Source organism: Sciurus vulgaris, assembly GCF_902686455.1.
Source record: "Sciurus vulgaris genome assembly, chromosome: 13".
In the NCBI taxonomy this organism is placed as follows: Eukaryota; Metazoa; Chordata; class Mammalia; order Rodentia; family Sciuridae; genus Sciurus; species Sciurus vulgaris.
In genome coordinates, this window is record NC_136474.1 from 35,344,448 (window position 1) to 35,488,626 (window position 144,179).

A 144,179-nucleotide genomic window follows, 5' to 3' on the forward strand; every position below is an offset into this window, starting at 1 on the left:
GGAGAAGGAGGAGGAACGGGGAGGGTCACTTCAACTCGGAGTGATTGATTGCCCCGGGCTATGGGTGGTTGGTGGGAGGAGGAGGCACGAAGTGAGTTTCTTGGACTCCTAGTGACCGCACGGGAATACTGGGCGGCTGTCTGGAGGAAGAGGCCTGTGGCGGGTCTCTGGGACTCAGAGCAATTTTTCGGGGCCACAGGTGGCTGCTCAGAGGAGGGGCCACACAGCCGGACGATTAGGTGCAGAGCAGGGTCCCAGGATCTAGGAGGCTTCTGGGTGGAAGAGGCACACAGAGACAGGCTTAGGGCGGAGCGAAGGTTCCAGGCCTGGGGGCAAATTCTCTAAGGAGGGGCAGTGCGGGGGCGCCTAGCACATAAAACTCATGCCAGGGAAGTGTGCCTGGCGCATAAAGACCCATGCCAGAGGTTGGTAATCTTCCTCTGGAGGATGATAGCAAGGACTCGTCATAAGTTGGGTGCTGCCAAGGCCTTCCCTGGAAGACGATAGCAAGGACTCGTCATAAGTTGAGTAAAGCTGGAGCCCCTTCCTCAGAGTGTTAATCTCTCTTCCTTTTTTGTTTTTCACCAGAACTCACAATATTACGCGGATTAATCATGTTTAATAAAGTTCTTCGGTTGAAGGATGATGGGAACACAAACAGTTCATATGAGTTAACTCAATTCCAGTAAAATAAAGTTCATTTGTTTACACAAAGCACTAATATTCCTATAGGGAATGGTGGACATTCTGAAGCAATATGTCTTGTGATGCTTTTGTTAACTTTTACAAGATTCCCAGACATCTAGTTGCATATAAGTGATTCTCTTAGCTTCAGTGATCAACATATTTATTACATCTGGTTTCTTCTGCAAAGTAATGAGCCTCCCACAGAAATACATTATATTTAGTTCAAAAGAAAAGTTTTAGTTCTTTTAGATGAAGATTTTTTACTCTGAAGATAATAACTTGGTTCTTAATAGTATAATATGATTTAACATAGCATAGACATGTAATTATAGTCATGAAAAATTAATAACAAATTACTAGAAGTTATAATTAATCTTAGCAGTAAGAAATCAAATAGAAGTTAAACTTCAAGGAAAAACAAGTGGTATACATCAACTTGCTTTTGTAAGTTTCGAGTCAAGGATACTTCATTGTGAAAAAATGTCAAGTAAGATAAGATATTACCAGATGGCGCCTGTTGGCTAAATGCCCAAATCCTTCTTCTGTTATCTATGCCCTTGAAACTCCCTCCTTTATTCTTAGTAAGTTTGTAAAGGGTATAAAAACTGCTGGTGTATTCAATAAACTTGTCAGCAACCTAACACTGACCTGAGTCTGTGTGGTTGCTGTCCATCGCCGACGCTGCGCCGCCTAATCACTCGGGGCTTTTACATTTCAGGCCATCAAGGACCCCTGGACTCTGCTGCTTGGGCTGGTCCCCGGCAGGGCAGCCTAAGGAGATTCATCTGCGAAGGGTGAGGCTCCCAGGCCCAGGAGGTAGGGCCGGGCCCCTGGAAACTTTGCAGAGGAAGGCAGCCCAGCCCAGGCAGTAGCTGTAAATTGAGGGGAACCTCTAGGAGGAAACTGACCAGCGAGACCTCCCCACTGGGTGAGTCTTCCCTGCCTGGTGAGGTTTCCCCACAAGGACGGTAAAACCAGAGACTCAGGCCCAAACAGGCCTTGCCTCAGCCCACAGCCTAGTTGCCTTTGGATGACCATTGGTCAACAAGTGGAGGCACCTCTGCCCACTAGCAGGGATTATACCCCACCTGAAGGCCACCACTCCTAGAGAGGCAGATTCCTTGTGGAGCACCGCATTATCAACTTCCTCCAAGACTTCAGCCTACTGAAGGCTAAGGGGGGATATATATAGAAATCCTCAGGGATATTGTAAGTCAATAGAGGAAATCTGCAATATCTCAGCGGTCCACTGATACCTGACAATATGAGAAAACAAAGAAAGAAAATGCTGCAAACAAATCTAGATGTTACATCAATAAAACCCAATGACAGCATGGCAGAAGAAATGACAGAAAAGGAGTTCAGAATGTACATAATTAAAATGATCAGAGAAGCAAACGATGAGATGAAAGAGCAAATGCACACACTTAATGATGAGATGAAAGAGCAAATGCAAGCATTGAATGATCACACCAATGGACAGTTAAAAGAGCAAATACAGGAAGCAAAAGTTCATTTCAACAAGGAGTAAGAGATATTGAAAAAAAAAAACCAAACAGAAATCCTTGACATGAAGGAAACAATAAACCAAATTAAGAACTCCATAGAAAGCATATCCAATAGGATAGAACACCTGGAAGACAGAACCTCAGACATTGAAGACAAAATATTTAACCTTGAAAACAAAGTTGAACAAACAGAGAAGATGGTAAGAAATCATGAACAGAATCTACAAGAACTATGGGATATCATGAAAAGGCCAAATTTAAGAATTATTGGGATTGAGGAAGGTCTAGAGAAACAAGCCAAAGGAATGAACAACCTATTCAATGAAATAATATCAGAAAATTTCCCAGATCTGAAGAATGAAATGGAAAATCAAGTTCAAGAGGCTTATAGGACTCCACATACACAAAATTACAACAGACCCACACCAAGGCACATTATAATGAAAATACCTAACATACAAAATAAAGACAGAATTTTAAAGGCTGTGAGAGAAAAGAACCAAATTACATTCAGGGGGAAACCAATACGCATATCAGCAGATTTTTCAATCCAGACCCTAAAAGCTAGAAGGGCCTGGAACAACATTTTTCAAGCCCTGAAAGAAAATGGATGCCAACCAAGAATCTTATACCCAGCAAAACTTACCTTCAAATTTGACGATGAAATAAAATCCTTCCATGATAAACAAAAGCTAAAAGAATTTACAAAAAGAAAGCCAGCATTACAGAACATTCTCAACAAAATATTCCATGAGGAAGAGATGAAAAACAAAGAAGCAAATCAGCAAAGGGAGGAATTATCCTAAAGGAATTGTCAAATAAAGGAGGAAACAAGTTGTGTCAAACAAATAAATAAACAAAATTTTAAAAATGAACCAAATGACCGGGAAACCAAATCATTTCTCTATAATAACCCTGAATGTTAATGGCCTGAATTAATCAATCAAAAGACATAGACTGGCAGACTGGATTAAAAAGAAAGATCCAACAATATGTTGCCTACAAGAGACTCACCTTATAGAAAAAGATACACATAGACTAAAGGTGAAAGGATGGGGAAAAACATACAATGCATATGTACTCAGCAAAAAAGCTGGAGTATCCATCCTCATTCCCGATAATGTGGACTTCAAGCCAAAGTTAGTCAGAAGGGATAAAGAAGGTCATTTCATACTGCTTAAGGGAAGCATAAATCAGCAAGATATAACAATCATAAACATCTATGCCCCAAACAGTGGCTCATCTATGTATGTCAAACAAATCCTTCGCAATTTCAGAAACCAAATAGACCACAACACAATAATACTAGGTGATTTTTACACGCCGCTCTCACCACTGGACAGATCTTCCAGACAAAAATTGAACAAAGAAACCATAGATCTCAATAACACAATCAATAATTTAGACTTAACGGACATTTATAGAATATACCATCCAACCAAGAGTGAATACACTTTCTTCTCAGCAGCACATGGATCCTTCTCTAAAATAGCCCATATATTATGCCACAAAGCTAATGTTAGCAAATACAAGAAGATAGAGACACTACCATGTATTCTATCAGATCATAATGGATTGAAGTTAGAAATAAATGAAAGAGTAAAATACAGAAACTATTCCAACATCTGGAGATTAAACAATATGCTATTATATGATGAATGGATAACAGAAGATATTAGGAAGGAAATTAAAAAATTCTTAGAGGTAAATGAGAACAAAGAAGCATCATATCAAAATCTCTGGGACACTATGAAAGCAGTACTTAGAGGGAAATTTATTTCATGGAGTGCATTTAATAAAAGAAGTAAAACTCAACAAATAAACAACCTAACTCTACAGCTCAAAGCCCTAGAAAAAGAAGAACAGAACAGCACCAAAAGTAGTAGAAGACAGGAAATAGTTAAACTCAGAGCTGAAATCAATGAAATTGAAACAAAAGAAACAATACAAAAAATTGACAAAATAAATAGTTGGTTCTTCGAAAAAATACACAAAATTGATAAACCTTTAGCCACACTAAGAGAAGACGAGAGAAAACCCAAATCACTAAAATTCGGAATGAACAAGGAAATATCACAATAGACAGGATTGAAATACAAAACATAATTAGAAGCTATTTTGAAAATCTATACTCCAACAAAATAGAAAATTTCGAAGACATCAACAGGTTTCTAGAGACATATGAATTGCCTAAAATGAACGAGGAGGACATAGACAATTTAAATAGACCAATTTCCAGTACTGAAATAGAAGAAGTCATCAAAAGCCTACCAACAAAGAAAAGTCCGGGACCAGATGGGTTCTCAGCCGAGTTCTACAAAACCTTTAAAGAAGAGCTCATTCCAATACTTCTCAAAGTATTCCATAAAATAGAAGAGGAGGGAACCCTCCCAAACTCATTCTATGAAGCCAATATCACACTGATACCTAAACCAGACAGAGACTCATCAAGGAAAGAAAATTTCAGACCAATATCCTTAATGAACATCGACGCAAAAATTCTCAACAAAATTTTAGCAAATCGCATACAAAAACATATTAAAAAGATAGTGCACCATGATCAAGTGGGTTTCATCCCAGGGATGCAAGGTTGGTTCAACATCAGGAAATAAATAAATGTAATTCACCATATTAATAGACTTAAAGTCAAGAATCACATGATTATTTCAATAGATGCAGAGAAAGCATTTGATAAAATACAGCACCCCTTCATGCTCAAAACACTAGAAAAAATAGGGACAGTAGGAACATTCCTCAACATTGTAAAGGCTGTCTATACTAAGCCCATGGCTAATATCATTCTAAATGATGAAAAACTGAAAGCATTCCCCCTAAAAACTGGAACAAGGCAGGGATGCCCTCCTTCACCACTTCTATTCAACATTGTTCTTGAGACTCTGGCCAGAGCAATTAGACAAACCAAAGAAATTAAAGGGATACGAATTGGAAAAGAAGAACTCAAACTATCCCTGTTCCCTGATGACATGATTATATATTTAGAGGAAGCTGGAAATTCCAGGCACCTTCCTTAGTATCCAGATGTGGAAGCACTCTCCTGCTTCCTCATATGAGTGCTCTCCCCAGGGTCCCTGAAATCCTCCTAGAGCTCTGACATGAGGAAAAGCGTGGGATGGAAAAAGGAGACTGGAATGTAGGGAAACTGGAAGGAAGGTCCTGAGATTCGGAGGACAAATTCAGAGATCTATATTCCCAGAAATATTTATCTCACACCAGGAAAAGAAATGTGCCTTAACTCAGTTGCCCATCACAACCCCATTAGTATAGGCAATCTGTTTCCAATGATCATCACCACCACATGGAGGACTCAAGGTCAGAGCAGGTGTGTGAGATAATGTAAGCCAGGATTTGGAGCTGGCTGTCTGACTCCATATGATGGTCCTTCCCCCAGTCATTCCAGCATCAACCGGATTGTTCTTGGCACAGAAGACATCATAATCAGAAGTAAGTTTAGAGATGCTGGCCCCAAGTCAAAACTCTACAGATACCCCCACACATTGTCCTGAACTCATGATCATGACCCTGTGGTTATGGGGCACTCGCGGGGAAGTTCACTGTCCTTGGACACTGGATGGGTATGTTCATCTTTGCCCAACTCTGTATTCATGCTCCCAGGCCATTGTGCATACCACCTCAGTTAACTTGGGCTGCCATACCAGATGCTATAGACTCAGTGGCTGAAACCCCAGACATTCATTTCTCACCTTTCTGGAGTCAGGAGTCCCAGAAAAAGGATGCCTGACCCAAAGTCCCATGAGGGCTCCCTCTCTTTCTTGAGAATATGCCTGGCTGCCTGTGTTCTCACATGACCAACATCCCTTCAGTGTCTCCTCCTTCTCCTACCAAAACCACTAATTCCCTCAAGAAGCCTCACCCTCAGGATCTCATGTAACCTTCCTAAATAATAAAACCAATCTCTAAATACCATCACATTGGGGGTTAGAACTTAAACAGTGAATATTGGTGGATAAAGTCATTCACCACATAATACCCCACACCATTGAGGAATTCAAGTAAAATCATCCAGTCTAATGCAGCTCTTAATGTTAATTTTGGTATAAGGTACATTGTCTCAGTGCGCTAGTGCCAGTAATTTTGACTTGAACATGATGGGGCAGATGCAACAAAGTAGGAGAGTGTATTGGTCCAGGTATGTTGAGAACAGAGGGTGACCTTGTGGTCCCTGACTACTCCTAATGAATTCCAGTACATTGGTTTGGTGCCAGTCCCAACTAGAGCCAACCATATCCTGGAGGATGTGGGAAGCCATCCTTACTTAGCAGAATCAGACTAAGTTGAGTCATAGGATGCAGAGGCCTGTCTTCCAGGAACTAAGAGCCACAGAAACCTGTCCCAGATTGCCAGGAAGCATGTGATACTGTGTGAGAGTGTTTCCCTGTCTCCTTCTGAAATATTCCCCCTAAGAAAATGGCTCCCCTAATTCCACCCTGTCCTGTCCATAACAGAAGAATCTCCTCCTGGTCTTTACCCCTTTACCTGTGTATCTATAAATAAAAGTTAGTTGAACTACTCCAAGTTGTTGTTGTTCTTAGTGGCCAGAGCTGGCGTGGCCAGACCTGTCATGCCCACTCTCATTTAAAAATAGAATTGGCTCTTGTGTGTTTATTGAGTAGATACATTTGGGGGTAATTGAGTGATATGCAGCCAATGTCCTCCTCCATCAGTTAACCCTTTTCTCATCCATGTGGGACATGTCTGAGAGAACCCCCACAGAGGAGGGCCTTTGAAAGAGTTTCCAGGAATGGCAGCACAGAAGCATCTTTGATCATCAATGAAACCCCAGAAATGTGAGTCAGGTTTCAGGGCCCAGATCCAAGTGGTGCAGGATTATGGATTGCACAGCAGGGTCTGGTAGATTTTGTCAACCATCTGTGTGTTGATTCTGAGGCATCTAGCTCTCCAAATTGCAGTCCCCTCTAGCTAGAGGTCTAGGCAATCTCTCTGAAACTGTACTAGAAATTCCAACCTCAATGTTCCTGATTACAACTCTGCTTTGAGGATCAGGTTCAGTTTGGGTAGGAACCAGTCCAGCCACAAGTTCTCCTTCTGTTTGTGGGCTCTGCAGAGGCCACTAGCCTCACACCTGCCTGGAAACTGACACTTCTTTAGAGTGGGAAATGTCAGAGGTCATTAAAGTGGTCATACTTCAATCTGATATTTCAGAAGAGGATGGCAGTTGGGTGTGCATGGAGGGGTTCAGCACCACATCTCCGGTCTATATCAGCATGGCTCTAAAGTAATCCCTGCCATTCTAATTCTAACAAGTGAAAAGAAGTAAAATAAACAGCCCTCATTGGAAGCAACCCAATGTTCTCAAGTAAGCTTCCACTTTCACATGACCTCTCCTATGCCCCTGTCTCCCAGGTGATTCTTCCAGGGCTCATGATCCCAGCATCAATATACCTGAATTTGTCATGGTGTTCCCTGATATAAATCAAATCCCTGACCAGCTTCTGGCAGTTCCCTGATCTGTGTAGTTCCTGGCAAGAACAGGAGAGACATGGAACAAGAGTCACTTAGGGATTCTGCCTGGTGACTCAGATCTGATTCTCTTCAGGTGCTACTTAATATAGTGTTTCCCCAGAACTATGGTTCTTCCTTTGTAGCAGTCCCCTTCTTGGACTGACACAGTCCACTGCAGAATACAACTCCACATCCCTTCCACCAGCTCCTGCTTGGAATTGAGCTAGCACCTGCCTGGTATGCCTAACTTGATTCTCAACTCAGCCTTTACCTCCCTTACCCAAACCGCACCAAGATTTGTGGAACTTGAGACTTGACACCAAAGGGTGCCAAGGGCCAAGGGAGGTTGCTGTCCAAAATAAGAACTTTTCTTTCAGTATGGGGAATTTAATCTTTCACGCAGAAGAGCCTCTTAGCGCCTAAGGTCCCTCCTAAACTTTTTTTTTTTTTAACTGTGTAGTGATGAGGCCAAGTATGTGGCTCCTTTCTCTCCTTACCTGTCCAAAGAACCAATACACCATCTTTGCAGGACTTGGGTCCTGGGTGGGGATAGTGCATGGACTGTCAGTGGCTCCAAATGTCCTCCCACATGACTGTACTAGATGTTCCACCTCATGCACTGTCACCTGTCTTGGGTCCTCAAGTCATGTTGTCATGTAGTAGGGCAGACCAGGCTAGGTCCCTGAACCTTGCCTTCTACCACTTGTTTGAAATGAAGTTGGATCCCCCATTCATGCACTGCTCTGGTCTTCTCTGTCCTGGTGTGCACCTCCAGAAAGACAATGCCTAAGGTATGACATGCCTGATTTTTAGCAGCCAAACCTAAGGTGCCAGAGATCAAGGCACCCAAGACCTAGGCACCCAATGAGATCACACCTGAAGCCATCCATATGTGCAGCTGGGGGGTCCACAAACTTTGCCACATGGAAGCCCTCCCACTTGTCCACTGGACAGTCTTCTGCAAACTTGGAAGAGGAAGGACTGGAGCCATAGCCAAGAAAGGATGATTTATACCCAGATCCGTCTCCTGAGCTGCATTAATGAGGACTTTGTCAACAAGGTGGGCTGGGTCTACAATCTTTGTGTATCTTCATAGTTTAGATTCTCAGCATTCTGTGTGTGTGTATGTGTGTTTGTGTGTGTGCATACACAAGTACATACATTTGTAAACATTTGTGAAGCTGGTGGTTGGGATTTAACAACTCCATGTTGTAGACCAGGATGGGATCATCACCACTTCCTGTTTGTCCTAGAAGTCTTCCAGACTTGGAGTCATTTCCTCTTAAGGTCACTCACACTCTCTTTCTTCTCTTCACAGGTGTAGACTATGATTCACCTCTGCTTCCTGGAAAATTCTTCTTTTCTCTGAACCATATATAAATATCTTGGCCTTAACAAAAGAGCAGGAGCAGGAGGAAGGACTCACCCCTAACCAGATGTAAAGGGGAAGGGGGGTCTCCCAGTAGATCAGGGGCTGGTGATACACTGGCTATACAACAGAAGAAAGAACATCCAACAAACAAGTGCAGGGAAACCAGGAACACAAGGGGTTGATGAGAAACAAAAGGTAGACCAGGAGAAAGGAGCACCAGGTAGAACTACAGAGTTAAAGACACAAGGTTTACTCGGGCTTGGGGACAGACACCAAGTGAAAAAGTCAGAGAGAGATACCTGGTAGACTAGAAGAATAAAGGACACAAATAGGTAAGAAAGGGAGTTGCCACCAGTGGACAGGGGAGCAAGAGATAGAAGGTAGATGAGGCATATACAGGACCCTGTTCACACGGCACACAGGATTTCTTCTATCCCCACCTTGCTTGTCATACATGACTCCTTGATTGTGACTGCTCCAGAACAGAGGATGTAGGTCAGGATAAGACATTCAAACTCATTTTATGCATTCAACTTCTTAAAAAAATAAATTTTAATGCAAAATTTAAGAAAGGCACAGTCTTAGAACTGAGGACAGAACTTTCAATCAGACACATTTTACTTAAGACAAACCTGTCATATCATTCTTGCTGCTCTCAGAAAGGTGTGTTCCATGGCTCAAATAAGTATGGCTGTGTGCATTATTACAATATTGAAATACTTCCATACTGAATACTGCGGAGTCCTGAGTAGCCTCCTGCTGTCATCCTGTCCCTTCTTCTCCTCTCGCACTTGGGCTGTCATGACAAAGCACCCTGACAGATTTGCTTGAACAACAGAATTTTATTGTTTCACAGTTCTGAGTATTTTAAGGCTGACAATTCAGACGTCATTAGGAAGTGTTCATCTGAGAGTTCATTCCCTGGATTGTGTATACTGTCTTCTCCTATGTCCTCACATGGTTCTCCTGTTGTGTACCTTTTTCCCTAATCCTTTTTCATGTGCATATATATAAAGAAAGAGTGAATATATATATATATATAGTCACTTATTAGTTGTATAAATTAATGGGTTTGATTGTGTCTAGTCCATATGTGCATGTGTCATGCATGTGTTTTTTTTTTTTTGTGCCAAGGATTGAACTGAGTGACAATGGACCACAGAATCCCACCCCCACCCCTATTCTGTACTTTTCTGAGAAGGGTCTCACAGAGAAGCTTAGGACCTCGCTTTTCCTGAGGCTGGCTTTGAACATGTGATCTTTCAGTTTCATCCTCCTGAGTCACTGGTGTTATAGGCATGCACCACGGTGTCCAGATTAAAATTTAAAAGAAATGGAACAACATACCAGAAAGGGGAAAGCAATAAGGAAAGCAAGTTTTTAACAATAAATGCCTAAACAAAAAGAATTCAAATCAACAATATTATGATTCATCATAATGTTTTGGAAAACAAAGAAAAAACCATATCCAAAATTTTGGAAGGAAAGAAATAGTAAAATTCATAGAAAAAATAAATAAATTAGAGAAAAAAAGAATAATATAGCCCTGATACCAAAACCAGACATAGACACATCAAGGAAAGAAAATGTCAGACCAATAGCCTTAATCAACATACATGCAACCTTTCTTAGCAATTTTATCAAATTGCATACAAAAACATATTTAAAAGATAGTGCACCACGATCAAGTGGGTTTCATCCCAGGGATGCAAGGTTGGTTCAACATCCAGAAATCAATAAATGTAATTCACCATATCAACAGACTTAAAGTCAAGAATTACATGATTATTTTGATAGATGCAGAAAAAGCATTTGATAAAACACAGCATCCCTTCATGCTCAAAACACTAGAAAAAATAGGGACAGTAGGAACATTCCTCAACATTGTAAAGGCTATCTATACTAAGCTCATGGCCAAAAACATTCTCCATGGAGAAAAACTGAAAACATTACCCCTAAAAATTGGTACAAGGCAAGGAAGCCCTCTTTCACCACTTCTATTCATCATTGTCCTCGAAACTCTACCCACAGCAATTAGACAGACCAAAGAATTTAAAGGGATACAAAGAGGAAAAGAAGAACTCAAACTGTACCTATTTGCTGATGACATGATTATATATTTAGAGGAGCTTAAAAATTCCACCAGAAAACTTCAAGAACTCAAAATGAATTCAGTAAAGTAGTAGGTTACAAGATCAATGCCCATAAATCCAACGCATTTTTATACATAAGTGATGAATCTTCAGAAAGAGAAATTAGGAAAACTACCCCATTCACAATAGCCTCGAAAAAAATAAAATACTTGGGAATCAATCTCACAAAAGAGGTGAAAGACCTCTACAATGAGAACTATACAACACTAAAGAAAGAAATTAAAGAACACCTTAGAAGATGGAAAGATCTTCCATGTTCTTGGATAGGAAGAATTAATATTGTCAAAATGGCCCTACTACCTAAAGTGCTATACAAATTCAATGCAATTCCAATTAAAATCCCAATGATGTACCTCATAGAAATAGAGTAAGCAATCATGAAATTCATTTGGAAGAATAAGAGACCCGGAATACCTAAAGAAATCCTTAGGAAGAAGAGTGAAGCAGGGGCTATCACAATACCAGACCTTCAATGATTCTACAGAGCAATAGAAAATAAAAACAGCATGGTACTGGCACCAAAATAGACAGGTCAATCAGTGGTACAGAAGACAGGACACAGGCACAAACCCAAATAAATACAATTTTCTCATACTATGCAAAGGTGCCAAAAACATACAATGGAGAAAAGATAGCCTGTTAAACTAATGGTACTGGGAAAATTGGAAATCCATATGCAGCGAAATGAAAATAAACTCTGATCTCTCACCCTGCACAAAACTCAACTCGAAAAGAATCAAGGACCTTGGATTCAGACCAGAGATTCTGCAATTTATAGAAGAAAAAGTAGGACCAAATCTGCATCATGTTGTCTTAGGACCAGACTTCTTTCAAATGACTCCCAAAGCATAAGAAATGAAAGCAGGAATCAATAATTGGGATAGATTCACCCTAAAAAGTCTTCTCAGGAAAGGCAACTATCAACAATGTGAGGAGAGAGCCTCCAGAGTGGGAGAAAATCTTTGCCACACATACTTCAGAAAGAGCACTAATCTTTAGAATCTATAAAGAACACAAAACTTTACACCAGGAATAGAAAAAAAAAATCAATAAATGGGTGAAGGAAATGAGCAGACACTTCACAGATCTATAAGAAATCAACAGTTATATGAAAGAATGTTCAACATCTCTAGTAATAAGAGAAATGCAAATTAAAACTACTATAAGTTTCCATTTCACGCAAATTAGAATGGTGATTATCAAGATTACAAGCATCAATAGGTGTTGCTTTTATGTCTTTTGCTATGGGAGTCCTGTTAAGGAAGTCTGATGCTATGTCGACATGTTGAAGAGTTGGACCTACCTTTTCTTCTATAAGATGAAGTGTCTCTGGTCTGATTCCAAGGTCCTTGATCCATTTTGAATTGAGTTTTTTACAGGGTGAGAGATAGGGGTTTAGTTTCGTTCTGCTGCATATGGATTTCCAGTTTTCACAGCACCATTTGTTGAAGAGGCTTTATTTTCTCCATTGCATATTTTGGTACCTTTGTCTAGTATGAGAAAATTGTATTTATTTGGGTTTGTGTTCATGTCCTCTATTCTGTACCATTGATCTACCTATTTTGGTACCAATACCATGCTGCTTTTGTTACTATTGCTTTGTAGTATAGTTGCAGTACTGGTATTGCAGTACCTCCTGCTTCACTCTGCATGCTAAGGATTGCTTCAGCAATTCTGGGTTTATTAGTCTTCCAAATGAATTTCACGATTGCTTGCTCTATTTCTGTAAGGTACATCATTGGAATTTATTTGGAATTGCATTGTATCTGTATAGCAGTTTTGGTAGTATGACCATTTTGAGAATATCAATTTTGCCTACCAAAGAACATGGGAGATCTTTCCATCTTCTAAGATTTTCTTTAATTTCTTTCTTTAGTGTTCTGTAGTTCTCTTTGTAGAGTTCTTTCACCTCTTTTGTTAGATTGATTCCCAAGTGTTTTATTTTTTTGAGGTTATTGTGAATGGGGTAGTTTTCCTAACTTCTATTTCTGAAGTTTCATTACTCATGTCTTAAAATGCATTCGCTTTATGAGTATCGATCTTATAACCTGCTACTTTGCTGAATTCATTCATGAGTTCTAAAAGCTTTCTGGTGGAATTTCCCAGTTCCTCTAAATATACAATCATGTCTTCAGCAAATTGGGATAGTTTGAGTTATTCTTTTCCTATTCATGTCTTTTTAATTCCCTTGGTCCATCTAATTGCTCTGGCTAGAGTTTTGAGAACAATGTTGAATAGAAGTGGTGAAAGTGGGCATCCTTGCCTTGTTCCAGATTTTAGGGGGAATGCTCTCAGTTTTTCACCTTTTAGAATGATATTGGCCATGGGCTTAGCGTAGATGGCCTTTACAATGTCAAGAAATGTTCCCACTATCCCTATTTTTTCTAGTGTTTTGAGCATGAAGGGATGCTGTATTTTATCAAATGCTTTTTCTGCATCTATCGAAATAATCATGTAATTCTTGACTTTAAGTCTGTTGATATGGTGAATTACATTTATTGATTTCTGGATGTTGAACCAACCTAGCATCCCTGGGATAAAACCCACTTGATTGTTGTGCACTATCTGTTTAATATATTTTTGTATGCGACTTGCTAAGATTTTGTTGAGAGTTTTTGCATCAATGTTCATTAAGGATGTTGGTCTAAAATTTTCTTTCCTCGATGTGTCTCTGTCTGGTTTAGGTATCAGGAGGATATTGGCTTCATAGAATGAGTTTGGGAGGGATCCCTCCTCTTCTATTTCATGGAATAATTTGAGGAGTATTGGGATGAGCTCTTCTTTAAAATTTTGTAGATCTTGGCTGAGATCCCATCTGGTCCCAGACTTTTCTTTGTTGGTAGGCTTTTGATGTCTTCTTTTTCACTACTTGAAATTGATCTATTTAAATTGTGTATGTCGTCCTGGTTCAGTTTAGGTATTTCATATACCTCTGGAAAGCTGTTGATGTCTTTGAGATTTTCTGTTTTGTTGAGGTATAGATTTTCAAAATAGCTTCTAATATGTTTTCTATTTCACTCATGTCTGTTGTGATACTTCCTTCTTCATTTCGAATTTTAGTAATTTGGGTTTTCTCTCTCATTCTCTTTGTTAGTGTGGCTAAGGGTTTATCAATTTATTTATTTTTTTAAAGAACCAACTATTTATTTTGTCAATTTCTTCTATTGTTTCTTTTTTCTTCAATTTCTTTGATTTCAGCTCTGATTTTAACTATTTCTTGTCTTTTACTACTTTTGGTGTTGTTCTGTTCTGTTTCTAGGTCTTTGAGCTACAGTGTTCAGTTGTTTATTTCTTGATTTTTTCATCTTTTAATGAATGTGCTCCATGAAATAAATCTTCCTCTAAGTACTGCTTTCATAGTGTCCCAGAGATTTTGATATGATGTGTCTTTGTTCTTCTTTACTTCTCAGAATATTCTTATTTCCCTCCTGATGTCTTCCATTATTCATTCATCACACAATAGTGTATTATTTAATCTCCATGTGTTGGAGTAGTTTCTGTGTTTCATTCTGTCATTTATTTCTAATTTCAATCCATTATGATCTGATAGAATACAAGGTAGTATCTCCATCTTCTTGTGTTTGCTAACATTAGCTTTATGGCATAAAATATGGTCTATTTTAGAGAAGGATCCATGTGCTGCTGATAAAAATATCTATCCACTGTTTGTTGGATGGTATATTCTATATATGTCTGTTAAGTCTAAATTATTGATTGTATTATTGAGACCTATGGTTTCTTTGTTAAGTTTTTGTTTGAAAGATCTATCCAGTGGTGAAAGAGGTGTGTTAAAATTGCCTAGTATTATTGTGTTGTGGTCTATTTGGTTTTTGGAATTAAGAAAGGTTTGTTTGACATATATGGATGAGCCAATGTTTTGGCATAGATATTTATGATTTTTCTGTCTTGCTGATTTATGCTTCCCTTAAGCAGTATGAAATGTCCTTCTTTATCCCTTCTAACTTTGACTTGAAGTCCACATTATCTGATCTGAGGATGGATAGTCTGGCTTTTTTGCTGAGTCCATGTGCATGGTATGTTACTCCCCATCTTTTGACCTTTAGTCTGTGGGTATCTCTTTCCATGACATGAGTCTCTTGAAGGAAGCATATTTTGGATCTTTCTTTTTAATCCCATCTGCCAGTCTATGTCTTTTGATTGATGAATTCAGGCCATTAACTTTCAGGGTTATTATTGAGATATGATTTGTATTCCTGGTCATTTGGCTTCTTTTTGTTTTTTGACAAGACTTGGTTTCTCCTTTATTTGGCTATTCCTTTAGGTTAGCTCCTCCCTTTGATGATTTTTCATCATTGTTTCTCATCTCTTCCTCATGGAATATTTTGCTGACAATGTTGTGTAATGCCAGCTTTCTTTTACTAAATCCTTTTACCTTTTGTGTATAATGGAAGGATTTTATTTCATTGTCAAATCTGAAGGTACATTTTGCTGGGTATAAGATTCTTGGTTCTCATCCGTTTTCTTTCAGGGCTTGAAAACTGTTGGTCTTGGCCCTTCTAGCTTTTAGGGTCTGGATTGAAAAATCTACTGATATCCGTATTATTTCCTCCCTGAATGTAATTTGATTCTTTTCTCTCACAGCTTTTAAAATTCTGTCTTTATTTTGTATGTTAGGTATTTTCATAAAAATATGCCTTGGTGTAGGTCTGTTTTAATTTTGTATATTTGGAGACCTATAAGCCTGTTGTACTTGATTTTCCATTTCATTCTTCAGATTTGGGAAGTTTCTGATATGTTTTATTTGAATAGATTGTTCATTCCTTTGGTTTGTTTCTCTAAGCCTTCCTCTACCCCAATAATTCTTAAATTTGGCCTTTTCATGATATCCTATAATTCTTGTAGATTCTGTTCATGATTTCTTACCATCTTCTATGTTTGGTCAACTTCGTTTTCAAGATTAAATATTTTGCGTTCAATGTCTTAGGTTCTGTCTTCCATGTGTTCTACCCTATTGGTTAATCTTTCTATTGAGTTTTTAATTTGGTTTATTGTTTCCTTCAAGGATTTCTGTTTGGTAATTTTTTGGTATCTCTAACTCTTTATTTAAATGATCTTTTGCTTCCGTGTTTGTTCTTTTAAGTATCAATTGGTGTGATAATTCAATGCCTGCATTTGCTCTTTCATTTCTTCATTCTATGCCTGCATTTACTCTTTCATCTCCTCATTTGCTTCCCTGATCATTTTAATTTTGTACATTCTGAACTCCCTTTCTGACATTCTACTGCCATGCTGTCATTGGGTTTTATTGATACAGCATCTAGGTTTGCTTGGGACATTTTCTTCCCTTGTTTTCTCATATTGGTCAGGTACAGTGGAACTCTGAGATATTGCAGGTTTCCTCTATTGACTAATATTATCCCTGTAGATTTCCAGCATATCACCTCCTAGCCTTCAGTAGCCTGCAGTCTTGTAAGAACTTGAAAATGCAGTGCTCCACAATTACACTGCCCCTCTAGGGGTGGTGTGCTTCAGGTCAGGTATATGTCCTGCTAGCAGACACAGGCACCTCCACTTGTTGACCTGTGATCTGCCAAAGGGGAACTAGACTGCCAGCTGGGAAATGGCTGGTCTAGGCCTATGTCTGGCCTTCGCCAAGGCCAGGAGAGCCTATTTGTGTGTGGAAGCCTCTCACTGGGTGGTCATTCTCTGAGAAGCTGCCTGCAGTCCGGGCCTGCTTCTGGGTATGGGGGTGGGTGCTGGCTGTCTGCAAAAGCCCAAGCCTCTCACTGGGCAGTCCTACTCCAAGAAGCTGCCTGTGGACCGGACCAGAAACCAGAGGGAGCCTGACTGTGCACGGAAGGGGAAGACTGGCTATTTACAGAAGCCTCTCACTACCCAGCCCTGCTCTGAGAAGCTGCCTGCAGTCTGGGCCGAACCTCTCCCACTGGGAGAGACTCACCCAGTGGCTCCGAGTTGGTCCCGAGTCTCTCCATACCTCCTCTTCATGAATCCTGAGTTCTGGAGCAACATGAGTTACAGTCACTTTCTAGTCCACCATCTTGGTATCTCCAAGAGTTGGATTTTTGAAACAATAGTAATGACAAATCTGTAGCTAAGCTAGAAAAAAGAAAAAAAGAGAAGGCCCAATTAAACAAAATTACACTTAAAAAATAAGTTTAAAGCCAGAAACAATGAAATTCAAAGGATCATTAGGGAAAATTTTGAAACACCCTATGCCAAAAAAAATTAGAAAATCTAGAAGAAATGGAAAAGTTTCTGAATACATATGACTTACCAAAACTGAAGGAAGAGGATACAAAATACCTTAATAGATCACAGAGAAGTACTGAGGTTGAAGCAGAAACATAAACTCTTCTGATTAAAAAAAAAAAAAGAAGAAGAAGAAGAAGAAGCATGATCCTAGGACCACATGAAATCATTGCTGAATTTTACCAAATTTTTAAAGGACTAATGCTGTTCAAACTAATTCATAAAACAGGGAAAGCAAGACTTCAAACTCATACTGTGAAAATGGTATTACCTTGCTAACAAAACCTGTAAGGGCACAACAGAAAAAGACCTATATATCAATATCTCTAATAAACCTATGTATAAAAATCTTTGATTAAATGCTTTCAGATGAAATTTAAGAGCACATTAAAAGAATGATATGCAATGACCAAGTTTGTTGCCTTCCAAGCATGCAAGAATGGTTCAACAAATACAAATGAATAAATGTAACAAGCATATAAATAAAATCAAAGATCCCATGATTATCACAATAGATGCAAAAACTCCTTTCATAAAAATCAGCATTCAGCCAGGCATGGTGGTGCACAACTATAATCCCAGCATCTTCGGAGGCTGAGGCAGGAGGATGCAAAGTTCAAACCAGCTTCAGCAAAAGTAAGGTGCTAAGCAACTCAGTGAAGCTCTGTCTCAAATAAAATACAAAATAGGCCTGTGGCTCAGTGGTTGAGTGCCCCTGAGTTCAATCCCCAGTATGATCCTGCCCCCCCATACAAATCAGCATCTCTTTATGATGAAAAGTCTGAATAAATTACATATAATAGAATCATGTCTCAACACGAAGGCTATACATCATACTAAACTGAGAAAATCTGAAAGCAATTCCTACAACATCAGGAACAAGACAAAGATCCCCACTCTCACCACACTTATCAACATAGTACCAGACATTTTAGCAAATTATGCAAGAAAAAATGAATAAGAAAAAGGACCCAGAATAGCTAAAAAAAAAGAACAATGCTAGGAGCACCACAATACCTGATTTCAAATTATACCTGAGAGCCACAGTTATAAAAATGGTATAATATTGTCATAAAGAGAGGCAGGTAGACTAATAGAACAAAACAGAGAACCCAAAATAAATACACACTGAAATTTACTATCAACAAAGTTGCCAAAGTATTGGAAAAAGAACAGCCATATTCAATAAACGGTGCTGGAAATACAGGATTTTCCAATAGAGAACATTGAAACTAAATCCCTATCTCTCACTGTAGAAAAATCAACTCAAGATTAAAGAGACCTTAATGTAAGACAGGACCCTTTAGAACTCCTAGAGAGAACACAGGGAAACACTTCAAGATCATGGTGAAAGCAATGATTTCCAAGTTAGTACTCCAACAGCTCAGGAAATCAAAACAAGAATGAACAAGCAGGATTGCATCAAATTAAAAACCTTCTGCACATGTAAGAATACAATCAGATGAATAAATAGAAAAGAAAGAAAAGTGGCGACAATTGTTGCCAGCTATTCATCTGACAGAGTATGCATATCAAGAATATAGGAAAAACTTTACAAAAAGAAAGAAGCAATATAATAAAAATTGGATAAATGACCTGAACAGATATTTCTCAAAAAAAAAAAATGCAAAATGCTAGTAAATATAAATGCCAGTAAATATATGTGAAAATGCTCAACAGCTTTAGCTATCACAGAAATTCAAATCAAATCTACACTGAGATTACACCTTACCCACTTGGGTAAAATGATTAGTCCAGTTGGAATGGTTATTATAAAATCAGAATGTAACCAATAAACAAACACTAACACGGATGTGGAGTAAACAGAATCACATGCAATTTTGGTAAGAAGGTATAATAGTACAAAATATATAGAAAACAGTAAGAATGTTCATCCAAAAATTAAAATAGCACTAGCGTATGACCCAGGTATACCACAACTGGGTATTTATTCAAATGAAATGAAATCACCAAAAAAATAAAGACACTTGAATTAGCATGTTTTTTATAACACTATTCAAAATAGGTAAGATATGAACTCAGTTGCGGGGCCAGCTAACAGATGCATGAATAAGGCAAATATAGTATGTGTACATGATGGGATAATGTTCAGGAAAGGAAAAGTGAAATCCTGTCATTTGCAGGAAAATGAATAGAACTGGATTGTGTAAAATTAAATAATTCAGAAACAGTAAGGCAAGTATTGCATGTTTTCTCTCTTATGTGGAAAATAAAAACCAAAAAAGAAATCCAGAAAGAAGGACCACTAGGGACAAGAAAGCAGGTAGTGGGTGAGGGGAGGGTAACCAAGGGTAGAAAGGAAAGGAAGGACAATGCATGATACAAGCATGTATGGCATAGACACGAGAAACTCATTAATTTATACAACTAATATCTGACTAAATATATACTCACTCTCTATATATATGCACATGGAAAAAAGGAGATTAGGAAAAAGGTACACAAGAAGAATAACCAAGTGAGGACATAGGAGAAGACAGCACACAAAATCCAGGGAGAGAACTCTCAGAAGAACACTTCCTAATGACATCTGAATTGTCAGCCTTAAAATCCACAGAACTGTGAAACAATAAATTCTGTTGTTCAAGCAAATCTGTCAGGGCATTTGTTATGACAGCACAAGTGTGAGAGGAGAAGCAGGGACAGGATGACAGCAGGAGGCTACTCAGAACTCCTCAGTATTCAGTATGGAAGTATTTCAATATTCTAATAATCCACACAGCCACACCGATTTAAGCCATGGAGCAAACCTTTATGTAGAGAAGAAGAGAAAGTAGACTCTGCCATCCCTCATGGCAACCTTGGTCCTTTCCCTGGAAGGCAGGGCCCTCATGTAAGTCTGTCACACTATCCAGCAGCACGTGATACCATTTTCATTATTTTAATGTTTGATGAAAAAACAGCCTTAACAGTTTGAAAGCTGAATGCCAGAATGGGTACAGAAGGGACAGTTCCACATTAAAGAAAATGAAGATTGGATGAAAACTTAAGGGATGCCAAAAAATAGTAATCAAGATAATGAATGTACAACTGTCCAAAATCCAAATTAACAAGAAAACTCTATGATGAACTCCAAAATGTCAAAACCTTAAATAAGAGCAGGATCCATTAGATGATATTAAAAACTGTAAACACCAGAAGAGCACAGACTGCAGCCAATAACAATGGATCCTCTGTTCATGGAACTGGAGTTGACCAAAAAGGCTTCAACTGCTAGGAGAACAGGGAGGTGTAGATAGTGTCAGAGGAGAAGCAGGAACAGGCAGGTAGCAAGGGGATTCTTGGGACTTCTCACCAACAAGTATGGAAGTACTTCAATTCTGTAATAAGCCACAAAGCCACACTGGTTTGAGCCATGGAACCCAGCCCATGACTACAGGAGGAATAAGTCACTCCAGAGCACTCTGATAGAGGTGATGTTTAGGTTGAATAAAGGTATAGGCCCTGTATAGATAAGGCATCCTGGAGGATAAGTTCACATAACATTTGCTTTTCCATTCTTTTTGTTTTTTTGCAAGTATTATAAAATACTTTATTACTAATTTCATCTTAGCTATTTAGCAAAAAGAACAGATAAGCACTATTAACCCTCAATTAAATTTTAAAAACCTCAAGAGTAAAGTTGCCAAATTGATTACTGGATCAGATCCACAATATTCCCTTTAAGAAATGCAGACTGAAGCTACTGAGCTCTGCCAGGAAAAAACAAAAAAAAAAAAAAAAAAAAAAAACAAAACAACAACAACAACAACAAAAAAAAAAACACAAAATTTGTATATGGGGGGAGGCAATGGTGAAATTTCAAGCTTCAAAAACCCTCCTGGGCAACAGACATATTCCTGAATTACTTATGAACATTTGACATGTATGTACAATTGAATACTGGAGCTTAAATAAGTTTTCCTCTTCAAAGGCCAATCTTATGACACATGTGAAAACTTATGGCTAAATACTTGACAACACCTTTTTATACAGAATAGTGGGCAAATGGCTCATGTGAGGCCAAACATTGGAGGGGTGACTTTCCAGTCCACTGTGGATATGATGTTTATCATGGTCAATCTTGCAGACTTAAACTACCTGTCTCATCACTTATTAGACAAATCACTGCTATTCTCCATGAAAATGAAGCCTCTGAAGGACAACAGTGTAGAAAACCTAGATACTAAAGAACTGGAAAATCCTGGCCAAGCTATGCAAAGATGATTATCCTTAAAATGTAATTTTGGTATTTCTACTGGACCCTGCCCCTCTTTTTTAACATGGCATCTTTGGGAGTTGGCAAAAAGGTTAAACCACAGTGCCCTTGTGTCTTTTAGCATACCACAGTGCCAGTTAAACTTTTATTTTTGTTTGTTGCTTTGGGGAGTTATTTTCATTAGGAATTCAGCAAATCTTGTGATAAAGGACAAGCCCAAAGAGCTAATGAACACAGACTAGGAGGATTCCGGGATGAAGAAGGAAAAATCTGTGCACTTAACTGTAATGATGTGGACAGTGCAGGGAAACTAGAGGTGGAGCCAGGGCCTCACCACTATGAAGAGCATCTACTGGGGCTGCAAATGGGCACAGGAGCAGCACCATGCTGCAGGGATGGCCATCCCCAGTCGGCTTCTCCTTGAAATACAATTGCAGCTGCATTCTACATCACTGGAAACTGCAACGTAATATTAAATCTGTTGGTTGATGTGAGGCTCTGTGTTTCTTAGGACCCATGTGACAGGGACAAGTGCCAGGCATGCTGACCAGAAGCCTGGACAGCCACAGTGGTACTGCCAAATGATCTTGTTAAGAAAGCAATTTGTACAGGGCCATTGAGCTTATTTGGATCTCTCAGAGACAACACTTTAAGGTAGAAGAGTAAGTGTTGGAGGGAACAGGCCTATGAGGGAGAAATCTCTCACAGAAACCAAATCAGTAAAATATAAAGGTGGGCCATGTGTATAAGGGCATTCTCTATCAGATGAGCTGCTGCTGTAGACCAGGGAATGGTAAATTTTCCTGTGATGGGCCAGGCAATAAGTATTTTAGACTGTGTGGGCCACATGGTCTCTGCTGAAACTACTCAATTGTGCCACAGATTCTATGGGAAGAAGGAGGGGATTCATTTTCTTCTCAGCAGCACATGGAACCTTCTCGACAATAGACAATGTGTTATGCCGCAAAGCAGCCCTTAGGAAATGCAAAAAAATAGACATACTGCCTTGTGTTCTATCAGATCATAATGGACTGAGAGTAGAAATCAATGACAAAATAAACAAAGGAAATTACTCCAACACTTGGAGACTAAATAATATGCTATTGAATGAAACATGGATAACAAAAAAAAAACATCAGGGAGGAGATTAAAAAATTCTTAGAGGTCAATGAGAATGATGACACAACATATCAAAATCTCTGGGACACTATGAAAGAGGTACTAAGAGGAAAATTTATTGCATGGAGTGCATTCCAGAAGAATGAAAAGTCAACAATTAAATGACCTAACATTACAGCTCAAAGCCCTAGAAAAAGAAGAACAGAATAATAGCAAAAGTAGTAGAAGACAGGAAATAATTAAAATCAGAGCTGAAACCAATGAAATTGAAACAAAAGAAACTATTTGAAAAATTGACAAAACAAAAAGTTGGTTCTTTGAGAAAGTAAACAAAATAGATAAACTCTTATCCAAACTAACAAAGAGAAGGAGAGAGAAGACTCAAAGTACTTAAATACATGATGCAAATGGAAATATCACAACAGACACCACTGAGATACAGAACATAATGAGAAGCTACTTTGAAAATCTGTATTCCAACAGAATAGAAATTACTGTTCAGGTATCAGTGGACCACTAAGATATTGTGGATTTCCTCTATTGACTTATAATGTCCCTGAAGATTTCTAGTATATCCCCTCTTAGCCTTCAGTAGCCTGAAGTCTTGGAGGAAATTGATAATTCAGTGCTCCACAAGGAAGCTGCCTCTCTAGGGGTGGTGGCCTTCATTTGGGGTATATTCCCTGCTAGTGGGCAGAGGTGCCATCTAAAAGGGAGCTAGGCTGCAGGCTGAGGCAAGGCCTGTTTGGGCCTGTGTCTCTGGTTTTACTGTCCTTGTGGGGAAAACCTCACCCGCCAGGGAAGACTCTCCTGCTGGGGAGGTCTTGCTGGTCAGTTTTCCTCCTAGAGGTTCCCCTCAATCTACAACTACCACCTGGGCTATGCTGCCTTCCTCTGCAATGTTCCCAGGGGACTGGATCTACCTCCTTGTCCTGGGAGTCTCACCCTTCGCAGACGAGTCTCCTTAGTCTGCCTCTCCTCAGAGAATCTACCTGCAGTCCTGGAACCTTTGCTCTGCCCCTAACTGTGTCTCTGTGCGGCTCTTCCACCAAGAATCCTCCTAGGTCCTGGGACCCTGCTCTACACCTTATCCCCTCCACTGAGCAGCCACCTGAAGCTTTGTACTGTTGCTCCGAGTCCCAGCGACCCGCCACACTCCTCTTCCTCTGGGCAGCTGCCCAGTGTTCCGGTGCAGTCACTAGGAGTCCAAGCAACTCACCGCATGCCTCCTCCTCCCGCCAACTGCCCCGTAGCCCTGGGAAGTCACTCCAAGTCCAAGTGACCCACTGCACTCCTCCTCCTCCTCCTCCGGGCAGGCACCCGGGTGTTCAGGAGCAGTTGCTCTGAGTCCAAACAGCTCACCACACAGATCCTCCTCTGGGCACCCCCCCAGAACCCCAGTGGTTGCTCCAAGTCCAAGCACTGTGCTGAGTGGCCTCCTCTACGATGCTCCCAGTTGTCCAAGTTCACTGCTCCAGTGGGGGGAGGGGTGTCTTGTTGGGCAACTCTACTTCACAAAGTTCCCTGCATTCCAGGACTACCGCCCCATCCAGGACGCCTCCCCAATGGGAGAGACTCACCTGGCAGCTTTGAGTTGGTCCCAAGTCTCTCAATATCTCCTCTTTTGAATCCTGAGTCCTGGAGCAACATGAAATGCAGCCACCCTCTAGTCTGCCATCTTCCCCTTGCCAGCACCTTTTAGCTCAGGCTGAATGACAAGGCCATGTCACCTGCTTTTGCTCCTGCCTTCTTCATCTAGAGCCAGGATGAAAATTACTAGACCAGTGGCCAGAATGTTATTGCAGCTCAGTGTGTGAGGGAACTGCAAGTCAGCCTCTCATGGCTGTGTCACATGCAGCACACCACCCATCAACCCTGTCCCCACCATCATTGATGGCACAAATATGCATGCAATATCCACCTGACAGTTGGGGGACAGTGGGCATAGCTAGGGATGTGGGGGATTGAAATGGTGCCAAAGAGGGAGGAAGAGTAACATGGTGATACCACAAATTGTGTCCTCAATGGGAAGCCCCTGAACTCCCAGTACCAGTGGCCAACCTGGAGGAGGAGACATCATGGTTTTACCCTGACTCCAGTCCTGCACACCCTGCTCTGGCTCCCAGGTCAGAGGCCTGGAGATGCACAGGCTAGAGATGATGTAACCCCTTTGGTAGGGAACATTCACTTTCTGATATTATGTTGAATAAGGGTGAATGTCTTTGCCTCTTTAATTACAGAAGGGATGAGTTAACAATTGTTGAAGTAGCCAGGACTAGGGAATTCTACCTATGACTCGCAGTTTAGTGACATTAAACATATACATGGTCCTCCCATGTCATCTACAGTGGAAATGTGGGGACCAACAAAGGCCAAAGGGGTGGTCTGGGAACATGCCCACAAGTACTGATGAGTGCATGAATGGGTTCTATGGGAATTGGGAACTTAGGTCCACAGATGACCTGGATTTCTCCTTTGCAGACAATAGTAGCCACTCTAAGAGGTCATTTCCCTTAGCCCAGAAATAACCTCTCAGCCTGGGCTGGTGCTGGGCTCTGGAGGCAAGAGAATGGTGTCTTCAGCAGTAGATTTGGAGGGGCTAGTGTGCAGAGGTTGCTGACCTTGTGGGACCCTATTTTACTCATGATTAGCTACAGTGCAGGGGTGGAGAGGCCTGGGGACTGAAGGAACTGTGCATCTGTTTGTCATCAAGATCAGTGGGGCCTGATCCTAGTGTCCTGGCAGAGCCCAGCTTTGTTGACTGAGACCACTTCCTATCAGTCATTTTTACCTTGAACATCTGGGCCATTGGAAGCTGTGGGGACAATTCTTGCTTCCTGTGTCCAGTGAACCCAAGAGGATCTGAGCTACTCCCATGAGGTACTTGTAATCCCTGTTCAGGTTGCTCAGGGTGGCTCAGACCACATGCAGAGGACCTGTGGCAGTGGGCATGGCTGGGAGCCAGAGCGCTGAGTCCTCAGAGATCAGAGTAAGGCAGTGAAACCAGATATGGCACAGGAATTTGATGTGTCCTGAGAACTACCTCCAGACAGCCCATTTGCTAGACCACTACCCAGCTCCTCCTCCTTCCCTGTCCTGCTCCAGTCAGGGGACAAAGGTACGGTGGTGACCTGGATTCCTCTGTGCCTGAGTCCTCTTTCTCTGACACCAGCCCTGCCATAGCACACAATCTACAGGAGGCTCAGTATGTTCTAACTGCACTGTTCTTTTCCCAGAGGCCTGAGACTCAAAAGTCAGCCCCCATGGGATTTTGAATAAGGATAGAGACCCATGAAGTGGACGGGTGACTTGGTAGGGCTCCTGCTCATTAAAGAGACACCACAAAGGATTGGCAGACCCCTCCTGTGGGGAAGGTTGTGCATGGTTTCCCTGGGTTTCTTTCTAGCTCACCTCAGAGAGTTCCTGGTTTCTACATGGGGTTTTGATACACCTCTGCATCTTGTGCCAGTTAACTTTACCCTGTTCCTTACTGTCATTTAACTTTATTTGCATTCCATTTTTATAGTACTAGAAATCCAGTGCCTTCAGAGATGCACCCTCAATAAATCTACCATTACCATTCTCCCCTCCAGAGAACACCTATGTATTCCAGCTATTATTTTCCCTATTATTTACTCAGCATTCACCCCAAACTCTGTCCTTGCCTCATGAGTCAGGGGCAGTGGGACTTGAGCATGTGACCATGAGCCATGAGTGTCCAGCTGACCCAGACCCATGATCATGAGCCTCAGGCCCCAAGAGCAGAGGACTGTGCTGGAGCATTTTCTCTGGAGTGTGCATCTTGTTCCCTCACAGAGCTCTGCAGAAGAAGCTGAAATTAAGTATCTACCACCAGTAACTCATGCTTCATTGAGCTTGTTTACTACTTCCTTCCATCTAATGGAGTACTTGAAGGAAACCACTTTTAGAATCATGTCTACAGCAGGTGCTAGTCTTTCAAGCAAAGTATTCATTTCAAAAGAAGTTCACAGAGATGAGCTGTGATTCATGACCAGGACAAGTTCTTTAAAATCTCAGCCATGCTGCTCCACTGCAACTGAGCACACAAACCACCTCATGAGAAGTTCATTTTGCAGGTGATTCTTATGCATTTGAGCAACTAAAACTAGGAGTACAGTTTAACATGTTTGAGAATTATGAAATTACAGTGGTGTGCATAGTGTCTGTTTCATTTAATATTAGAAATAAGAGCTGTAACAATTTGTTTCTTTCATCACTGTCCTTTCCATCATTAAAGAAAGTCATTTCCATAGAATTATGAATGAAAGCATTGAGATTAAAATAATCAGAAAAATCTTACTGGAATGGAAAAAATGCTGAACTAATTGAAGACTTAGCTAGAAACTTTTCAGATATTTTATAAAATACAAGGGTTAATATTTTAGTCTCATTTCTTACTGCTCTGCCTAAAGGAACCATCCAGAACAACTGTAAAGAAGAAAAAAGTTTATTTCAGGGCTCATACTTTCAGAGGTCATAGTCCATGGAAGGTCTGCTTCATTCCTCAAGGCTTGAGGTGAGGCAGACAATCATGGTGGAAGAGTTTGCCAGAGGGAAGCAGCTCACATGGTAAGGAGGAAGCAGAGTTTATTCTTTAGATATAAAATATATACTCCATAGCCATGCCACCAATGAACCACTCCCTACAGCCACACCCTACCCCTTTATTTATCATTTACTCAGTTCATCCCTATCAGGGGATGAATTCATTGATTGGGATAGGAATCTCACAACCCAATCACTTCTCCTCTGAACCTTCTTGAACTGGCTCAAAAATGAGCTTTTGGGGTACCCCTCACGTCCAAGCCATAACATTTTCCTACCACCATCTTTTCTCCCATCACCTTCTCCTGTCCTATAACCATTCTCCAGGCCCATAACTTTCTCCAGTTTCATCACCTTTTTCTGTTCCATTGCCATCTTCTGTCCCTTTGCCTTATCCTCTCACAGCAATCTCTGACCATGTTCTCCAACTATCCCATTTCATCCCTCTCCTAGTGGAATATGGCTGCCAAAGTCTCATTCCTCTCCAGCTCCACACACAGTAATCCAAGAGAGATCATGTTTACCACCACCAGAGGACTTATTCTGAGTAAACAACCCACAATTACAGGTAGAGGCTGAAGGTATCTCTTTCATTAACTCTGCTGTTAAAAAACTGCTGTAGGCACTGGCCAGCAAGAGAGGAGAACTGAAAATTTGTAAGCTGAGAATAAAAAAGAAATCAGGTGGCCTCCTCATTCACTGGGGAGCACAGAAAAGTCAGTGGGTAGGGAACAGAACACTGCCACCCCACAAGCCTTCTAGAACAAAAAAGGCAAGCACCTACAGCTTTCTGTTCCTCAGCAGTTTTCTTAAAATAAAAACACAACCAAGGTCTTGGAAGATCACTTACAGAAAAATGTAGCCAGCTTTCGTGGGGCCTTCTAAACAGCAATGCTCTGGAGCCTTCTATAGGGATCCCCACTAGGCATCCCATTTTATGCAATGGACTCTCTAATTCCATACCAGTACAAGCTCAGAGTAAAGCGCATGACACTTTTCTCCAAGTCCTTGCTCCAGCATGTTCTCAAATCTCAATTTTTGACTCCAACCTTATTCTGGTCTCTGTTCCCAGCACTGGCTCAGATTCAGAACCAGGGTCATCAAACACTGTCTTTTTACATACTGTCAGCCATTCCCCCTGGATAGTATCTGTTGCATTTTATGCCCTACAACCCAAGATGGGGATAGAACATTTTCTGTTCTAACTGCTTTTTAACACTTAGAACACCATCTTCTGAAAAAATCAAGTGAAAAGTATGAGGAATTTTCCCCTATGTGATCAAAACAACCCAGGAAATCTTTAGATAACTCACAGCCATCACATGGCTTTTCAGAAACAAGTCCACTGCCAGACTGCCAAGGCATTTTATCAGCAATGAACAATTGTAAAAACTGAAGTAACACCCATGAGAAGAGGGTCACTCAGCACTAGAGTTGAATATTCCACATGACCCAGCTATCTTCAGACCCAGGGGAGCCCAGGATAAAACTGCCAACTGCTGATATGACAAAGGACACATGGATTTTTCTAGAGCTCCACATTCCAGATGACATCAGCCAGAAGGATGGGGAACCCAGAAATACACCAGGTGGGGAAATACTCAGGCAACAATCTGGGGTACAGTCTGAGATGATCCTAGAAGAGCTTCCCAATGAACTTTCCGAGGGTCATCTCTGAGACAAAATCAGGAAGGGACTTGACCAGACCCTCAAGATATATGCAGGAAATGATTCACCAAGAACCCAGACAAGAAACATATACATAGCTTGCATGTACTTTCAAGAAGGAAGTTGGAGCAGGCCAAAAAGGCATGAATCCTGTAGGTAGTTGTAATTAAAGTTTTGCAACATACCATCTGTTTGTCCTGCCTGAAAATTCAAACATATGGAACCTGGGGATGGACCATCTATAAAAATTTGGGAAACCTGCAGGAACATCTCCCAGGAGCTCTACCTCCTTAATGCTGAAACTCAGCAGGTGCCAATAGCACATATTAAAAGTCTCTGTGTGAGGCACAGGTGGGACCTAAATCTCAAGGTCCTCAAGTACATAAACCACTTCAAGTTGAGGAACTCTAATCCTCAGTCCTTCCATAGTCTGCCTTTCCATTATCCTGCCTCCTGTGATTCCAGGGCTAACACCTTTGTCCACAATGTCAGTGTCCTTAGAGAACACACTCAGAAAGGTCTCACCCTGCAGAATCCTCTCCCTGGCCTCTCACTTGAGTCCCACAGCTGGACTCCATCTCATGAATACTATGGACCCTCAGAGGTCTTCCTTTCAGGACCCCAACATAGGTCCTGTGGGTAAAACCTGACACAGCAATATTGTCCTGGGATCTTGAAGGGGCACCTGGGAGACAAATCCAAGCCCAGAAGAGGGAGGCATGATTAATTTGGAGAGTAGAGGTGGGCTCACAAAAACCATATCACAGCATGCCAACACTAGGTCAATGAAGACTTCCAAACTTCAAAGGCTGAATACAACAGGGAGAGAAAGCTGAGAAGCCCCTGACAAGGTAGTCACTATGAGAACCAGCAGGATTTCCAACTCTCAAATTGTTCATGTGAATCTGGAAAGTTCTGGGAAAAGTAAAATCCCCTCCCCCCTAGCAGAATACTTCTGTCTGAGAACAGAGGCTTAGCCAGAAAACCAGCCTCAATATATGGCCACTGGCATCATCCTTCAAGGCTGTGTCACTGATGTTTTCCTTCAGTACTGTATCCCTGACATCCTGGCTTCCCAGGAAACTCTGTCCACAATCCTGAACATCCAGCACCAGCCTGTCAACACCACAGGGAATATGTGATCTCCTAAACATCAAAAAGAACAGCCAGGAACTGCAGAAGCCCAAGATCCCAAACTTGTAAGTACCATAGTAGAACAATAGCAAAAGGTTTGGTCCAACTGACAAGAGAGAGGGCTGTGTGTGGCCCAGGTCAGGCATCCAAGCACAATGGTTTTCAGGAGGGAAGCCTTGCCATGCTGGTGGATATACCCCCTGCACAGGTAGGGAAATAGGAGACACTATGGGGACATGTCCTCCAAGGTTCCCTCTGGACAAAGGACAGTCTCCATCAGAGGCACTTTAGGAACAGGATAAATAATTTTTTGAAGAGTATATTCCCCAATAAAGGTAAAGGGAAGTCACATTACTAGAAAAAGGTAAATTGTCATTAGCCATTTCCCAATCCTCATGTCAGTAGCAAGTATAAAGTTTACAGATGACAGTTGGGGCTAGAGGTAATAGCTGATGCCCAGATACTCATAACCATTGTTGCATGGATGCAAGAGCTGAAAGTGGGTCTTCAGCATGAACCTTTTCCCTCTGAGGATAATTTGTACAAACAGGAACTCCAGACCCTGGTTGGTAGATATTCTTGTTGCCATAAGAGTTCCTCCCCCTAGAGCAAAGGAAAGTGATGTATAATTTGGACCTGTGGTCACCGAGCTCACTCCAAGGGACACAACATTCCTATCAAGAACAGATGGATGAGTGACAGGGATAGCAATCAGACCTTGCCTCCTAGGGTGTCTACACCACTCACCAGCCCCTGCCAGCATAGGCCTATGAGAGCAGGCCACCATTTCACTGTCACAGACACTGTCATCTTCAGAGAAATTTGTTGTCTGATGAATGCCATCATGCTTCTCATTTCTTTCCTCTTGGAAATCTTTACCCCCAAAAAATTTCATTCCATGTGGAGGAAAAAATTTTGTCATGACCATATCATGGTGTGCTAAGACCATCTTCCCACTGAGATGTCTATTGCTTCTGAACACAGGACCTTTCTCATCTGAGGTAGGGTCTTCTGTATTTCCCATGCTGGGACATTGGGAAGGGGTCAGGTTATGCTCTTCCTCACAGTGTATTCTAGGAAGGAGAAGACAGGCAGAGAGGTAAAAGTGACATTGAGTACCACCCTCACCTGATTCCTCATTGTATTGTGTATTTATCATTTGGTTATCACATACACAAATAATAGAATACTCTCAAGACTTGCCAGTATGGGGTCACCCTACACAAACCATTCCTGAAGATCTCTCAACCTACCTTCCCCTTTCTTTCCCCCTCCCTTGAAATTTGGGCAGCTGTGGAGGAAAGTGTATAGAAGCACCATGGGTCATAGTGGATTCACATAGGAGAAGATGAGCTCAGGAAAGTTGGGGAGGGGCTTAGTGTGCTGGCCCTGAGTTCAGAGTTGGGAGAGTCTAACCCCTCATATATCTGCAGGGGGCTGGGGATTGAACTGATGACTCTTTACCACAGAGCTATAGGGTATTCCCCCAGGGCTGTTAGGTTTTTACTTTGAAACAGGCTCTCACATTAAGTTGCTGAGTCTGGTCTCAAACTTGGGACCACCTTTCTCTCTTTCTCTTTTCTCTCTCTGTCACACATGCACGCATGCACACACACACACACACACACACACACACACACACACACACACACTAATATACCACACGTTGTGGAAGTGCTACACACCAGTTAGTGTAGTTAAATTGGAATAAGTATTGATTTAAAAGAGAAATAGTTTCCTGCTTCTAGGAATTGTACAGTGCAGGACAGAAAACACACAATTACCAAGAACCTCTGAGCCATAAAGGTGGAACTACAGTTGGGGCCCATAACCCCTGGATTCAGCAAGAGCACTATCAGACCCTCTCTGCAACCAAGACTGCCTTCTACCCTCATCCCTCACAATAATGCTCCATAGGTGCAGGCCTGGAGCACATCACAGTCTTCTGGGAGACAGAGGGAATGGCTCAGTCTCCCACTTCTGGAGGCTGATAGAAATGTCAGGAACACAAATGGGAGACACCCCTTGGACCCCCTCTATAGCCCTTCTCATGAGACCAGTATCTTTCCCAGCCCTGCCTTTCCTTCTTTCCTTTTCACAGAGCCACCAAAATTCCTACAGTGAAAGCCATGTGAGCCATGCCTTCCCCAAAATCCTCTTGCATGATCTTACCTGGTTAAAATGACTTAGAGTCTCAATTACTGCCCCAAGTCCTGCAGGGTGTGGCTCCTGGGGGCCTCTGTGGCCTTGCTCTCACCATGTCCTTTCCCCATGGTTCTCCACCCAATCTGGGGTTTCTGTGAACCATTCTTGATGCTGTTCCTTCCCAGGAACCCTGTGTGATTTCCCTGTGCATGAAATGTCCACCCCAAAAGAGATAGGGCTTTTTTCCCTTCTCAATGGACTTCTCTCTGAGTGGCCATCCCAAAGATATCCCATTGACCCCAGGTAGGTGTGGTCTGTTCTTTCTTGTTCATGCACCTGCCTGGCCCACTGCTGTCTATGGTATTTAAGTATTTATTCAATGTCACACCCTCTTCCTCCAAGTAGAAGGTCATGGGAAGCTGTATGCCAGAATCAGACACTTGGAGTATGACCACAAGTACTGATGAGTGCATGAATGGATTCTATGGAAATTGGGAACTTAGGGCCACAGATGACCTGGATTTCTCCTTTGAATGCAGTAGGAGACACTCTAAGAGGTCATTTCCCTGAGCTCAGAAACCTCCTCTCCTGAGCTGGTGCTGGGCTCTGGACACAAGAGAATGGTGTTTTCAGCAGTAGATTTGGAGGGGCTGCTGTGCAGAGGCTGCTGGCCTTGTGGGATCCTGTTTTACTCCAGTGAGTAGCTACAGAGCATGGGTGGAGAGGCCTGGGGAGTGAAGGAACTGTGCATCTGGTTTGTCATCAAGATCAGTGGGGCCTGATCCTAGTGTCCTGGAAGAGCCCAGCATTGCTGACTGAGACCCACCACCCACCACACTTCTCTCGGTATTTCCACTAGGAAAGAAAGCAGTTTCCATGGAATTATGAAGAATGGTTATGAGATTGAGAAAGGAGTCAAGGAATACCTTGAATGGAAAAACACAAACCTGAACTAATGAAAGACCTAATTAGGATCCTTTAAAATGTTACAAAATACAAGGTTTTCTATGTGGCAGCTGCTAAGGAATCTAATAGTTGTTATGTTTATTAATCAAAAGAATATTAAAATTCCATACCTTACTGAATTGTGGTGGTGACCATGAGTGTGAGCAAGGTGAATATTCTCATGTCTTTATCTTTTTAAATGTACCAAAATTCTTGAATAAAAAGAAAATTGGAAAATATAAACAATATAAATGTATTTTATCCTACTTTATTATTGTTTACCTAATCATGTCCATGGGATTTAACCCTTGATTTCAAAATACTATATACTTTTCTAAAATATTCCCTGAAATAATATTAATTAGTACCACTAATGGTACTAAAATAATATTAATCAGTACCAGTAATGAAGATGATTTATTAGAATTTTCTTCCAATAATGCATTGCAGGCTCATGTTCTCTAATGAAAAATTCTCACAATTAGAAATATACAGATGGAAGGCATATTGTCTTCTTAAAAAGATTCTCTACCCTGTACACTCCCACCTCTTTTAGCATTGCCATAGACTTCAGGGTTATTGAAAAATGTTTCTTTTTCATCTACAAAAAAGGAGAGTTCAACACCACAGTCCAGTGAAACAGCAGTTTCTCCCTTCCATCCTCTGACATCAGATGCCCCCAAGGACACCTGCACAGTGCTGGCACCTCCCTGGGTGTGGATGACACACTCAACATTTCCCTGCCAAGGGCAGAAGCAACTCCTTGCACGGGTCTCCTTTGCATGAGTGGCTTTCCATGCTCAGGTGTTCACAAGAAGCTGATGAAAGGGTACATGAAATGGCTCCTTCTCTTTGTTCATGACTATTGTTCATGAGGGCAATGGGACATTTCTTATGCTTTACTAAGTAGAAGTCAGGCATCACTCATTTTGAAAGCATATGTGGTCCCCACAAACAGGAGGCTTTTCTCTTCCACAGGGATCTCTGGATTATACCATGGAAGGAGGGGAACAAATAACAACACCTGCCCCAGGAGCTGCTCCCTGTGTGAGGGGCTTATGTGTTTGCTTTATTTAAAGTCATTAGGGAAACACTAGTCCCTGACAAGGGTCTCATGGGCATATCTGTATGATCAGGAGTCCTGACTACACTCCACAGGTTCCATAATGAAAAAAAGGCCATGCTGGCAGGCTCAAGCACTCTCCATCATCCCCCTGCTCTCCAAACATCCCTATATGATTCAGGGAAAGCCTCTTATTACCATACCTGAATCCTAAGGACATGACAATTTCATTCATGCAAAATGGTGGGAACTGAGTCTGCTTAGTGATATCTATGGGCCACCATTAGCACCTGGACCCCAAGCTACCAGTGAATCAGTTACACATGTGGCCTCAGGCCCCCCCAACCAAATATATTCACTGCACCCTGAGCACCCCACATGATAGAGAGAGGGCACCTCCATGAAGGTCAGAATTTAGACTCAGTTACTGCCCCAAGAGACCTCTAATCAGGATGCTCCCCAGTCCAAGGCCCACAGTCACAGTGCACAGTAATGTTACTTCAGATATTCTAGGAGGGCCCATTCCCTGCCCCCTCAAGTCTCCCAAGGGTTGTGGCCCAGATAAATAATAATTATACAGTATTATGTGGGGAATAATAGAAAGGGAAAAAGTCTATGTGTGCTCAATACAGACAAATTATTCTTAAAATTTTTCATTTGAGGTTAGTTGAATCCATGGATGAAGACTCCAGATAAAGAAGGTCAAGTATATACATTTTATAAACCACAGCACACTATACAAAAGGGACTGCTCATACTTAATACAAATAAAAGCCTCTGTGCCTAACTGCTCTACTGTGACCCTCAGGGAAAGTTCCTTGTTAGTGGGACAATAATAAAGGTACTTCAAAGGTCCCCGTGGCCATGCCTCATTTCTTGCGGTTGTGATTAGTTTACCATTGGTATGACTAGTCACCTTGCAGATGAAGTCCTCCAACAAGGAGCAGGATTCTATCAGGGTCCTGCTTGTTCCCATCAGAGTCTATAAATTCTTGGCAGGAATCTTTTTAAGTCATAGGCCATTCTGAGTTGTTCAAATACAACTAGACCATGTCTAAAGCAAGTCATATAGAGGGGCAGCCACAGGTGCGGTCATCAATCTGTGCTTGGAGAGAATAACTGCAGAGTCCCCCACTTCAGACCTGTATGGAGGATGCTTGTCTTCACTGTGGACCAGGATCCAGAGGGACCTGGACTCTCTGGGCCAGGGAGGCATCTCTACCACTTGCTCACTAACAATGAGGAAGACAAGAATGCCCCTTCTGCTTGATATGCACACACAGATTCCAACACTTTCTTCCTCATGTCAGCTGCCTATACCACATGATTTCTGGAGCTGTGCTGGTGCCCAGGAGATGCTGCTTTATAGGAACAATCTTTTATTTTATATTTTATGGAGCCTCTAAATAAGCAAAACATTTGGTATTCCCAAATCAATGTGTGATGTATTTTCTTTGGTTTGCCTTGTGCAAGTAAAAAAAATTCAAAAATAAAACTAAAAGTTAAAAATTTCAAACTGATTTTATGACTTCAATTTCTTAATAATAAGTAAAGTTTAATGTAGAATTTAAGAAGGCCACAATCTCAGTATTGAGGGCTGTAATTTTATTCAGAAACATTTTACTTAAGACAAACCTATCACATCATGCTTGGTGCTCTCCTTCCTTACAGTCCTGGACCTACACTGAACTTGGATTCCGTCTTGGCCAACCAGTAGGAAAATGCAAAATGACCCCATCTTATTCAACAGTGTTGACAAGACCCACTGAGACTTCATCACATTCTTTTAGGAAGACTGATGGTGGGGGTGGCCTACTGTAGCAAGATGAGAGGCAATGTGTGTTTAAGCTTATACCATGTCTCCAAGCTGATCATATATTTAAAATATCAATTACTCTCACAACATCACTAGAAACATCAGATTGGCCTTGTGAATGAATTAAATCAGTGTTTTTACCTTCAAGGAGGCCATTCTTCACCTCCACTTTAGATTTTGCATTTATACGTTATGTATGACTACTAATACTGTACACAAGACCACTCATTTTTATCAAGCAGTCAACCACTTGACAAGTTGTCCTTAGTAGTCTTTGGGCTGTTGACTAAATGACTAATGCATGAGATCACTTATAATCACTTCCTGGGGTAACAAAGGGTGCTACATCACCCTCCTCACCATGTCCCATGAGCACACCAGCTACAAACAATATGGTAGCCCTGAGGTCCATGATGCTCAGCAGAGACAAGCAATCTTTCTATACCTACCTATTATGATTGAATCATGTGCCCTCTAATTCATATGTGGTCTCAACGACCAATATTTCACAATGTGAATTTATTAGGAAATCAGGCCTTCAAAAAAGTAATTAAGGTAAAATTAGGTCCTTATTATTGGCCATAACCCATTTGGACTGGTGATCTTTAAAAAGAACAAAGTATTCTGGTAAAGGAGTGAAGTGCCAAACAAGACTCCTATACCCAAGCAGCATTAATCTTCAAAACAGGAAACATACAGACCTTGAAAACAGGAGACATAAAGACCTTGTATAAGAGTAAATTAAAGGAATGCATGACCACTAAACCATCTTCACTGAAGACGCTTGTTATGGTTTGGATCCATAAAGTCCCCGAAAGGCTCATACTGGGATAGCTTTATCCCCAATGCAGTAGTATTCCGAGGTGGGCTTTTAGGTAATCATTGATTTGTGAGGACTCTGACATTTGATGTGGATTGATGACTTCATAATACAAATGGACTATTGGGAGGTAATGGAAACTGTAGGAAGTGGGATCTAGTTGAAGGGCATGGGTTCTTGGGGGCACTACCTTGGCAACTATATCTTGTCACCAGCCCCTTCTTGTCACTTTCTCTGATTTCCAGCTACCAGGAGGTGAGAAACAATACTCTTCCACACCCATCTGCCATGATATTCTGCCTCAGCTTAGACACAAAGTAATGTAGCTGGCCAACAACAGAATGAAACCTCTGTAAACATGAGTCAAAACAAACCTTTCTTACTTCAAGAGTTTTTCTCAGGTATTGTGTCACAGGAATGAAAAAATATGATAATACAAAAAGGAATACTATACCCAGATGAAGAAGGAAGATAACATCAGCAAATATGAAAAAGCAAATCCCACTAGAGGAGTAGACACAAAAATGAGATAAAGAATCATAGATTATTAATATAGTAAACCATCAAACTTCTAAGAAACAAAAAAAGATGGAATATTCAAAAGCATCAGAAAGAAAAGATCAAACTGACCCGAACAAGTACGCACCATTTGATCATCACCCTCAATGTAAATGTTTTTATTTTGCATAAAAGATGCAGACTGGTTAAATAGATTAAAAAATAAGACCTAATGATAAGCTGTGTACAAAAAACTTAACCTCAATTGTAAAGCCATATACACAAAGAGAGTGAAAGAATAGAAAATGATATTCACAATAACGGGAATCCAAAAGTTAAAAGGAGTAGCTACATTTATAATTCACAGACTTTAAAACAAAAACAGAAGAGAAAAGAAGGTCATTTTACATTGATCAAGGCAACAATTCCTCACAAAGATATAATTATTATAAACATATAAATGATAAGTCTTAGAGCACACAATTTAAAAAAAACAAGATTATACATAACTGGAAAGAGAGGCCATAAAAAACATCATCCAGATTCCACCAAAAAATCAGAGACATCAGATTTACATTATATCAATCATTGAATGGAATTTACAATCATCTACAAAATATTCCATCCAACAGTTGCAAAACACAAATTACTGTTTTCAGCACAAACAAAAAATGTCTTCTAAAATAGATGATATATAGGCCATGGAGCAACTACTACCAAGTTTTTTTTAAAAGAAATAATTTCTTGTATTTTATCTGATCACAGTTAAAAGAATTCATAAACTGTGGTAATTACACAAAGACATGGAGATTGAGCAACACAATAATATATGAACAGTAGACTATACAAGTAATCAAAGAGGAAATTTTAAAAGTCCTATAATCAAATTAAATGGAGACATAACATACCAGACAAGGAAATTTCTGCTGATAGGCAAGCTTAGTAATGATTATGTATATAAAAAAAATCAAGATCAATATTATCATGCTTTATCATAATGTCTTCAAAGCAAAAACAAACCAAATCCAAAATTCATGGAAGGAAAGAAAGAATAAAGATCAGAGAAGAAATAAATAAATTAGAGACTAAAAGAATACTACAAAGGATCAATGAAACAAAGGGTTGGTTCTTGGAAACAATCACATTAACAAATCATTAGCTAAACTGATCAGAAGAAAAAGAAATACTACATGAATAAAATAAGACTTAAAAGAGGAGTTTTAAGCCAGACACAGAGAAATTCAATGGATCATTAGGAAAAAATTCCCAAAACTCTATGGCAAATAAATAAGAAAATCTAGAAGAAATAGAAAAATTTCTGGATACATATGACTTACCAATAGTGAACCAAAAGGATATAAAATAACTAAATAGATCAATGACAAGAATTGATAAGTATTGAGATTGAAGCAGTAATAAAAATTTACTGATTAAAAGGAAAAAAAGAAAAGATCCTAGGACCAGATGGAATCATTGCTGAATTTTACCAAAATTTTAAAGGACTAACACATGTGCTGAACTAACTTATTTATAAAACCAGGAAAAAAAATTTTCCAACTCATTCTATAAAATCAGTATTACCCTGCTAACAAAACCTATAAAGGATACAGTGGAATAAAAGCTATAGAACAATATCACTGATAAACATATACATAAAAATCTAATAAACACCTTCAGATTTAATTTAATAGTACATTAAAAAGATAATATGCAATGATTGTGTTTGTTTTATTCCAAGGATGCAGCAAAGATAAACACAAAACAATAAATATAACATAGCACATAAATAAAATTAAGGAGTAAAAATCACAAAATATCTCAATAGATGCAAAAATCCTTTGATAAAATTCAGCATTGTCATTATAATGAAAACCCTGAATAAATTCCACAAAGTATGACCATGTCTCAACACTGTGAAGGCTATATATCATACTAAACTGAGAAAACTGAAAGCACTTCCTGGAAGATGAGGAACAAGACAAAGATGCCCACTCTCACCACCCTTATTCACCATAGCCAGAATAATTAGGCAAGAGAAAGTGAATGGTTTACCAGCATTAAAGAACGAAGACCAATTATCTCAGTTGGCTGATGATATGATTGTGTATGTACCTAAAAAGCTGAAAAAAATCCATCAAAAGACTTTTAGAACTGATAAACTAATTCCATGAAGTGGGATTCAATATCAGCATGCAAAAATCAGTTGCTTTTGTATACAACAATACTGAATTCTCTAAGAAAGTAATCAGGAAAATGATCTTATTCACCGCAATGAAGAAGGGGGAGACGAAGGAGGGGAAAAGAGAGGAAAATGTACAACATCTTTAGCCATCACATAAATGAAAAATCAAATCAAGGAGATTACATCTCACCCACTTGGGTAAGATGATTAGTCCAATGGAATAATTATTATAAAAAAGAAGTAACAAACAGACCCTGCTGAGGATGTGGAGTAAATGATCCATATACAATGTTGATAAGAAGGTAAATTAGTACCACATCTATAGAAAACAATATGGATGTCCCTCAGAAAATTAACATAGAACTACCATATGACCACTGCTGGGTCTTTACTCAAAAGAAATGAAATCAGAAAACAAAGAGGACACCTGAATGACAATGTTTATTGAAACACCATTCACAGTAAGTATGACATGGACTCAGGTTGCCCCAAAATAGATCTGTGGAAAAAGCAAATATAGTATATATACATTTTGGAGTATTTTTCAAAGAAAACTGGATTCCTGTCATTTGCAGAGAAAGGGATAAAACTGGATCTTGTTAAATGAAATAATTTAGACACAAGCAAGTACTGCATGTTTTCTCTCATATGTGAATACCAAAATCCAAAAAGATATCCCTAAAGACGGACCATTAGGGACCGGGAAGCAGGTATCAGAGTGAGGGGAGCGGAACAAAGATTACTGTAATAATCCACACAAACACAATGGTTAGGGCCATGGAATGCCAGCCTATGAGTACAGGTGGTATCAGTTACTCCAGAGCACTCTGACAGAGGTGACGTATATGTCTGAATAAAGGCCTGACCCCAGGGTAGATAAGGGATCTTGAAGACTAAGTCCACATATTTGCCTTTGCATTCTTACCATAGGGATCAGTGCCTCACTTTCCAGGGTAATCAATAAATGCTGGTTCCCTAACTGAACTAAAGAAAACATCTTTATTTCCATGTAACTCAAACATTCTGGAAAAATATAAAATAACCCATGAAGAAATTTTCTCTGAAAGCAATTGGTTTTCATAGGACATTTTCACAATTGGCAAATAAGTTTAGTGCATTCTTAGAGACTGTCTGTTGTCCTCCCAAATCTGACGGTGTATTCACATTTTAGGTCAGAATCCCCCCATGGAATACATGGCACACACAGAGGGCTTGATGAAGGGCTTTTGAGGCAGGGACCTCACACAGAGCTCTGGGCAAGGATGAGAATTCCCAAGGAGGCTGCACATCCAGGAGTGAGTGACAGGGAGAGACATGCTCCTGAACCTTGACCTGACACTGTAATGAACTCAGCTGTGGGCTCAGAACTCAGTCCCTGCCAGGACTGTCTCCAAGCAAGACGACAGAGCTCAGGGAATGAGCACCTGGCCTTTTCCCCATCCAGCTCACTCCCCACCCCAGAAGTGTCTCTCACTGAGTGAAGGTGAACAACTGCCAGAGGTAGAGGGAGGGAGACAGGTTGGTGCACGGTGGCATGGAAACAGTATACTACTGAGGGGTGACATGCAGAGAAGAGCCAAATAGTTCAGAGTTGTAAGTGTCATATATATAAATGTATCTGTATTGATGATGAGAGTTTTAAAATGCTTCTTATTTAACCTACATCACAAAAGATGTTAATAAAGAACGTGCTGCATGACTCTCAGTGATGATTTGTCTATCTTTTCTTTTAGTGCAACACTTTACTCACATCTCTCAATTTATGTGTTTATAATGTTCCAAGTTAATATAATCATTAAGAGGATTTGTGAGAGGGAAAACATAAAAATCAACAACAAGAACTCCAAGGACTGAGAAGTAGTATCTAGAGTGGAAACATTGAAAGCTTATAAAAAGCAAAGTTAAAAAAGAAGAAATGTATACATTACAGAGACCACAAAGATTAAGAACAGAAATGGGTAATTATTTCTTAGCAAACTCATTGATGTAAATTAAAAAAGAAAAAACAAAAACAAGAAATACAGGAAAGAAAAAAATTCTTACTGACAGAGTCAGCAACATCAATTAGAACAAATACTTAGTCATTATAACAAGATTAATTAGAACAAATAGTTACTTAGTTACTAGAGCAACCAGCAAGAAGGGGATTTGTCAAATATTACAAATTAGAGAAATTTTTGACTTGTTATTGGTCGAAATGTGTCCCCCAAAAGATTGTGATATCTTAACCCGTACCAACATATATGACCTCTTAAAGAAACAACCTCTCTCATAAAGAGAGGTTGAAGACATTCAAGTTAAGATGAGGACATTTGGTAGACACCAATCCAATATGACTGTGTCCCATACAAAAAGGGGAAATTTGAGAAAACAATTTCTGTGGCATGAGTCCCGTTTGTGGTACTTTGTTATGGCCATCCAAGGAAACTAGTACACTGCTCTTATGGAAAAAGAGCCATAGCTCACATGCAAAGTAATACTCATTTCCCACTTAAGCTTGTTGATCTGAAACACCTTTTCTGCCATTATATCCTGATGGAGGGAGCAAGGATTCTCCTCAGCACAGAACTTTCTAATCCATACTAAATTTACTAGTGAAAGATGTGTCTTCAGCTGTCACTTGCACAATGAGGGACCATGTGTTGAGAACAAGCCCAGAGGACTAGATTTTGATGCCAAAATTAATCTTTTACATAAAGAGAAATCTAGTTAGAAGGAAGACTATGTACTCTTTGGTCCACTGCATATTGTCTGCATCACCAGTCACCTCCAGCAGCTGTCATTTCACACTTTGTGGCCTCTGGTACAGTTGAGTGGCCAGAGAAAGCTGTGAAAGTGAAGCTGGATGCCAGGAAAAGACTCAAGGAAATTGTAAAAATTATTTAACTTGCTCTCTAACGTGCAGCCATCACAACACAAGCATTACACTGCAGCCTAGGACATCCTCACTGACTCATTAGTAAACATAAGCTTTATACACAAACGTGTATAAAGTGTAACCTGATAGTTTAAAAAGAATCCCTTCAAGAACATGTCACAGGTGATCTGGATTACTCTTTTTGTATTCTTTATATTTTTATAACTATTTTTCATTCATAAGCATACAGATACTCTAGGCCTTCTAAAACACTTGTTAACTAAGATTTTATATTCAAATTCTTGAAGGCTTCATATAAAGTGTTATGATAGTTGGAAAACATGTAATCTGACAGCATGCAGTGTGCTGACTGTGTAGCATACAAATTCAAGTCTGTACTAAAAAGTTAGCAGATGAGAGAAAGTAGAACATTAATATAAAGTCATCACAGTATAATGCCACCAAGTTGATACTGTTCAGAATGAGTAAAGCCTTTGTTAGTAAGCCCTTATATGTGGAAATATTCCATTGTAAAAATGTCTTCCAGATCATTAGTCAGGTAACTTTGCTCATGATAATTAAAAGTATACTCACTTTAATTCTCTTCACTTGTGAGACTGTTCACAGTATCCAGAACATTAACAAAAGTAAAAATCAACATGGGGACACAAAAACAAACTGTAATAATGAAAGAATGAACACAGTAAGATATTTAAGAGAATAATTATCAGAAACTAATCAGCCCCTTCACCTTCAAGTGACTAAACAAATTGAAAAGAACATAGAGATTTCACTAGGACATGAGAAACTGATTGTCAGATTGGTAAAACCTCTTTTACTATATAAACAGATTTTGAGATTCTGCTTCTGATATCTGAGACAGACAAAGAGATACCTGAGTTTTCCTTTCAGCCATCTATTTGTTTGGATTTGTTTGGGGCTGGAGCAGGTAATTGCCCAAACTTTTTCTTAGTTGATGCTTATGTTCAGTACCAGAAAACCTACTTCAAAGTGCAGTTCTATGGACAAATGTGAACCAGAGTAACTCACATGGCTCTAATGACCTCAGTTATATCTTGATTCACTGCTCATAGCTCTTTCTAAACATGTGGCCAATTATGAGATTGTGTGTCATTTTAGTTACATTTCATTTGATCATATCTGATGCATAAATTTATAATAAATCCATGTTATTGTCATATTCTATCATTTAGAAGTGTTCAATGCACCTATAAAGAAAACAAAAGTGCTAATCATATTTAATTTGTAGAAAAATTATTCATATGAGCAATTTTGTGCTTCACTTAACTTCTTAGAGTCTTCTAGCTCATTCAACACAGAAATATATTGAAGAGTTACTATGTGCCACACCTAAGCTGAGCGCTGTGTTCTTCATGGTAGTAAGACACAACATCACAAACTGAAATAACATTTAAACTCATCCAAGACAGCTCATTTAGAGTATTGCTTTCATTGAAAAAGAAAACTATAATTAACCTAAGCAATTCTGAGCTAAGGACATATCCTCAGTTGATTAGAGTAAGACCAAATTAGGAACTTTGTTCCCTAGTTTTGTTGACATTTGTTCTACTCAGGTGTATCAGACTATTTTGAATATCTAACCAATTTTACTGGTGTCAATTATAAAATGAAAAACCAAGGTATATGAAAGAAACAGGAAACGAACCTCATTTAGGTGGCAAACAGAAAGTATTACAGAAGCCTACATAGGATGGCTGGTTTCCCACTTGTCTAAAACCTGCAGACCTCCTAAGCCCTTTATCTAAGGGATAAAGCACATTATGGCTGAAGCACATTAAGGGATCAAGTTTATATTCTTATGTTTTATTAGAGATGTTTGTCACAAAATGCTGAATGTCAAATATGTTTGGGCGAATTTGTGTCACTCTTTTGTTTTCTGTATTTCAATGCAATCTTTTCATTGTTTTCTGTGTTTGCCCTCTGGGTGGATTTGGTGGTACAAGCATTAATATAGCAAGGTAGCATGATTCTTTAAGAGGACATTTCTTGTGATACATTCTAGGTATTAAATTAAAAATTCCATGTTGCAATAATGGAAGTTGCACCTGGCAGAAAGCCATAGAAACAGGCACAAAGAAGAGCACATCAGAGGGACTGAGATTTGCAATGGTGTGCAACTAGCTTTCATTTAAATCTGATGGCTTGCACCATCAGCTAAGGAGGGGTTTGGAAGCCAAAGAGGGAGATACGATTGCATTCAAGGACTGAAACTTGGAAGGTCATAGCTGGTTGTGGAGTGCATAAGAACTACTGTGCTCCCTCCACCCAGGACAGTTGGCTATCCTGCCCTATAAGTACAATTTTCAGGAGTCACCTGGGATACAGATGCCCAGCAGATATGAGCATCCACCAGGCCCCTAGTGGTGTGTTGACCTAATTTCTATGTAGTAGATGCCACACAAAAAGTTACATACAGAGTTAGACGTCAGCCACTAGAGATTTCTGTTTAGAACTCCATGTCAGCCCCAACCTGGGGATGCATCAGTCTAGACTGTCTAAAGCAAACTCCAGCAGACAACAGTACTTCCCATTAATATTTCCACATACAGGTGAGTAGAGAAGGTGGGAGATAATCTAAACCAGCTTTGAACCTAGGCCATTGCAGCCAGCATCCTTTTGGGCAACACAAGAGTAAGGGATGATGCACCCCCAGCCCTTGATCTCCCTAAGGGATACATATCTCAAGAAAAAGATGGAAGGAAAGAAACTCTGCAATAGGAAGTAAATATCTGCACTTGTTCACAGCTTTGACCACCTCAGTACATATATTTCTTTCATTTTTCAATATGAGTTTTTTGTTTTCATTTTATTGAATAAGTTGATTGGTTCATATTACACATAGTTAAATAAATTTTTGTCTTTTCATTTTCTCATTTTATTATCCATTTACTATGTTTTCATTTTTGAGAATGTTTTTTTTTTTCTTTTTGTAGTCTGCTTAATTTTTGCAGTTTTACTCTATAGTAAGTCAATACTCTTGTATTGTATCAATCTATTTTGTTTCACATTCAATTTTTTTATCCCCCCCTTTATTATGGCCTTACTTTGAAATGCTACTCTTCATCTTTATATTCACCTTTGGAATATTTTGAATTTGCTTTGCCTTCCTTTCCCATTTTATTTTTCTTGATGAATTGTATTTTGCCATCCTTTAAAACTATTTAGTTTATATAATCTTGCTCCCAACATTCATGATTCTGCAGTTATCAGTGCTGTGGATGCTGGAACTAATGCTAAATGTAGTTCACTATTGTTGCTGTTTCAATTTCTGACACAATCATTTCTGGGCTTTTGATTATTAGTATTGTACATATCATAATTGACACCTGGTGTTTACTTGAATGTTGCAGATTGTTCACTCTTACTGTTGCTGTTGCTTATTCCCCCTTTTCTGTAGTTGTTGGATATCAAATTGGTGGAGAATATGCTCTGCAGCTGAGTTATACCCCAAATCAGCTAAGAGATTGTGAACCTAGTTTCACACGTAACTACGTTCAAACCTCTGCAATATGATAACACAAAGAATGAGGAGGGGAACCCCAAGTTGACAACAATGGCCAAAGTAGGAACAGATGGGAAGAAGACTCAACTCATCCCTGGACAACTGCTCCTACAGCAACACCAGAGAGAAATAACACAAAAACTTCTACATAGGTTTCTCCCATATACACTTGGAATATACAGAGTTGCCAAATCTAGAAGAGCAAACATAGACAGTTACAAGGAACAGAATTGTCTGATTTACTAGAAAGATCCAAATAAATTTACTAAGAAAGTGGAATCCTCAAGCTGTGACATATCACAACACTTTGAATATTTACTTTGGTTACCAATCAGCAGCAAAAGTTAGAAGACCAATATGTACTTCAAAACATAATTGGAAATATATTCAACATTTCAAAACAACCTGATATCCCAGAGAACTTGGCAAAAGAAGGCTGTGCCCTAAGAATACACTCACATAAATGTGGAAGAGAAACTCATGTCAACACATATGCCAATCTCAATATAAGAATATAAGTGATATCAAAAAACAATGTAATAAGAAAATTCTTAATGTCTGTAAATCACCAACAACAGACTCTACAAATATCAAAAAGATGAAATACGGGGTAAAATCATTTTAAAAATTATTTGAATAATTAATGAATTCTAAGATGATTAAAAAAACTATGAATTAAGGAAGTCAGTACAGGATATAAATGACAAATTCAATGAAGATATAGAGATACTGAAAAAGAACTAAACAGAAATCTTGGAAATGATGGAAAAAAAATCAATCAAATCAAAAATTGAATTGAAAGTGTTTCCAATATGTTTGATTAAGTTGAAGATAGAATTTCTGAGCTTGAACATCAGTTGGACATTCTTGAACATTCAGACAGTATTAAAGAAAAAAATAAGAAACTATAATCATAATTTAGAAGAATTCTGAGGCAAAATTAACATTCACAGACATTAATGAAGGATCAGAGATACATGATTATAGCAGTGATGTAATAGCAGAAAAATGCCTGAAGCCTTGAGAATGAGATGAACCTACTGACACTGAAAACATTTAGAACATCAAATAGACCCTACTAGAAAAGAACTTCTTCATTCCTACTATACTTACACTTACAAAATTTCAGTTCAAAGAAAGGATTTTAAAAGCTTCTAGAATTTTAAAAGCCAGTTCACGATTACAGAAAATAGTCCGATTAACATTACATTTCTCAATAGAAACCCAAATGTCTGGAAGAGCTTGGAACGATGTATTCCAAGTCTTGAAAGAAAATAACAGCCAACCAAGACCAGTGTATCCAATAATCCATCAAAATTGTACTATCAAAATGGAAGAAGAAATAAAAACCTATCAAGATGAGCATAAATGAAAGGGAATCATTATTACTAGGCCAGCATTGTAAAAGACACTTAGAAGAATGCTACACATAGAAGAAAGTCGTCTAAGAGATCCAAGAAGACATCCAAGAGATATTGGATGAGAAGAAATTACATTAGAAGTGTGGATGAATATTTAACAATTAAGATAGAAGCAAAAATTAAATGTAAATGAAAATGACAAAAAGTAACACATTTCTCCCTATAATTACCCTCAATATAAAAGGTCTCATTTGTCCAAATAGTAGACATAGATCATAAGACTGGACTAAAAAAAAAAAAAAAACAAGATAAATCATTGTTTCCTGCAAGAAACACACCTATTGTCAAAGATATTCAGAAGTAAAAGAATAAAAAAAAATTCACTTTAGCAAAACCTGAAAGTGAACAAGAATACCTATTCATACCTAACTAAGCAGATTTCAAGAAATATTAGTTGGAGGAGAAAAACATTACCACATCCTGATAAAGGGAACAATAAAACAAGAAAACAAAAAGATAATAAATATTTATGCCCCAAATACTGGTGCACCTAATGACACAAAACACTATGCAACATACTGGTTCATATAGGCCCCAATATAAAATTATCAAGTGATTCCAATATACCACTCTCACACTAATCCATAGGTCACTCAGCCACAAAATCAACAAAGATACTACAGAGCTAAATCAAACAGTAAATCGCATAGATTTGAGAGATATTACACAATATTCATCCAACAACAGCTGAATACACTTTCCTTTCAGCTCTCTCAAAAGTAGATATTTTAGGAAACAAAGCAAGTGTAATCAACACTGAAAAAGATAAAATAATTCCATATCTCCTATTCTAATGAAAATGGGATGAAATTAAAAATCAACAGCAAGAAAAATAAAACCACAGAAAGTATGCAAAGACATGCAGATTGAACAATGCACATTTTAATGATGAATGGATCAACAAAGGATTCTGAGAAGAAATTGAAAATTTATAAGAATTAAAAGGACTATAAATACAACATACCAAAATCTCTAGGACACAGAGAAGGCAGTTATAAATGGACAGTTTATAGCTATGACTGCCCACATTTAAAAATTGGGAAGATTCTAAATAAATTAGCTACTCATGTATCTTGAGCTCTTCTATAAATAAGAACAAACCATTCTTAAATTTCAGAGCTGCAACCAAAGAAATACATAATTTAAAAATGGAGAATAAAAAAGCATACAAAGAAACAATATAATGAAGAATTGATTACTTCAGAATGATATATAGGATCAATACTTGCTTAGTCAATATGACAAAAGAAAGAGAAAGAAGACACAAATGAATAAAATGAGAGACAGAAATGGAGATATTAAGGAAGACAATTGAGAAATTCAGAGTACATTACAGATTAATTTGAATGCACATATTCCAATAAATGGAATATAAATTGAAAATGCAGCAAAAATACACATTGTCACTTTCAACATACCAGAATTGAACCAACAGGATGCAGAAAAACCTAAGCAGTAAATTAAAAAGCAATGAGTTTGGCACAGTAATAGAAAGATTTCCAACAATGAAAAGCCTGGAAGCAGACAGACTCTCAGTTGAATCCTACCTGAGCTTTAAAGAACAAATGCCAACATTCTTAAAATTATCACATGAAACAAAAAGGGAAAAAGCACTTCCAAACTCATTTTATGAAACCAGTATAATTACGTTCATATATAACACAAATAAGAACACTTCAAGGCAATAAAACTACAAACCTCCATGAACATGGACTGTTCCTTTATATCACTTATACTCTTGAGATTGGCATATCTATTGGAATGAGTTTCTCTTCCACCTTTACATGAGTGTATTCTTAAGACACTGCCTTCTTTTCACTGAGCGTTCTGGTATATCAGGTTGTTGTGAAATGTTGAATATACTTCCAAGTGGATTTTGAAGTATATTTACTCTTCTAACTTTTTGTTGCTGATTAGTAACCAAAGCAAACATTCAAAGTGGTGTAGTATGTCAGAGCTTGTGGATTCCAGTATCTCTGTAAATTTCATAGGAACTTTCTAGTAGATCAGATAATTCTGTTGCATGTAACTGTCCATGATTACTCTTCTAGATTTGGTCACTCTGTGTATTCCAAGAGTGTGTGGGAGTAGCCTATGTTAAGGTCTTTGTGTTCTTTCTCTCTATTTAAAATCCTTAAAATATCAACAAGCCAAATTCATCAACATATTAAGAAGATTGTTCCTTGTGATCAAGATAGTTTCATTTCAAGGGTGCAAGGATTATTCAACATATGCAAATCAATAAACATAATCCACCACATAAAAAGACTCATGGATGAATCTCAATGGATGCAAAATAATCCTCTGATAAACTTTAATGTGTATCCATGATAAAAATGCTGAAGGAACCAGGCATAGAAGGAACTTGCCTTAACATAATAAATGCCATATATGAGAAACCCCAGGACAACATTGAAAGGAACAGTGAAAACCTGAAAAGATTTCCTCTAAAATCAGGAACTAGGAAAGTATGTCTAATCTCACCACTCCTATTCAATATTGTCCTTGAAACTTTAGCCACAGCAATTAGCCAAGAAATGTAAATAAAAGGATTCAAATAGTAATGACAGAAGTCAAACTGCCTCTGTCTGCAGATGATATTATTCTAAACTTAGAAGATCCAAAAAGCTCCACAGGTGAACTTCAAAAGATGATTAACAACTTCAGCAGAGTACCAGCATTGAAAATCAACATGTGCAACTCAATTACTTTCCTGTATACTAGGATAGGAAATACTAAATCTGCTGAGAAATAGAGTGTTTTATTCACAATAACTTCCAAGAAAACAAAATACTTAGCAACAAATTTAACCAAAAAGTTGAAAGACTTCTATAAGGAAAATTTACAAAACACTGAAAAGATAAATCAAATTGAAGAAGACACCAACAGACAAGGAGATCTCACATGTTCATGGTTAAGGTGATTTAATATTCATAAAATGGTTATATTATTATAATCAATCTGCAGATCTAATGAAATTCCCATCAAAATACCAATGATCTTCTTTTCAAAACCAGAAAAATAATACTAACATTTATACAGAAGGAAAAAAGATCCTGGATGGTCAAAGCAAATCTGAGGAAAAATAGGAAAACTGGATGTATCACAATGCCTGACTTTCAATTATACTACAGAGCCATAGTAATTAAATCAGTTTTGCACTGGCAAAAATATAGCCATGTAGACCAATAGAGCAGAAGAGAACAAACAGAAGCTAATGCACAACTACAGCTGTCTGGATGACAAAGGTACCAAAGGTTACATTGGACAGCCTCTTTAACAAGGGATGCTGGGAAAACTGGATGTACATAAAAGATTGAAAATAGATTCCTATCTCTCACGCTGCACTGAGGAATAATATCAGAAACACTGCAAATGGTAGAAGAGAAAAAAAGGAAAAACTCCAACATATACTGTAAGCAATGACTTCTTTAATAGGTCTTCCATAGTTCAATAAGCAATAGCAATAAGTTAGATGGCATCAAAATGAAACGTTCTTCACAGCAAAGGAAACAAGTCACAGCACAAGGACAGCATCTACTGAATGGGAGAAAATCTTTGCCAGCTATGCAAACAAATCTTAACAAAGAAAAGATACAACCTAATAACACAATCAGTAATTTAGACTTAACAGACACACATACAATATTCTATCCATCAATGAGCAAATACCTGGCACATGGATCCTTCTCTAAAATATACCACATGTTAAGAAGTAAAGCAACTCTTTGCAAATAACAAAAAATAGAGATGCTATCTTGTATTCCATCAGATCATAATGGAATGAAATTAGAAATCAATAATAAAATAAACAGTAGAAACTACTCCAACATTCGGAGACTAAATAATACACTACTGAATGGTGCATGGATAGCAGAAGCCATCAGGCAGGAGATAAAAAAAAAAATTCTTAGAGGTAAAGGACAACACTAATGCAACATATAAAAATTTCTGGAACACTATGAAAGCGGAACTAAGAGGAAAATTCACTGCATTGAGCTCATTCACAAAAAAGGAATAAAATTATTAGTCAACAAATAAATGACCTAACATTATACATTAAGTGCTAGAAAGAGAAGAACAAATTAATACACAAAGTAAGAGAAGACAAGAAATAATTATGATCAGACCTAAAATCAGTGAAATTGAAACAAACAATTGAAAAATCAACAAAATAAACAGTACTTTAAAAAATTAACAAAATTGATAAAACCGTAGCTACACTAACCAAGAGGAGAGAAAAAACTCAAATTACTAAAATTTGTCATAAAAAAAGAAAATATCTTTACAGACACTATTGAAATACAAAACATAATTAGAAGCTTCTTTGAAAATCTATACTCCAAGAAAACAGAAATACCCAAAGACATAAACAGATTTCTAGAGATATATGATCCACCCAAACTAAATCAGGGGGACAGACACAATTTAAACAGATCAATTTCAAGCAATAAAATACAAGAAGACATCAGAAGTCTACCAACAGAGAAAAGCTTGGGACCAAAAGGATTCTCAACCAAGGTGTACAAGACTTCAAAAAAGAACTAATTCCAGTACTCCACAAAGTATTCCATGAAATAAGAAATGGAGGGAACCCTTCCAATCACATTCTATGAAGTGATTATCACCCTGATACTAAAATGAGTAAGGACACATCAAGGAAAGAAAACTTCAGACCCAATAACCCTGATGAACATATATGAAAAATTTTTAACAATATACTGGCAAATCACATTCAAAAACATATTAAAAACACAGTGCACAACAAACACCTGGGTTTCATCCTGTGGATACAAGGTTGATTTAACATCTGAAAATCAATAAATGTAATTTATCACATCAATAGATTTAAAGTTGAGAATCACATGATCATCTCAATAGATGCCGAAGAAAGCATTAAATGAAATATAGCACCCCTTCATGCTCAAAACACATGAAAAAATACAGACACTAGGAAAGTAACTCAACATTGTAAGCCTATCTATGCTAAGCCCACAGCCAACATCATATGAAATGGAGAAAAATTGAAAGCATTCCCTCTATAAGACTGGAAAACGATAGTGATGTGCTCTTTCACCACTTCTATTCAACACTGTCCAGGAAAATCTAGCCACAGCAATTAGACACACCAAAGAAGTTAAAAGGATTTTAAGGGAAAAGAAGAACTCAAACTATCAATATTTCCCCACAACATGATTCTTTAGAGGATTCCAAAATGCCACCAGAAAACTTCTAGAGTTCATGATGAATACAGCAAAATTGAAGGATATAAAATCAACAATCATAAACCTAATGCATTTCCATTCATCAGTGATGAATTCTCTGAAAGAGAAATTAGGTAAACTAATCCATTCAACATAGCCTCAAAAAAAATAAAATAAAATACTTGGGAGTCAATGTAACAAAGAGATGAAAGACCTCAATAATGAAAACTATAAAACACTAAAGAAAGATATTAAAGAAAACATTAGAAGAAGGAAACATCTTCCATGTTCTTGGATAGTCAGAATTAATATTGTCAAAATGGCCATACTACCTAATGTAAACCTTACAAACATTTCAGCATTTTTACACATACCAAGAAATAGATAACCAAACAGGAAGATATTGGAGAAAGTAATAAAAATACATCTCCTTTTTAAAAATTTTTTCACATCAAAATATTTTGCTGCAAATAATTTGTTTTGTTTTGTTTCACAGTATTTGATATTGAGTCCAGGGCCTAGTACAAGCAAGTGCTCTACCACTGACATACACCCCAAGACACTTTTTTTATTTTAAGCTGAGATAGGGTCTTGCTAAGTTGTTGAGGTTGGCTTCCAACTTGAAGTCCCTCTCCCTCAGACCCTTGAGGAGCTGGAATAGAGGTTTGTGCCACTGTGTCCAACTTGAAATGACTTTTTAAATCCACATGACTGTCTTGTGACATTCACATCTATTGCAAACTTGTTTTCAAAACAAACTTTTATTTAAAACAGGTTTCACACTGACTTCATTGAATCACACACTCAAGAACACAATGTGAGTGGAAGAATATGTCATGCCATCTTCAATTCCTGTTCATAGACTACATAACTGTTGATAACTTCAAGCACTTTTACTTCTAATGAACATCCACAGGAAGAAATTTCCCCATGATTCCCCCAACACAGGTACATGTTCTGTTCTTCTCACCACATTAACAGTGACACATCACACTCCAGACAGTCCCAATGGCTTCCCCCCGTGTTTTTTAAGGTCAGTCACATTCATAACCATGCTACTGTAACACAATCAATTAAAATTATTTCAGAAGACAATGTGGATTGCTGCATATTATGAACAGGTGGAGGTGTCCTGGGATACTCAGGAGTTTTGCTAGAGTGTCCATCCTTAGACTGAGCTGTCATACCCAGAACACTCCATCTCCCCATAAACATGTGGCCCATGCTTCTCACACCCATGGTACCACAGGTACACAGACCACACAGGTGAAACTAATGTCCAGAAAGCTATAAAATAATGCTGTGCCAGCCACAGTGAATGGGGATGAGAAAATGCTAAGCTCTCCTCTAGGAAACATGGCTGGTATAGCCCTGAAGTCCTGAACAATTTTTTGTATTAGCTTTTCTCACCCTCAACCACTCTCATTGTCTACAGCTCTTCCTTCCCCTTTTGTCCAGTACTTGAAATTGAGGTTGCCTGTTCCCTGATGTTGTCACAATCTCTATCATTTTTGCCAACAACCACTTGACCAGACAGACATCTATCAGCTCAGTGATCCTCCAAAAAATTGCAAGCAAGACCATGCCACTACCCTTTTAGATTCCTGCCAAAATCTGTTGCTATGAACACTTTACATACCTATGTCCAACATCAAGATAAACTTCTCAAGGTGCATGAATTTCTTTTGTACACTGTGGTCCCTGGAGTGAGAGAAACTTTCCACACTCCAGGTCTATGACATAGGCAAGTCACTTAGGGTCTTCCAACATCACTTCCTAAAATGGGAATTGATATTAATGATGTTGTACTGAAGGAGAAATGAGTTAAAATATTAGAACACTGCATAATTTCTATGGGATGATCTTGGTTTTATCATTTATATTTTTTACTGATAATTGTCAACTTAACCTTTAATCACTACATAGAACTACACACAATTGTCATATATTGTTTCCAGAACTAATCAATTAATTTTCTAAGACAAAAGCTACACTCGGGACTTACAATTCTGAGAAGCAAATGAATATTCTTTCAAATAATTTTTCAATTTGCTTTTTTGAACATAATATTTAGTGAGCTTCTATTAATTCACTTTGTTGTCAAAGAAGTGTCTTCTCTACTCCCAGTTTCTGTTGCTTTAACAATTAACAAGCTGCACTCATGCAGTTCTTCAAACTGACTCTGTTCTCTCTACACTGCCTGTGCACACCTGCTACTTACTGCTGTGTCTCCTCCCCTTGGATGAAATTCAGGGTCCCTATAGTATACCTGCTTATGTTCAAATAAGGAAAAATCCACTGGTTCTCTCCAGACACAAAATGAGCTTTCATTACAGTAATTTAAAAATCCCAGGTTAAGTCAAAAAGGACACTGTATTGAAATACAAAGTTTCTTTCAGGAACAGCCAGGCTTGCTGGAATCCTGCACAGCTCCGCCAGCAAGCAGTAAGTAGATTTCTCCATTGGCATTTGATAATCTACCTCCTCCAGCAGACAGGCCTAGTGATCGTGTCTTCTGATCACTTCAATTCCAGCAACTACACTGGGAGTAAAAGAGCGAGAAATTATCACTTCATGGATGCTGGTCTTCCCTGAGCCCACAAAGATCGTGTCTGGACTGGACATATGTTCATAGGGAACTCCTTCAAGGAAAATCCCTGCAGTTTCCTGGGCCTCTTTCCTCTCCTGTTAGTCTCCTGGCTGGTCCTCACAGTTTTCCCCTCAACCCCATCATTGGGTAGAACTCCTGATGTCACCATCTCCTTCCCAACCTCAGGGCTCTCAACCTGTAATCTAACCTTTGGACCCTGTGGTGGGAAAGCTATTATTCCCAAGTTAGCGTCATCTGTGTTGTGGGGACTTTAGCTCACTTTACTCCTACATGGCTCAAAGATGTTCAGAAAAGTCTCTGAATTGCCCCAAATGTCAAAAGGAACATAGGCAGGTTCTAAGAGTTGGTTCCTAGATTGGAACTGTTTTAAGAAAAACTGAGAACACTTGATTTAGAAAAGCTTGTGTAAAGAAAAAGAAAGAATAAAAACTGTTTTAGCAACAGGTGGTACTTGTTACCAAAGATGGTAAACTGTCTCACCTCGGCAGATTACACTCACCATCAGAGAAGAGAAAGTGTCCTCTGGAAATCATCTGATTGGCTGCAGTCAGCACATTTGACCATATGTGTACGGTCAGATCAGTCCTCAGCAAGTGATTGCCTGAAGCTTCCCTGTTGTGATTGACTGAGAAATAGTTGCTTGGTTAGTGGCAAATTTCTACAGTTAAGATAGCCTACACCTGATTTGCATAGCAAGATAGGTTACAGTTCACCATGTATGGAGGCCACTTTTGGACAAACTTTATCAGCCAAGTATGGAGAACCGTTTAGTCCAAATATATTTCAGTTTAACAATTATCACCACTTTATTCATATTCTTAAATCTTTGAGGGAGTGATCAAAACCATGAATATGGACAGTAACAATGTCATTCACAATTGTCAAAATGGGTCTGCTTGATTTCAATACAGACTTCACAATTTCACAATGTCAAGTTAGATGAGCCAGGAATAGTGGTGCATGCCTATGATCCCAATCAGTCAGGAAATGGAGGCAGAAGGATCTCAAGTTCCAGGCCAACCTCAGCAACTTGGAGAGCATAATAAAAATAAAACAAAATAAATAAAAAGGAGTGGAGATGTGGCTCAGTGGTAAAGAACCCTGGGTTCAATCTCTGGTTCTGCCCATCCCACCTCCAAAAAAAAAGAAGTTAGATGTCTTGTAGGTTTTATTCCTATGATGACAAGTCTACGGGATATGCCAGGAGAGCACTGCATAACTGTTTGAACTGACCACAAGATATAGTGTCCTAGGCAGCCTACAGAAGGTCATGTGTTCATCTGCTCATTACAAGGAAATGTGACACAGCACATTCACACTTGGGACAGGGACTGGAATCCTGAAATCATCATGTAAAATCCAGCCATTTACATCACAGAATTATTTTCTAATTCTGTTATATGCCCATGATTTAAAATGAAAAAACAAATAACAAATAAAATTAATAAAATTGAACTTCTATTTTTAAAATCTCATTATTTGCTCAATTTTTCTCTTTTGATACAACATCACTTTTAGCTTTTAATTCACTAAAACAAAAAATAAATGACACAGATATTAATGTGAGAAAATACTTGTTTTGGCCAAAACATATTATGGAGTCACTCACCAAAAATGTTTCAGAATTTTCAGACTGGAATATTTCCACACATTTTACCAGTTGAACATCCCTAATGCAAAAAAGGAGAAAAGTTAAAAAATTTCAAAATCTAAAAGTTTTTGAGCACTGCTATGATATTCACAAAATATCAGATTTGGGATCATTTTCTATTTTGGTTTTGAGATTGGGGATGCTTCACCTGTATGTAAGTTATGGCATATGAGCACTTCATAAATTTTGTCTTCATTCTTGTGGACTTGAACTTGTGGGAGCTCCTGGCTCTGTTTGCCTCTCTAGTTCACAAAATACAATGAGAATTGTCCAATAGGATGCAATATATGATATTGTTAGCAAATCAAAAACTCCATACTTGGATCCTAGAGGAATATGTGCAGGTGGAAATCCAATGAAGGGCATAAAACCAGCAGGAGAATGCACATAGGTGACACTGGGGTCATTTAATTACAGTTGTTTTAAAAGGCAGTGAGAGCAAGCCAGTGGGGCAAGGTGACCCCAGTGTACAGTCAGCAATGCTGCAAATGCAACTCCCCCAGAAGGTGGTTCTCAGTGTGGCAGGTGGCAGAAAACACATCTGACTAACATTTTCTCTGTACCCTATTGACCTTTGGAATGCAGCCAGAGATTTCAGCTTTATCAGAGTGTTTTCCTTTGGGTATAGGCCAAGGAGTGGGATAGCTGGGTCAAATGGTGGTTCCATTCTAAGCTTTCTGAGGAATCTCCGCACTGCTTTCCAGAGTGGCTGCACTAATTTGCAACCCCCCCAGCAATGTATGAGTGTACATTTTTCCCCACATCCTCACCAACACCTATTGTTGATTGTATTCTTGATAATCTCCATTCTAATCGGGGTGAATATATATATATATATATATATATATATGTATATGGAGTATTATATATATATAATGGAGTATTACTCAGGCATAAAGAGTAATAAAATTATGGCATTTTGAGGCAAATGGATGGAATTGGAGAATATTATGCTAAGTGAGATAAGCCAATCCCAAAAAACCAAAGGACAAATTATCTTGTTGATAAGTGGATGATGACACATAATGGAGGGTGGGAGGAGGTCAAGAATGGAGGAAGGAAGGACTGTATAGAGAGCAAAGAGGGGTGGGAGGGGAGAAGGGAAAAAATAACAGAATGAATCAAACAACATTACCCTATGTAAATGTATAATTACACAAATGGTATGACTTTACTCCTGTATGATTACACAAATGTTATGCCTTTACTCCATGTACAAACAGTGAAACATGTATCTCATTGCTTTACAATAAAAATAAATTAAAAAAAAAAGCATTGTCTTTTTTCTTTCCAGGGAGGGACATTTATTTCACACACTCCCCCTCCCCTGTGAAGCAGTAGCTTCTCTTTTGTGTCCCACTATCTGTCATCAAACACACCCAAGTGCACCTGCAGGGGCTGGCACCTCCCTTGTTGTGGGTAACACAATCTCCTAAAGGGCAGGAGGAGTCCCTGCACAGTTCTCATTGGTATGAGGGGCTTTTTGTGTTAAGGGGTTACAGCAAGCTTCTGTGAGTGCTCTCGGGTATCCAGACTCTAGAAATGTGGTCTATTTCTCTTCGTTCATGAATATAGCTCGCAAGGACATATAGTATAGAAAGGCTGCTTTAGTATCTCCCTGAGTCAAGATTTATTTTATTATTTTTTGAAGGTGTCAGATGTTCTATATTTATTTTTATTATAATTAGTCTCACCTAATAATTGTAGAAAGAAATGGAACTCACTGGAATATTTCCACACTTGCATACATGACCCTCACACCACCTCCCCCAGCACCTTTTCTAATCCCTAGGAATCTCTCTTCTACTTTCAAATCTTTCTTTTTAAGTTTCTATATTTGAGAAAGAACATGCAGCACTCATCTTCTTCTCTTTCTGTGTCATCTTGTTTAACACAATATCCCCAGTTCCATCCACTTTTCTTTGAGTAACAGGACTTCTTCCTTCTTTATTGTCCAATAATAATCTGGCATATATATATTTATGTATATATATTACATATAGATATGTACATATACACACATGTATATATATGTATATATACATATGAAAAATTATGTGTACAAGTAAATAAGATTAAAAGTATATACATATGTGTAAAAATATACATATATACACATATATACATAATATACATACATATACATATATACACATAAAGTATATAAACATACATACAGAGACATAGACCTATATATGTCTATATGTATACATACACACATGCACACACACACACATATCTGTAAACATATGTTCTTTCTTGATTCCCCTGCTGATGGACACTGGGTTGATTCTTTACCTCAGCTATTGTGAACAGTGCCACAATCATCATAGTTATGCAGACATCTCTAGAGGCAGACTTAATTTCCCTCAGATAAACACTTAGGTGTGGGAGAGCTGGGTCATAGGAAACTTCTATTTTCAGTTTTTTGAAAACCCTCCACCCGTTTCCAAAGTGGATATACTAAATTACATTTCCACAAACAGTTTTTCAGTGTTCCATTTTATTCATAGCTTAGTATTCATTAATTTTGATATGATAGCTATTCTAAGCTGGATAAAATAGAATCTCATAATTTTGAATTGTGTTTTCCTGATGGTTAACCATATAGAGCATGTTTTTCATATGTTTATTGGTTATTTGTATTTCTTCAAAAAAGTGTCGTTTCAAATGATTTTCCCATTTTTATTGGTTGATTTGTTTTTTGTTAAGTGGTTTTGAGTTTTGTCAGATATACAGCTGACAAAGCTTTTCTCTCTCTGATGATCATATCTTCACTTTGTTTTTTGCTAACTTTACTGCGCAGAAGTTTTTTGGTTGCTTGATGAAATACCATTTGTCAATTTTTTTTTCTTCTGTGCCCATGCCTTTGGGGTCCTAACCAGGAAACTACCAAGTATGTCAAAATCTTAAAAATTTCCATAATGTTTCCCTGGCAGTTTCAGAGTTTTAGGTACTACATTAAAGTCTTTGATGACTTATAAGTTGGTTTTTTTGGTACAGATGAGAAATAGGAGTCAAACTTCAATCTTCTGCACGTGATTATTCATTTTTTTCCAACACACTGTGTTGAACAGGATGTCATTTCTCCAAGATAGATCTTTGGCACGTTTGTTGAGAAGCAAGTGGCTATGCATGCACATGTCTATTTCTCGTTTGCTCGTTCTGTCTCATGGGTCTGTTTATCTACTAAAGCCAATGCCAGGGTTTAGGTCACTATGCCTCTTGTAACATCTTCCAATACCTCCTTCCTATGGCAAGGTGCATTGCTCCTGATAGGATTATAAATCTGTATTTCAGACTTCTTGTCAGTGGTGTCTTAATTCTCATGGGTGTAATTAGTTCACCCTTGGATGTATGAGTCTATTGTCATATGAAGAGCTGTGTAAAAAGCAAGACTCAGGGAACCATCACATCCTCCTTGCTACCTTACCCTGCATTGTGATACTAGCACCTTAAGACAGCAGGTACTTGGCAGGTACCTTGTGAAGCCACAAGCCCACTCTGAGAGTTACTTGGATTTAACTAGGCAAGGTCATTAGCAGGTTACCATATGGGGCACCCATAGACAGGACTCATCAACATAGGCTGAGAGAGGATGATTCACAGACAGCCTACCCACAGCCCTTCTGTGTGGGAGACATCTCTTTCCTGAGGACCCCCAGGATCCATAAGGACTGGGTCTTCCAGCTTCTTTGTGAAGAATCAAGTCTGCTCATCTTCTCAAACTCACTTGACTCATGTCCCAGCAACACACTGACCTGCTCCCTCTAAACATCCTGTCCCATCAGAGTGGGGAAAATGAGGAAATGAGGAAGTGAGAAAATGAAGAAATTGGGGAAATGAGTCTTTCAGGACCCCAGACTCACTAAAAGACTGAGATCTAATCATAAGTATAGTTATATCTTCCTTCACCAAGCAGAGTAAATTGAAAACAATCTAAGCAGCACTAACAAAGAACATACATACACATTATATGAAAATGGCAGGAAATCAAAGGGTGGGAAACTCATTTTTAAAAGTCCACTAGAGAATGGTGATTATCATGGTCTGGATCTAGGAGTGTCCCCCCCCACCCCCCAATGTACATGTGTTAGGTAAGGCAGAAATATTCAGAGGAGAAAAGACTGGATTATGAGATATTCAACCTTATATGTGGACTACTCCTTTACATGAATTAATAATTGGAAAGGACTACAGTCTCTAACTGCAGACATGTGGGTGTGGTTGGAGAAATTAGGTCACTGGAGGTGTGCCTATTGAGAGTATAATGTAACATTAGAAAACATTGTGTTTGGCCCTTGGTGTGTGTGGGGGTGTGTGGGGGGGTGTCTGTCTCTCTCCTGTCTCTTTTTCTCTGCTTTTATTTTATGTACCATGGATTTAACCAAGCTGTGCTTAATCACTGAACTACAACCTCAGCACTTTTATGATATATTTTGAGACAGGGTCTTGATAAGCTACTTAGGGCCCTGCTAAGTTTCTGAGGCTGGCTTTGAACTTCAAAACCCTACTGCCTCAGCCTCTGGAGACACTGAGATTACAGGTGTGTGCCACCATGCCTGTCTCTCTATGATATTTGTCTGCCATTAACTGAGTAACTTTCCTCTTCCATTCCCATGCACTGATGACTAGCTCACCTGGGCCCAGCATGGAGATGGAAGAACCCTAAATAATCCTTCTTCCTCCATGTTATTCTTGTCATGTCTTTCACTCACAGAGACAATGCTGATTAATATAGGGATGATAGTTAATATTGTATTGTATATTTCAAAATTGCTAAAAAAGAATTTAAATTTTCTCACATGAAAGAAATAAGTCTGTGAAGCAATGGATAGCATATACTAATGGATCTGAGATAATGTATCACAACATTACATTAGGTCTATTAAGTCCTATAAATATGTGTGATTATGTGTCAAGTAAAAATTACTAACGGGGTCGTGGTATACCTCAATAGTAGATCAACCACTTACCTATTAAGTGTGAGCACTGGGTTTGATGTTCAGCACTGCACTAAAAATATAAATGTATTTTAAAAATCATAAAATCCATGAGCCTCTAGGCAATATATCAGAGAAAAAATATATAAATGATGAAGATCTGAAATTAATAGGGTGACATCAATACTGATTCCATAGACATTAAAAAGATAGTCAAGGAATACCACAAAGAACTTCATGTTCTTAAATTCAAGAAACTGCATGACATCAATTGATTCCATGCAAAACAAATATGCTAGATGTAACTCAAAAAGAAATTATCCATCTAAATAGAAATGTTACTTATCAGATACTGAACCAATAATGCCATTCCACCAGTTCTAGATAGGTTCATAGTTCATCTCTTCAGAAGACAAAAGCCAAAGAGCTACATTCTAACACATGTGTAAGATTACCAGACAACAACAGATTTAAATATGTCATGAAAGTAGAAAAGAAATGCAATGAAGTATTAGCAAACATAACCCAGAAACAGACCCACATCACTTTAGTCAGTTGGTGTATAGTAAAGAAGCAGAGCCAACACAGCAGCAAGGGCAGAGATCTTTCCAGCAAGTGGTGCCCGTGACCTGGATATCCCCATCAGCAAGGCTATCTACACACATGCAAAGAGAGACTGAAAGAGAAAGGAGGGAAAAGGGGAAAGAAAACCTCTTGGAAAACAAGGGCTAGAAACTTACCAAATTTGACATAAAACACAGACCTCCAGATTCAATATTTCCCCTTTGTAAAATAGAAACAAACAGCCATTCCTAAACACATTATATGATGCATATTTGATATGCATATCACACATGAATAACTGGGTTTGTGTCTGGGAGTATGTGTGTGCATACAGAAAAGTCCCAAAAATTCTTCAGCAAATTTGAAGAACAATCACTGACATTGAAGAAAATATATGAGAAACATTCAAAAATTTCCTTGAAGGTTTTTTTTTTTTTTCATTTTCTGGACCTTTTCTTCTGGATTTGGAATAATCATATATTTAATTTAGGTTTTTGTTGTGTTGTTCAAGACCCTCTATATGAAGATAATAATATTAATGAGAAAACCATCATGAACAAATTTTATTCAAAATACACTAAGTAAAGAACAGATTTCAGTTCAATGTCTTGGTTGATTCAAAGAAAGAAAATATTGAGTGAGAAAGCTGGAACAGCAGAGAGGAGAACATGAAAGTAATAATCCCTACAAAATAACAACTACAGAAACAACCCAATATCCAAACAGTGTACTACTGAGGAAACTAAAAAGAGACTAAAAGGAAGCTGATCATGCCTGAGTGTGAGACAAAAACAACAGGAAATGAATGAAGGCCTCCTGGGGCAGGGAAAGAAAGTACAGTTGGAAGTAGGGATCTTGAAGGCCCAGGAGGGTGGAGGACATGCTGGGCTGGAGGGTGGGGCTGGGTGTGGTGAAGCCTCTTTTTCTTGACCCACCCCTGCTCTCAGGATCCCTTTGTGATGAGACAGCACAGTCCTGTGACACAGGCCTGGGTCCTACTGCCCATTGCTGCAGAGACCTCTCAGGACTCATTTGTCCAAAACGGACAGTGTGATTTACATTATGGAGAATCCTCTCTTTCCTCTGAATAGTGTTAGTGCCTTATGGCTGAATCCCAGCTTCACCACCTGGGCAATGGATATTATCCTTGGCTTTGTGTGTGGACTGGGGCTCTTTCTCCTCCTGTTACCCTGCCTCCAGGGTAATCCATCTTTCCCACCATCAAGGAAAAAGGAAAAACACAAGGTAAGAAACCCTCTGCCCAGACCCACTAAAAATAGATTCACTACTGTCTACATTTCTTTCCTCTTTTCCAAAATAACTAGAGACACTTCAAAAAACAGAAATTTCAGGACAACAGAGCATCATTCTGGGACAGATGGGGCAGGGCAGGGAGGGAGTTTGCACTAGGTCTTCTATCTGAAGCTCCCAGACTATCCAAGTGGTGAGCTGCACGATCAAGAGAAAAACACACTTTGGGACTCAGGGCCTGAGGTCTGGACTCCTGAGAGTTGGGAACATGTGGAGAAGGACAGGTTTAAGGAGTGGTCCATCAGTCAATGTCTCCTGGAAGGAGTCTCAGAAAAAAAGTCTTTCTTCTGAGTTTGATTGATGTGAGGGCTGTGCTGAGCCCTGAGGGCCTCCAACACAGGTTGGAGGAAATGAGTCTGATCCTGAGTGAAGGAGTAGTGACTGAGGATATCCATGGTTCAGTTTAGAGAGAAATTTCTTTTTTGTTTTCCAAAGAAGAAACATAAAATATTTTACCACTTTAAAAATGTTCTTAAAGTGGTCCTCACTAACTGTACATAGTTATACTATTCAGAAACATTGAATGTCTACAATGGGTATAGGAGAGAAGAGGGTCAATGGGGAACCAGCCTCTTTTTCTTTCATGTTGCTCAGCATCCAAAGGTGAAGAAGGGACAGAGCAAGAACAGGAAGAAGTGTGCCACTGTGAAAGGTAAGGTCCTGCCCTCCCAGTCCAGAGGTGACTTGCTGTAACCTGTCTCAAGAGACTGAAGCCATGTCCCAGAGAATGTCAACTGCAGGGACAAGAGAAGAAGGATTCTGGGAAGGAAATCATCATCCTAGAGACACTTCTCAGGTTCTGTGCTCAGAATGAAGCTGTGGTGGGCCAGGGATGAGTGAGGTCCAGTATGAGGATATGGGCCATCGGGGAGAAACATTGTCTGTATTTAAAAGTGGGACTTCCTGGTCAAAATATGGACCTGCTCTCACTTTCCTAAGATGCATTCCTTTTGAGATGGTCCAATATTTCTCCCCAAAGAGTGATTATGAGTACAGTGAGGCTAGTGGAGGTGAAAGGAAATGACAAAGTGCAACACTTCTGTGTGCCTTCCTATCCCTGTAATGTGGTCTTGAACAATGGTGCTGGACCTCCAGAGACAACTCTCACACAATCTTCCCCATGTGGACATTCTACACATCCTCCCTCTCCACAATAACCCAGTCTCCATTTTCAGGTTACAGGGATTGTTGGAGGGACATGGAAGAGACTAAAGATCTGGTCTCCCTTCTACAGAGGTAAGTAACATTCCACTTCTTCCTATATCCTTCCGACTGCTGCCTATGATATGATCCCAAAACACAAAGTTCTCATGGGGCAGGATCTCACTAAAGCTCTGGGATATGAAAGAGTAAGGGCTTTGTAAACATGGAATATGTGGCAGTGAGAGGCTATAATCCTCAGGTGCCCACCCCTTCCCACCTGCCCTACCTCCTGGCCTCATTTGCAATAGCTACAACCTGTGCCTCCTATCTCTTGCAGCCACCTAGGGAAGTTTCATGAAGACAGCAGCTTTCACCATGTCTTACGAGATGACCCAGATGAAAAGTGCAAAGCAGAGTCAGATGCAGTCCACCCAGCACAAACACTGCCTGTGCACGATGCTCTGGCCACTGCCTTCTTCCCCTTGCCTTCCTTGTATTCTGTGCACAAGCACCCTCTGCTTTTGCCTTCTACCTCCTCACCAGACTTAATTACTTCCTCCTTGTCTGAGGGATCACACTCATCCCTGAGTGCCTCTCAGTCACCACAGTCTGTGATTCTTCTAGAAAGACATTCAACTCAGTCACATGGACTTTCTTCTCCCCCATCTCATCCTCCTGAACCTATGGCCAGCCCTCCATCTCTGCCAGGCCCCGAACTGACTCCGCATTGTGACCCAAGGACACTCTCATGGGGAACCACCCCAGAGAGCTCCTCATCACCCAACTGTGTATTGCCTGCTTCTGTACCAGTGCCATCTCCTGTTCCACTACCTTCTGTCATATTGCCTTCTTCTATCCCATTGCCTGCTCCTGTCCCATTGAAATCTCTGGACCCATTATCTTCTCCTCTGCTAGGGACTCCTCCTGTTCCATTGTCTCCTCCAGAACCATGGCCTCCTCCTCTCCCATCACCTTCACCTGTCCAATACCTGTCTCCTGTCCCATTGCCTTCTCCTGTCCCTGCAATCTCAGGCCATGTCCCCTCCACCTATCCCATCTCATCCCCTTCATGGTCACAGATGGCTGCCATAGTCTGGTGCCTCTCCCATGACCAACAAACTGAAGCCCAGAGAGACCATGATTCCCATCCACCAGAGGACTCATCTTCAGCAAACCATCCACTCTCTCAGGTAGAGGCTGAAGGAACCTTTTCCACTAATCTTGATGTCCAGAAACTGCTGGAAATATCAATCAACAAGGGAGAAGAACAGGACATTTGTAAGGAGAAGACAAAAGATGCATCAGACCACCACCTGAATTCTCTAAAAAGTACACCAAAGTCAATGGGCAGGGAGCAGGACATCACCATCCCACAACCCTGGAACACAAAAGGAAAGCCACAGCAGCTTTCTTTCCCTCACCACCACTTTTACACCAATATGCTGGGGGAACATTTGCAGGAGAAGTGCAGCCAGCTTTTTTGGGGCCTCCCCATTCTACACAGCGAGTCCCTGGTGACTACTCTCAGCATGTCTGGAGCCTCAGAAGACTTTTCCTCCATTTTATTCAATGAATTTCCTAATTACATTCCAGAGCTGGGGCTGACTAAACCCGAACGACATTTTGACTCCCAGGTGTTGCTCCACCCTGTTATCCAACTCCAACCTGTGAGTCCCACGTTGACTTGGTCCCAGTCCCCATCAATGGCTCAGATCCAAAAACAGGACCATCTCATATCCTCTCTAACAAGCATGCCATTCCACCTTCCCCTGAATACTGACTGTGAATTTTCAAGGCGGACCAGTCAACAGAGGACACAGCTGCTCTCCCCTTCTTCTCTTCAACGCCTAGAATATCACCTTTGCAGAAAACAACTACAATGTAGAGAGGCTTTACCATCTTTGGTCCAAAAGTCTCAGAATGTCTTCTGTCATCTCAAGTTGGAGAACAGGGCCTCCTGTGTTCTGAAGACCATCAACAACACCCCAGGGGTTTTCCTCAGCCTTGAGCTACAGGAAAAAATGGAGCAACACCTTCAAATGAGATTCTTACACCACCAGTATGGACTACCACCCCACATCCACCCATATCTCAATCTGAAGGAGACCTGGGGCAAAGTCCCAAGAACAGGTCAGGTAGAGAATAATTTTGGGTATTCCAGCACCTCCATGATTACACATGACTGCAGCTCTTCTCTACAGGAGAATGGTTCAGAGAGGCCCGAAACGTTTCAACAAGGCATGATTCCTGTAGGGTTTGGTCTTCCCAGGTGTGGAACTTATCATGTCCCTACCCCACCTGGAATGTCAAACACCCAAAAGAAACCTGGTGATGGACCATCATTCAAAGGTGAGGAAGCCTTCAGAAACACCACCCAGGAGAACTCCCTCCTTGATGCTGGCACTTGGCACAAACTGGAGGCACATGTTACAAGCCGGAGTGTGAGGCACAGGTGGGGCCTACCCCTCAAGATTCTTAAGCATATGAATCTATTCAAAATGAAACACTCTGAGGCCTCCCCACTTCCACAGCCTCCCCTTCCCTCCTCAGTCTCCTATAACTCCAGGGCTGACTCCATTACCCATGATACAAATGTCCTGGGAAAATCCATTCACAAAGGTCCAGGATTCAAGGAGGTTGAAAAACCTTCAGTTCCCACCCTGCAGTGTCCTCTCTCTGACCCTTCACTTGAGACATTAAGAACAAATGTATCTGGTGACATCTGTGGGCTTTCAAATGGTGCATCAGCTACACAAGAGGGCAGCCTGACCTCTCAGCCTCACAGTTACATTCTTCTGGGAAGAAACTGGCACAATGATGCTCTCCTCAGTTCTGGAAGAGACACTCTGGAACCAAGTCTCAGTCTTGAAATGGGCACACAAGAGTCACTGGGAACTACAGGTGTGAGCTCAAAAAGCTCATGCCACAGTCTGTCATCAATATGGGGAGGGTCCCAGTTTTTAAAAGCTGAAGAAATCAAAGAGCTTGAGGATGATGAAGAATGTTCTGACTGGGCAGTCTCCATGGAAATCAGGGAGACATCAAACTCCCCAAATATTCATATTAATCTGGGGAATTCAAAATCTTGGGGAAACAGTAAGGCCCCCTCCCCCTTTAGAAGTTCTATTTCCCAGGACCAGGGATTCTCCTTCCAGAAAGCACACACTGAGCCACAGAACCAGATTCAAAGTCTGGCTACAGGTGTCGTACTGCAAGACTATGCCACTGAAATGTTTCATGAGGACTGTGCCTCTGAGGTACTCTTGGCTGCAGACATCCTAGCCTCCCGGGGGAGACTGTCCAGCTCCCTCTGCATGTCTACTAGCAGTGTACCATCTTCCCAGGGGCTGTACGGACTCTTAACCAGTGAAGAGAGCAGCCAGGACCTGCAGGAATCCCAGAGCCCTCAACTCCAGGATCCCGGGAAGTTTAAGACAAATAAGTTTAGGGCAACTGCCCAGAGAGGGGAGAGAGTATGGCCCAGGACAAAAGGCCAGAAACAGAGGTTCACAGGGGAGACACCCTCCTGTGCTGGGGAAATTGGCCCCTCTGTCCCTGCAATGGAAGTACATGATACTGTGGAGGAGAAGTCCTCTCAGGCTCCCTCAAAGAAGCACTTTGGGGACAGAATAAAGAACTTTCTTCAGTACATATTCCCCTGGAGAGGCAAAGGACAGAACAACTCCCTACTAAAAATCATGAGCCCATCAACTTCTACCCAAAGTCAACGGTCAGTCACAAGCCGACTCTTTACAGACAACATGACATTAGAAGCCCAAGTACTCAAGAATACTGTTGGATGGCTCATAGAACAGAAAATGGGCTTTCATCATGACCCATCTGCCTCAAAAAAACACATGCTCAAAGAGGAAACCCAGGCACCTGTGGGTAGGCAGGCCCATTTTTCCAGGGGTTCTTCCTCCAGGGACCAAACAATAGTGATGGAAGCTATGACTTCTGGTCACCAGGCCCGCCCCAGAGGCCACAGCCATCCTATGAACAGGTGGATCAGAAATGACAACAATCAGGCCTTGCTGCTGAAGGAGTCTGCACCTCTGGCCAGCCCCTGCCAGCATAGGCACAGGGTGCCAGGTACCTCGGGGCACAATGTCCACTGTCCAAGACACTGTGCTCTGCAGAGACGTTTCTTGTCTATGCAACATCAACATGTTTCTTACTCCTGTCCTGCTGGGAAAAAGTTTTCCCCACAACTGAGACCTTACTGAGAAAAATTGTCCCAGTGTGAGTCCATCCTTTGTCTGATAATGGCTTTGTCCTAAATGAGGTGAACACTTCTTTGTAATAATACTGTTTTTTATTACCAAAAAGGCTTCTGTCTGTTGTGCTGGGTCATAGGGAATAAGGTCATGTTTGTTCTAAATAAATATGGATTCTAGAAGAGACTGGATATGCACAGAGGTGACAGAATCATTGAGTACCTACAATTTTATCAGATCCTATCATTATACCTTAAGAATTCATGATATTTCATCATTACAGAAATCATACAATTCATTTTGGAATCTTCAAGATGGGACAATCCCATGAGGACCCCACTCCCTAAGACCTGAATCAGACTTTCCCTCCACCCTCATCTTAGTGTGTTGCAGGGACTGGTGTACAGGGTTACAATGGGACTTAGTAGCTTCCCATGCCACAAAATAGGCCCACAAAAGTTGAGGAGAAGGTAGTTTCCTGGCCTTGAATTTAGAGAGGGTTAAAGAGTGTGAGTGCACGTATGTATGCAATAACAATTTCCATATTTGTGAGGTGGTGACAGAAGTAATCAATACTAGTTGAGACAGGATGACTACAAGTTCAAAGTCATCTTCAGAAAATTATTGGGGCCCTAAGCAGTTTACAGAGTCCATGTCTCTCAATAAAAATATAATACGGGGATGGAGTTGTAAATCAGTGGTTAAGTTCCCCTGGGTTCAATCACTGAAAATAAAGACATAACAATATATAGAGGGCACTGAGGGCAAAGAGAGGAATGTGGAGAACTGGAAACAGTGGAGCCAGGAAAGCAGGCAGAGTAACATGAGATTCACATACAGGCTGTGGTGAATGGGAAGAGTGCCAGCCTGGAAAATGACTAAGGAAACATAAGGGGATGGGTCAGTCATCATGACACCACTCCCTCTAATCTGTTTGATCCCTGATAGACAGTCTTATGCAGGAGGTGTCATCAAGAAAGATGACATGGGTGAGGAACTAATCTCATGCCAGAAAGTAATAAATGTGAGGGTTCAGACAACAACTTCTGGTGCAGAAGCAGGCCCTAGATGCCACTACTGAACCAGATCCTGTCCCTTCATTAACCAGAGAAGACCCCAGGGTAGGACTAACATTAAGAATAGGCCCAGAAACCAGATGGACTACAAGAGAGTTGAGTCCTTGAATCTGACCCTGCAGTGTCCTCCAAGACACAGAGAGGCAGATTTCTAATACAGAAGAGCTAAACATGGACACAGGGATCTGGAGGAGATAATGACACACATAGCGACAGTGATGGACAGCCAGAAGCATTAGGTAAGAAGACATTGTGCTGTATGCTTTCTAACCCCTGTCATCTATGAGGGGCAGTAATGTCAATAACAAGGAGACCCCACAGAGCCACAATGAGACCCTCATGGAATTCCCTGTCTGACAGAAGTGAGAACCTTCCACAAAACTCTCACTTCTACCATTTGACCTACCATTTGACCCAGCTATCCCACTCATCAGCAAACTATAGAGATATAGCCACATCAATGTTCATAGCTGCTCAATTCACAATAGCCAGACTGTGGAACCAACATAGATGCCCTACAATTGATGAATGGATAAAGAAATTGTGGGGGTGATCCAAGATGGCAGACTAGAAGGTAACGCATCTTCAGCCACTCCAGAACCCAGGATTCAAGAAGGGGAGGCATTGAGAGACTTGGACTAAAATAGAGCAACAGGGTGAGTCTCCCCCACCCGGTGAAGCTTGGCCCGGGCAGCAGGCCCGGGTATGGGAGGCTTATTAGAGTAGGGCAGGGCAGCTAGAGTCTTCTCAAGGCAACCCTGTGCACTTCGGTGATGGGCTCCTCCCACAGGGCCAGATTCTCAAGCTTCTCGGAGCAGGCTCCCCAGTGAGAGCCTTTATGCACAGAACCAGCTCCAAGTCCTTGAGCCAGCGCGGTGAGCTCCTGTCCCCAGGTAACTTCAGGGACCAGGACAGGGCAGCCAGGGACTTCCCCAAGCATCCTGGCTCCCTCCAATGGGAAGCGACTTTCTAGGCTAGCTTCTTGGAGCAGACCTCCCAGTGAGAGCCTTCCTACACAGAGCCAGCCACAAGTCCCCAAGCCAGAGGAGAGCTCCAACCCAGAAGGAGCCTCTGGGACCAGGGCATGGCATCCACAGACATCTCCAGGCAGCCCTGCCCCCTCCAGCCGCAGGCTATTTCCACGGGCAATCCAAGATGGTGGACTAGAGGGTGACTGCATCTCCAGTCGCTCCAGAACCCAAGATTCAAGAAGGGGAGGCATTGAGAGACTCGGACTAAAATAGAGCCACAGGGTGAGTCTCCCCCACCCGGTGAAGCTCAGCCCGGGCGGCAGGCCCGGATTCACGCAGCTTATTAGAGTAGGGAAGGGCAGCTAGAGTCTTCCCCAGGCAGTCCTGTGCACTCTGGTGATGGGCTTCTCCCAAATGGCCAGCTTCTTGGAGCAGGCCCCCCAGTGAGAGCCTTTCCACAAAGAACCAGCTCCAAGCCCTGGAACCAGTAGCTGGCTATGGGAAGCTTTCTTTGGAAGAACTACATTATCAAGTTACACCAAGACTTCAGGCTACTGAAGGCTGGGAGGTGTTACACTGGAAATCTACAGGGACACTATAAGCCAATAAAGGAAATCTGCAATATCACAGAGTCCCACTGAAATCTGACCAATATAAGAAAAAAAGGGAAGAAAATGTCCCAAACAAACCTAGATACTATATCAATAAAACCCAATGACAGCACAGCAGAAGAAATGTCAGAAAGGGAGTTCAGAATGTACATAATTAAAACAAGCAGGGAGGCAAACAGGGAGATGAAAGAGCAAATGCAGGCATTGAAAGAGCAAATGCCGGCATTAAATGACCGCACCAATCAACAGTTAAAAGAGCAAATATGGGAAGCAAGAGATCATTTCAATAAAGAGTTAGAGATACTAAAAAAAAAAAAAAAAAAAAAAAAAAAAAAGAAATCCTTGAAATAAAGGAAACAATAAGCCAAGTTAAAAACTCCATAGAAAGCATAACAAATAAAATAGAGCACCTGGAAGACAGAACATCAAATAGCGAATAAAAAAGATTTAATCTTGAAAACAAAGTTGACCAAACAGAAAAGATGGTAAGAAATCATGAACAGAATCTACAAGAATTATGGGATATCATGAAAAGGCCAAATTTAAGAATTATTGGGATTGAGGAAGGTTTAGAGAAAAGAACCAAAGGAATGAACAATCTATTCAATGAAATAATATCAGAAAATTTTCCAAATCTGAAGAATGAAATGGGAAACAAAGTACAAGAGGCTTATAGGACTCCAAATATACAAAATTACAACAGACCCACACCAAGGCACATTATTATGAATATATCTAACATACAAAATACAGACAGAATTTTAAAGGCTACGAGAGAAAAGAATCAAATTACATTCAGGGGGAAACCAATAAGAATATCAGCAGATTTTTCAATCCAGGCCCTAAAAGCTAAAAGGGCCTGGAACAACATTTACCAAGATCTGAAAGAAAATGAATGCCAAACAAGAATCTTATACCCAGCAAAACTTACTTTCAGATTTGATGACAAAATGAGAACTTTCCATGATAAGCGAAAGCTAAAGGAATTTACAAAAAGAAAACCAGCATTACAGAACATTCTCAGCAAAATATTCCATGAGGAAGAGATGAAAAACAACGATGCAAATCAGCAATGGGAGGAAGTAGCATAAAGGAATAGCCAAATAAAGAAGAAACCAAATCATGTCAAAAAACAAAAATGAGTCAAATGATTGGGAATACAAAAAATATCACAATTATAACCATGAATGTTAATGGCCTGAATTCATCAATCAAAAGACATAGACTGGCAGATTGGATTAGCAAGAAAAATCCAACAATATGCTGCCTGCAAGAGACTCATCTCATAGAAAGAGATACCCATAAACTATACCCATAGACTAAAGGTGAAAGGATGGGAAAAATTATACCATGCACACAGACACAGCAAAGAGCTGGCGTATCCATCTTCATTTCAGATAATGTGGACTTCAAACCAAAACTAGTCAGAAGGGATAAAGAAGGAAATTACATACTGCTTAAGGGAAGCATAAATCAGGAAGATATAACAATCATAAATATCTATACCCCGAACATTGATTCATCCATATTCATCGAACAAATCCTTTTAAATTTCAGAAATTAAATAGACCACAACACAATAATACTAGGCAATTTTAACACAACTCTCTCACTGCTGGATAGATCTTCCAAACAAAAATTGAATAAAGAAACCATACACCTTAGTAACACAATCAAAAATTTAGACTTAACTGACTTATATAGAATATACCATCCAACAAGGAACGAATACACTTTCTTCTCAGCAGCACATGGATCCTTCTCTAAAATAGACCATGTTTTATGCCACAAAGCTACTGTTAGCAAATACAAGAAGATAGAGATACTACCTTGTACTCTATCAGATCATAATGGATTGATATTAGAAATAAATGACAGAATAAAAAACAGAAATTTCTCCAATACTAGGAGATTAAATAATATGCTATTATATGATGAATGGATAACAGAGGACATCAGGAGGGAAATTAAAAATTCTTAGAAGTAAACAAGAACAAAGACACACCATATCAAAATCTCTGGAACACTATGAAAGCAGTACTTAGAGGAAGATTTATTTCATGAGGCGCATTCAACAAAAGAAGTAGAAATCAACAAACAAACGACTTCACACTACAGCTCAAAGCCCTAGAAAAAGAAGAGCAGACCAACACCGAAAATAGAAGAAGACAGGAAATAGTTAAAATCAGAGCTGAAATCAATGAAACTGAACCAAAAGAAACAATTGGAAAAATTAACAAAATAAATAGTTGGTTCTTTGAAAAAATAAACAAAATTGATAAACCCTTAGCCACACTAACAAAGAGAAAGAGGGAGAAAACTCAAATTACTAAAATTCAGAATGAACAAGGAAATATCACAATAGACACGAGTGAAATACAAAACATAATTAGAAGCTATTTTGAAAATCAATACTCCAACAAAACAGAAAACCTCACAGACATCAACAAGTTTCTAGAGACATATGAATTGCCTAAACTGAACAAGGAGAACATACACAACTTAAATAAATAAATTTCAAGTAATGAAATAGAAGAAGTCATCAAAAGCCTACCAACAAAGAAAAGTCTGGGACCAGATGGGTTCTCAGCCGAGTTCTACAAAACCTTTAAAGAAGAGCTCATTCCAATACTCCTCAAAGTATTCCATGAAGTAGAAGAGGTGGGAACCCTCCCAAACTCATTTTATGAAGCAAATTTCACCCTGAAACCTAAACCAGACAGAGACACATCGAGGAAAGAAAATATCAGACCAATATCCTTAATGAATATTGACACAAAAATTCTCAACAAAATTTTAGCAAATCGCATACAAAAATACATTAGAAAGAGAGTGCAAAATGATCAAGTGGGCTTTATCCCAGTGATGCAAGATTGGTTCAACATCCGGAAATCAATAAATGTCATTCACCATATCAACAGACTAAAAGTTAAGAATCACATGATTATTTGAATAGATGCAGAAAAAGCATTCGATCAAATACAGCATCCCTTCATGCTCAAAACACTAGAGAAAATTGTGGTAGTGGGAACATTCCTTAACATTGTAAAGGCCGTCTACACTATGCCCATGGCCAATATCATTCTAAATGGTGAATAACAAAGCATTCCCCTAAAAACTGGAACAAGGCAGGGATGCCCTATTTCACCACATCTCTTCAACATCATTCTTGAGACCCTAGCCACAGCAATTAGACAGACCAAAGAAATTAAAGGGTTATGAATTAAAAAAGAAGAACTCAAACTATCCCTGTTCACTGATGACATGATTATATATTTAGAGGAACCTGGAAATTCTGCCAGAAAACTTTTAGATCTCATAAGTGAATTCAGTAAAGTAGCAAGTTTCAAGATCAATGCTCATAAATCCAATGCATTTTTATACATAAGTGATGAAACTTCAGAGAGAGAAATTAGGAAAACTACCCCATTCACATTATCCTCAAAAACAAAAAAAAAGTACTTGGGAATCAATTTCACAGAAGAGGTGAAAGACCTCTACAATGAGAACTGCAGAACACTAAAGAAAGAAATTAAAGAAAACCTTAGAAGATGGAAAGATCTCCCATGTTCTTGGATAGGCAGAATTAATATTGTCCAAATGACCATACTACCAAAAGTGCTATACAGATTCAATGCAATTCCAATTAAAATCCCAATGATGTACCATCCAGAAATAGAGCAAGCAATCATGAAATTCATCTGGAAGAATACGAAACCCAGAATTGCTAAGGCAATCTTTAGCAGAAAGGGCAAAGCAGGGGGTATCGCAATACCAGATCTTCAACTCTACTACAAAGCAATAGTAACAAAAACGGCATGGTATTGGCACCAAAATAGACAGGTAGATCAATGATACAGAATAGAGAACATGGACACAAATCCAAATAAATACAATTTTCTCATATTAGACAAAGGGGACAATAATATGCAATGGAGAAAAGATAAACTCTTCAACAAATGGTGCTGGAAAAACTGGAAATCCATATGCAACAGAATGAAATTTACCCCTTCTCTCTCACCCTGTACAAAATGCAACTCAAAATGGATCAAAGACCTTGGAATCAGACCGGAGACCCTTCATCTTACAGAATAAAAATTAGGTCCAAATCTTCAACATGTCAGCTTAGGATCAGACTTCCTTAACAGGACTCCCATAACACAAGAAATAAAAGCAAGAATCAACAACTGTGATAGATTCAAACTGAAAAGCTTTCTCTCAGCAAAGGAAACTATCAGCAATGCGAAGAAAGAGCCTACAGAGTGTGAGAAAATCTTTGACAATCATTCTTCCAGAATCTATAAAGAACTCAAAAAACTCTACACCAAGAATACAAATAATCCAATCGACAAATGGGCTAAGGAAATGAATAGACTCTTCACAGAAGATCTACAAGCAATCAACAACATGGAAAAAATTTTCAACATCTCTAGTAATAAGAGAAATTCAAATCAAAACCACCCTAAGATTCCATCTCACCTCAACTAGAATGGCGATTATCAAGAATACAAGCAGCAATAGGTGTTGGCAAGGATGTGGGGGAAAAGGTACATTCACACATTGCTGGTGAGGATGCACATAAGAGCAGCCACTCTGGAATACAGTATGGAGATTCCTCAGAGAGCTTGGAATGGAACCACCATTTGACCCAGCTATCCCACTCCTTGGCCTATACCCAAAGGACTTAAAATCAGCATACTACAGAGATACAGCCACATCAATGTTCATAGCTGCTCAATTCACCATAGCCAGATTGTGGAACCAACCTAGATGTCCTTCAATTGATGAATGGGTAAAGACACTGTGGTATAGAAATACAATGGAATATTACTTCACCATAAGAATGATAAAATTATGGCATTTTCAGGCAAATGAATGAAATTGGAGAATATCATGCTGTGTGAGATATGTCAATCTCAAAAAACCAAAGGACGAATGATCTCGCTGATAAGCAGATGATAACGACACATAACGGGGGGAGGGAGGGGTTAGTGTTAGGGTTAGAGTTAGGGTTAGGGAGGGGGGCAAGAATGAAGGAAGGAAGGACTGTATAGAGGAAAAAGAGGGGTGGGAGGGGTGGGGGAAGGGGAAAAAACAATGAATCAAACATTACCCTATGTAAATTTATGATTACACAAATGGTATGCCTTTAAGCCACGTACAAACAGAGAAACAACATGTATCCCATTTGTTTACAATAAAAAAAAAAAAGCCACAAAAAAAAGAATGACAGGATAAAAAAAAACATTTTACTCTGTCATTAAACATTTTTCTAAAATGAAAAAAGTTATTAAAATCTAAATATTAAATGAAAAATAAAGAAAACTACAGAACACTAAAAAAAAAAAAAAGAAATTAAATAAAACCATAGAAGATGGAAAGATCTACCATGATCTTGCATTGGCAGAATTAATACTGTTAAAATAGTCGTACTATCAAAGGCACTATACAGATTCAATTCAATTCCAATTGAAATCCCAATGATGTACCTCACATATATATTGAAAAGAATTATAAATTCATTTGGAATAATAAGAGACCCAGAAAAACCAAAGAAATCCTTAGCAGGAAGAGTGAAGCAGGAGGTATCACAATAACAGATTAAACTATACTACAGAGCAATAGTAATAAAAACAGCATGGTTTTGGCACCAAAATAGACAGGTAGACCAATGGTACAGAATAGAAATCACAGAGAAAAGCACACATAAATAAAGTGATCTCATACTTGACAAAGGTGCTAAAAAACATACAATGGAGAAATAAATAGCCTCTTCAACAAATGGTGCTGGGAAAACTATAAATTTATATGCAATAAAATGAAATTAAACCCGTATCTCTCACCCTGCACACAACTCAAAGGGGATCAAAGACCTAAGAATCAGACCAGTGACCCTGCACCTAATAGAAGAAAAAGTAGGTCCAAATCTTTGTCATGTCTGCTTAGGTCCAGACTTCCTTAACAAGATTCCCAAAGAACAAGAAATGAAAGCAGGATTCAATAAATGCGATTGATTCAATCTAAAAAGCTTTTCCTCAGCAAAGGAAACAACCAAAAATGTTAAAGAGACCCTACAGAGTGAGAGAAAATCTTTACCAATGCACTTCAGATACAGCATGAAGCTCCAAAATTATAAAAACACAAAAAAATTAACAGCAAAAATACAAATAACCCAATTAATAAATGAACTAAGGAACTGAGTAGAACATTTCACAGAAGATACACAATTGATCAACAAATATATGAAAAAATGTTCAACATCTCTAGTAATTAGAAAATGCAAATTAAACTATCCTAAGATTTCATCTCACTCCAATTACAATGTCGATCGTCAAGAATACAAGCAACAATAGGTACTGGCAAGGATGTGGGGAGAACAGAATACTCATGCATTGGAGGTGGGATTGTAAATTGGTGCAGCCATTCTGGAAAGCATTATGGAGGTTTCCTAGAAAATATGGAATGAAACCATCATTTGACCCAGTTATCCCACTTCTAAACCTATACCCAAAAGGCTTAAAATATACTACATACTATCACACAGCCACGTCAATGTTTATAGCAGCTCAATTCACAATAGCTAGATTGAGGAAACAACACAGATGCCCTTCAATAGATGAATGGATAAAGAAACTGTGGTATATAGACACAATGGAATATTACTCATTCATAAAGAATAAAATCATGGCATTTGCTGGTAAATGGATTGAGTTGGAGAATATAATGGAAGTGAGATCAACCAGTCCCAAAATCCAAAGATCAAATGTTTTCTCTGGTAATTGGATCGCAATATATAATGGGGGGAGCAGGGAGGTAAGGGGAGAAAGGAGGAATTTGGATGTGAAAAGGGAAATGAGGGGAAGAGAGGGGGCAGGGGAAAGGAAACATGGTGGAATGAGACAAACATCATTAACCTATGTACGTGTATGATTACACCATGGTGTAACTCTACATCATTTACCAGAGAAATGAAAAGTTTTACTGCATTCATGTACAATGAATCAAAATGCATTGTGCTGTCATGTATAACTAAGCAGAACCATAAAAAAATGCATGTAAACTTTGACTAAAAAAGAAGTCACATTCAACATAGTTACAAATTTATACCTATTATTTTTTCTATTCTAAACCCTTATAATGTTATCAAATAAAAAAATGAAGCAATATGATCATGGATGTCCTCTAATACTCTCTATTGGACAGTATGGTTGTTTATAGTGGAACTTACACAGGGTAAATTCAGGTCATCAATGAAACAGGAAACAAATTAAGAAAGCTCCTATACAGAAAATGCCTTACTAAGAATAGTGTATCCTTTTCAAATTCATTTTTAAAATGATAAATTAAGTGACTACTCCTCAAACATTAGAGGTATTTGTAAAGTCTAAAATCAGAGAAATGTTCATAAACAGTTCATTACTATGACATGCTGAACATGTTGTTCCTACTAGCAATTCAAAGTTCAATAAGCTGTGCAGAAAGCAATGAACAGATTGCATTTAAGCAACACTCCCATCAGTCACTGCACATTCATGTGTCACATGTCAACTCGATGACTTGTGTGTCCAGTTTTCATGGCAGAAACCCAGAGCTTTATCCAGAAGAATTAATCCAGGGGGTTCAATCCATTACAAAAATATTTACATTACAGATATTATGGCCACCTGTACTTTTTTAAAAATTTATTTTTATTGTAAACAAATGGGATACATGTTGTTTCTGTTTGTACATGGGGTAACGGCATATCATTTGCATACTCATATTTACATAGGGTAATGATGTTTGATTCATCTGTTATTTTTTCCTTCCACCCACCCCTCCCACCCATCTTTTCCCTCTATACAGTCCCTGCTTCCTCCATTCTTGCCCACCTCCCACCCCCCATTATGTGTCATCATCCCCATATCACTGAGATCATTCATCCTTTGGTTTTTTGAGTTTGGCTTATCTCACTTAGCATGAGTTCTCCAATTTCATCCATTAGCCTGCAAATTCCATAGTTTTATTATTCCTTACAGCTGAGTAATATTCCATTGTATATATATACCATAGTTTCTTTATCTATTCATCAATTGAAGGACATCTAGGTTAGTTCCACAATCTGGCTATTGTGAATTGAGGAGCTATGAACATTGATGTGGCTGTATCACTGTAGTATGCTGATTTTAAGTCCTTTGGGTATAGGCCGAGGAGTGGGATAGCTGGGTCAAATGGTGGTTCCATTTCAAGTTTTCTAAGGAATCTCCACACTGCTTTCCAGAGTGGCTGCACTAATTTGCATCCCCACCAGCAATGTATGAGTGTACCTTTTTCCCCACATCCTCTCCAACACCTATTGTTGCTTGTATTCTTGATAATTGCCATCCTAATTGGGGTGAGATGGAATCTTGGGTAGATTTGATTTGCATTTCTCTTATTACTAAAGATGGTGAACACTTTTTCCTAGGTTTGTTGATTGCTTGTAGATCTTCTGTGAAGTGTCTGTTCATATCCTTAGCCCATTTGTTGATTGGATTATTTTGTATTCTTGGTGTAGAGAGTTTTGAGTTCTTTATATATTCTGGAAATTAGTGCTCTATCTGAAGTATGAGTGTCAAAGATTTTCTCCCACTCTGTAGGTTCTCTCTTCACATTACTGATAGTTTACTTTGCTGAGAGAAAGCTTTTTAGTTTGAATCTATCCCAGTTATTGATTCTTGCTTTTATTTCTTATGCTATGAGAGTCCTGTTAAGGAAGTCTGATCCTAAGCCAACAAGGTGAAGATTTGGACCTACATTTTATTCTATAAGATGAAGGGTCTCTGGTCTGCTTTCAGGGTCCTTGATCCATTGTGAGTTGATTTTTGTGCAGGGAGAGAGATAGGTGTTTAATTTCATCCTGTTGCATATGGATTACCAATTTTCCCAGCACCATTTGTTGAAGAGTTTATCTTTTCTCCATTGCATATTTTTGGCACATTTGTCTAGTATGAGAAAATTGTATTTGTTTGGGTTTGTGTCCATGACCACTATTCTGTACAGTTGATCTACCTATCTGTTTTGGTGCCAATACCATGCTGTTTTTGTTACTATTGCTTTTAGTATAATTAAAGTTCTAGTATTGCAATAACCCCTGTTTCATTCTTCCTGCTTTAGGTATTCTGAGTTTCTTATTCTTCCAGATGAATTTCATGATTGCTTGCTCTATTTCTGGAAGGTACATCATTGGAATTTTAATTGGAATTGCATTGAATCTGTATAGCACTTTTGGAAGTATATCCATTTTGACAATATTAATTCTGCCTATCCAAGAACATGGGAGATCTTTCCATCTTCTAAGGTCTTCCTCAATTTCTTTCTTCAACGTTTTGAAGTTTTCATTGTAGAGATCTTTTACCTCATTTGTTATATTGATTCTCAAGTATTTCATTTTTTTTGAGGCTGTTGCAAATGGTGTTGTTTTCCTCCTTTCACTTTCATCTGTTTCCTCACTTGCATATAAAAATTCTTTAGATTTATGTGTGTTGATTTTATAGCCTACTATTTTACTGAATTCATTGATGAGGTCTAGAAGTTTTCTGGAGGAGTTTGGATCCTCTAAATATAGAATCATATCATGAGTAAATAGTGACAACTTAGGTTTTTCTTTTCCTATTTGTATCCCTTTATTTTCTTTAGTCTGCCTAATTGCTCTGGCTAGAGTTTTGAGGACAATATTTAATAGAAGTGGTGAAAGAGGACATCCCTGTCTTGTTCCCATTTTTAAAGGGAATGGTTTCAGTTTTTCTCCATTAAGAATGATGTTAGCCATGGGCTTAGCATAATTAGCCTTTACAATGTTCAGGTATGTTCCTGCAATCCCTATTTTTTCTAGTGTTTTGAGCATGAAGGTTGTATTTTGTCAAACTTTTTTTTTTTGCATCAATTGAAATAACCATAGGATTCTTATCCTTAAGTCTATTGATGATTACCTTTATTGGTTTACAAATGTTGAACCATCCTTGCATTCCAGGAATGAACCCCACTTGATCCTGGTGCACAATTTTCTTAATATATTTTTGGATATGCTTTGCCTATATTTTGTTAAGGATCTGTGCATCCATATTCATCAAGGATATTGGTTTAAAATTTTTGTGCCTTCATGTGTCTTTGCCAGGTTTGTGCATGAGGGTGATATTAGATTCTTAGAATGTGTTCAGTAGGGTACCCTCCTTTTCTATTTTTTAGAATACTTGAGAAGTATTGGAATGAGTTCTTCTTTGAAGGTCTTGTAGAACTTGGCTGAGAATCCGTCTGGTCCTGGGCTTTTCTTAGATGGTAGGTTTTTAATGACTTCTTCTATTTCATTGCTTGATATTCATCTGTTTAAATTGTGTATGTCCTCCTGGTTTAGTTTGAGAGGAGCATATGTCTCTAGAAATTTGTCAATATCTTCGGTATTTTCTATTTTTTTGGAATACTGATTTTCAAAGTAGCTTCTCATTATGTTATGTAGCTCAGTGGTGTCTGTTGTGATATTTCCTTTATCATCATGAATTTAAGTAATTTGAGTTTTCTCTGTCCTTCTCTTTGTTAGTGTGGCTAAGGGTTTGTATATTTTGTTTACTTTCCCAAACAACCATCTTTTTGTTTTGTCAATTTTTTGAGTTGCTTCTTTTGTTTCAATTTCATTGATTTCAGCTCTGATTTTAATTATTACTGTCTTCTACTAGTTTTGCTGTTATTCCTGTATTCTTTTCCTAGGGCTTTGAGCTGTAATGTCAGGTCATTTCGATGTTGACTTTTCATTCTTTTCTGGAGTGCACTCCATGCAATAAATTTTCCTCTTAGTACCAGTTTCATACTCTCCCAGACATTTTGATATGTTGTATCATCATTCTCATTGACCTCTATGATTTTTTTTATCTCTTCCCTGATATTTTCTGTTATCCATGTTTCATTCAATAGCATATTATTTAGTCTCCAGGTGTTGGTGTAATTTCTGTTTTGTATTTTGTCTTTGATTTCTACTCTCAGTCCATTATGATCTGATGATCTGATAGAACACAAGGCAGTATCTCTATTTTTTTGCATTTCCTAAGGGCTGCTTTGTGGCATATCATATGGTCTATTTTTGAGAAGGTTCCATGTGCTGCTGAGAAGAAAGTGAATCTGCTCATTACTGGATAGAATATTCTATATATGTCTACTAAGTCTATGTTATTGATTGTGTTATTGAGTTCTATGGCTTCTTTGGTTGGATTTTGTTTTGAAGATCTATCTAGTGGTGACAGCGGTGCATTAAATTCACCCAGAATTATTGTGTTCTGGTCTATGTGATTCCTGAATTTGAGAAGGATTTGTTTGATGTACAGGGATGCACCATTGTATGGAGCATAAATATTTACTATCGTTATATCTTCCTGATTTGTTGTTCCCTTAAGCAGTATGAAATGTCTTTCTTTATCCCTTCTGACTAACTTTAGCTTGAAGTCTGCTTTATCTGACATAAGGATGGAAACCCCCACTTTTTTACTGAGTCCATGTGCATGGTAGGTTTTTTCCCATCCTTTCATCTTTCGTCTGTGGATGTCTTTTTCTATGAGATGAGTCTCTTGCAGGCAGCATATTGTTGGGTTTTTCTTTTTAATCCATTCTGCAAGTCTATGTCGTTTGATTGATGACTTTAGGCCATTAATGTTCAAGGTTATTATTGAGATATGATTTGTATTCCCAGTTTCATTTGACTTATTTTTTGTTTTTAAGTTGGCTTGGTTTCTCCTTTGAGTGGTTTTTCTCTAATGTAGTTCTTCTTTTGCTGACCTACATTGTTGTTTTTCATTTCCTCCTCATGGAATATTTTGTTGTGAACATTCTGTAGTACAGGTTTTCTACTTGTAAATTCTTTTAACTTTTGTTTATCATGGAAGGATTTTGTTTCATCTTCAAATCTGAAGGTTAGTTTTGCTCGGTATAGGATTCATGGTTGGCAACCATATTTCTTTTTGAAATATGTTGTTCCAGGCCCTTCTAGCTTTTAGAGTCTGGGTTGAGAAGTCGGATACTATCCGTATTGATTGACCCCTATATGTAATCTTATGCTTTTCTCTTGCACCCTTCAAAATCGTATCTTTATTTTGAATGTTAGGCATTTTCATTATAATGTGCCTTGTTGTAGACTTGTGATTTTGTGGATTTGGTGTTCTGTAAGCCTTTTGTATTTGATTTTCCATTTCATTCTTCAGGTTTGAGAAATTTTCTGATATTATTTCATTGAATAGGTTGTCCATTCCTTTGGTTTGTATCTCTGTGTCTTCCTCAATCACAGTAATTCTTAAATTTGGTCTTTTCATGATGTTCCATAGTTGTTGTAGATTCTGTTCGTGATTTCGTACCATGTTCTGTGTTTGGGCAACTTTATTTTCAAGATTAAATATTTTGGCTTCATTGTATGAGGTTATGTCTTCCAAGTGGTCTAGTCTGTTCGTGATGCTTTCATTGAGTTTTTTATTCGGTTTATTGTTTCCTTCATTTCAAGTATTTCCGTTTGATTTTTTTTGAGAATCTCTATCTCTTTGTTGAAATGATATTTTGCTTACTGCACGTGCTCTTTCAGCTTATTGGTATCATCATTCATTGCCTGCATTTGCTCTCTTATCTCATCCTTTGCTTCATGAATCATCTTAATCTTGTATAATCTGAAGTCCTTTTCTGACATTTCTTCTAACATATTGTCATTGGATTCTATTACTGTAGAATATAGATTTGTTTCAATCATTTTCTTCCCTTGTTTTTCATGTTGTTCATGTATCTTCCCCTCTGGCAGTGCAGATCTGGGGTATTGCAGATTTCCCCCTATAGGCTTATAGTGGCCCTATAGATTTCCAAAACCCTTTCTTTAAGGGAGATCAATATTAGCAGTTTCCACATCAGACACCATGCACTCCTAGACCAAGTAGCCCCTATGAGGACAATAACAAAATTGTCATAATAAACAGAATGAGTTTAAATATTATATTCGGTAAAACATACAGGTTTGCAATAAGGTCTGCAGTTTCAAATGGAGAACAAAGAGGATGCAGAGTGGTGTAGAATGTGGCAGTTAATGGGATAAGAAAAGAATATACAGAAGTTATAGATAATAGAAAGTGTGAGAATGTAATCAAAAGAAATTGGATGTTAACATGCAAAAAAGGGAGAAAGAGACTGAGAGAACAGTTAAAGAAAAGGAAAAGTGAGCAAGAAAAGTAAAGAAATAAAAATGTACACTTTTCCAATAAGGAGAAAAAAAAATCTGCAGTATAACAGTCATCTTGTAATGAAATCTCCCAGAGTTCAGTAGCCTGATGCATGAGACGTACCTGACAATGAACTTCAAGCCTCCAGCAGGTGTCTCATGATGGGATTTGCCCCACCTAAGATCACAGCTACAGCTCCCAGGATTATCCAAGATGGCCACTCTGGCTTTGAAATGTGTTGGCAAATAGGGAGCTGTAGCTCAGGGTGCAGCTTTGGTCAGTAGGAGGTCCTGGAGATGGAATGCGGTTGGTCAGTCACGGGTCCTGGAGGTCGGGTGTGTTTGTTGTGGTTGTGGGATCCTGGAGGCCAGTTGCAATCAGTCGGTCTGGGGTCCCGGTGATATGGTGCAGTCAGTTGTTCTGGGTTTCCTGGCGGGAGGGAGCAGTCAGTGGATGTGTGGGCCCCAGGAGCAGGGAATGAATGGTCGGGCTGAGGGATCCTGGAGATGGGGCTCAGTCAGTCTGTCCAGGGGTCCTATGGGGCCTGACTTGTCTCAAAATGGCGGCAGCCTTGTGTAATCAAACCTGCAGGTACTGTAACAGTGTACTTCCAAGCAACAGCAGGTAGCTGGCTTGGCTGATTTCACTTAGCATGATAGTCTACAATTCCATCCATTTATTTGCAAATGACATAAACATAATATTCTTCCTCTTTATGGCTGAATAGTATTTCATTGTGTATATATACCAGAGTTTCTTTATCCATTCATCTATTGAAGGGCCTCTAGGTTGGTTCCACAATCTAGCTATTGTGAACTTAGCTGCTATAAACATTGATGTTTCTGTGTTACTAATAATATTTCCCTACTGTAAATCTTATATTTCAGCATTTTTATACATATCAAGTAATATATAACCACGAAATAAAACATTGAAGAAAAAACAAAAATAACTCTCCTTTGTTTTTAAATTTTTTCACATCAAAGCATTTTGCTGCAAATGAAGTAATTTGTTCTGTTTTGTTTCACAGTACTAGAGATTGAATCCAGGGCCTAGTTACAAGCATGTGTTCTACCACTGAGCCACACCCAAAGCCCCTTCTTTATTTCCTTTTACAACAGGTCTTCTAAGTTGCTGAGGCTGGCTTCCAACTTGCAATCATCCTCCCTCAGACTCCTAAATAGTTGGGATTAAACATTTGTATCCACCTGCCCTGCTTGAAGTGACTCTTTAAAACCACAGATGAAAGACTCTCCAAGTGACTTGAGAATCTATTGTAAATCTGGTTTTGAAACAGACTTTTATTTAACACAGTTTTCAAACTCACTTTACTGAAATCAACACACCAGAACAGTTTGTGGAGTGGTAAAATATGTGATACCATCTTCATACGCCAGGGAAAAAGTTCCTTTGCAAATAAGGAAAATCAAAAAAGAACAAAAACAATGAGGCCTTCTACAATGTTATCTCTAAGAAAAATTCCCCTTCACAGACTACAATGCTGTTGAAAATCTTAAGCACTTGAAATTCTGATGAACTCCCCCAGGAAGAAATTCCTCCAAGCTTCACCAGACACAGTTACACTTTTTGTCATTCTCACCACCTTAACAGTATGACACATTCTGCTTCAGACAGTCCCAATGGCTTCCCCTGTATTCCTAAGGTTGGTCACATTTATAATCATTCTTGTAACACAATCAATTGCTGTAATTATTTCTGGGGCTAATGTGGATTGCTGCATTTTCCAAAGAGGTGGAGGACTTTGTGATTACTCAAATTTGCTATGGTGTCCCTCCCTGAGTTGAGTTGTCATACCCAGAACAGCCTGTCTCCCCATAAACATGTAGTCCATGCTTCTCACACCCATGGTACCACAGTTATGCAAACCACACAGGTGAAATTAACATACAGAAATGTCTCTAATAATGCTGTGCCAGCCATAGTGAATGGTGATTAGGAAATGCTAAGCCCTCCTTTAGGAAACATGGCTGGCACAGCCCTGCAGGCTGAAAATTTTGTGCATTAGTTTTTCTCACCATCCTTCACTGTCATTATGTCTGCATCTCTTCCTTCCCTATTTTGGCCAGTACTTAAATTTGCTGCCACCTGCTCCATAATGTTCTCACAAGCTCTACCATTTCTTGCCAACAACCACTTGACCAGACAGACATCTATCAGCTCAGGAATCCTCCTGAAACTTTGCAGGGAAGACCATCCAACCACCCTTTTATATTCCTACCATGAACTGTTGCTAGGAACACTTTACATACCTATGTCCAACATCAAGAAAAACTTCAACAGGTGTATAAATTTCTTTCATACACTGTGGTCCCTGGAGTTAGAGAAACTTTCCATATTCCATGTATGTGACTTTGGCAAGCCACTCTGTATCTCCAAACATCACTTCCTAAAATGAGAATGAATGTTAACAATGTTGTAGTGAAGAGAAATAAGTTACAATATTCGAACACTGTATAATTCCTATTGGATAATTTTGACATTATCATTGTTATTATTATTATTTCATTATTATTATGAGCTAAGAGGATGATTTTGATATTATCGTTGTTTTTATTTTTACTGCATGATTGCCAACTAAATTTTTACATGCAAAATAAAAGTACAAACAATTTTGATACTGTTTCCAGAATTAACCTATTAATTTTCTAGCACAAAACCTAATGCTTAATACATACTAGAGACTTACAGTTCTGAGAAGCAAATAAATATTCTTTCAAGTAATTTTTAAATTCACTTTTTTGAACATGACATTTAGTGGGTTTCTACTAATTTACTTTGGTGTTAAAGGACTGTTTTCTCTAATCCCCGTTACTACTGCTTTGACCTAACATGCTGCACTCATGGAGTTCTTCCAACTGACTTTGTTCTCTCCACACTGAATATGCACGCCAGCTCTTTGATGCTGGTGTCTCCAGTACTTGGGTGAAACCTAGGGTCCCCATGACTTACCTGTTTATGTTCAAATAAGGAAAAATCCATGGTTCTCTCCAGAGACAAAATGAAGTCTGTTTACAGTAATTACACTGCCAGTCCCAAGTTAAAAGTCAATAGAGGACACTGCATTGAAACTATGTATTTGCTCTTAGGAACAGCCAAGCTTAATGAAATCCTGCAGAGTCAGGCCAGCAAGCAGCAGGTAGACTACTCCATTGGCATTTGGTACATCCACCTCTTCTGCCACACATGTCTAGTGGTCATGTCTTCTGACAACTTCAAGTCCAGCAGCTACCCTGGGAGTGAAAAAGCAAGAAAATATTACTTGATGGGTGCTGCTCTTCCCTAAGCCCACAAGGATGCTGTCTGGACTGGACATGCATTCAGAGGGGACGTTTCATGGGCATCCCTGCAATTTCCAGGGCCTCACTCCTGTAGGTCTCCTGGCTGGTCCTCACAGTTTTCCCCTTGACCCCCTCACCGGGTACTACTCTTGCTGTCACAATCCCTCTCCCAACCACAGGGCTCTCAAGCTGTGATTTAACTTTTGACACTGTGGTAGAAAAACAGTTATTCCCAAGTCAGCCTCTTCTGTGTTACGTTGGATTTCAGCTCATTGTACTCCTAGATGGCTCAAAAATGGTCAGAAAACAAGTCTGAATTACCCCATATGCCAGAAGGATCAAATAGGTAACTTCTCGCAGTTGGTTCCTACATTGGAATTGTTTGTAGAAAAACTGAGAACAAATTGATTTAGAAAATCTTGTTTAATAAAAAGATAAAACAAAAAAGGTTCTGACATTAGGTTGCACTGGGGACCAAAGACAGTTTAACTGCATCTCCTCTGCACATTACACTCACCATCAGATAAAAATGAGGGGCCATTTGGAAAGAATCTGAATAGCTACAGTCTGACAAAAAGCCAGTGGTAAGGTCAGTCAAGAGCACATAATTGTCTGAGGGGGCACTGCTATGATTGACTGAGACTTAGTTGCTTGGTTACAAGCAAATTCCTACAGTTAAGATACAGTTACAGTATATCTGCGTATTAAGCTAGGTTATAGTTTACAATATAACGCAGTCATATAGGGACAGACATTATCACCCAAACACAGGGACTGGTTTAAGACAAAACTTATTTTAGTTTAACAATTAGCCCAATTTTGTTCACATTTTTAAATCTCCAGAGAGTGACCAAATCCATGAACATAGACAGTGACACTATCTTCTACAATCGTCAAAATGGATCTGTTTGATTTCAATACAGACTTCAAAATTTCACATTGTCATATTAGTTAGATGAGCTGGGCATACTGGCAGGTACCCATAATTCTAACTAGTCAGGAAGCTGAGACAGGAGGATCACAAGTTAGAGGCCAGCCTCAGCAACTTAGAGTCTGGAATCAACCTCATGAGACCCTAATAAATAAAAATAAAAACAAAATAAAAAATAAAAAGGACTGGAGATGTGGTTCAGTGATAAAGCACCTCTGAGTTTACTCTCTAGTACTGCTTCCCTCTTCCTCTCCAACAAAAGAAGGTTTTCTGCCTACTATGGCAGTGAGAAGTAGAGGGGTGAAAATGAAGATTTCAGGCACATACCTTGGTATTGAAAATGGAAGTGAATATAAAAGTGCAAAGCACTTAAAGGTGCATTCCAGTCACTCAATAAGTACTCAAAACAGAGAAAACACTTCACATAGAAATAAAGCCCTCTCAGATAACTCTTCTGGGATGTAGTTACTCTGGGACACTGAAGGGGAACTCAAAGGAGAGGATCACCCAAAATAGACCCTTTTGAGTATTCACTGTCAGCACAGACAGAAGACTCCTGACTGCCAAGCCACAATGTTGTGATGTGTCTGTTCCTACAAAAGGCCCAGGCTTGTCCACCTGGGCTCCCTTCAGCCACATTGGCCCCAATTCCTGAATGGGGTCTGAAGTGTTCTCACACAAGAGGCCTTGGGCATTCTTACATGCCCCAATTCTAATGTGGGGACATTACTGGCATGTTTGTGGCTCAAAAGATTAGTGAGTGAAATATCAGCAGTTCCCTGTTACTTACAGAGGAGGAGACTTTGTTAGAGGAAGAGGCTGGGGGCCTCTTGTATATTGGACAGGAGCTGTCCTGATCACTTTCCAACCCTGTGACAAGTACCTGAGATCATCAGCTTAAATGGAGAAGAGATCTATTTTGGCTCATCATCAGATCTACGGTCATTTGCCACTTCTGCATCTGAACATGTGACAAGGCAAAACATCTGTCAGAGACTATGTGGCAGAGGAAACTGTTCACCTCATGGCACCTAGAAGGCAAAGAGAAACAGATCCAGAAATGTACAGGGATCCTAGTACCCATTCAGGGGCACATCCCAAATGAAATAACTTCCATCGACTGGGCCTCACTTTCCAAAATGTTCCAGCACCTCCCAATAGTACCATCAGCTGGGAACCAGAGGTTGAATGGGTAAGCCTTGGGGAACATTAAAGGTCAATACCAGAATATCTACCCTTATCCCCAAAAGCTCAAATCTGTCTCAGGAAAAATAAATGCATTTTGTCCATCTCCTAGACTCCACAAACCTCAACAGTGCCTGAATTTCTCAATAGTCCTCCAAAGTCTCCTCTGAGACTCAAGGAAACACGGTTATGCTGAACCCTGAATTAAAAGGCTTTTTCCTCCACTCTTTCTTCTTTTGGATTCATGAGCATAACTTTCTTTCCTCCCTACATCCTCATTCCTCTCTTAATGACTAATCACAGAATTAGTTAAAACGCTATCCCTCGGACTGGGCACTCCCCCTTTCTAGGTCACAGGAAATGTACAAATTCGAAGGCATTGGCAGAAGTGTAGAGAAGAGACAGACTAGGGTGGAAACCAGATGCACACACCTTCAGAATCTAGAACAATCTCATCTAAACAACCTTGTAATCTTAGATTCATAAGTCTGGCATGGCTTAGTGTCCACTGGACCCAGATAAGACCCACACAACCCCAGCTCCTGAAAAAGCACATCTGTTAAGAATAGTGAACTACCCCCTTGTGCCCACCAGCCCAACACTGAGAGAACAATCCCTCATATCACAGTATATACACTTTCCCTCAGCAACACTAAGCATGATGAAACCAGCAGCTACCCATTCATGTTGAATTACTGCAATATGAACTCTTTTCTTCTTCCACCTCTCTACGTCTTCAGGTACTGGCTGACTCAAGTGAAAGCAAAGCACCACAATCAAACCTTTTGCAGTTATGTTAGCTATAATCCTAATAATCAAAAAGAAAATAAACATATTTTCAAGATACAAAGGCACAAGGGGAAACACAATTAGCCCAAAAGGGAAGAACAGGAAACTAACAAAGAAAAAATAGCAAGCAATGCAAACATTCAGTCTAGTGCTCCAAGTGGGGAACTAGGGCATGTGATGGTGTGATATGGATCCCCAAGGCTTGGACAAGTTTGCCCTCCAGCCTTGTCTTCTGTGGGGCCACTCCCTGGAGCTGGGTGTGCTCACTGATTGTGACTTCCCTTGGCAGCCATTTCATTAGCCTGGCATCACTAACTTAGGTCTCAACTATAACACTGGCTCCATCCTCAGAGTTTGACAAATCACTCTTTCTGGATCTAAAAACCTGGACTCCAACTGTGACATACCCTTCCTGGCCACAAGCCTTTCCTCAGAATTATCATCGAAAGACCACAGTTCTTAAAATATATTCATCCCACAATACCCAAGACACAATCGACTCCCAAGCACACAATGAACCTCTGGCATCTGCCAGAGTACACAGGCCAAGAACCCCATGAATTCAAGACACACCCAGCCACCTACAACCTAGACTTCTCAAATGCATGAGACAAACCATAATTAAAAACCAGGACCACACATTCTACTAACATCACCAATATCTTCAAGAATTATGTGCCACAATAAACACAGATGCAAATCCTGAGCATTTGTATACACACAGATTCTAAATACCACATCCACAAATCCATGAACATACACCTAATCGCTTGTGTGCCTACACACAAAACACAAAAATGATAATCTTGCATGCATTAGACAGAGTTCAAAACCAGCAGACACGAGAAACCATGCACCCATTAATCTCTAAATATGGATCAATACATACATACTTTACACACAGAAATGGACAGACACACAAACATTTTCAAACATGAATACAGAGATTCCCTAAAACTACAGCATTCCACATCTCCAGAAAGCAAACTGCCATGCTCTGCAGCCAAACATTCCCATATGGACCTAGAAATGTCACACATTCTCTGAAGAAATAGATTTTGAATACTCCCCGCAACTTTTTTTCCCAATGAAGAAACTTACAGAATTCACGTACCCATGTTAGAATCCAGAAACCAATTTGCATGCCCAAGACACAAAACTATCTCCAGCTACACATAAGCTCACTTACAAATCCCAAATTATCACACCCTACTGGAACAAAGTTTATTTATAACAAGTACTAAGAAAAAAATGTATCATTTATCTCTAAAACAAACAATTTCCACAGCCCTGTTTAAAAGCACAATCTCACCTTTCCATCCCATATATACATCTTTCCTTCTCAGTTACATACAAATTACTTTCTACTTAATACAGATATCAACTTCCATGTCCCTTGAATACACATACTAATTGACACCTAAATATTCTGCCTTCTCACAACTATCGCTAGTACATGAACACTAATACAAGCACACACACACACATACACACCCCTGCGGTATGGTACCCAACACAAACTCAATATACCAGTAATTCTCCATAGGCATCTCATCTCTACAGTTACCCACCACATACAAATAGGCAAATATCCCACAGTATACAAAAAATCTTATACTACGTTCATATACAAGCTCACACACTGCCAAACACGCTCATTTCCAGGACAGGAGGCCCAGGGACCGCGCAGGGCCTGGTCTGGGCGCCGCCCACATCCAGGTGAAAACGGCGAGGACGGGGTCGCTTGGGCAGACACACGACGGAGAGGCCCGCCGCCCAGGATGGAAGACTAGCGCACGACGGACTCGGAAGGGAAAGCCACGGGGGTCCAGTACTTCTGGGCTGGGAACCCATTCTGATGCCACCATGGGAGCCGTGGCGGCAGTTGGGAAACTGCCCTCAGCGCTCGTGCCTGCGCGTCATCCACGCAGCAGCCAAAGCTAGGGATTCTGGACAGCTGGACTGTGGCCCGCGAGCGCCACAGCGCATCTGGCCAAGGGTGTGCACATGAGCTAGGGCTGCTGGCAGGAAACGCAGAACGCCTGCAGGACAGGATGGAAGTGTGTCACCATCTGTGAGGTGTGGTCTGCAAGGCGGGACTTCCTGGGGGAGCCTCGGGCTGGTCCTTCTTCCAGCGAGTGCACCTGAAACGACCTGGGTGATGTTCACTGTTACAAACCTGCCATGCGTGCACTGGAGACCGCCGGGGCTGCAGCATTGCAAGCTCTCTACCCTGAAGCTCAGGTTCCTTATTTAGGACCATTGTTTTGACCCCCTTTGCACCGCGTCCCTTTGATTCTTGTTCACTGGTCCAAATATCAGTGTGTGCCTTTCTCATACTCCTTCAATAGGTTCCATTCTGGCAAAGAATTAGTTCTGGGTAACCCTCTTAATCCCACATTCTTTGAATTTGCTTGCTGGATTTACAGTATTCAGCTATTATTACATACGTAGATCCCTCCCAATACATAGGGATGCTCAACTGCTTTCTTTGTAAGCTTTTCTTATACGTTTTTGAGGACTTTGCAATGTGGACCAATTTCAGTAGACAAACAAGTTAATGTTCTTCCTTTTCTACTACATAGCATGATTTTAGTTGGAACTTTTAAAATTGTACCATGGATTCACTGAACCTTGCAATACATGGGGGAAAAAAATCCCTCATGCTCTTTCTGGGACTTGGGTAATTAGTATCATTTCCTTCCAAAGAATAATGGGGAAGTTACTGTCATATGTGACACTGCTAATTGCCCCCAATGTGCAGATCTAACCTGTAAGCAGGAGGCAGACAGGGCCTTTGCCATTCCTCCAAAGTTCCCTGATTAGGTAAACATCCATGTTCAGAGATGTGTGTGTGTGTGTGTGTATGTGTGTGTGTGTGTGTGTGTGTGTATGTACATATATCTGTATACATACATATATCTGTGAACAATGTTAGTTCTGGACTTTACAACAGCAATGGACAGATGGTAGGGCAAGAGGTAATTTAACTGCTCCTTTCCTTGACAATACTATACAAATTGAATTTGGGCTACTAAGATTGTGTGTGCATCTGCAGTCTAACATTGTAAATTGGTACAAAACTGATTGCATAGGATTAGGAGTGTAGCTCAGTGGTAAAGTGCTTATAGAGAGTATGCAATGGGCCTGAATTGGATATTGGTCTCCCCAATAAATTTTGCTTTGGAAATCTGGTCTTCATCCATCATTACTTCATCAATTAAAGTGATATTTAAAGAAAAAGAAGAAAGAAACAATTGTAGAATTAAGAAAGAAGACAGTTTTTCTACACTGCACATTTTATATCACCTGTTCAAAAACATAAACCTGTCAATTCTAATTAATAACAATTACATGAATGAAATGTGTGGGAAATAATTAGCTCTCTTGAAAAGTGAAAGAAGAACAACCAAGGAATCCCATTTTTAGTGCCTGGATAGCATGTTTTGCCAGACCATTCATATAAAAAGTTTTATGATAAGGTGTTGAATATCTCATGAACACCCAAGTGTGAGTTTTGCAGATGTGATGAGGTGCAAAAACCACTATATCCATAAAATGCAAGACACACCGTACAGTTTAGAATAGAGGTTGTTTATACTCATTATTTTTTATAATTAATATGGTAGACGAGAGCCATGGCTCACCTGTTCTTCCCAGCAGGGAAGCAAACAAAGATGATTGATGGTGTTGGATTAGGGTTTCACCTACCAACTCATTGATGAATAGGGTCATTTGTGTCATTCATCTGTGAATCTAATTATCTGGGGTTAGGTATGAAGTTCAGTGGTAAAGTGCTGCCTAAGAGTATGCAAGGGCCCTGAATTCAAAATTGGTCTAGAAAATAAAGCTTGCTTTGAGAAAGTCTGGTCTCTGCCATTCATTATAGTAAAACATTATTTAAAAAAAATTAAATGTGGATATAGGAGAAGACAGTTTACCACATTGTATTTCATATAACTAGGTCAAGAAAAAAATAAGAAAGAGAGAAACCCTCCAGTTCTAATACCAATGACATGAAGACTGTAGGAAATAATAAGGTGATATGACAAGTGAAAGAGCCAAAGAAGCCTATTTTCAGTGTCTGAGTATCCTGTTTTGTCCCATTCCTTTAAAAAGGCTTTTAATATGGTAGTAAATATATCATGTACACCCAAGTGTGCTTTTGGCAGACATGATTGGATGAAAAATCACTATATCCATAAAATGCAAGCCACATCCTACAGTTAGAGTAATGACTGTTTATACCCATGATTGTGTGGCTGGTGAGAGCCACAGCTCACTGGTCATGCTCAGCAGGGAAAGCAATCAAAGACAATTGGTGAGGTATTACAATAGAGTGGCATTTGTCACCCACCCTCTGTGAATCTGAGAAATTATTTAAAAATGTTCCAGAGGCACACACCACTTGTGGCACCACTATAATATTTGAAGGGAACTTGAGGTTCCTCCCTCCCAGCCAAAGCTCTTCATGGAATGTCTGCCCAGTCATACCTGGGCCTGCTTCCCCTTTTGCTTGCCCCCATGAATAATGTCTTGACCCATCATTCCACTGGGGTTTCCCTGTACAACACACCAGCTGTTCTGGGATGTGCCCCTGCCACCATGGGTGACTGCACCCATCTACCAGCATAAACTTCTGGTGCTGTCTGCTTAACCTGGAAAACTGTGTGTGGCTGATCTGTTCACCTTTGAAACATGAGGGCCAGAACTGAGGCCAGGAGAGCCTCCTCATATTAAAAAAAAAAAAAAAAAAAAAAAAGAAAAAAAAAGAAATGTGAAATGCCAGTAAATATATGTGAAATGCTGAATGTCTTTAGACATCACAGAAATGGAAATCAAATCTACACTGAGATTACACCTTACCCACTTGGGTAAAATAGTTAGTCCAGTTGGAATGGTTATTATAAAAACAGAAAGAAGCCCGCAAACAAACAGTGATAAGGATGTGGAGTAAATGGAACCACATGCAATTTTGGTAAGAAGGTGTAATAGTACAAAATATATAGAAAACAGTATGAATGATCATCCAAAAATTAAAATAGTACTAGCATATGACCCAGGTATACCACTACTGGGTATTTATTCAAATGAAGTGAAATCACCAAAAAGTAAAGACACGTGAAAGACCATGATTATTATAACACTATTCAAAATAGGTAAGATATGAACTCATTGAGGGGCCAGCTAATGGAGGCATGAATAAGGCAAATATAGTATGTATACATGATGGGGTAATATTCAGGAAAGAATAAATAAAATCCTGTCATTTGCAGGAAAATGGATAGAACTGCATTGTGTAAAATGAAATAATTCAGAAACAGTAAGGCAAGTATTGCATGTTTTCTCTCTTATGTGGAAAATAAAAACCACAAAAGAAATTCAGAAAGAAGGACCATTAGGGATGAGAAAGCAGGTAGTGGGGTGAGGGGAGGGTAACCCAGGATAGAAAGGAAAGGAAGGTCAATGCATGATACATGCATGTATGGAATAGACACAAAGAAACCCATTAATTTATACAACTAATATGTGACTATATATATATATATATATTTATATATATATATTCACTCTGTATATGTATGCACATGAAAAAAAGGAGATTAGGGAAAAATACACAACAGGAAGAACCATGTGAGGACATAGGATAAGAGAGCATACACAATCCAGGGAGAGAACTCTCAGAAGAACACTTCCTAATGACATTTGAATTGTCAGCCTTATAATCCTCAGAACTGTGAAACAATAAATTTCTATTGTTCAAGCAAATCTGTCAGGGCGCTTTTTTTTTTTTTTTTTTTTTTTTTTTTTTTTTTTTTATAGGTAAGGTAAATCAGAGGATAATGTATTGGGATACTTTTGTTCTTGTTTACAATCAAAAAGCCTTATATGATTAGGGATTGACGGGAGTGGGAATGACAAATGTACATTTCAGACCTTCATCACCAATGAAAAAATAAAGCATTTTTATAGACTTAAAACTTGTCATTAGTGCATTTAGATTTTGAAGAAAGAATCAAAATGTAAAATACCTCTACAATAATACAATGTTAATAGAAATTGGCCACATACTGAGGCCATTTTAGTGAGCTACCATTGTTTAAATATAAAAAAAGTAACTTCTTGGTTCAAATTAGTGAAAACTTAAAAAAGATTGTCTTTAGAGAACATTATTTGAGGACAATGCTTTTTCAGACAGATTCTGATATTCAAAATCACTTTATAACATAATTATGAATTAACCTTTAAATTGCATCTTTCTTTTTAAAAAGCGGTCAGATTTCCATTTCTCCTGGAAATATTCTCACCAGTGTGTTGTTCAATTCCACAGGATAAGCTTTCTTCATTATTATTAAGAACTTCATACATAGTAGAGAGATTGCCATTCATTGCTTTATCATCTTTTCGAAAAGACACAGGCAGACTTGCTAGACTAAAGCTGACGTCTTTAAAGGCATGCAATAAGAATATCCCCACAATGATTGTGAAGAAGCCCTCAGAGTCCCAATGATATCATCAGCAGGCATATCTTGCCACTCCTTAAAAAGAATAGCTGAACAAGTTAAAACTGAGGTTGTAAAGAAAACGTAATATATTGGTGTCACGATAGAAGTGTTGAATATGTCCAGGGCTCGGTTTAGGTAATTGATCAGTGTGCTCACACAGACTACGAGGCTCAGCAGCAGAATCCAGGCCAGGGGATGCTGCAGCACAGGCTTTCCAGCCAACAGTTCTTTGATGGCGATGCCCAAGCCCTTCACACAGGAGACTGAAAATGCTCCAATCACAGAGCAGATTGTTATGTATACAAGAATATTTGTCTGTCCGTGGCGAGGTCCCACCACAAAGATTAATATTATGGACACAATGACCACAAGTGTTGCAAATACTACAAAACCTGGATCACCTAACTTGTGTGACATTCCATTTAAGGTCTCAATCTCCTCTTCCTTTGGAGCATGGATGACCATAACTGTAGACCCTAGAATGCTTAGCAAACATCCAATTTTCCCATGAAGATTAAGTCTTTCATTTAGAAAGTATGAAGACAGAATGGCGCTTATGAGGACGCTGAGAGCTCCCAGTGGCGTCACTAGTGTGGCTGGTGCAAAGGCATATGCAGCAAAGTTGGCCACCTCGCCTGCCCCCATTGACAGTAGTCCAGCCCACCACAACCATTCTTTAAGATATGCATGGCCACCTTGACCTGCTCTCATGGAGCCTTTTCTGGCAAGTCGCAGAAGGCCTTTTTTTTCAAAATGAAACTCCCTCCTATGAAAATAGGAGGTCATAGCCAATCCCAAACCAATATAGAAATCATATTTTCCGCGCCCTGGGCTCATTTCGTTTGTCACTTAAGAAGCTCCTGTGAATCACATTGATCACAGAACAGAGAAACTGCTGGTACTGAGGCAGGGGATGCAGTCTTCACATAGTTTGAAAATAGGACATCAATGTGAATGCCCTGAAAGAAATGAGTTGCTTTGCTATTCTCAGATCTGGTTATGCTCTGCCTCCGCTCCCTGTAACTGAAGGTCAGTCAGAGCTGGGAGAGCATGTAAGTTTAATATGGTCTCTCTTTGGAAAACCAGGGATGATTTATTCATTCTCATTTCCTCGTAAATACAACCCTTTATTCCCATTTAAAGTGTTAAACTTTACTGGCAGAGTACTTCAGCCAAGGTAAACCTACTCGAAAGAACTTATTGCCACCGCCAAGGCCAAGGAGCCAGATTTCCGTGGGATTGAATGGCAATCCCATTTGCGAGGAACTTCCTCACGGCGGATTACTAGGAGAGCCGTTTCCATCTCAGAACACGCATGAAAGTCGCCCCTGAGGGGCTGTTCCCTGACCTATGACCGGCAGGCGGGCCCGCAAATCAGCCCCTTCGCGCTTGCCTCTAAGGAAGGAGCAGCAACCTCACCCCAGCCGGCACGCGGGCCGCGCGACTTCCCCTTGGCGATTCGGCCCCAGGAACCTTGGCTCACACCCCCACACAGGCCGCTCCCTCCAGCGCTCGCGTGGCCACCCTCGCCGTCCAGTGGGAAGTGCGAGCATCCGGGGCTGCTGCAGTGCAAGCCGCCTCATCCATACCGGCACTGAGATAAACCTACCCAGGACGACCTCCAGCCCCCCCGCGGCCGGGACCCAGGGCCACCACCGAGGAGCTGTCAGGGTGCTTTGTATTGACAGAACAAGTGTGAGAGGAGAAGCAAGGACAGGATGACAGCAGGGGTCTACTCAGGACTCCTCAGCATTTGATATGGAAGTATTTCAGTATTCTAATATTCCACACAGCGACACTAATTTGAGCCATGGAAAACACCTTTCTGCAGAGAAGAAGAGAAGTTGGACTCTGCCATCTCTCATGGCAACCTTGGTCCTGTCCCTGGAAGACAGGGCCCTCATGTAAGTCTGTCACACTGTCCAGCAGAACCTGACACCGTTCTCATTATTTTAATGATTGATGACAAAAACAGCTTTAGCAGTTTGAAAACTGAATTGCAGAATGGGTACATAAGGGACAAGTCCACATTAAAAGAAATTGAAGATTGAATGAAAACTTAAGGGATGCCAAAAAATAGTAATTATGATAATGAATGTACAACTGTCAAAAATCCAATTTAACAAGAAAACTATATGATGAACTCCAAAATGTCAAAACCTTAAATAAGAGCAGGATCCATTATATGACTTTAAGAAATGTAAACACCAGAACAGCACAGACTGCAGCCAATAACAATGGATCCTCTGTTCATGGAGGTGAAGTTGATTGAAAAGTCTTCAGGTGCTAGGAGAACAGGAAGGTATAGATATTGTTAGAGGAAAAGCAGAGACTGGCAGGCAGCTAGGGGATTCTCAGGACTCCTTACCAACAAGTATGGAAGTAATTCAATACTGTAATAATCCACAAAGCCACACTGGCTGGAGCCATGGAATCCAGCCCATGACTACAGGTGGAATAAGTCACTTCAGAGCACTCTGACAGAGGTGATGCTTATGTTTGAATAAAGGTATGGGACCTGTATAGATAAGACATCCTGGAGGATAAGTCCACATAACATTTGCCTTTCCATTCTTTTTTTTTGCAAGTATTATAAAATACTTTATTACAAATTTCATCTTACCTATTTAGCAAAAGAACAGAAAAACACTATTAACCTCCTTTAAATTTTAAAAACCTCAAGAATAAAGTTGCCAAATTGATTACTGGATCAGAGCCACAATATTCCCCTTAAGAAATACAGACTGAAGCTACAGAGCTCTGCCAGGAAACAAAAAAAACACTAAATTCCTTTTGCTGGATATTGGGGCAAAGGGCAATGGTGAAATTTCAAGCTTCAAAAACCCTCCTGGGCAACAAACATATTTCTGAGTTACTTATGAACATTTGAGATGTATATACAATTGAATACTGGAGCAGAAATAAGTTTTTCCTCTTCGAAGGCCAATCTTATGACAGATATGAAAACTTACATCTAAATATTTGAAAACACCTTCCTATACTGTATAGTGGGTAAATGGCTATGTGAGGCCTAACACTGGAGAGGTGACTTTCCAGTCCACTGTGGATATGATGCTTATCATGGCCAAGCTTACAGACTTAAACAACCTGTCTCATCACTTATTAGACAAATCATTGCTATTCTAATGCATGAAAATGAAGCCTCTGAAGGACAACAGTGCAGAAAACCTAGATATTAAAGAACTGGGAAATCCTGGCCAAGCTATGCAAAGATGATTATTCTTAAAACATAATTTTGGATTTTCTACTGGACCCCACACCTCCTTTCTAACAACACAGCATCTTTGGGAGTTGGAAAAAAATAAATCTACAGTGCCCTTGTGCCTTTTAACTTACCACAGGGCCAGTTAAATTTGTATTTTTGTTTGTTGCTTTGGGGAGTTATTTTCATTAGGGATTCAGGAAATCTTGTGATAAAGGACAAGGACAAAGAGCTGATGAACACAGACTAGGAGGATTTCGAGATGAAGAAGGAAAAATCTGTGCACTAAACTGTAATTATGTGAGCAGTACAGTGTAAATAGAAGTGGATCCAGGGTCTCACCACTATGAAGAGCATCTACTGGGGCTGCAAATGGGCCCAGGAGTGGCACCATGCTGCAGGGATGGCCATCCCCACTCAGCTTCTCCTTGAAACACAATTGCAGCTGCATTTTGCATCACTGGAAGCTGCAATGTAATATTAAATCTGTTGGTCGATGTGTGGCTCTATGTTTCTTGGGACCCATGTGACAGGGACAAATGCCTGGCATGCTGACCAGAATGCTGGACAGCCACAGTGTTACTGCCAAATGATCTTCTTAAGAAAGCAAGTTGTACAGGGCCATTGAGCTTATTTGGATCTCTCAAAGAGAACACTTAAAAGCTAGAAGAGTAAGTGTTGGAGGGAAGAAGCCTATGAGTGGGAAATCTCTTACAGAAACCAAATCAGTAAAATATGAAGGACGGCCATGATTTTAAGGGCATTCTCTATCAGATAAGCTGCTGCTCTAGACCAGGAGATGGTATTCTTTCCTGTAAAGGGTCAGATGATAAGTATTTTAGTCTGTGTGGGCCACACACACTCTGCTGAAACTACTCAATTGTGCCACAGATCGTATGGGAAGAAATGGGTAAGTATTTTCCACCAAATTTTGCAAAAGCAGGAGGTGAGCCAAATCCCAGTATACAGAGCTTCTCAGGCAGTCAGAGAAGAGACAGAGGCAGGGAAAAAGGAAGGGAAAGGGGAAAGTGGCAGATGACATAAGTGGATTGGTTTAGGAATCCATATTGTGGGCCACAATTCACAGATTTGCACCAGGATGGACAGGTTTGCTGACAAGGGCAATGACTAATAATAGCCTGTGGCCCGGTAGAGAAAAGGCATGAGTTACATAATCACCAGGCTCAAGACTCTATCCCTCAAAAGCTTTGGGATCCCATAGTGTTTACCATGCTCTATTATTTTCTGAATTAAAATACTTCAGTAACTGATCAAAACTTGACTTTCCCTTTCCTCTCCCTTTGAAGTGTATGTGGTCAACATGGTGACCAGTTTGTCATGATGGCAATGACTGACAATGAAATTTCTGATTTCCTTTTCTGCAGCATTGACCTTCTCATATACATGGTGCCCACTGACTCTGAGAAGGCTTAGGGAATGCTAAAGTCATCAGTTACACAAGCCCATCATCTCCAACACTGGGCTTTGGTTGGGGTTCACAGAGAGCTGTTCATGCTGTGAAATTTCCCTCAGGATGCATGGCCATCGAGCTATGCACTCACATTCCTTTTTAAAACTCTCCTGTGTAGGTCCTAAAGCATGTCTGTCCCCTTTGTCTTGACATGTGACACAGAAGGCTGTGAATCCTTGTCCTTGACATGCAGGACAGGTCAAAACAAAATGGTGGCTCTTTGGAGTGGAGCAGAGTTTATACTGGTCCCACTGTGCTCCACAGTGTGAACATTCTGATAACATGTCACTGTTGTAGCATAGGGCATAATCCTTGTCAAAAACGAACAACTTCCCTTTATAAAAAAAACATTGGGAAACTCTTCCAGGTACTTGTGGATACCACCCTTGACCTGGAACACTTTCTTACACACTCCCTTGGCCTTTAGGTAGGCTGAGCCATGCTCAAAACAGATGCCCCCAGTGCAGTACATCAGCACCCTCTTCTCTCTGAAAAGTTCTGGATCTTTGTCAATGTAGCTAGAAAAGTAACTGAATTTCCTGATGTCTTGAGCTAAGCAGTCCTGCAATAGACCTATTTTGCTTTCATAGGAGTTTCTGCAGTCCAGTAGAATAGTATTACTTTGTTTTTGATCTGGCTGAGATAAAAACCTTTCTACTTCTTTATGAAATTCATCTGGGGATAAATGGATTCCAGGCTTCTTGTAGGAGATCTTATTGGGCCTGATCCACATGGGCACGATTTCTTCAAATACACCAACACGGAATTCTGGAAAACAGTGAGCTCCTCCTCTGCTCTTGTTAAAATCTTCCGTACAAAGATAATCCTTAAATAATGGACAAGAAAGCATGGCTTCTACATAGAGTCTGGTGGTCAACTGGTTTCCATCAAGTGTCTCATTGATTCCTTCAGTAGCAATTCCAATGTTGCCTGTGAGGTACAAGTGCTGACAAAGAGTTGTTTGCCAGGCACAGATCCACTGGGGATACTCTAGATCACAGTAGCAGTAATAAAGTAGCACTTCCCCTTCTTCACTGCCCAGGTCACTTTTTAACTCATCAGGGCTAAAGCAGCTTGTATCAGGGAGCCAGGCAGACAACTTGTGGCTATGAGTAATGTATTTTTTAGAGGGTTCTTTTTGTCTACACATGTGATACTCTTTGAGGTACTCACTGTTGTAGCCAGTTGCTTTAAAATAAATGCAGTCTGGTGATAAATTTCATCAGCATGCTGTGTTGCCACATTTCTATGGATGCTGTTCTGGTTCATGAATATCTGCTGACAGCATTTCCACCATTTTTCTTTATATTCATAAGGAGATGCAGGAACTTGTTTGGTTTTGACAAAGAGGACAAAGCCCCTCCAGTCCAGAGTCTTTCCCAGGTTTTTCTTTGAGGACCTGCCTCTGCCTGACAAATGGTTGCCTTTCCTCACCCTTGAGCCCACATCCGGGCTGTGCATGTGCTAGGTTTATGAAGTCACCTTGCTACAGAAGTCATCGTACATTCTTACCATAGATCTCAATGCCTCACATTCCGGGTTGCTCAATAAATGCTGGTGCTCTAACTGAACAAATAAAACATCTTTATCTTCATGTAACTTGAACATCCTAGAAAACTGTAGAATGACCCATGAAGAACTATTTTCTGAATGGAAATCATTTTTATGAGCCATTTTCATATTTGGCTAATAGGTGAGTGCTTTCTCAAAGACTATTTTTCTTCCAAGGTTCGTAGGGAAAAAAAAAAAAAGGAGATCTGTATTCAAATTTTAAGTCAGAAGTCCCCACCATTGGAAGACATGCCACATACGGAGGGGTTGATGAAGGGCTTTTGAGGCAGGGACCTCACACTGAGCTGAAGGCAAAGATGAGATGTCTACTGATGGATCACCTAAAAGGAGGCTGCACATCCATGTGTGACAGGGACAGGCATGCTCCTGGACCTTGGGGTGGCCATCATGGAAGAACTGCTGCTACCACAGCAGTGGGCTTAGAACTCAGTCCCTGCCAGGGCTGTTTCCAAGCAATACCACAGAGCTCAGGGAATGAGCACCCTGGCCTCTTTCCCCTCTAGCTTGCCTCCCCTCAGAAGTGTCTCTCATTAGGTGAAGATGAATCATTTCCAGAGGTCCAAGAAGACAGGTTGATGCAGGATGGCATGCACACAAGATGCTGCTGAGGGGTGACATGCAAAAAAGAACAAAATATTGCAAAAAGTTGTGAATGTCATATATGTATATCATCTGATACATATATGTATATGTATCTGCATTGATGATCTGAAAGTTTTAAAATGCTTCTCATTTAACCAACATCACAACAGTAGATGTTAGAAAGAACATTCTGCATGACATTCAGTGTTGATTTGTCTATCTTTTTACTGTGACACTTTACCCACATTTCACTATTTATGTGTTTAGAGTGTTGCCACAGTCAGATAATTGTTAAGAGGATTTGTGAGGTGGAAAATAAAAATCAACAACATGAACTCCCTGGATTGAGAAGTAGTATCTAGTGTGGAAACATTGAATATTTATGGAAATGCAAAGGGAAAAAAGAAGAAAAGTACACATTACAGAGACCAAGTAGATTAACAACAGAAATGGGCAATTATTTCTTAGCTGTCACTTGCACAATGAGGGTCCATGGGTTGAGAACCAACCCAGATGGAGGACTAGATTTTGATGCCAAAATTAATCATTTGCACTATGATTAATCTAGATGGAAGGAAGACTGCACTCTTTGACCCACTGCATATTGTCTGCATCACCAGACACCTCCAGCAGGTGTCATTTTACACTCTGTGGCTTCTGGCCCAGTTGAGTGGCCAGAGAAGGCTGTCCAGGTGAAGCTGGATGCCAGGAAAAGACTCAAGAAAGTTGGAAAATCATTTAATTGCTGTTTAAGAGTCAGCCATCACAAAGAAATGTTACATTGGGGCTTAGAACATCCTTACTGACTCATTAGTACACATGATCTGGTGGCAGAAACTGTGAATTACAAACTTATGTAAAGTATAACTTGATAGTTTTAAAAGATTCCCTTCAAGAACATGCCATGGAATATCTGGATTACTATATTTGTGTTCTCTTTATTATTATAAGAATTTTTTCATTTACAAGCATACAAATACTCTAGTGCTGGTAAAATACTTGTTAATTAAGATTTTATATTCAGGGACTGGTGATATAGCGCAGTTCATAGAGTGCTTGCCTGTCAAGCACAAGGCCTTAGGTTCATTCCCCAGCACTGCAAAAACAAAACAGAACAAAACAAGATTTTATATTCAAATTCTGGAAGCCTTCATATAAAGTGCTACAAAAACATGTAATCTGATACCATGCAGTGTGCTGACTTAACATAACATAGAAATGCAAGTCTGTCATTCTAAACCATAGCAGAGGAGAGAGAGTAGAATATTAATATAAGGTCAACACACTATAATGCCACCATGTTGATATTGGACAGAATGAATAAAGCTGAGAGTGTTCTGAAAGAGCCATGCAGTGACATCACTTTTATTAGAAAGCCCTTATATGAGGGAATGTTTCATGGTAAACCATGCCTTACAGATCATTAGCAATATAACTTTGGTCATGATGATTAAAACAACACTCACTTTAATTTTCTTCACCTGTTAGACTGCACACAGTATTCAGAATATAAACAATAGTAAAAGTCATCATGGGGGCAGAAAAACAAAGAGCAATAAAAAAATAATGAACACAGGAAGCTATTTAAGAGAATAATAATCAGAAACTAATCAGCCCCCGACACCTTCAAAGGAATAAGCAAATTGAAAATGATTTAGACACTTTTGTAGGACATGAGAAACTGAATAGTAAAACCTCTTTTACTATATAAACACATTTGGAGATTCTGCTTTTGATATCTGAAACAGACAAACTTGTACCCGAGGTTTCCTTGTAGACATTTGTTTGGATTTGTTTGGGGCTGGAGCAGCTAACTGCCCAATCTTTTCCTTAGTTGATGCTTATGTTCAGTGCAAGAAACTCTCCTTCAAAGCACAGTTCTCTGGACAAACTTGAACCAGAGTATTTCACATGGCTATAGTGACCTCAGTTATATCTCCACTAAATTGTCACTAGTGTTTCTGAACACATGGTTTATTTGAGATTGTATGTCTTTTTAGTTACATTCCATTTGATCATAATGATATTTGTTCTTTTTTGGAGAGTGTAGAATATAGATTGTGTTTTCACTGGTCTGATGCATAAAGTAATAAATCCATGGTACTATCTAATTCTATCATTTTTTGAAGAGATCAATTGACCTATAAAGGGACCTAATCCCCTAATATTTTTTAATTTGTAGAAAAATTATTAATATGAGCAAATATGTACCTCTCTACACATCTAAAAGTTTTTCTAAGTAATTCAATACAGATACGTATAGATCAGCTACTATATGCCACAACTAAGCTGAGTGCTGTGTTGTTCATGGTAGTAGAACAGGACATCAGAGACTGAAATAAAATTTAAACTCGTCCACAAATCTCATTTAGATTATTCCTTTCATGGAGAATGAAAACTGTAATTACCTAGGCAACTCTGAGTTAAGGAAATCTCCTCAATTGATTAGAGTAGGACCAAATTAGGGAGTTTGCTCCATAGCTTTATTGATATTTGTGTCTTAATCCTATTCATGTGTATCAACTTGAGTATTTAACCAATTTTGCTGGTGTCAATTTTAAAATGAAAAACACAGGTATATGAAAGAAACAGACAAACTCATTTAAGAAGCAAACAGAAAGTATTAAGTAAGGCTATATAAGAAGCCTGGTTTTCCACTTTTCTGCACACTGCACACCTCCTAAAGCTCCTCTATCTAAGGGATAAAGCATGTTATGGCTGTAGCACATTGAGGGATCAACGTTATACTCTTATGTTTTATTAGAGATGTTTGTCCCAAAATGCCAAAAGTCAAATGTGTTTGGGTGTATTTCTGTCACTATTTCGTTTTCTGTATTTTAATGCAACCTTTTCATGTTTTCTGTGTTTGCCCTGTGGGTGGATGTGGTGGTACAAGCATTAATATAACAAGGTAGCATGAATATTTAAGAGGATATTTCTTATAATACATTCTAGGCATTAAATTAAAAATTCCACTTGTAGCAGTAATGGAAGGTGCACCTGGCAGAAAGTCATTGAAACATGCACAAAGAAGACTGCATCTGAGGGGATTGAGATATGCATTGGAGTGCAATTAGCTTTGCTTTAAGTCTGTTGACTTGCATGATCAGCTGAGGGTGGGTTTGGAAGCCAAACAAAGGGAAAATAATTGCATTCAAGGACTGAAACTTGGAAGGTCATAGCTGGTTGTGGAGTGTATGAGAACTGCTGTGCTTCCTCCACCCAGGACAGTTGGTTACCCTGCCTGACAAGTAGAATTCTCAGGAGCTACATGAGATCCAGATGGGCACCAGAGATGACAATCAGCCAGGCCCCTAGAGGGTGTGTGTTGAGCTCATATCTATGTAGTACACTCTACCCAAAACTTACACACAGAGTTAGATCTCAGCCACCAAAGGTTTCCATTAGAATTCCATGTCAGCCCCAACATGAGGATGCATCATTTTAGTCTGTCCCAACCACACTGTACCAGACAACAGTACTTCCCATTCCATAGTACCTTATACAGAGGCATAGAGAATGTGAGAGACATTTAAAATGTTTCATTTTTCATTATGAATTTTTAGTTTCTGTTTTGCTCGTATATGCTGATGGTTCATGTTTTTCATGTTGAGATTTTTGTCTTTCCTGTCATTTCTCTCATTTTATTATCCATTTACTAATTTTTTGAGGGTTAGTGGTTTATTTCTTTTTACTCTCTACTTAATTTTCACAGCTTCTCCAACAGTTAAATATTCTAGTTCTCTGCCAATGTATTTTGTTTCACTTCAAACTTTTTTAAAGCCCCCCTTTATTGTGACCTACAATTTCTAACCCTTCTCTTTATCTGTTTCACCTTTGGAATATTCTAAACTTTTTTTTGCCTTCCTTTCTCATTTTATTCCTTCTTAATGAATTGTATTTTGTCATCTTTTAAAAATAGTTAGTTCATATAATCTTGCTCCCACCATTCATGATTTTGCAGTTATTAGTACTGTGGATTTTAGAGCTGACACTTAGTGATTACTTTAATGTCATTTTCTGTTTCTGTTTCAATTTCTGACACCATCATTTCTCATTTTCTGATTATTAGTATTGTATATATCATAATTGACACCTGGCATTTACTTGAATGTTGCAGAATGTTCACTCTTATTGTTGCTGTTATTTTTTCCCCATTTTCTGTAGTTGCTGGGTATCAAATGTGACACTCCAAATTGGTGGAACTAGGCTCTGTGGATGAGTTACACGCCAAACCACCTCAGAGGTTTTGAACCTTGTTCCACACATAATTATGCTCAAACTACTTTTACACAAAGAAATGGGAAGGGAACCCCAAACTGACAACCATGGCCCAAGTAGGGACAGCTGGGAAGAAGTCTCAACTCAACCCTGGACTTCTGCTACTACAGCAACAGCAGAGAGAAATAACACAAAGAGCTCAACATAGGTTACTCCCATTCATTCTTGAGATATACAGAGTGACAAAATCTAGAAGAGCAATCATGGATAGTTACAAGGAACAAAATTGATCTATTAGAAAGATCCAATGAAATCTACAGAGAAAGTGGAATCCTTAAGCTGTGACATATGACACCACTTTGAATGTTTGCTTTGGTTACTAATCAGCACCAGGAAGTTAGCAGAGGAAATATACTACAAAATCCACTTGGAAATGTATTCAACATTTCACAACAACCTGATATCCCAGAATGCTTGGCCAAAAGAAGACTGTGCCCTAAGAATTCACTCATATAAATGTGGAATAGAAACCCATCCCAATGGGTATGCCAATCTCAATGTAAGAATATAAGAGATATAAAAACACAGTGTAATAAGAAAACTCTTAAAGTCTGCAATTCACCAACAACAGATTCCAAAGATATCAGAGGATTAAATACTGGGTAAAAATATTCAAAACAATTTTTTTGAAAATTAATGGATTGTAAGATGAGTCAATAAAATAGCTATGATTTAAGGAAGTTAGTACAGGATATAAATGACAAATTCAATGAACATATAGACAAATTGTAAAAGAACTAAACAGAAATCTGGGAAATGACAGAGAAAAATCAATCAAATCAAAAATTGAGTTGAAAGTGTTTCCAATACATTAGATTAAGTAGAAGGCAGAATTTTTGAGCTTCAACATCCATTGGACATCCTTGAACACTTAGACAGTATTAAAGAAAAATATGAGAAACTATAATCATAATTTACAAGAACTCTGAGACAAAATTAATGCTCACAGACATTAACAAAGGATCAGAGATACAGGATTATGGCAGTGATATAATAGCAGAAAAATGCCTGAAGTCTTTAGAATGAGATGAACCTCCTGACACTGCAAACATTTAGAACATCAAATAGACCTGACTAGAAAAGAACTTCTTCAAATTCTACTATAATTACAATGAAAAAAATTCAGTTCAAAGAAGGGTTTCAAAAAGCTTCTAGAATTTTAAAAGCCAGTTCACGTTTACAGAAAACACAATCAGATTAACATCCCATTTCTCAACAGAAAGCCTAATGTCCAGGAGGGCTTGCAACAATGTATTCCAAGGCTTGCAAAACAATACCATTAGCCAACCAAGACCATTGTACTCAATAAAACATCAGAATTGTACTACCAGAATTGATGAAGAAATACAAAGCCTTTCAAGGTGAGCATAAATGAAATGAATTCATTATTACTATGTCAGCATTGCAAAAGACACTTAGAAGAATTCTACTCATAGAAGAAGATTAGAAAACACCAAGAGATATTGAATGAGAAGAAATTACCTTAGAAGTGTGGATGAACATATAACAATTAGTATAGAAGCAATCATTAAATGTCAATCAATATGACAAGAAGAAACACATTTCTCTCTATAGTAACACTGAATATAAAAAGTCTCATTTCTCCAAATAATAGACATAGATTAGAAGACTGGACTAAAAAACAAGACCCAATTATTGTTGCCTGCAAGAAACCCACATATGGTCAAAGATATTCACAAGTAAAAGAATGAAAACTGACATTTCATGTAAATTAATCCTGAAAGCCAGATGAATGCTTATTTATATCTAACAAGCCAATTTCAAGCAAAATTAGTTAGAGGATGAAAAGGTCACCACATCCTGATGAAGGGAAAAATCCAACAAGAAACAAAAGGGTGATTAATATGTATGCCCCAAACTCTGGTCCACCTAAGGACATAAAACACTATGCAACATAAAGGTTCATATAGTCCACAATACAGTTTCTCATCAGGTGATTTCAATATAAGTCTCTCACTAATACATAGGTCATCCACACACAAAATCAGCAAAGTTACTACAGAGCTAAATCAAACTAAATCAAATGGATTTAACAGATATAACAGAATCTTTCATCCAACAATAGCTGAAAACACATTTTTCAGCTTTCTCCAAAATAGATATTTTAGAAAATATTAACAAAATATTAGCAAAAAAGCGTTAGCAACTCTGAAAATGTCGAAATAATTCCATGTCTCCTATTCCAATGATAATGGAATGAAATTAAAAATCAACAGCAAGGAGAAAATCGCAGACAGTAAACAAAGATATGCAAATCGAAAAATACACATTTCAATGATGAATGGATTGTTAAGATTCTGAGAAGAAACTGAAAAATTCTAAGAATCAAATAACAATAGAAATACAACATACCGAAATCTTGAGGACAAAGTGAAGGCAGTTGTGAGTGGAAAGTTTATAGCTATGACTTCCCACATTTAAAAATTAGAAAGATTCCAAATAAATCAAATACTCATATATATTGTAGTCTTCCATATATAAGAAGAAACCATCCTTAAATTTCAGAGCTGAAATCAAATAAATACAGAATTTTAAAAGAGGGAATAAAAAATATGACAGAAAAATACAATGAAGAATTGATTCTCTCAAAATGATATATAAGATTGGTGATTTCTTAGCTAATATAACAAAAGAAAAAGAAGACTCAAATGAATAAAATGGGACATAGAAATGGAGTTATTAAGGAAGACACTCAAGACATTCAGAATATCATTGGAGATTAATTTGAAAGCATATATTCCAATACATTGAAAATAAATTGAAAAAATCCAGAAAAAGTAGACATTTTTGTCACCTACAGCATACCAAAATTGAACCAAGCGGATACAGGAAAACCTAAGCAGAATGACAAGCAATGAGTTTGGCAGAGCAATAAAAAGACTTCCAACAATGAAAAGCCTGGGACCAGATAGATTCTCACTTGAATTCTGCCTGAGCTTTAAAGAGCAAATGCCAACATTCCTAAAATTATTACATGAAATAGAAATGGAAAAAGCACTTCCAAACTCATTTTATGAAACCAGTATAATAACCCTGATACAAAACATATTAGAATACTTCAACCTGTTAGAGATTTGAGCCCACTTTTTCTTCGATTTGGTGGCAGGTCTCAGGTCAAATTCCTAGATACTTGATTCTTTTGAGTTGAGTTTTGTACATGGTGAGAGATGGGGTTTAATTTCATTTTACTACATGTGGATTTCCAGTTTTGCCAGCATCATTTATTTTCTCCATTGTGTTTTTGGCAGCTTTGTATAGTATGAGATAATTGTACTTTATGTGGGTATGTCTCTGTGTCTTCTCTCCTGTACCATTGGTCTGACTATCTATTTTGGTGACAATATCATGCCATTTGTGCTACCGTTGCTCTACAGTAGAGTTTAAGGTCTTGTATTGTGATTCTCCTGCATCACTCTTCCTGCCCAGAATTGCTTTTGCTGTTCTGGGTCTTTTGTTCTTTCATTTTGAAAGAACGGACATTTTTTAAGCTGTCTGTTTTATCTCAACTCCCTAAGGTCTCCCTCCCAGTGATGGGAAAAAAGCCCTTAAAGCTGTTCCAGGAAACAGCCCCAAACAGAGAGAAAAAGGGTAAATTGAGCAAGATAGTGCTCAGACAGTTAAGATATATAGGATATAAGATTACCAGAAACTGTTGACCAGAATCTATGCCCTGTTGTAAAACATTGTGAAACATGTTGTATGTTATCAGCAAACCCAGACCCCCTTTGGAATTTCCCAGCGGCTTTGTTCCCCTTTTCCCTTCTGTGTGCTACCCCTCCCGATGTGTGGTTTCTGCCTTTATAAACTTGTAAGATTTTCTGCTAGGTACTTGACTCCTCGACTCCGCAACGAGTCATGAGTTGGGTCCCAGCGCGCTGGAATAAAAGCCTCTTGCGGTTTGCATCAAGTGATGCCTCCTGCGGTTGATTGGGGTTGCTGTCGATCTGTGGGACAGAGTTAGGGTCTCCTTTTTGGGGGTCTTACAATTTGAATTTCAGACTTGCTTTCTCTATTTCTATGAGAAATGTCATTGGGATTTTAACTGGAATTTCATTAAATCCGAATAGTGTCTTTGGAATTATGGCCATTTTGATAATATTAATTCTGCCAATTTAAGAACACAGGAGACTTTCCATCTTCCAAGTTCTTATTCAATTTCTTTCTTTAATGTTCTGCAGTTTTCATTGTACAAATCTTTCAACTCTTTGGTTAGATTAATTTCTAGTTTTTTTTTTTTTTTTGAGGCTATTGTGAATGGAGTTCTTTTCCTCATTTCCCTTTCAGATGATTCAATCCTTATGATTAAAACTGCTTTAGATTTATGTGTGTTGATTTTATATACTGCTATTTTGCTGAATTCATTTATTAGGTCTTGAAGTCTTCTGGTGTAATTTTTGGGGTCCTCTAAATATAGAACCATGTCATCAGCAAATACTGACAGCTTGAGTTTGTCTTTTCCTGTTTGTATTCCTATAATTTCTTTGATCTAATTGCTCTGGCTAGTATTTCAACAATTATGTTGAAGAGAAGTGGTGAAAGAGGGCATCTCTGTCACCTTACAGTTTCTAAAGGGAAGGCTTTCAGTTTTCCTCCAATAAGAATGATGTTGACCATGGGCTTAGAATAGATAGCCTTCACAATACTGAGGGGAGAAAAGAATAATTAAATAACTTTGGATGATGTAGAGGAAAAGGGGCTAGGAGAGGGTGGATTAATTAAAAATAGTAGAATGAGACAGACAGCATTACTCTCTATATATGTAAGATTACATGAATGGTGTGCATCTGCATTATGTACAACCATAGAAATGAAATTTCTGCCACATTTATATACAGTGAATCAAAATGCAGTCTATAAAAATTTTTAAAAAATTTTAAAGAGTACTTCAATGGAAGAGAAAACAGAGATATAAATCAGTTGGTAGAGTGCTTGCCTTGCAAGCACAAGGTCCTGGGTTCAATCCATATCACTGAAAAAAGGGAAAAAAAAAAGACTTCCAACAATGAAAAGCCTGGGACCAGATACATTCTCAGTTGAATCCCACCTGTGCTTAAAGGAACAAATGCCAACATTCCTAAAATTATTACATTAAACAGAAAGAGAAAAAATACTTCCAACCTCATTTTATGAAGCCACTATAATAAACCTGATATGAAACCCAAATAAGAATAGTTGAAGGCAAGTAAACTACAAAACTAGATGAATATGGATGCAAAAATTCTTAAAATATCAGCAAGTAAAATCAAACTCATCAACACACTAAGAACATTGTATATTGTGATCAAGATGGTTTCAATTCAAAGGTCCAAGAATGTTTCAACCTATGGAAATCAAGAAACATAATCCACCACTTAAAAAGACTCAAGGATAAATCTCAACAGATGCAAAAAAAAATCCTTTGACAACATTTCATATGCATTTATGATAAAATTACTGAAGGAACCAGGCATAGAAAGAACTTGCCTAAACATAATAAATGTCACATATGAGAAACCCAATGCCAACATTGAAAGGAACAGTGAATACCTGAAGGGATTTTCTCTAAAATCAGGAGCTAGGCAAGTCTGTCTAGTCTCATCACTCCTATTCAATATTGTTCCTCAAATGTTAGCCACAGCAATTATCCAAGAAAAAGAAACAAAAGGAATCAAATAGAAATGAAAAAAGTCAAATTGCCTCTATCTGCAGATGATATTATTCTGAACTTAGGAGATCCACAAAGTTCCACCAGTAAACTTCTAAAGACAATTAAAAATTTCAGCACAGTAGCAGGATGCAAAATCCACATATAGAAATCAATCACTTTCCTATAACTAGAGACTGGTTCTGCTCTGAAAGAAATTAGGAAAAAATTTATAATAACAATAGCTTCCAAGAACACAAAATACCTAGCAACAAATTTAACCAAAAAGATGAAAGATGGTTATAAGGAAAATTTACAACACACTGAAAAAATAAATCAAATTGAAGAAGGCAGTAACAGATGGAAAGATCTCCCATGTCCATGGTTACGGAGATTTAATATTTTAAAATGGTCATATTACAAAAATCAATCTGTAGATCCAATGCAATTACCATCAAAATACCAATGATATTCTTTTCAAAACCAGAAAAAAAATACTAACATTTATACAGAAGGAAAAAGACCCTGGATGATCAAAGCAAATCTGAGCAAAAAGATGACAGCTGGAGGTATCCACAATGCCTGACTGTCAATTATACTACAGTCAAATTAATGAAATGAGCTTATATACTGACATAAATATAGACATGTAAACAAATGAAACAGAATAAAAGACACAGAAACAAACCCACAGGTACAATTATATTGTTGACATAGGTGCCAAAAAGTTATATTGGACAACCTCCTTAATAAGGAATGCTGGGAAAATTGGACATACATAAAAGATTGAAAATAGATACCTATCTCTCACTATGCACAAAAGTCAATTCAGTTGAACCAAAGACCTAGAATAAGATCAGACTCTTCAACTGGTAGAAGAGAAAAAAAGGAAAAGCTTCAATATATAGTGTTGGCAATGACTTTCCTAATAGAACTTCTACAATTAAGTAAACAATAACCATAAGTTAGATGGCATCAAACTGAAAAGCTTCTTCAAGGAAACTATTCATAGCATGAGGACAAATCTACACAATGGATTAGATCTGTGCCAGCTATTCTTCTGGCAGAGGACTTATGTCTAGAATATATAATGAACTCAAAACCTCCATATCAAAAAACCCATTCAATCAATGGGCAAAAAAATATTAAACACACATTTCTCAAAATAAAATGTACAAATGGTCAAAGATTCTATTTAAGAAAGGTTTGACAACTATAGTCCTCGGGGAAAGGTAAATCAAAACTAAACTGAGATTTCATTTCACTACACATAGAAAGACAGTCATCAAAAATACAAGTAACAATAAATGCTGGAATAATGGGAGACAAAATAATACTCAGACACTGTTGGTAGAAAAGGAAATTAGTATAGTCACTAGGAAAATCATTATGGAGATTCCTCACAAGACCGCAATATGATTCAGTTATACCACTGACTCCTCAGTGTTTATCCAAAGAACTAAGTTCAGCATACAAGAGTGACACATGCCTGTCCATGATTAGCAGTACAATTCACTATTGTGAATTTTGAATTATTGTATGAATTACCAAGTCATGGACCCAGTCTAGGTGTCAGTCAATAGATGAATGGATAAAGAAAATGTGACTAACAGACATGATGAATATAAATTCAGCCATAAAGTATCACATGATTATGTAATGTGCAGGAAAATGTATGGAACCAGAGAACAATATGTTAGAGAAAATAAGGTAGACTCAGAAAATCAAGAACTATGTTTTGTCTCAAATGAGGAATAAGGCAAGAAAAAAAGAGATCTTATGAAAATAGAATGTAGAGCAGTAAAGTAGAGGAAGGAAATTAGCGGAAGGTAGGAAATGAAGGTACTGAGAATTTAAACTTGTCAAATTATGCAATGTACACATACAACTATCACACAATGAAGCCAATTATTCTGGGTAATTTTTATGTACCAATAAAAATAGTCAACAATTAACTAAATTGGTGTCATCTAATACAAAGCACAGGAAAACTCCTGAGTGCACAGGATCCTGAACATACCTACAGAGATGCGTTCTGTTATATTGAAACAATTTCACTTAAAAGACTATTGTTAGCATACATCTGCCTGTGTGCTGACCCTTGGTGAAAGGTGTGTGCAGGACATGTCAGTCACACAAATCATCATCCAAGTGTTTCCTTGAGTCCTTTTTTCCAAGATATCAGTCAGGAAAACCTGAACCAAGTACAAATTGAAACATGAATCTTCGGAATTTTCAATATTATCCATTCCTCATCCCTTTGTGGGATTGTCTACTTCCCTTCCTATTAACTTGGGTGCTATGGATTAAATATCTTGGGGTAGTATGGATTAAATATAATGAGCCCTTATGAGCAAAGAAATCTTCTTCCCCTCTCTCTTCACTCTGTGACATCTGAGGAAAAGGCTGCCATCTAAAATTTAGGATGATAGTCCTCACAAGAATGCAGCCAGGCTAGCCCTCATCTTACACATACAGTCTCTAGAAGGTGAGAAAGAACTGTCTGTTGCTTAAGTCACTCATGACATAGCATCCTGAGCTGAATAAGTCATAAGGCAAGCAGAACAAATCAAAGACTAACTGCTTGAGGATAACATCAAAAAGCCTCAGCCTGAGCCCACCTGGTTCTAAAGCATGGACATACTCAGAGAGGGAGTAGAAAAGGTGCTGATTTCCTGAGTTATCAATGCAAGGGGCAGAAACATGATCAGCAGTGACCCCCTAATTCAGGCCTTACCCAAACTCTCCCTTCAAGAGGCCTTTGGTACCAATGCACTCATGACTCTTCAAATGTAAATGATTGGGCAAGTCTTAGTCCTCCACAGAGGGGAAGGGAAACCCAAATATAGGTCACCTCCATCATACCAAAGATTTGGAGCACCAGAGCTCTTTGATCTGGGTCCTACTGGATTTTCTCTTTTGGTGGGATCAAAACCAAAGAACAATGCAGGTGGTTTTACCCTGGAGCTCTGTAGTCACCTATCTCTGTAATCAGTTGCTGCTGCAGGCTTCTTTCTGCTATTTTTTCATCTCCAAATTTTGGGAACTTCCTTAGATGAATTTCGGTCATTGCATCCATTTACTTCTTTCTTCCTCTTCCATTTTTTTTTTTTTTGTAAATCCTTCATGGTGAAATCCATTTCTTCCTTGGCATTCTTACTGTGTGTCCCACTTCAGTCATTCAACCAGACTCCTACAGTAATCTGTCAATTCATCCCAGTACTTCTAGGCTCCTCAGTACATCCTAAGCATTGCTAAAGCAGACTAACTTCTGCCTAATGTATGGTTTGATTAACTTATTCCCCTGATCTACACGCTGCAGTGCTCAACCCCATCTACCAGAGACCTTCTATATGCCTCTGTGCATGTGTCCTTTACTCCTATACATGGTCTCTAATGCTCTTCTCATCCTGGTTCATGGTCATTTAAGAGTGTCACAATGAAGAGTAGGAGGCCATAGCTACCACAAAAAATATATACATTTATTAACCCTTTCTCAGTTTCTGTTTTATTTTGTTTCATTTTTCTTTGTTTTCACTCCTGGGAGAAATTTTCAAAGGGTTCTCTAATGCCTTGTGCATTGCCTGATATCAAATAATACTCCCACTTAAGTTTGTCTGTTCACTATATACTCAAACAACTCAAATTCTTGGTGCATTAAGGCAGCCCGGGGAGCAACAATGACCTGAAGCATGGTGGAAAATGGGTTGGAAGTACATGGGTGTATATCTGTGGAACAGAACATCATGTTTAGAGGAAGTCAGGCAGTGAGAAAATGACTGACCCATACATGGGCTTTCCCATAACAAGAAAATCACAGATTACTACCATAATGTCTGCAGAAATGTTAAGCAAGTACTGTTACAAGATAGTTACCAGGATAGAGGTATGACAAAAAACACAGGGAGATACAAGGAAGTATGTAGAGCATTGTGTAAGGTGTGACACAATCTATATAGAGATAAAGATGACTTTGGTGACTGCTACAGCTTGGATCTTAAAAGTCATCCAAAGGTCCATGTGTTAAAATACTGGTCCCCCAGGTTGGCACATTCTGAAAAGCTGGAGCCTAGCATGAAGTTTTGGACCATTCAATTGTGCCCTGAAAAACAGAGTGGGTAGCATACTGGACCTTCTTCTCATTGGGGTGTAGTCAAAGACACTGTGAGATTCTGGTCTGTCCTTCTATCTCTTTTATATCCACACCAGGAGGTAAATAGTTTTGCTCTACTGCCTGCTCCTACCTCATCAAAACTCCCAAAGCAATGGAATCTCTAAAACTGAGAGCTAAAAAATGTGTGCTCTTCATAAGTTCTATCTTGATATTGGATTAGAAATGGAAAGCTGACTAACACAGAGACTGGGTGTAGAGAACAACTTCTATCTCTCCCTATCAATCTTTTCTTTTTTTTTTTTCTCAACATATTTTCTCAGTCAGGGTTTTTAGACTGATGCCTTCAGTCCCAGGAACGCTGAAGCATGCCATGAGGTATTGTGGGGGAGCAAATGATACAAAATCTTTGCTTTATTCAAATAGAGTAAGTCCATATGTATTTTCTTTTATATTTTTGAGCTTTATTAAGTTCCATGCAAAAAAATCTTAAATCAGATGTGTCAATCCTGGTTGTTGTCATCTCTATTCTTTTATCCCAGTTATACAAGTTTGTGGTGATACTGAGGGTCACAAGTACATATCTGTGTTATAAGGAAATATTTCTAATTCTTTACTTCCTCTCAGGATATTATTTTAATTAGGAATGAGTTGAAGATATAAACAAAGAAGAAGGGGTTAAAAAATTTACCCTCAAGGTATTTCCAAACTTTATGAATCTGTACTCAGTGGTGCCTTCATACTGAATTGCATTTCTTCCTGCCAAGCTATTAATTCTACACTTGGGGGCCCAGGACAGAAAGCTAATGAGCAAGCTCATTCTCCAAAGTAGCCAGTTAGAGTTCTCTATTCATGAAAATCACTGTCCAAAGCAGATGGTTGATTTTATCTTTGCCAGTGAACCACTGCTTGAGACCATTCACTACTTACTTTTATTTGTGGCAATGGCATAAAGGTTTAACAGATGAGACATACATCTCTGTCTGTGTGTTCTGTGCCTGACGTAGCTCCATATCACTTTCCAGGAATAGTATTGAGATTTACTCTACTACTCAAAAGTATTTTTAAAATCAGTCCACTTCCAGGGACACATTTAAGATGAAGGTCTTTACCATGACATCATTTGTTCCCTTTCAAATAAAAAAGTTGAAATTCAATATACATATATGAGCACTTAAAATACACAAAGATTTTAGAGTATACAAGTTACATCTCTGATTTCAGAAACAAATCATTTAATGTGCAGGTGAAGATTTTTTGAAATAGTTTGGAGTTAAAGTTATGTACATAATTTGCCAGACATTGGCTATATTTTGATTAACAAATGTTTGATATTGCTTATGACCTCTTTGAACACAAAATCCTGGGCATTTATACAGAATATACCAAAATAATATGTAGTTATTATAATAGCAAATGACAATAACAATGAGAGCTCATTTTTATTGAGCAATTATCATGTGTCAGTTGCTATTCTATGTACATACACTCAGAAAAAAAAAAAAAGCCATGAATCAAGGGCAGCTTTTCTGCCTGTTTCACAATACAAGGAGACTAAAGTAGAGATTGGATTTTAATTAGATAAATATACACAGTTAATAGGTTATAATGTTATATGCAGGGTCTCCCAGTGGGGTAGATAGTACTACACATGCCCTTTGTGCTTTTTAAGTTCATCTCTTAAGGCTTAGTTTGTGACTCATTTATATCCTTAGAAATGAGTTATAGTAAGACTCAAGGACATTGTGGAAAATTTTGACAATATCCTCTTATTTAATAGTGACTGGAAACATTGCTAACATAGTTAAATACCACTTGAGTGATTGAGTCAAAGTCAAATGATGTCTTTGTAAATTTCTATTCCATTTAGGTCATACACTATGTTACTATTCCTATTAATGATAATTACATTTTAGAGAACGTTAGTGATACCTTTCCCTAAAACTCAAGTCACTATAAGGAATTCTGCTTCAGTACAGTATTTTTGCCACATGTCCCTCATTCTTTCTTATTTTTAAAGGGAGGACTAACTTGCTATTAATATATCACAGAACATTACAATGGTTCACATTCAAATGCAATCCAGGCATGGTGGTGTAGGCCTGTAATCCCAGTGAATCAGGAGGCTGAGGCAGGAGGATTGAGAATTCAATATCAGCCTCAGGGTCAGTGAGGTCCTAAGCAACTCAGTGAGATCCTGTCTCTACATAAAATAAAAAAATAGGGCTGGTGATGTGGCTCAATGGTTGAGTGCCCCTGAGTTCAAACTTTGACACCAGGCCCCAAAAAATGTGTGGCTAAAAATTCATTTTAAAATCACTTAATAATTCCCAGAAGACCTAGGAATTTTTTAATATGCATTTGAAAGTGAAATTCCCACTTTAGTTTTTGAATCTCTTCCTCAAATATAGGAATGAAAAAGTGTTCTTCAGTTTTGGCTTTCCCAAGGGGTCTTGCCCCTTGATGACTCTTTTACCCTGAAATAAACATTGAAGGGTTAATGAAGCCTCTTGAAGACATGAACCTACTCACTCATCTGCCAGAGATCAGGGTCCCAACTGCCTTTCCAATCATACTGGAAGAATATCAATCTCATTAAAGGGTCAAAACACATTCCAGTGACAGTCACTCTTTAACAAGCATGTCTGCTGGCATTACACATTCAACAGGAGTGAAACAACAAGGAAACTGAATGACCCAGGTATAGGCATACTGGTGAGGGAAGCAGTTTTCTAGGTAAGCAGGGGATTAAAATTGTATGCCATGTTTATTATTTTTCCCACTGGAAACCAAAAACCAGGATGCCCCAAAATGTGCCCAGGAGCACCAATCACAGCACAAATCTGAAGAGCCCATTAATAGAATTTCCCATGTTTGAACAATTTGTTAATAAATTCCTATTCCAAACACAGATACCTGAGATGCAAAATAATTTCTTCCAGCACCCCTACAAGTAATTTCTTTTGGCTGTAGACAGTATTTGGCAAAAAACATAGGCGTTTGTGTATATGTGTGTGCGTGTGTTTACCACTGTCACTAATTGCACCCAATTTCCTGGGACTGGTTCCCAGTGTAGACTAGTAAGTGTACCACATGGAGAGGAACTGCACATCAACAGTTCCCCTGGTGTTCTGAGTTTCTGATTTTGCAGAGGAAGATGAAAGGACCACATCAGCATTTCTCAAAGCATTTCATCAATTTCTATCATAATTTCTTTACCAAAAATCATGCCTGTGTTCCACCTCCCTGTCCTCAAGGCCAGGTGTACTTTTTAATTCTAAGCCACAAATTAGGAGATGTGACCCCCTCCATTCTTTTCACAGTGACAGCCCAGAGGGGCATGCCTCCTATTGACATGCAGGGATGGGCCCCAAACACACAATGCTAGAGGGATGCATGGGTAAAATAGAATCTCCAACTATCTCTGGTAGGCCCATTTGGTTAGGGTATTTCTCTTGCAAGGAACTCTTCTCCTAACCATTGCCTCAATGTTTAGTGAGGGATAAAGGTCCCGCTGGGATTCTGGTGGCAAACTGGGTTTTGTCAGTTCTCTTTGGTGAATGCTTCCTGGTGGAGACTCACATTATTCTTTCCCATCAAAACACTAGCTTTTGAGGGAAAACCAAACTGGAAGATTGGGCATATGGAAGCAGCTGGCACTCCTGCTCCATCCTGGTGAGGTTGCATTCCTGTGTGCCCCTCTTCCAGCTGCAGGGAAAGAAGGAGGTGGCCTATGCACTGGAGTCCAGAGGGGCCCCGTTCTTGGCACTCATGACACTCTTGCACCAGTGCTTGGACAGCACTTTCTTGTTCAGCAGGGAGTGAGGGTGGCCCAGTTCTTCCAGGTTCTCTTGTGTTGCTGCAGGAACACAAGGTCAATGTGTGACTGACTCACACATGGGTTTTCCTGGGGATGCCAACAGCAGAAAAGTATCATGGCAAACCTCTTTAAAATTCTTCCTGCAGCTTCTTGGCAAAACCATGCTGTGAGATGCTCAGGGAGCTCTCAGACAGTTCATCCCCATTGAGCTCAAGCAGTGTTGGTCCACCACATGCTGTGGTCAGGGAATGCTTCTCCAATTCCTTGGGGTCCAGTTTATTCCCCAGGGTTTCCAGGGCAGATGGGACCCAGACTGGCTCATCTTCCACTGCTGGGACAGAGAGCACAGTTGCCTCTCTGGAACACAGGCCAGACAGAGCATGATGGGAGGCATTGTCCATGGAGGATGCATACTTCTGCATGAGGGCAGCATTATGGTCCAGAGCATGAAGTCTTGGATATTCCTGAAGTGATGATAGTGCTCTTATTCCATGCTGACTTGAGTTTCAGCTTTGAAGATTCAATGAGGTACCAGATGGCAATTTCAGTGACCTGATCGAAGGCATTCAGCATGAGAAATTCCATACCTGAAGAAGAGAACATCTTGCTGACAGGTGTACCATGGCATGAGATGCCCTGGATAGAGATGTTCTTAATGACTTTCACCTAGATGGGCATCTGTAAGGGAGCCTCAGAGCTTAGCTGGGACATCTCCCCACTTCATAGAGAGGCTTGGTCTTCACAGCAGTGACAGTATTGGCCACAGTCCCACATGGCATGACTATGCAGCCCTTTTCTATCTTGAGAGCAGCACAGGAGGGGTTTCCCTGAATTTCAATTCACTGGGTTCTATGTAAGAAACTCTGCTATGACTCAGCAGAACTTCAAACTGATGATGGTAAGTCCACTGAACAGCGAGAAAGTCTGTAGCCCAGAAGGCTGCTTCTTGAACAAGTCCAGAGAGATAGTGGTCATGGTCAGCAGATTTTCTGAGGACTGCTAGTCCTTGGTGTTTAGCTCGAAGGTGAACTCTTCCTCCCAAGTGAGTTGAGTAGTGCTCTTGGTTAGGGTGCTAGTGAACCTCAGGGTAGGATCATTAAGCTGGGCAATGCACATGGGGTTAATACTGCCTAAAGCAACAGGATCATATATCAATCAGGCAGGGATGTTCTTCACCAGTGGTTTTAGTTCATGAGCATTTGAAGGTTTAGGAAAAACAGATTCCTGAGCAGTAGATGAAGTGCTTTGTAGACCCGGCTTCCTTTATATCCATGGGCTTGTTGCTCAGATATTGATGGTATTTTTTGACCTGTGGATGTAGGGCCACCTAATCTGGATGTCTTCTCTTTATGCTTTCATGTGAAACTCCAGCTATAGGTGAACCAGTGAGAGCTGTACATCATACAGATGGTGTCCAGAGCCCACAACTTGAGGATACTGCACTGACCACAAACTGAAGGGTCTTGCCCACCACGTGACAGGCCAACACCTTCTCCTAGGCTGAATGGACCATGCTGGAGACTTCACCAACTCCCAGCACCAGGAGCTGAGACATTGGAGAGAACCCACTTCTTTGGGCCACATTGTTCAGGGAGATTACCCAAACCACCTGCCATATATTCCTCCAGCTGTTTGGACTCAGGATCCAAGAAAGCAGAGCTTCTAACTCCAGGTACCGCTCCTCTTCAGGCTTGACTGGCCATGGCTGCGGGAGTCACATCCTGGCCAGTGCCCACTGTGACAGGTACAGGCCCAATATGACCAGTGACATGATGAAGAATGACATCAACATGAACCACTGGACCTCACCAAGCCACCAGTCCAGCTGGGATGGTGGTGATGCATACCGGGCCCACTTTGACCCAACTTTCTGGAGCAGCTCCCATGCCAGGACACAGAGCCTGGGGTTGGCAAGCTCAGGACATCTGCTGGTAGCCGTGGGCTAGAGGGAATATGGTGGGCCCAAACAGGTTGAGGCACAGATCTCAGAGGCCCAAGGTGAGGTTGGGTGATCAGGAAGGTGATACCCAGCTTGAGCCAGGCAACAATAGAACAGAATTGCACCCTAGGCCCAGCACTCCTGGGAAAAGCAAACGCAGAAGCACACCCTGTAGCCAGAGTGGCTTACTAGTGCATCTCCCTTCATTCTTTCATCAATCAAACTTTCTGAAATATAATTTTTATTAATAACTCATAACTGAGTTCAATGAATGTATCATCAAACTAACAACATTCTTACCAAACTACAAAAAAAATTCTCAAATTGAAGATCAAAAGACCCAGGACAGCAAAACAGCCCTGAGCAAACAGAGCAATGCTGGAGACTTCACAATACTCAATTCAAAATGCACTGCAGAGCAATAGTAACAAAAACAGCATCATCATAGCATAAAAGCAGACAAGTAGACCAATGGAGTGGAATAGATGACACAGAGCATAACCTAAACAACTGCAGCCATCTGATTTCTGACAAAGGTGACAAAGACACAAGCAGGAGAAAAGACAGCCCCTTTAACAAACAATGCTGGGATAACTCAATATCCACATGTAGAAGATGGAAACTAGATCCCTATCTTTCACCTGTCAACTCAAAATGGATCAAAACCTTCACAAAATACCTGAAACTTTGAAATGACTAGAAGAAAACCTGAGAAAAATATCTCGAGACATTGGAACACACATTGACCTCCCGAATAGAACTCTAGTTTTTGGTCTGGAAATAAAAGCAAGAATCAACTAATGAGGCTGCATAAATTTAAGAAGCTTCTTCACAGACAAGTAAGTAATTTCCACAGACAGACTACAGAAGTGGAAAAATCATTGTCAGTCACTCTTGAACAGAGAATGAATATCCAGAATATATATAGAACTCAGAAAAATTAACATCAGAAAATCAAACAACTCAATCAATAAATGGGCAAATCAACTGAACAGATAATTCTTGAAAGAAATACAAATGGACAATAATTATATGTAAAACAGTTTAAAAAATGTAGCCATCAGGGAAATGCAAATCAAAATTATACTGAGATACCATATCACCCAATCAGAATGGCAATCATCAGGAATACAAAAGAAAAATGAAAAACAAAAATAAATGAATCCTGGTGAGTACATGGAAAAAATGGAACACTCACGCACTGTTCTTGGGAGTTGGAATTAGTACAGCCATATGGAAATCAGGATATTGGTTCCTTAGAATACTAAATTTAATACTACTTGTGATCCGGTAGTACAATTCCTTGAAAGAATTGAAGTCAGATACTATCCTAGAGTTTATTATTTCTTATGACCTGCAGCTCAATTCACAATAGATGAGTTATGGAATCAGACCTGGTATTTCTCTTTTCTCTTTATGCATAAAGACAATATCACATGTGCGCACACACACACACACACACACACACACACAGATACACAAACACATAGATTGGAGTATTATCCAGTCATACAGAACAAAATATTGTGTCATTCATAGGATAGTAGATGGATTGGAGATCATAATATTAAGAAAAATAAGCTAGACACATGAACACAAGTATTATGAAATCTGTGGGTTAAAAAAGACATGCAAGTAGCAGTGAGACTTATTAGACACCACAAAGGAGAATGGGGATGGAAAATCACGATGGTGAATATTATTAATGTATGTTATTTGAATGTACAAATATGCCACAATGAAAGCCAATGTTCAACATAATTAAAATGCAGTGATGATTCTTAAAAAAAAGATTGCACTACTAAGAATCATCCTAAGACTTCACAGACTATACAGGACCAAAAGCCCTATTCCTTTTAATCCTGGCCTTTTCCCTGCTGCTTGAATACTATTTCAACCTCTAAGGATGCCTCCCCACCTGTTAGGTACTTAAAATGTTTCTGTCTTTCTACATCCTCCCACACACCCCTGCCCCACATTTCCCTTATTTTTTGAAATTGGTGAGCAAGTTTTGAGCCAGCTCTGCAAGATCATGACTGCCATCATGGTGGTCCTGCAGGATATCTGGGAGATATGTACATTACTTTTTCCTCTCTCTTATTGTACAGTCAGTACTATAAACTTTGTTTTGAGTTCTGTTACATAGTAGCAGTTTAGATAAGGTTGGGTTTGTACTTTGTTATGTAGTGATAAAAATGTATTGAATAAATCTAGCATGAGAATGCAAATTTTCAAAAAGCCAGTACTAGGAATGTAAAAGGCAAGTCATTAACTGGAGGAAACATCTCACAATACAGATACCTGACAATGAACTCATACCTACATGTACAAAGCAAACTTACCATTTTGAAGAAACAAAAAATTCTAATTAAAAATTAGGTAAATTATTTAAACAGACCTAAATTTAGGAGGGGAGAGTACTTGGGATAGAACTCTGGGGCACATGAACATGAACCACATCCCCAGCCCTACTTTGTATTTTATTTGGAGACAGGGTCTCACTGAGTTGATAAGTGTGCCTGGCTCTTGCTTAGGGTGGCTTTGAACTCATGATACTCCTGCCTCCTGAACTGCTGGCATTATAGCATATGCCACTGTGTCCAACTAAATAGACAAACAAATTTTAAAAGAAAACATATGAATGGTCATTAAGTACATAAAACACAGTCAATAAGTAAACACAAATGAATACCACAATAAAAGATGAGATACATATTAAAATAGATAAAATTAAAAAGACCTAACAATACAGACTCATGATAAGAATACCAAGGGAATAGAACTCTCACACACTGCTGCCAGATTAAAATGGTACAAATACTTTCAAAAACAGTTCAACAATTTCTCTAACATGTAAACATGGAACTACCATATTATTCACTATCCTACTCCTAGATAGTTACCATGGAGAAATGAAAGCATGCATTTATACAAAGATGGGTATGTGGGTAATTACAACAGATAATTAAATACCAATTTTGCTAATATCACGGACACTTCACACGGGACTTACAATATCTAAAAAGTAACTTCAAGCAGGATAAAGTTTGCCATCTCTACTTTCAATTAGGTTTTTATCATCTGAGGCTTTGGACCAGGTCCTCATTCAGTTCTGTACAAAAGCTACAAGGTTTATGAGTCTTAAATTTAGCTAAGGTGTCTTGTCCCACTTGACAACTGAGGACACCAATATAAGAGTAAGTTTCAAACCACCCTAAGATTCCATCTCACCCCAATTAGAATGACGATTACCAAGAATACGAGTAACAACAGGTGTTGGTGAGGATGTGGGGAGAAAGGTACACTCATACATTGCTGGTGGGACTGCAAATTAGTGCAGCCTCTCTGGAAAGCAGTATGGAGATTCCTTAGAAAACTTGGAATGGGCTCTCCATTTGACCCAGCTATCCCACTCCTTGGCCTATACCCAAGGGACTTAAAATCAGCATACTACAGAGATACAGCCACATCAATGTTCATAGCTGCTCAATTCACAATAGCTGGACTGTGGAACCAACCAAGATGCCCTTCAATTGATGAGTGGATAAAGAAACTGTGGTATATATATATATATTTTTTTCATATATATATATATATATATATATATACAATGGAATATTACTCAGCCATAAAGAATGATAAAATTATGGCATTTGCAGGCAAATGGATGAAATTGGAGAATATCATGCTAAGTGAGATAAGCCAATCTCAAAAAGCCAAAGGACGAATGATATCGCTAATAAGTGGATGATGACACATAATGGGGGGGGGAAGGGTTAGTGTTAGGGTTAGGGAGGGGGGCAAGTATGGAGGAAGGAAGCACTGTATAGAGGGGTGGGAGGGGTGGGGGGAAGGGAAAAAATAACAGAATGAATCAAACAACATTGCTCTATGTAAATTTATGATTACACAAATGGTATGACTTTACGCCATGTACAAACAGAGAAACAACATGTATCACATTTGTTTACAATAAAAAAAAGAGTAAATTTCAAGATTTGCAGGGACATTCAACTGCCAGCTTATATAACCTCCTGTTCCAGACCCGTTCAGTGACTCCTACAAGTCTACTGTCACTCTCCTAAACCTGCACTCTCAGTTTAGGTTCTAGGAGCAGCATGGCCTCACAGACAGATCATTCCACTAAATGGGAACAATTACTCCCCCCCCCCCCCATTGTAACTGAGTCTGCCACACTAAGCTGGAGCACTTATGCCGGGTGTACTGATGGTTTCCCTTATGTGATAAGGACTTCTCAAGAGGCACCTCATAGAACCAGTTCTGAGATAATGAGTAACCACAACATAGCCTGACAAGGTGAGCTACTTTGCCAGCTATGAAAACACCCATTAAAACCCCACACACTTGACTTTGCAGTCTTTACTCTAAAACCTTAAGGTTTCTGTCAATGCCTTGAAGCAGATCTTTGGTCAATGTACCCTTACCCCTGTTCCTTCTGGTGTGGCCACACTGATTGAAACTCCTTTCCAGCCTTTCACCATTGATTCTCTTTGATTGGCATATTGGGACAGGTGGCCACGGTCATTGAGGTGCCATGAAAACCATGACTACATCCTGCTTGCTGGATGTTTCTCAGTTATCTCACCACCCTGAAATCTGAATACTGATACATGACATATGTCCAAGCTTGAGCATCTCTCAAAGCCTGAGAGGAAGCCTGCACTTCTGTAGAACAGGAAGCTCCTTAGATGCAACTTCTTCCAACTGGAGGTTGAAGAGTGGAGGGTCCCTGATGCTCTCTCCTGTCTCAAACAACCCCATCAAGGGCTGCAAGACAGAGATGGCTTCTTCATTCTCTAGCTGGAATAGGAAATTCCTGAGGAAGAACTGGCTCTTCCAAGTCTGTCCTCCAGAGGAGATGCCACCTGAGTCCCTATCAGGGGATTAATGCACTGATTAGATTAAGATTCTTATAACCCTAAGTTTTCCTCTAAATGTTCATTGTCTCACACATGAGTTTTGCAGGACTCCTAATATCTCAACCATGACAGTTTTTCCTTCACATTATTGGTAAATTAAATCATCTTTTTTTTTTCTTGTGTTTTTAGAGATTTATCAGTATTTTGCTATTGTAAAGGAAGTGCTTCTTGGTTGCATTGATATTTCTCTGCTGTTTTCAATTTTATGTATCTGTTCTTATATGTTTCTTTCTTGCTGCTTGTATTGGGCTTTATTTTTTTGGTTTTCATTGTCTGTTTTCCTGAAGTTATTTTTTTTGAGTTATCATTTTATTAATTAATTATCTTTCTAGTGTTATCTTTATTTTAATTGATTTTCTTTTTTGTAATGTGGGCATTTCAGTGCTACAAATTTTCTTCTAAGCACTGCTTTCATCTATAATCCTGAGTTTGATATTATATTTACTTCAAAATATTTTCTAAATTTCCATGAGCATTTCTCTTACACCCATGCACTATGAGAACTGAACTGGTTAATGTGTTTAAGGAATTCAAAGTTATCTTTCTTGTGGTGATTTCTACCTTATTATCAGGCCATATAAGTGTTTTGTGTGATTTCCATTCTTTCAAATCTGCATACATTTGATCAAAGACCTAAGATGTGAGCTGCTGGTTTGCATGAGAAATGGTGCCATTACCATGCTGGTTTTGTTACTATTGCTCTGTAGTATAATTTAAGGTCTGGTATTGTGATGTCAACTGCTTTTCTCTATCTGCTAAGGAATGTTTTAACTATGCTGGGTCTGTTATTCTATCAAATAAATAAAGTAAAGGCGATGTGTCAATACACAACAAAAAATAATTAAATAAAAATGAATCATGAATGAAATGTCATACTAGAAAGCTAAGTTCACTTCCCTGAATGTTTTCATTAACCCATTAGGGCATGATCACAAGTCCAGAGCCTAACAAGACCCCCAGGAATCAAGTTAAGAAGGCTGAAGATTCCTCAAATTGTGCCAAGAAATAGCCAACCCATCTCTGGGGAGCAAATCGCCTGAACCTGCAATAAATTGTCCCCTCTCCTGAATTTAATGCTTACTGAGTGCAAGACAGCAAAGCTATTTGTCTTTGAATCAACTATGGGAGTGTGCCACCTGGATGCATACTTTGAACATGCATGGTTGGGGCAGTGGCCACATTTCTCAGGTGCTCATTGAACAAGCACCCCAGACTTATGACCATTTACATTTAATAACATTTGTTATTTGTTCTTTTGAGATATACATGACAGTTAAGTGTATTTTGGTATATTATACTTATATTTCTCTAAAAAATCCAGTCCAGCTGGCCTAGGTGGGTTTTCCTAATATGGTCAATATACAATGCTTAAAGAAGAATCTCTCTCTTTACCGAACATGCTTGCTACCTTAGGGTTATATGGCAGATGAAAGTTTCATGATGCATCATGTCCTTGGGACCAATGCTGATCACATGATCTGGGAAATGGGGGTCCTGACACTGACAACACAGTATGCATACCCATACATTACATTAACATCTCAAGACCTTTGAAAGTGGTGGATGAATATCTCTCTTCCTAGGGAAAGCTACACAGGTTAAGGCATATTTGTGTCCTTTATTATCAGGCAAAAGGACAATATGATCTATCTACCAATCCCACACTAGTTGGACAGATCAGTGTATTTGTTCCTGAGTGTCCCTTAGAGGACAGGGCTGGGGGCAGGAGCACACCTGTCACTGAGGTGTGATAAAGAGCAAGTCATGATATTTTAGAAAAAAATTATGTCCCTTTAGCCCTGTTCCATTCCAGTTTTACACATTACAAATTGCTTATTCTGTACCTTTTTGATCTGGTTCACTGCCTGGGTCTGTGCCAGAGCCTGCACATAGTCACAGCATTCAGTTTCACATTTCCAGGCACAAAGGTGAGGGTGTCAATCAATTTTTCCAGTTTCATGTCACATTTTTTGTCACATGTTGGCTTCCAAGGAAGGTTCTCCTAGGAAAGACCAATTCCACTTGTGACTGTGCCATCTACAATGTAATGTCATGGTAAAACATCCAATTGTTAGTACAAATATCCAGTGACCAGCTCACAGGTACTACAAGCCATACTGCATAATTCTGTCTTCTGCCTGCTCAGATTTTCTCCTGTCTCATGCCAGATAATATGGATAACAGATTGTATTTCAAAATGAGTACATATATTTGGCTTCACCTATGCTCAACCCATCTCTCTCACCAACAATCTTCAGGTAGGGAGATATTCCTCCTTAGGCTTGTGAGATCAATGGCACTGGGGCAGCCTCCTGGGGTGATGAGGAATATGTAAAGGCACCTGTTCAACAAGCTGTAATACGCATGCCATTTATTTAGGACTGTGCTATAGGAAACTGATGGTGCTGAAAAAAGTCATCAACTCACCTATGTAAGTATGCAAGTTCACCTTATGTTCAGTAAAGTTTTGGACAGTGGCTCAACCATGGTAGGTCATTTCACATTCCTAAGAACTGATGTAACAAAGGGCTGTATCTACTAGTTTCAGTTCCTTTCCATACCTATGGAAAAAATTATTGAAGTACATTTTACATTCTTGTACTTCTTTTCAGAAAGCTAAGTTCATGTCATTGCTGGACAGGTGACATTTATCCACATTTGAGGCCCTGGTAGAGAGGTGCCCAGAGATTGTACCTGGGCTATCGAATCTGCTTTTTCAAACACACTCTACTGGGGAACATCCTAGTTCCATTTGGCTCCCTTCTTCATCAGCCCAGTAGTGGGCATGGATATTGAGTGGAATGAGGAGTGAAAGGCTGCTAATAATCCAGGGGCCTGAAGATCCTTCTACATTCTTCACAACATGGGTGATGTTAAAGCTGTTAACTTTATCTATTGACATGTGTGGAATCAAAAGTTTCTTATCTGACCTGACCGCCTCACAAATTTCATGGTGCCCTGGATTCTGCTTAGGTTGAACACCCATCTCCTAGTTATATAAATGAGTTGTTCTTCTGCATCCTATAAACAGGATGATCTTCTCCTGTTAGCAGAATATCATCGATACAGTGGAACCACATAACATTAGTAGAGAATGAGAACAGATCAAGGTTCGATGTTGCCATGCCATAACACATGATAGGACTGTGCAGATATCCCAGAGGCCAAACCTGGAATATCCACTGCCTTTCCAAACAATTGAATGTGAACTTGCTGGGCAAGCCCAGTTTCAAAAGTTTGTAGAAAATATATTAGCTAAGTAAAGAGAACCATGCACAGAGTTAAGGGAGGGTGTATTTCATGAGAAAGTTTTTAATTTTCAAGATGAAAATGTTCAGGAGATCCATTACACATTTTGAATATACCTAACATGGTAAAACTATATATTTAGAAGTGCTTAAGAGGTAATATAAACAATAAAAAAACAGATTTAATAACTTAAATATGTTCAGCATTTTCAGTTTATGGCAAGTCAAATATACCTAATGAACCAGTTAAAAGTAAAATTAAATAAAGATGGCAATCAACAGAATGAGAGAAATTATTTGCAATTCAAATTTGATGAAAAATTATTATTGAGTTTCTATATCTCAACAAGGAAGCATCCCAATTTGAAAATGGAAAAAGAACAACAAGCAATAGACATTTTCCCATAGAAGATGTACAAACAGTCAATAATCATAGATAAAACAACACTGTCATGAGGAAAAGCAAATCATCCACTCTGTTGTATCACCTTACATGCATTACAATAGATATTTTAAGATAAATGGGAAATAAATATTGATATGGAGGGAATAAAACCCTAAAATTTTTTGGTGGGAATTTATGCAACTACTATGCAAAACAGTATGATAGTTCCTCCAAACATTGAATGTGGAATTATTACATGATTGGTGAAGTCCACTTCTAGGTATATTCCCAAGAGAATTGGAAGGAGAGACTAAAACCAACACATGCACACTGATATTCATGGCACCTTTATTCACATTAGCCATGTAGTGTAAACAACCCAAAATTCCCTAGATAAACAAATGAAAAATTATGCAACATGTTGCACATCCATGCCAATTTGTTGGTTCACTCTTGAAAATTAGTGAAGCTCTTAAAAGTGCAATAATGTGGGTGCATAGGGAAAATATTCCAAATGTTAAACTGGAAAAAAGTTATGATTCCATATATCGGTTCCTTACAACAGGCAATTCAATAGAGATAGTAAGTGGAGTAGAGGTTACCAGCAGTTCAAGAAGGGGAGGAATTGGACATTCATGTTTAATAGTACACAAATTCTGTTGGGCAAACTGTAAAAGTTCACGAAATGGAGAATATCCATAGTGTGTAACATTGTGAAACTATTTAATGCCATTTAATTATATACTATGAACAGTGAAAGGGATAAGTTTTATTTTATGTACATGTTGCAATAAAAACCCAATTGTGATATGCTTGAAACAGTTCAAGAGAAAATTATTGAACATTAATTTGATAGTATTCAAGATGATTGCATTCAGGCACACAAGGTAGATGTTCCATGTGAGAAATGGCTCTGGTGTGTACAGAACTGAACTGAATTATTAAAATACACGAATTCAGCCATGGGCACTGGTGGTACAGCACTCTTGTAATCCCAGTGACTACACAGAATGAGGCTAGAGGATCACAAGTTTGAAGTCAGCCTCAGAAAAGTAGCAAGGCCCTCGGGAATTTAGCAGGACATTTCTCAATACAAAATATAAAAAGGACTAAAAAGAACAGAGCATGTAGTTCAACAGATCAACTGTAAGTGGTTCAATACACCAATCATAAATATATATATATATATATATATGCATGTGTTTGTGTTTTTGTGTGTTTGTACATATTTGTTTAGATTTATATATAAATATATAACATATTTTTAAATCCCCCAAAATTCACCATCTAGGAGAAACTCAGTCATATACAAAGACAACTCAACCTGTAAAATGATCCTGAATGACAAAGAATTTGCAGATCAGTGAAGAAAAATTAGGACAGATTGTTTTTCAGGGCTCTCAGAAGACTATTTTTTTTAAATGTTCTTTTTAGTTATGCATGACAGTAGAATGAATTTTGACATATTATTCTTGTAGTTGTACATGGTGTGGAGTTACACTGGTCATGTATTCACAAATTAATATAAGAAAGTCATGTCTGATTCATTTACTGTCTTTACCATTCCCATCCATTCTCACTTTCTTTCATTCCTTTTTGTCTAATCCAAAGAACTTCTCTCCCCTCCCCTTATCATGTGTTAGTATTAACATATAAGAGAGAACATTCAGCCTTTGGGTTTTTGGAATTGGCTTATTTCACCTAGCATGATAATCTACAGTTTCATCCACTTACCAGGAAATGACATAATTTTATTCTTCTTTATGGCCAAGTAATATTCCATTGTGTCAATATATGACATTTTTAGGAGGTCTCTTAAAATACTATTTCCCATGCACCATGGTTAAGGCATTAAAGAGCTGGCAGACAGGTCTGGAGAAAGGGAAGGAGTGATTGCATCCAAGCTGGGGTAAAATGAGTGACACTCTTATAAAAGCAGGAGACACAGTAAACATATTGGTGAATGTGTTATATACCAGGAACTCACTAGTGAAAACTCTCAATCAGATCTCAGAATGTTCATACCTTTTGCAGTGAAAGCAGTAGACATGAGGAGCAGCAGGAAAAGAAAGAAACAGAGACAGAAAGACAAAGTCATAATGAAAAATGGAGAAAGACAGAGGGGACAAAACAAGTCAAAGAACCCAGAATAGAACTATCTTCAGTTCAGAACCTAGGACAACCAACTCTAGTGCACGAGGAAGAAGTATCACAGGACACACATCTGAGAGTGAACACTGTGGGCTATTGAGAAAGATCTGTTTTGACTTTCTAAAGTGAATGTTATCAGTACCCAAAGATTACATAATAATGAAAATTCACATATGTGTATCCTATATCCTATACCTCTTTATAGCAAATGACTGTTCATCAGCTAGGATAACATACACAGTAAGTTCTTATTACTTCTTATCACCATTCCTTCCTACTGAAATAGATGGCTCTTGGAATAACAGCAGATAGATTTGGGGCATACGTATCAACATGGTGGGGATGAGGCTTCTCCTCCTGTACTGGGCTCCTCATGGTGACCAAGAGGAGGCTGCAGTGCTTTGTATCTATCCCTTGCTTTCAATACTGAGGTCCCTAGTAACTCCAGAGCAGGGTAAAAAGAGTTGGAAGATGTCCTACTCATTTAACCAGAAATGTTAATTTATGATAAAAATCATCTCCATAATTTACATGGAAATCTAATATTTAGTTATAACACAATGCAAATAATGCAACTTATTTTTCAAAAGAATTTAAATGATTAAAATCTTAACATGAGAATACGTGAACAATCATAAGTATTTTAGTATTACTTATGACTATTTTAAATCCTACTCAAATTGTCAATATTGGAGGCATCAGTTGACTGTTGCTGCATAACTAACACAGTTATCTCAGCACCATATTTTAGAACTCTTGGTTCTTGAATTTGGTTGTTGTTTCTGGAGCTAGTTTTGCCTGAACCATCCATGAATCTACAATTGATAAATTTACTGAAACTGGAGGATCTAAAATAGCTTCACACACATATCTGTGGCTTTGCAAGGGTAAGTAGAGTGGGGTCTTGGAAGGTAGACCTGAGGATCACTCATCCTTCACTGCATCAGACGGAGCTTCCATAGATGACAGCTGTTTCAAGAAGATCAAGGTCAATGTGCAATGTGCATTCTAGCCTTTCTTACATTAACTCAATAAAGGCCCATTTCAGAAAACAAATCATATTTCCAAGCTTGAACCCATTGCAACAAGGACCCACACAATGGTCTGGATATTTTGGGGGACAATTCATTGGGTTCATCAGTGTGGCAGTCTACTACACTCCTCTCTTATGTGCCAGATATGACTAAGAGGATCAGAAGATGGAATAAACAATGCACAAATCAGGCTGGGGGGCCTCTTTCAGGTCCACCAGGTAAGCATCTTAGAAATCACTCTGTTCCCATACTGTATAAAAAACTAAACAAACTGAAAAATCAACAATTCTTGGATTCATCAAAAAATTGGATCCCAGGACAAACCCCCTATTCCCTCAAATTGGTGAAAAAGAAAGGCATCCAGAGATTTATAACTTCTTGGAGTGGAAACCCACTAGCAGAAAAATCTTTGGGAAGCAGTATTGAGCTAGAAACACCTGAATTAAAATTGAACAATAGCTGGAAGCTCAGTGTGTTTAAGGCTGACCCAGTCACACAGGGCTTCTCATACATTGGTGAGTTTTACCTCCAGGATATCACCTAGGTTCTCATAGGGTAACCAAAGCATTCCGATCTTCTTGAAAAGTTTCAAGCTTAGGAGAAACTATTTTACAAAAGCATACTCTGCTGAAATTTTGTCACACCCTCAAAGACCCAACATAAGTGAACTACCAGACCCAAGCCTGCTCTAGCCCTCAAAAAGGAAGGAGGGACACACTCAACACCAGCACCTACTACTCTTCCACGTGAGAGGGAAAAATATCCAGACTGCCTCCAGACAGTTATAGCTGCCTCCAGACTCCTGTCCCACCAGAGTGGGGAAAATGAGGAAACTGATGATTCTCCTTTTAGGAGCCCAGACTCACTAAAACATTGAATTCTAATCAAAGGGCAAGTGACATCTTCCTTCACCAAGCATGGTAAATGCAAACTACACTAAGCAGCACTAACAAAGAACATACACATATTATATTCAAATGGAGGAAATAACAGGATGGGGAAGTCATTTTTTAAAAGTCCAGTATAGAATGGTGGTTATTGTGGTCTGGATCTATGAATGTCCCTCCAAAAGCACATGTGTTTGGTAATGCAGATATATTGAGGGGTGAGAAGACTGGATTATGACATATGCAAACTTATATTTGGACTACTCTTTTAGATGAATTAGTAATTTGAATGGACCACAGTCTAACAGCAGACAGGTGGATGTGGCTAGAGAAATAGGTCACTGGAGGTGTACCTTTAGAGGGCATAATGTAACAGTAAAAAGCATTGTGTCTGGCTGTGGGTGTGCAGTTATTTGTGTCTCTCTTTCTCTATCTCTCTCTCTTTTTCTCTCTGTCTCCCTCTCTCTGCATTTATTTTTGTGTGTATATTTTTGTAGCAGGGATTGAACCCAGGGGCACTTAATCACTGAACTACATCCTCAGGACTTCTATGTTTTATTTTGAGACAGGTCTCTCTAAGCTACTTAGGGCCCTGGTAAGTTTCTGAGGCTGGCTTTGAGCTTGCAGTCCTTCTATCCTACTGCCTCATCCTGTAGAGCCACTGGAATTACAGGTGTGTGCCACCTTGCCTGTCTCTCTATGATATTTGTCTGCCATGAGTTGAGCAGCTTTCCTTTGCGATGCCCTTCCAATGATGTTCTACCTCACCTGGACCCAGAATGGAGATGACAGAACCTAAAAAAAACCTTCTTTTTCAAAGTTGTTCTTGTCAGGTGTTCTATTCACAGAGACAAAATGCTGATAAATACAGGTATGATAGTTACTATTGTATTGTATATTTCAAAACTGCTAAAATGTAGACAAATTTTCTAACAAAAAAAGAGTATGTTAATCAATAGATAGCATATAGTAATTGATCTGACATAATGTAACAAAACATTACATTAGGCCTATTATGGCATATAAATATCATAGATTATTTGTCACTTAAAAATTATGGATGTGGATGTAGCTCAGTGGTAGAACAATTGCCTAGCAAGTGTGAGGCACTGGGTTTAATGCTCAGCACTGCATAAATGAATAAAATATGAATACTTTCAAAAACACTATAATCCATGACTCTCTAGACAATATCAAAAAACATATATAAATGATGAACACTGGAAATTAAAAGGGTGTCATCAATACTGATTCCATAGACATTACAAAGATAGTTAAGGAATACCAAAAACAATTCAATGTTCATAAATTTAAGAAACGGCATGAAATCAATTGATTTCTTACAAAACAAGTATGGAAGATTTAACACAAAAAATCAATCTGAATAAAACTGTAACATAACAAAGATAATGAAATAATATGTCCAACTCACCAATTCAAGAATGGATCCTAGTTAATCTCTTCCAAAAGATAAAAGCAAAGGAGCTACTTTCTAACTCATTGTTTTGTGCCAGCACTAAAAAATAACAAAAACACACAAAGATTACAAGACAACTACGAAATGTAAATCTGTTAGGAAAGTACATAAGAAATGCAATGAAGTATTACCAAATATAACCCAGAAACATACCTGCATTATTTTAGCTAACTGGCACATAGTAAAGGAATAGAGCCAACACAGCAGCATGGAGCAGAGATATTTCCAGTAAGTGGTGCTCTTGACCTGGACTTCCCCATCAGCAAGACTACCTAACACATGGAAGAAGAGACTCAGAGAGAAAGGAAGGAGAAGGGAAAAGAAAACCTCTTGGAAAATAAGGGATAGGAAATTACAAAATTTGACATAAAAAGAAACTGTGTGCTGGGGAGATAGCTTAGTTGGTAGAGTGCTTGCCTTGCAAGCACAACGCCCTGGGTTTGATCCCCAGGACCGTGAAAAAAAAAAAACCAGAAACCGCCAGATTCAAGGTTTCCCCTTTGTTAAGTCTAAACAAACAGTCATTACTACACACATCATGCACACATCATAGGATGCCTATTTGATTTGCATATCACACATGAATAAATGAGTTTGTATCCATGTGTGTGTGTGTACACAGAAAATTAAAAAAAATTCTCCAATTTGTAAAATCAGTCATGTTGAAGAAAATATACTAGATACATTCATAATTTTCCTTGAAGTTTCTTTCATTTTCTATACCTGTTCTTCTGGATTTGGAATAATGGTATATTTTTTAGTTATTCTTGTTTTGCTGTCCAGACCCAGAGAAATGAAGATAATAAAATTAACTAGAAAAAATCATGAAGAAATTTTATTCTCCTGTTACTTCCCCTTCTACTTCCCATCCTCTTTCTCCTGGCCCATTCCTTTCTCCTGTGCAATGCTGTCCTCCTGTCACATCATCTCCTCCTGTCCCATGGCCTCCTCCTGTCCCAAATCCTTCTCCTGTCTCATTGCCACCTTCTCTCCCTGCAATCTCAGGCCATGCTTCCTCCACCTATCCCATCTCATCCCTCTCATAGTGGTAGATGGTTGCCACAGTCTGGTGTCTCTTCCATCACACAAAAACTGAGCCCAGAGAGACCATGTTTACCACCCACCAGATGACTCATCCTCCCAAACCATTTACTGTCAGAGGTAGAGACTAAAAGGTACATCTTTCATTAAACCTGATATCTGAAAATGGCTGGAAATACTGATCAGCAAGACAAAAGAACAGAACATTTGTAAAGGGAAGACAAAAGATGAATCAGACCACTCCCTGAATTCTCTGGGAACTACAGTAAATTCACAGGACAGGGAGCAGGACATCATCATCCCACAACCCTAGGACATACAAGCCAATCCAGAGCAACTTTCTTTTCCTTAGAACCTTTTACACCAAGGGCCTGGGGGACTATTTACAGAAGAGATGCAGCCAGCTCTTTAAGGGCCTCCACATTCTGCACAGTGAGTCCCTTGTGGCTACTCTCAGCATGTCTGGACCCTCTTCAGACATTTCCTGCAGAATTCCTAGTTCCATTCCGGTTTAGTTGCTGGCTCTACCCAGAAGACTCTATTCCTCACAGTTTTTGCTTCACCCTGCTGTCCAATTCCAGCCTGTGACTCTAAAATTGACCTGGTCCCAGTACTCATCACTGGTTCAGATCCAGAATCAGAATGATCTCACATCCTCTCTCCCAAATGTGCCATTCCACCTTCCCCTGAACACTGCCTGTGAATTTTCAGGACCTCCAAGTCAACAGGGGACCCATTTGCTTTCCTTTTTTTCTTGTCAACACTAGAATATCACTTTTTGAGGAAACAACTTCAACATAGGGAGGATTTTCCTTATTTGGTTCAAAAGTCTCAGAACACCTTCAGTCATCTCACTCTTTAGAATGGCCTCCTGTATCCATAAGCCCATTAACAAGACCCCAGAGGAATTCATGAGCCTTGAGCTCCAAGAGAAACTGGATTGGCACCTTCAAAGGAACTTCATGCAGTGCCCATTTGGACTACCACACAACATCTAAGCATATCTGAATCTGAAGGAGTCCTGGGACAGAGTCCCAAAAACAGGTCAGGCAAAGAATAATTGTGGGTCTTCCTGGAACCCCATGTTTACAGATGACAGCAGCCCTGCTGTACAGGAGAATGGTTCACAGAGTCCATAAATGTTCCAAGAGGGCATGATTCCTGTTGGGTTTCATCATTCCTGGCATAGAAATTATCATTCCTCTGCCCCACCTGGAAATTCAAACATCCACAAAGAAACTGGGGACAGACCATCCTTAAAAGGTAAGGAAGGAAGCCTTCAGGAACACCTCCCAGGCGCTCTCCCTCATTGATGCTGACACTTGGCAGGTGCTGCAGGCACATGTTACAAGTCAAAGAGTGAGGCACAGGTGAGGCCTACCACTCAAGGTACACATGAATCTGTTCAAGATGAAACACTCTGAGGCTTCACCACTTCCACAGTTTCCACTTCCCTCCTCAGTCTCCTGTAACTCCAGGGTGACTCCATTGCCCATGATACCAATGCCCTGGGAAAATCAATTCAGAAAGGTTCAGGATTCCAGGAGGTTGCAAAAATGTCAGTTCCCACCTTAGTCCCTCACTTGAGTCCCTGAGAACCAATCCATTTGTTGATAAATGTGGGTTCTCAGATGCTCCATCAACTATACAAGAGTACAGTCTGACCTCTCAGCCCCACAGTTATATTCTTGTGGGAAAAAGCTGGCACAGGGATGCTCTCCTGGGTTCTGGAAGAGATACCCTGGAACCAAGACTCAGCCTAGAAATGGGCAGACATGAGCCACTGTGGAGTGGAGGTGTGAGCTCCCAATGCTTAGGCCATGGTCTGTCATCACTTGGGGTAGAGTCCCAGTTTTTAAAAGCTGAAGATATCAGAAAGATAGAGGATGATGAGGAGTGTTCTGACTGGGCAGTCTCCATGGAAATCAGGAAGACATCAAACTCCCCAAATGTTAATATTAATTTGGGGAATTTAGAATCCTGGGGGAGAAGTAAGAGCCCCTTCCCCCTTAGAAGTTCTATTTCCCAGGACCAGGGATACTCATGCCTGAAAGCACACACTGAGTCACAGAACCAGCCTCAACTTCTGGCTATTGGTGTCATTCTGCAAGACTATGCCACTCACATGTTTCATCAGAACTCTGCCTCTGAGGTGCTCTTGGCTGCAGTCATCCTAGATTCCCAGGAGAGACTGTTCACCTCCCTATGCATGTCTAGTAGCAGTGTACCAACCACCTCCTGGTTGCCCAAGTCCTAGACCACTGCCCAGATGCTCCTCATTCCCTGTCCTGCTCCAGTCAGTGGAAAAAGTGTTGTGATGACCTGGATTCTTCTGTGCCTTGAGTTCTCTTTCTCTGACACCAGTTCTGCCATAGTACATAATCTATCAGGGACTCAGTATGTTCAACTGCACTGTTCTTTCCCCAGGGGCCTGAGACTCAAAAGTCAGTACCCAAGGGATTGTGAATGAGGACACAGACACAGGATGTGGAATGGTGACTCAGTAGAGCTCCTGCCTTATAGAACTCAGCAGAAGCTGAAATTAAGTAACTACCACCGGTAACTAATGCTTCACTGAGTTAGTTTCCTACTTCCTTCCATTTAATGCTGTATTTCAAGGAAATGACTTCAGAGTCATAACTGCAGCAGATGCTAGCCTTCCAAGCAAAGGCTTCATTTCAAAGGAAGGTCTTGGACAATGGAGATAAGCTGTGATATATGATCAGGACAAGTTCTTTAAAATATCAGCCAAGCTGCCCCACTGCAATTAGCACACATACTACCTGATGGGAAGTTCATTTTTCAGATGATTCTTATGCATTTGATCAACCAAAACTAGGAGTACAGGTTAACATGTATAAGAATCATTCCAATGCTGTGCATAGTGTCTGTTTCATTTAATATCAGAAATAAATATTGTAACAATTTCTGTTTCTTTCCTCACTGACCTTTGCATCATTAAAGAAAGTTATTTCCATAGGATTATGGATAAAAATATTGAGATTAAAATAATGAGGAAAAACTAACTGGAATGGAAAAAAATGCTGAACTAATTGAAGACTTAACTAGAAGCATTTAAGATATTTTATAAAATACAAGGGTTACTATTTCAGTTTGATTTCTCACTGCTGTGCCTAAAGGAACAAATCAGAACAATTGTGAAGAAGAAAAATGTTTACCCTAGTTCATAGTTTCAGAGGTCTTAGTCCATAAAAGGCCTGGCTCCTTTCCTCAAAGTTTGAGGTGAGACAGACAATCATGGTGGAAGAGTTTCCCAGAGGGATGCAGCTCACATGGTGAGCAGGAAGTAGAGAGTCTATAGAGTCTATTCTTCAGATACAAAATATATACTCCATAGCCATGCCACCAATGAATCCCTCCTTACAGCCAAACCCTACCACTTCATTTATCATTTATTCCTATAGTCCCTATCAGGCAATTAATTCACTGATTGGGATAGGAATATCACAACCCAATCATTTCTCCTCTGACCCTTCATGCACTGGTTCACACATGAGCATTTGGGGGACAACTCACATACAAGCAACAACATTTTCCTATCACCATCTTTTGTTCCAACACTTTCTCCTATCCCATCACCATTCTGCTATTCCATAATTTCTCCTGTTTCATCACCTTCTTCTATTCCATCACCATCTTCTGTCTCATTGCCTTCTCTCCCAGAAATCTCAGGCCATGTTCTCTCCACCTATCCCCACCAACAAAGGATTCATTCTAGGTAAACAATCGACTATTGCAAGTAGAGGCTGAAGGTACCCTCATTAACTCTGCTGTCCAGAAACTGCTGTAGGCATGGTCAGCAAGAGAGAAGAACTGAAAATTTATAATTTTAGAATAAAAAAGAAATCAGATGACCCCCTCATTCACTGGAGAGCACAGAAAAGTCATTTGGCAGGGAGAAGGACACTACCACCCCACAAGCCTTCTAGAACAAAAGAGGCAAGCAACAGCAGCTTTATATTCCTCAGCAGCTTTCTTCAAAGAAAAGAAAAGAAACAAACAAAAAAAAAAAAACAAAACAAGGTCTTGGAAGACCACTTACAGAGAAATGTATCAAGCTTTTGTGGGACCTTCTAAAGAGCAATGCTCTGGAGACTTCTATAGGAATCACCACTAGGCATCCCAATTCATGCAATGGACTGTCTAATTCCATACTAGTACAAGTTCAGACTAAAGTGCATGACCCTTTTCTCCAAGTGCTTGCTCCAGCATGTTGTCAAACCTCAGTCTTTGACACCATCCTTATCCTGGTCTCTGTCCCCAGCACTGGCTCAGATTCAGAACCAGGGCCACCAAGCACTGTCTCTTTACATACTGTCAGCCATTCCCCCTGGATAGTATCTGTTGTATTTTATGCCCTACAACCCAAGATGGGGATAAAATTTTCTGTTCTAACTGCTTTTTAACACTTAGAACACCACCTTTTGAAAAACCAACTAAAAAGCATGAGGGACTTTCCCTATGTGATCAAAAGAACCCAGGAAATCTTTAGATAACCCACAGCCAGCACATGACCTCCCAGAATCTCAGTCCACTTCCAGACTTCCAAGGCATTTTATCAGCAATGAAAAATTGTAAAAACTGAAGTAACACCCATGAGAAGAGGATCACTCAGGACTAGTGTGGAATATTTCACAAGATCCAGCTGTCTTCAGACCCAGGGGAGCCCAGGATAAAACTGCCAACCATTGATA

General features: G+C 39.2%; 1 protein-coding gene and 1 pseudogene across 2 annotated transcripts; both read right to left on the reverse strand.

The window, feature by feature from the left end:
- Positions 1-21,259: 21,259 nt before the first annotated feature.
- On the reverse strand, positions 21,260-103,813 carry LOC306643108 (thiosulfate sulfurtransferase/rhodanese-like domain-containing protein 2; the record flags this gene model as incomplete). Its single annotated transcript, XM_079109042.1, is given in 4 exon segments — positions 21,260-22,131; positions 102,339-102,699; positions 102,702-103,474; positions 103,477-103,813. Coding segments are annotated over 4 exon segments (1,581 nt in total). The 3' UTR covers positions 21,260-22,021.
- LOC306642693 (magnesium transporter NIPA2-like) lies at positions 96,982-99,212 on the reverse strand (annotated as a pseudogene). The gene has a single exon. The product of its transcript is annotated as a magnesium transporter NIPA2-like (transcript).
- Positions 103,814-144,179: the final 40,366 nt, after the last annotated feature.